The 144,179-nt window shown below is 35.5% G+C and overlaps 1 long non-coding RNA gene across 1 annotated transcript; it reads left to right on the top strand.

Annotated features, from left to right (window-relative positions):
* The first annotated feature begins 74,595 nt into the window (after positions 1–74,595).
* LOC134736986 (uncharacterized) lies at positions 74,596–115,008 on the top strand. The gene is made up of 3 exons (XR_010121490.1): positions 74,596–74,794; positions 110,236–110,276; positions 114,903–115,008. It is a non-coding gene; the product is annotated as an uncharacterized lncRNA (long non-coding RNA).
* Positions 115,009–144,179: the final 29,171 nt, after the last annotated feature.

The following is a 144,179-nucleotide window of genomic DNA, read 5'->3' as shown; positions in this document are numbered from 1 at the left end:
CCCTTGTAAGTTGGATTCCTAGGTATTTTATTCTCTTTGAAGCAATTGTGAATGGGAGTTCACTCATGAATTGGCTCTCTGTTTGTCTGTGATTGGTGTACAACAATGCTTGTGATTTTTATACATTGATTTTGTATCCTGAGACTTTGCTGAAGTTGCTGTTCAACTTAAGGAGATTTTGGGCTGAGACAATGGGTTTTCTAGATATACAATCATATCATCTGCAAACAGGGACAATTTGACTTCCTCTTTTCTAATTGAATACACTTTATTTCCTTCTCCTGCCTGATTTCCCTGGCCAGAGCTTCCAGCACTATGTTGAATAGGAGTGGTGAGAGAGGGCATCCCTGTCTTGTGCCAGTTTTCAAAGGGAATGCTTCCAGTTTTTGCCCATTCAGTATGATATTGGCTATGGGTTTGTCATAGATAGCTTTTATTATTTTGAGATACGTCCCATCGATACCTAATTTATTGAGAGTTTTTAGCATGAAGAGTTGTTGAATCTTGTCAAAGGCCTTTCCTGCATCTATTGAGATAATCATGTGGTTTTTGTCATTGGTTCTGTTTATATGCTGGATTACATTTATTGATTTCCGTATGTTGAATGCGCCTTGCATCCCAGGGATGAAGCCCACTTGATCATGGTGGATAAGCTTTTTGATGTGCTGCTGGATTCAGTTTGCCAGTATTTTATTGAGTATTTTTGCATCAGTGTTCATCAAGGATATTGGTCTGAAATTCTCTTTTTTGGTTGTGTCTCTGCCAGGCTTTGGTATCAGGATGATGCTGGCCTCATAAAATGAGTTAGGGAGGATTCCCTCCTTTTCTATCGATTGGAATAGTTTCAGAAGGAATGGTACCAGTTCCTCCTTGTACCTCTGGTAGAATTCGGCTGTGAATCCATCAGGTCCTGGACTCTTTTTGGTTGGTAAGCTATTGATTATTGCCACAATTTCAGAGTCTGTTATTGGTCTCTTCAGAGATTCAACTTCTTCTTGGTGTAGTCTTGGGAGGGTGTATTTGTCAAGGAATTTATCCATTTCTTCTAGATTTTCTAGTTTATTTGTGTAGAGGTGTTTGTAGTATTCTCTGATGGTAGATTGTATTTCTGTGGGATTGGTGGTGATATCCCATTTATCATTTTTTATTGCATCTATTTGATTCTTCTCTCTTCTTTATTAGTCTTGCTAGCGGTCTATCAATTTTGTTGATCTTTTCAAAAAACCAGCTCCTGGATTCATTAATTTTTTGAAGGGTTTTTTGTGTCTCTATTTCCTTCAGTTCTTCTCTGATTTTAGTTATTTCGTGCCTTCTGCTAGCTTTTGAATGTCTTTGCTCTTGCTTTTCTAGTTCTTTTAATTGTGATGTTAGGGTGTCAATTTTGGATCTTTCCTGCTTTCTCTTGTGGGCATTTAGTGCTATAAATTTCCCTCTACACACTGCTTTGAATGTGTCCCAGAGATTCTGGTATGTTGTGTCTTTGTCCTCGTTGGTTTCAAAGAACATCTTTATTTCTGCCTTCATTTCGTTATGTACCCAGTAGTCATTCAGGAGCAGGTTGTTCAGTTTCCATGTAGTTGAGCAGTTTTGAGTGAGTTTCTTAATCCTGAATTCTAGTTTGATTGCACTGTGGTCTGAGAGACAGTTTGTTATAGTTTCTGTTCTTTTACATTTGCTGAGGAGAGCTTTACTTCCAACTATGTGGTCAGTTTTGGAATAGGTGTGGTGTGGTGCTGAAAATAATGTATATTCTGTTGATTTGGGGTGGCGAGTTCTGTAGATGTCTATTAGGTCCACTTGGTGCAGAACTGAGTTCAATTCCTGGGTATCCTTGTTAACTTTCTGTCTAGTTGATCTGTCTAATGTTGACAGTGGGGTGTTAAAATCTCCCATTATTATTGTGTGGGAGTTTAAGTCCCCTTGTAGGTCACTCAGGACTTGCTTTATGAATCTGCATGCTCCTGTGTTGGGTGCATATATATTTAGGATAGTTAGCTCTTCTTATTGAATTGATCCCTTTACCATTATGTAATGGCCTTCTTTGTCTCTTTTGATCTTTGTTGGTTTAAAGTCTATTTTATCAGAGACTAGGATTGCAACTCTTGCCTTTTTTTGTTTTCCATTTGCTTGGTAGATCTTCCTCCATCCCTTTGAGTCTACGTGTGTCTCTGCACGTGAGATGGGTTTCCTGAATACAGCACACTGATGGGTCTTGACTCCTTAACCAATTTGCCAGTCTGTGTCTTTTAATTGGAGCATTTAGCCCATTTACATTTAAAGTTAATATTGTTATGTGTGAATCTGATCCTGTCATTATGATGTTAGTTGGTTATTTTGCTCATTAGTTGATGCAGTTTCTTCCTAGCCTGGATGGTCTTTACAATTTGGCATGTTTTTGCAGTGGCTGGTACAGGTTGTTCCTTTCCATGTTTAGTTCTTCCTTCAGGAGCTCTTGTAAGGCAGGCCTGGTGGTGAGAAAATCTCTCAGCATTTGCTTGTCTGTAAAGTATTTTATTTCTCCTTCATTTATGAAGCTTAGTTTGGCTGGATATGAGATTCTGGGTTGAAAATTCTTTCCTTTAAGAATGTTGAATATTGGCCCCCACTCTCTTCTGGCTTGTAGAGTTTCTGCCAAGAGATCAGCTGTTAGTCTGATGGGCTTCCCTTTGTGGGTAACCCCACCTTTCTCTCTGGCCGCCCTTAACATTTTTTCCTTCTTTTCAACTTTGGTGAATCTGACAATTATTTGTCTTGGAGTTGCTCTTCTCGAGGATTATCTTTGTGGTGTTCTCTGTATTTCTTGAATCTGAATGTTGGCCTGCCTTGCTAGATTGGGGAAGTTCTCATGGATAATATCTTGCAGAGTGTTTTCCAACTTGGTTCCATTCTCCCCGTCACTTTCAGGTACACGAATCAGAGATGGGTTTTTGGTGTGGGTGTCCTTTCTGTTTGTTAGTTTTCCTTCTAACAGACAGGACCCTCAGCTGCAGGTCTATTGGAGTTTGCTAGAGGTCCACTCCAGACCCTGTTTTGCTGGGTGTCAGCAGCGGTGGCTGCAGAACAGTGGATTTTCGTGAGACCGCAAATTCAGCTGTCTGATCGTTCCTCTGGAAGTTGTCTCAGAGGAGTACCTGGCCGAGTGAGATGTCAGTCTGTCCCTACTGGGGGATGCCTCCCAGTTAGGCTGCTCGGGGGTCAGGGACCCACTTTAGGAGGCAGTCTGCCCATTCTCAGATCTCCAGCTGTGTGCTGGGAGAACCACTACTCTCTTCAAAGCTGTGAGACAGGGATATTTAAGTCTGCAGAGGTTCCTGCTGTCTTTTTGTTTGTCTGTGCCCTGCCCCCAGAGGTGGAGCCTACAGAGGCAGGCAGGCAGACCTCCTTGAGCTGTGGTGGGCTCCCCCCAGTTCGAGCTTCCTGGCTGCTTTGTTTACCTAAGCAAGCCTGGGCAATGGTGGGCACTCCTCCCCCAGCCTCGCTGCCGCCTTGCAGTTTGATCTCAGACAGCTGTGCTAGCAATCAGCGAGACTCCATGCGCGTAGGACCCTCTGAGCCAGGTGCAGGACACAATCTCCTGGTGTGCCCTTTTCCAAGCCCGCTGGAAAAGCGCAGTATTAGGGTGGGAGTGACCTGATTTTCCAGGTGCTGTCTGTTACCCCTTTCTTTGACTAGGAAAGGGAACTCCCTGACTCCTTGCACTTCCCGAGTGAGGCAATGCCTCGCCCTGCTTTGGCTCGTGCGCGGTGCGCTGCACCAACTGTTCTGCACCCACTGTTTGGCACTCCCTAGTGAGATGAACATGGTACCTCAGCTGGAAATGCAGAAATCACCCGTCTTCTGCGTCGCTCATGCTGGGAGCTGTAGACCGGAGCTGTTCCTATTTGGCCATCTTGGCTCCACCCCTGTTTTTACTTCTTGAGTTATATTTTTCGTTGTTGTGGTGGTGGGGTTCCAAAAGACAATAGAGCTAAACTCATGTGTTTAATTCAAGATTTCTAACCAGAATGTTCCTATTTATTTATTTTTTAAATGAAATTAAACATGACTTGGGCCTCATTTTGTGGTAAAATAGTGAGTGGAGAGAATCTATTTCCTTAGTATGTAAACAAAACTTTGACTTAATCTAGGGAAAATGCTCAAATCTAGTCTGCAGCCATCATATCTATCTGCTGCTCTCAGGATTCTTGCCCACGCTGACAAGGTCTACTAAAAACCAAATTGCACCACAAGTAGCATCCATCCATTCTGTATCAAACTTGTGCTTGGAGTTCCCAAACATGTGTGTGTATGTGTGTGTGTGTACATCTTTCCTCTTCCACTGATCCTGTGTATCCTAGCTCCCTTAGCCTTTCTTGCCTCTAAGAAGCCACTCTTATCAGATCACTTTCCATCCAGAAAAATCTGGTCTGTTCACTTCCAAGCATCTAAGACAATGGTTATTAGTAAGTATGATACACCTAGAAAACATTTTTAATGTTTTATATATTGCCACACTAACGAGAAAGATAATATTTTGTAGGGCAGGACGATACCAGACATTTGAACAATTCCACATGATACAGGATCCTTTGCATGCTTTATGACTTTGAAATCACATGACAGATGGTCACAGAAACACTAAGGTAGTTACATGATCATACAGTCTAATCCCATTTTACCTGTTCTGAGATTTTTCAAGATTTTCATGTAAAATGATTTTTTTTATGCATGCAATCTTCTTGTATCTGTATCTACAGAAGACTGGATTTTATTTGGTTTAGAACTTTTCTAAAAACTGTATCTATCTCCAAAGGTAGCACTTCCTGAGTTATTTGTGTGACCAATGTAACACACTTGTATTAGTCTGCATTTGTATGTATGGTTTTAATCTCTGGTTAATTCATGACATCTTTTAATGAGGTAATGAAAATATACACATATTAAATTACACTCTGCTTTATAAGAAATATGTTTATTTTTATTCCTCCATTTATTACAATTATTATAAATTGACTTAATTACATGTTTAGATGGTCTATATTATCCATGAATTTCAATTCAGGATAGAACAAGGTGCATAAACATATTTTTAGGGATATCATGGCTCTGATAGTGTTAAAAATCAAGAAGCTTTCAGTTACAAAGGAGGCTCAAGGACTCAAAGTTTTACATATCCTCTTTGAATGTAGACGCAACACACATCTTATTGCTTATAAGAAACCTACAGAAGAGAAATGAGACAGTTAATTTTGAAATAGTTATTCTGCTTCATTAAATTGCTAATACTCCCATTGTTATAAAACTTTATTAATTTTTAAATTCAGCAAACAGTTACTGAACATCTATTAGATAGCAAATAGTTGCAGATTTTAAAAAATATTTTTAATGGATCGCTTACAGCCTAATCTTTCCTTTGTTCTTCTACCCCTTGATCTCTTTCTCACTTTCCTCTATTTCAAGAATTATATAAGGCATCTGGGCATGGTGGCTCACATCTGTAATCCCAACACTTTAGGAGGCCGAGGCAGGCAGATCACTTAAGGTCATGAGTTCAAGACCAGCCTGGCTAACATGGCTAAACCCCATCTCTATTAAAAATACAAAAATTAGCCAGGCGTGGTGGCATGTGCCTGTAATCCCAGCTACGAGGGAGGCTGAGGCAAGAGAATCGCTCGTACCTGGGAGGCGACAGTTGCAGTGAGCCAAGATCGTGCCACTGCACTCCAGCCTGGGCAAAAGAGCAAGAATCTGTCTGAAAAAAGAAAAAGAATTATATAAGGCACAGATATATTCTGCATATAAAAATACAATAATAAACTTTGCAGATAGGACTAACATCCCTTTTTAGCATGGTTTTCTCCAAATCCTTGCCATCACTGACTAATCAGTTTTTTTCTAGTATTTACATACATATATGTACCAGTAAGAAATATGTGTGTTTGTTTGTATAGTGAGGGGAGTTGTATTTAGGGGTGTGTTGGGAGTTGTTAATATATTATTTCATATTGTAGATATTTTGCTGTAAATGATTTATGTATTTTTAATTTAAAGATATACCTTATAATTTCATTTGTTTGTTCATATAGTTATTCCTTATTTTTTGTCCATTGTATTGTATTCCATAGTATTAGCATATGTCTTCTAAAATATCCACTAAATCACAAGCAACATAGACATCCCAATATTATAAGCTCTCATATCTAACTAGAAAAGTACAGAGAAGGTGTGGCAGCAGGAGAGTGGATTAAAGCTCTGAGGGAGGGTATGTGGTCTGAAAAGCTTGCAGAAGGACACTAAGGAAAAATCTACCACTTGCTTCCTGAATTTTATTTGCTTAACCTATAAGGATGGAGCAGGCAGATGATTGGATAAAAGAGAGAATGAGGGGAGAAATGAAGAGGAACAGAGAGAGAAATGTTTTACAAATATGTATATGTATTTATATACTTACAAAATATATATCAACATTGTCTCCTAAGATCTTTTCTCCAGAAATAAGTATCTATCTATGATATCCTTTAGGTCCTAACATCTGAGAAAGGAGAGATTCCCAGGACATAAGTCTCTATAATTAACAGCTCAGCTTTCCAACCATAGCCCTAATCAGAAATACATTTGCCTCTAAAAAATAATACTTCTGGTAGCACCGAAAATCACAGTTAATATACTGATGAGCTTCCTTGAGCAGAAGACATATGATGCTTAGAAAAGTTTATGTGCTTCTTACGTGAAGAAAGTAGAGTGATACTAGATAGATTCTAAACTGGATAAGGAGCCATTATCTGCCCATGGTATAGCCTGTTGTGGAAATTCCTATTTTCCTTAAACTGGAAATTCCTTTAACACACACCTAACCTAAATCAGAACTACTGTGATTTTTCAAGAGAGAGAGAGAGAAAGAAACAATAATAAAATAAGGTTTTTTTTTTCATTTCTGGGAAAATGTTCAGATACCTTGCTTACTAAGAATATAAGATCAAAATAATAGAAGCAAGGAACAGGAGTTTAAAAAGAAAAAGAGTAATATTGTGTTGTTTTTGTCTTGGTTACCTATTTAGAAGTATTTATAGATCTTTAAATTGGAATTTTCTTTGAAGAAATCCAAAGATTCATTACTATCATGCAATGTTTTGTAAATCATTATTTTAAGTCTCAGCTAGATGGAACTTCTTTAATTTATTCAGCCCTTGTGACATGGTAATCTGAATAGTATTATCCATAATAATGGGATTTTACTTTCTTAATTTATCTTTCAAGACTTACTCTATCCTTATTCTGTATCCAAAGCTTTTACCATGGTGATTATCTACTGTAATAGTAAAGCCACAAGGATCCATGAGGAGAGAGATTTTTTCATGATTTTAGCTGCTTATGTTTTATCAGCCTTTTTGGTGATTTGTATTATAATAACCCTGATATAGTTCCCAGAATTCTTTTCCCATCTAATTCTGTTTGTCAAAATGCGAATCATGATCCATGCATGCAATCTGTTTCCATGTAGAAAGATCATTTAAAGTAGAACAGGTAAAAGTAGAAAAAAAATGATTAAGTGAGATTTTAGCCATTAGTGCTTTTAAGCTAGCAAAATTTAATTTGAAAAAGAAAGTAGCATGGTATTTTTCACAGAAGCCTTAGGGAATGCCCAACATCTAACATGCTTTTACTTAATAACATTACCTATTTTTGGAGAAAAATTGCTAACATGTAGTGACTACTGTGTTACCATAATACAGTAAATCACTTCATAGATGGATTACATTCCTGTAACAATTAAATAAAATAAAAATGGGTTGAGCATCTTTATAACCTCAATATTTAAAAAAATTAATTCTTTTTAGCTAAAGTAACATCACATAAATAAACATGTTTGATATTGTGGAAATTATACATATTCTCAGTCCTAAAGTCACAAAGGTTATTTAATTTCGATTGTGTTTTCACTCCAATTGAGTATTTTTTTCTCTCTCTCCCTATATATATATATATATATATACATATATATATACGTATATATATATGTATATATATACGTATATATATATAAAATCTTATAATTATAAATATACATATATAACTAGAAAACTTTAAAACATGTTTAGCTGTAAAATGATTCAGCTCATGTTATTTTAAATTCACTCCTCACACTCTCTTCACTGCCAGTTGTTATCTAGTTCATATATTTTGAAAAACAAGTATTCACTTATCAACTTCATTCAACTAACACATTAATCATATACCAGAAATGATACTAGTTACTAGACTAGTATCAAGTAAACATGATATGCATCACCTACCTCTCTAAAGTTTCTTTTCATATAGTAAGCAAAATATATATTAAACCAATGAATGTCATGAGCCTCACTGAATTAAGAAAAAAACAATCTATTTATATCTGAGTTAGAAAATACATATTTTAATTGATAACATAGAAAATTTGAAAACTCATAAGTAAACAAAATATACTAAATTAAGGCCAGTTTAAAAAATTAACAGATAGGTGATGCAGCAATATTAATGTCGGATCAAAGAGATTTTAGGAAAAAAATAATTAGCAAACATTTATTAAACACAAGGGACAAACCATTGTTCAATACAGATTTTAAGAACAGACAAAAAAGACATAATTTAAACATGCAACATAGTAGGTGACAATGAGCACGATGAAGGAAGATAAAGCTGAAAGAAGGATGAAGCTAGAGATTCTAATAGTTCTGGTTAACTTGATATTTTAAATATGATGGCTAGGAAGCCCTAACTGAAAAGATGATATTTAAGAAAATATCCAAAAGAAGAAAGATGGACAGTTGTATTTGTTTCTCAGGTAAAAGCACCTAGGCTAGAGTAATACCAATTTGTTCTAAACACTATGTTTCAGTGATCTAGTCATATTGCAACATGTAGATTTAGCTCATACCTTATCTATTCCCCCTTGTGATGGACACCTACACTGCCTTCAACACTGTTAGAAAGAGTAACATTACTATGAACTTCTTAAATACATACTTGTAAGTGTATTCAAAGGTTTTCCTTGGAATCAAAATTGCAAGATTACAGAGAATGCCCATATTAAATACAATCAGTGCTGTTTGATTAGTTTCAGAGGGGGCTTCACAAATTAACATCTCAACAGCAGCAAAAGGAGAGTACCTTGATATTACATAATTTTCTAGTTTTCTTTAAATAATAAATATAAGAAGGTATTTTACTTCAATAGTAAGATCATACATATCTTAAGATATTCAAGGAGACCTACAAACCACTGCTCAAGGAAATAAGAGAGGACACGAACAAATGGAAGAACATTCCATGCTCATGGATAGGAAGAATCAATACTGTGAAAATGGCCATACTGCCCAAAGTAATTTATAGATTCAATGTTATCCCCAATCAGCTACCATTGACTTTCTTCACAGAATTAGAAAAAACTACTTCAAATTTCATACAGAACCAAAAAAGAACCCATATAGCCAAGACAATCCTAAGCAAAAAGAAAAAAGCTGGAGGCATCAAGCTACCTGACTTCAAACTATACTACAAGGCTACAGTAACCAAAACAGCATGGCACTGGTACCAAAACAGATATATAGACCAATGGAACAGAACAGAGGCCTCAGAAATACTGCCACCCATCTACAACCATCTAATCCTTGACAAACAAGACAAAAACAAGCAACGGGGAAAGGATTCCCTATTTGATAAATGATATTGGGAAAGCTGGCTAGTCAAGGCAGAAAATTGAAACTGGACCCCTTCCTTACATGTTATACAAAAATTAACTCAAGATGGATTAAAGACTGAAACATAAGAGCTAAAACCATAAAAACCCTAGAAGATAACCTAGGCAATACCATTCAGGACACAGGCATGGGCAAAGGCTTCATGAGGAAAACACCAAAAGCAATGGCAACAAAAGCCAAAATTGACGAATGGGATCTAATTAAACTACAGAGCTTCTGTACTGCAAAAGAAACTATCATCAAAGTGAACAGGGCAACCTACAGAATGGGAGAAAATTTTTGCAATCTATCCATCTGACAAAGGGCTAATATCCAGAATCTACAAGGAACTTAAACAAATGTACAAGAAAAAAATAACCCCATCAAAAAGTGGGCAAAGGATATGAACAGACACTTCTCAAAAGAAGACATTTATGCAGCCAACAAACACATGAGAAAACGCTCATTATCACTGATCATTAGAGAAATGCAAATCAAAACACAGTGGGATGCCATCTCACGCAAGTTTGAATGGTGATCATTAAAAAGTCAGGAAACAACAGATGCTGGAGAGGATGTGGACAAATAGGAACTCTTTTACACTGTTGGTGAAAGTGTAAATTAGTTCATACATTGTGGGAGACAGTGGGGCAATTCCTCAAGGATCTAGGACCCAAAATACCATTTGACCCAGCAATACCATTACTGAGTATATACCCAAAGGATTATAAATCATTCTACTATAAAGACACATGCACACATATGTTTATTGCAGCAGTATGCACAATAGCAAAGGATTGGAACCAACCCAAATGTCCATCAATGAGAGACTGGATTAAGAAAATTTGGCACATATCCACCATGGAATACTATGCAGCCATAAAAAAGGATGAGTTCATGTCCTTTGAAGGGACGTGGATGAAGCTAGAAACCAACATTCTCAGCAGAGTAACACAGAAACAGAAAACCAAACACTGCATGTTCTCATTCGTAAGTGGGAGTTGAACAATGAGACCACATGGACACTGGGAGGGGAACATTACACACCGGGGCCTGTTGGGGGTTGGGGTGGGAAATAAGAGAGATAGCATTAAGAGAAATACCTAATGTAGATGATGGGTTGATGGGTGCAGCAAACCGCCATGACGTGCATACCTATGTAACAAAACTGCACGTCTGCACATGTATCCCAGAACTTAAAGTATAATTTAAAAAAAAAAGATATATAATAGATATTTGAAGATTTTCTTTTGGTTGTTGTTGTTGTCATTTTTTAACACAGAATCTTGCTCTTGTCACCCAGGCTGGAGTGCAATGGCACGATTTCAGCTCACTGCAACCTCCACCTCCCGAGTTCAAGCGATTCTCTTGCCTCAGCCTCCTGAGTACCTGGGGTTACAGGCACCCACCACCACACCCAGATACTTTTTGTATTTTTAGTAGAGACGGGGTTTCACCATGTTGGCCAGGCTGGTTTTGAACTCCTGACCTCAGGTCATCCACTCGCCTCAGCCTCCCAAAGTGCTGGGATTACAGGCGTGAGCCACTGCGCCCAGCTTATTTTTTCTATTAGGTTTTTCTTGCAGTAGTAATCACTGGTTTTTTGTACATGTTTGTATGTAAAAGTTTTGTAGTAAGTCGTCTTACAATGTCAGATATGTATTTTAAAAATTTTTAATATTTTAAACCGCAAGCTCTATTTCAATGCAAATTTTGAAATTTAAAAAAGTGTTATGGGTCACTTTGGTTTTCTTTTTTCCTCGTTAGCATATCATTTTTGGGGTACTCTAGATACCTATTATTTAAAAATTAAATACATTGCAGATATTGTCTTCTAATCCTACACCCATTCTTAATCTTAGCTTGTCATGTTCCTGATAAAAGTACTTAATTTTAATATAGTTATATATTTTATATATGATACATGTATTTATATGTTATATATTTATATAGATATATAAGATATTTATATGATATACATTATATATATATTTTTGGCTTTATATTTTGTGATACTGGAAAATCTTTTTAAGGAATCTTCTTGTCTCCTTGGTGTTAAGTCATTAATTCATTAGGATTTTCTTAATTCCACTATTTAAATTATATGATCTATAGTTTTTCTTCCTTTACAAAGTATTTAATTTTCTTTTCATATTGCTTTGTTAACATAATCTCTGAAAATTTTGTTGAACAATCGTGGTGATAGAAACATCTTCACAGGTTAGTCTGGCAATTATTGGCCTTCTAGGGAATCATACAGTAGTGTTTCTCGTATTTATTTATTTCTGCAGAAGTTCAAAAACATCATTTAATTCTTTTTATTGTATCTGTACCAAAGTTTTTCTCTTCATCATTATTTTGTATATAAAATTTAGTAAAAATTCATCCAAATTACTTAAAATTTTCAAAAATTATCCACATTGGATTTAATTATAAGTGCTATAATTTTCTGCTAACTCAGTAAATTCTATTCTTAACCTTTACCAATTCACTTACATTCCTTTCTTTTTATTAGGTTATTAATTTTTTTTGTTTTCTTATCTTTCATGACTATTTATTTTACCTTCTTTTTTAGTAATATAGGGATAGGCAGATATAAATATTTCTTTGAGTAACACTTTGGTCACCGGTTCTGATCTATTTTCATTTTCTTCATGTTATAATATTCTATCTTGGTTTGGTTTCCCCTTTCTATCAAATGCTAAAAGTTTCCTTTGTTTACTTAATTTCTGGATGGATTATTTGATTTACAATTAATTTCCTGTTTGACTGCATTGTGATTAGGTAATGATCCCTGATACATTTCTATTTTTTTGGTAACTTATTGTAATATTATTCATGCTTTTGTGTATTTTGTAGTTTTTGCAGTTACTGTTTCATAGGTATTTTAAAATAATGTATATTCACTGTTTTCACAATGTATGATTTGATGCATACGATATATATCTGTTTTATTCAGTAAGTTATTATAGATTTCTATTTTTTTATTATTTTTTATTTTTTTTGAGATGGAGTCTCACCCTGTCACCCAGGCTGGAGTGCAGTGGCGCAATCTCGGCTCACTGCAAACTCCGCCTCCCGGGTTCAAGCCATTCTCCTGCCTCAGCCTCCCGAGTAGCTGGGACTACAGGCGCCCACCACCATGCCCAGCTAATTTTTTTTTTTTTTTTTTTGTATTTTTAGTACAGTCGGAGTTTTACCGGGTTAGCCAGGATCGTCTTGATTTCCTGACCTCGTGATCTGCCCGCTTCGGCCTCTCAAAGTGCTGGGATTACAGGCGTGAGCCACTGTGCCCCGCCAATTTCTATATTTTTAAATAATTTTCTCCACTCAGTCTCTTCTGAGCTGGAAGAAAAAATAGGTAGTCTCCTATTATACAATAAAATATTGTTATTTTCTTAAATATCTACTGTAAGTTTTGATGCTAGAATGTTTCAGATATTTTATATATTTGGCTATTTTTAGTCTATATTTTATTGTAATCAAGTGCTCTTTTTTTCTCTAGTTTTTTTGTCTGATAATTAACCTTTTGACATTATAATGCTGATTCCTCTTTGTTTGAAGTATAATTTTTTGTTTTGACTTCATGACTTTGTCTATATTTTTGTTTTGAGTCCTTTTCCAAAAATAACTTTAGGTAAATTAGCAAATTAATTCTGAAATTCCCAAAATTTTCGGACACACTTCTTTTCTTGTTCCTTGATCATGCCGGCCTAATTTCCTTCCTGGGGCTTTTTCACTGGCTCTTCTCTCTACACGAATTTTTTTTCCTCCCAGAAGTTTCCTCCTGTATCTCCAAGTATCTCCTAAAATATCCATTTCTCAAAGAAGACTATCTATCTTTCGGATTACTTGTTTAAAAGAGCAACTCATCACTCAGCATCACACAATAGTCATTATCATGGCATGTTTTTCTCTTTCTCTTTAGAGTTTATGGTTTTTTAACATATTTGTAGTATATCTTTTTTATTCGTTGTTTCTTTTGATTTGCACCTTAAATTGCAAGCTTCACAGGGCCAGAGATTAATCCCCATATGCTAGAACAGTGAAATATGTATGGTAGGTACTAAAAATACATTTTGAATAATACATGAGAAACATGATAGATAAGGTTGAAACATATGGACAATCTAGATTATAAAGACATTAACAAGATAAATTAAGTATAATTCAAGAGCTGTAATAAGTTAGAATTGCTACAATTACTAACCAAACAGAAATGATCACTCACCACTGCTGCATAACAATAAGGTAGCCAGGACACTATGCAGGAATCTCAGCTCACTAGAGTTTCTGTATCTTTTTGTTAATTTCCCTTCATAAAGTATATATTAGAATTCAAGAGACAGTGATGCTAAACTGGGAGTATCTTTAAACAGATTTGAATATAAAAGCCAAAGTCAACTACTCACGGATTAATTTTGGTACTTTAATCATTATTACAAAACATTTCTCGATTGATGGTGACAATTATTCCATATTCTAAGTTTATTATATCGAGTCAAAGTAGTAACTTATAATATTAACTCAATATTAACTCATAATATCACTTTGGTTGCTGTTCTTGGTAAAGTACCCATTTTAGTACATAAGGAGCTAACGATATGATTGTTTAAATGCCCACTCAACCTGGAATCTCTGCTACATCTCTCAATTTCATTTCTTCACTGTATTTTGAAGAAAATCTGTGGCTGACCTGTTACATCCCTTGCTAAAAATGTGTTAGAGAATTAGAATATCTAAAACTGATATTTTCCCCTGCCATCACAATTTACTATTTACAGGTTGCTTTCAACTTCTAGGAAATATCGCTGCTGTTCCAGTATAGTTCCAACTAGATCACCCCTGGGTACGGTTTGGGATTTCATAAATTTGAACACCAACAAGTGGCCATTTTCAGCAGCTTTCTGATTCAATAATTCATAAATTGACCTTTAGACCTTTGTTTGACTTTCAACTCTGGAAATAATTATAATCCCCAGCATAGAGTATAATAAAACATACATTTCCCAAGGGGAAATAAATGATCAAACTGTCAAACTATAGTGAAATCCACTTACAACACCCAGCTATGTTACCTATCTTTGTATTGAACTTTTATTTCTTAGCTACTGGACATTAATACAATATTTCTAATGTAAAACACTTATTGATATTTTCAAATGTTAAACAAATTGTATGAAGAGATTCTTTAGAAGCATTAAATAAGGTTTCAGGTAACATAGAATTGTTTTGTGCTTTCTGTTTTCTTACTTTAACAATGATTCTTAATGTTTTGCTTTTTATGTCTGTTTTATGCAATCCCAACTATGACAGTGATCTAGCCTCTCCAATGCCAACATATATCTTATTTATTCAACAAGAATTTACTGAACACCTATCACGAGCAATTTACCATCCTAGGCACTTGAGATACTTCAATGAACAAAACCAATAGTGAATTATATTACAAGCTTAGTGAACTTTGCAGTCAAAAACGTTAAGTTTAGAGAAGTTATTCCACTCACATCAGAAACAGGAGCAGCAGCTCTCTCTCTCTCTTGCTTTTAGAAGAGTTCATATGACTTAACGACTTTCTTATCATTATAAGATGATTCTCTACCCATGCATATAGATTAGTATGCAGTATCTGAACTGTGTAAATCTATGAGAAGAGCCATACTATTACGGTATAAGAGGGAGGAAGGTTAGTAATGTATCTTTATTATTTTAGCATTGGCACATTAACTCAGTCAGCTATTAAAATAATATCATTTATGACCAGAGCATATGAATGTGGCCAAGAGGAATTCATCTTAAATAAGACAAATATTTACACTGCCAACAATCAACCCTTTAACATATGGACAGTAGAACATGTGTAAATGGCATGGTATTGGTGCCAATGAAATTAACTTTATGAATAATGAATATCAAGCCAATGTTTCTGGTATAGCAGGTTTTAAGAGAAAACCACAGTATTCTGAAAAATTGTAGATTCAAAAGAAGTGTTTTTTTAATTTTCTTTAAAGTTGACATGTAACAATTGTACACATTTTTGGAGGAACAGCGTGATGTTTTAATACATATATACATTTTGTAAAAATCTAATCAGGATATTTAGCATATACATAAACACATTTATTATTTCTTTGTGGTGAGAACAATCAAAATCTCTTCTAGAATTCTAAAAATTGTATATTTTGAAATATAAAATACAATGTCACTAACCAGGGTCACTCTATGCTCCAACAGGGTACCAAAACTTAATCATCCTGTCCAACTGTAAATTTGTATCCATTGACTAATCTCTCTCTATCTCCCCACCCTTCCTTTCCCCAGCCCCTGGTAACTACTATTCTACTCTACTTCAAGGAGATCAACTTCTTTGGATTCCACATATGAATGAAATCATGCATTATTTGTCATTCTGTGCCTGGCTTATTTCACTTAACATACTGTCATCTAGGTTCATTCATATTGCCACAATGATGGGATTTTATTCTTTTTATATGGTTGAATACTATTTCATGACATATATATTTCACATTTTCTTTCTTTATTTGCCATGATAGACCTTTAGGTCCAGTGCAGAAGAGTTTCCCTTTCTTCATATCCATACTAGCATTTGTTATTTTTTTTCTTTGTAGTAATAGTCGTCCTAATGAGAGTGAGGTGATGTCTCAGTATGTTTTTGGTTTTAGTTTTTGGTTGAATTTCCCTGATGATTGATTATTATGATGCTGATAATTTTTAACACCTGCTGGCTGTTTTATGTGTTTTCTTGAGATATGTGGATTCATGTATTTTGCCTATTTTTTAGTCACATTATTTGAGGGTTTTTTTTTGCAGGGGGGGTGGGGTTGTTTTGTTTTTGCTATTGAGTTGTTTGAGTTCTCTATATACTCTGGATATTAACCTCTAGTCAGTTGCATGGTTTGCTAATATTTTCTCTGATTTTGTAGGTTATTTTTATTCTGTTGACTATTTTCTTTGCTGTGCAGAAAACTTTTAGTTTGATTCAATCCCATTTGTATATTTTTGCTTCTGTTTCCTGTGCTTTTGGGGTCTTATCCAGAAAATTCTTGCCAAGACCAATCTCATGAAACATTTCCCAAGTGTTTTCTTCCAAGAATGTAACTGTTTCAGGCCTTACCTTTACATTTCTAATCCATTTTGATTTGATTTTCATATGTGGTGAAAGATAGAGGCCTAGATTCATTTTTCTGTATGTGGATACACAGTTTTCCCAGCACCAATTATTGAAGAGACTGTGCTTTCTCCATTGTGTGTTCTTGGCATCTTTGTCAAAAACCACTTGACTCTAAGTACAGGTGCTAAGTTTTGTGTTCTCAATTTTGTTCCATTGGTCTATGTGTCTCACCTTAGGCCAGCACCATGTTGTTTGGTTACTACAGCTTTGTAGTATATTTTGAAGTCAGGTAGTGTGATCTCTCCTGCTTTGTTCTTTTTGCTCAAGGTTGCTTTGGTTACTCAAGGTCTTTGGTAGAAATTGCATTTAATCTACAGACTGTTTTCAGTAGTATGGATTTTTTAACAATACTCATTCTTCCAACTCATGAGCGTGTAATAGCACTTATTAGTCTTCAATTTTTTAATCAATGTTTTATATGTAGTTTTTAGTGTAGGGATCTGCCAACTGCTTTGTTATATTTATTCTAAAATATTTAATGCAGGCCAGGCATGGTGGCTCATGCCTGTAATCACAGCACTTTGGGAAGCCAAGGCGGGTGGATTACTCGAGGTCAGGAGTTCAAGACCAGCCTGGCCAACATGGCGAAACCCCATCTCTACTAAAAATACAAAAATTAGCTGGCGTGGTGCGCATGCTTGTAATCCCAGCTACTTGGGAGGCTGAGGTGAGAGGATCGCTGAACCTGGGAGGCAGAGGCTGCATTGAGCCAAGATTTCACCACCGCACTCAGGCATGGGCAACAGAGCAAGACTCCATCTCAAAAAGAAAAAAAAAGTATTTAATTTTTTGTACCTATTATAAATGAAATTGTTTTCTTGATTACTTAAGATAGTTTGCTGCTATTGTATAGAAGTCCTACTGATTTTTTAAGTTGATTTTGTATCCTGCAACTTTACTGAATTTTAAAAATAAATTCTAATAATTTTTAGTGGAATCTTTAGGGTTTCCTGAATATAAGATTATTTCATCTGCAAACAATTTAACTTCTTCCTTTCCAATTTGAATGTCTTTTATTTTCTTCTCTTGCCTGATAGCTCTGACTAGGACATCCAGTGCCATGCTAAAACAAAATGGCAAATGTGGACATCCTTGTCTTGTTCCATATCTTAAAGAAAAACTTTTCAACATTTCCTCATTCTGTATGATATTAGCTGTGGGTTTGTCATATATGGCTTTATCGTGTTGAGGTACATCCATTCTATACTCAATTTGTGGAGAGTTTTTTTTAAAACGGAGTGATATTAATTTTTTTGAATTTTTTCTATATCTATTGAAACAATTCTACGTTTTTTCATTCTTCATTCTGTTATCGTAATGTATTACAATGATTGATTTCCATATGATGCACATGATGTTGAACTAACCTTGCATCCCTTATACAAATCCCACTTGATCATGGTGAATGGTCTTTTTAATATGACATTAAACGCAGTGTGATGGTATTTTGTTGAGGATTTTTTCATCTATTTTCATCAAGGATATTGGACTATAGTTTTGTTTTGTTCTTGTCTGGTTTTGGTATCAGGGTAGTTGGCCTTGTAGATGAGTTTGAAAGTATTTCTTTCTCTTTAATTTTTTTAATAGTTTTAATAAAATTGCTGTTAGATCTTTCAATGTTTGGTAGAATAACTCAGTGAAGCCATCGAGTTCTGGACTTCTTTTGATGGGGGACATTTTATTACTAATTTAATTTCATTATTCATTATTGGTCGTTCAGGTTTTCCATTTCTTTATAATTCAATCTTGATAGGTTTATATGTCCAGGAATTTTTCTGATTTTTGGTATATAATTATTCGTAATAGTTTCTCATGATCCTTTGTATTTCTGTGGTATCAGTTGTAATGTCTTCTTTTTCATCTCTACTTTTACTTTCATGAGTCTTCTCTTTTTTTCTTGGTCTGACTAGAGATTTGCAAATTTTGTTTATCTTTTCAAAAGAGTAACTCTTAAATTGTTGATCTTTTGTAGTTTTTGTCTCTATTTTATGTCAGCTCTGAACTTTATTATTTCCTTCCTTTAATTAATTTTGGGTCTGTTTTTTTCTTATGTTTTTAGCTCCTTGAAGTGCAATGATAGGTTGTTTACTTGAGATCTTTCTTCTTTTTTTGATGTAGGCATTTATTGCTGTAAACTCCCCTCCTAATTTTGCTTTTGTTGTATCCCATTGGTTTGGATTTGAAGTGTTTCCATTTTCATTTGTCTCAATAAATTTTTAAATTTCCCTTTAAATTATTTATTGACCCCTTGGTTTTTCAAGAGTGTGTAGTTCAGTTTTCATGTATTTGTAAATTTTCCGATGTTTTTTCTTTTTTTTTATTTTTTGAGACGGAGTCTCGCTCTGTTGCCCAGGCTGGAGTGCAGTGGCGCAATCTCAGCTCACTGCAAACTCCGCCTCCTGGGTTCATGCCATTCTGCCTCAGCCTCCCGAGTAGCTGGGATTACAGGCACCCACCACCACACCTGGCTAATTTTTGTATTTTTAGTAGAGACAGGGTTTCACCGTGTTAGCCAGGATGGTCTCGATCTCCTGACCTCAGGTGATCCACCCACCTCGGCCTCCCAAAGTGCTGGGATTACAGGCGTGATCTGATGTTTTTTCTATTATTAATTTCCAGTTTAATACCATTGTGGTCAAAAAAGACACTTTATATAATTTCAACCTTCTTAAATTTGGTAAGATCTGTTTCTAGCTTAGTATATAGTCTGTTCTGGAGAATGTTCCACGTGCAGTTGAGAAGAATGTATCTTCTTCACCTCTTGGATGAAATGTGCAAACTTTCATTAGGTTTATTTGGTCTAGGATGCAGTTTAAATTTAGTGTTTCTTTTATGATTTTCTGTCTGGATAAACTGTCTGTTGCTATAAGTGAGGGGAGGGGGGTTAAAATTCCTTACTAATAGTGTATTGCAATCAATTTATCTCATTAGAGAAAATGCATGCATTATAGATCTAAATGCAAAAAGATAGACCAATCGTGTGTGTGTGTGGTTGGATGTTGGGTGAATATACGTGATTGTTACATACTCTTACTGAATTAACCCCTTTGTCATTACTTAGTAACCTTCTTTGTCTCTTTTTTACTATTTTATCTTGAAGTCTGCTCTATCCAATATAAGTATTGCTACTATTCCTCCCTTTTGGTTACCATTCGTATGGAATATTTTTTCCATCACTTCACTTTTAGTCTATATGTGTCCTTACCATTAAAATGAGTAGCTTGTTGTCAACATATAGTTCACCCTTGTTTTCTTTTTTATACATTCAGTTACTTTTTATATTTAAATTATAGAATTTAATACATTTAAATTCAAGGTGATTATTTTTTAATTTTAATGTTTTTTTATTTTTAATTTTTAAAATTTTTGTGGGTACATAGTATATATTTTTATGGGGTTTATGAGATGTTTTGATACAGGCATGCAATGTGAAATAAGCACATCATGGAGAATGGGGTATTCATTTGCTCAAGCATTTATCTTTTGAGTTACAAACAATCCAATTACATTCCTTAAGTTATTTTAAAATGTACAATTAAGTTATTATTGACTATAGTCACCTTATTTTGCCATCTAACAGTAGGTATTATTTCTATTTTTTTAACCCATTAGCCATTGCCACCCCCTACTAAACCCCCAATACCCTTTCCAGCCTCTGGTAACCATCCTTCTACTCTCTATGTCCATGAATTCAATTGTTTTGATTTTTAGGTCCCACAGAAAAGTGAGAATATGCATTGTTTGTCCTTCTGTGCCTTGCTTATTTCACTTAATGATTTCCAGTTCTGTCCATGTTGTTGCGAATGACTGGATATCATTCTCTTTTATGGCTTGATAGTACTCCATTGTTTATATATACAACATTTTCTTTGTCCATTCATCTGTTGATGAACAATTAGGTTGCTTCCAAACCTTAGCTGTTGTAAACAGTGCTGCAGCATAGAAGTACAGATATTTCTTCAGTATACTGATTTCCTTTCCTTTGGGTATATGCCCAGCAGTGGGACTGCTGGATCATATGGTAGCTCACTTTTTTGAGGAACCTCCAAATGGTTCCTCAAACTGTTCCTCATTGTGTTCTCCATAGTGGTTGTAATAATTTACTTTCCTACCAACAGAGTACAAGGGTTCCCTTTCTCCATACCCTCGCCAGCATTTGTTATTGCCTGTCTTTTGGATATAAGCCATTTAAATTGGGGTGAGACGATATCATTGTAATTTTAATTTGCATTTCCCTGATGATCAGTAATGGGAGCACCTCTTCATATGCCTCTTTGCCATTTGTATGTCTTCTATTGAGAAATATGTATTCAAATATTTTGCCAATTTTTGATTAGATTATTAGATTTATTCCTATAGAGTTGTTTGAACTCAACTCATATATTCTGGTTATTAATCCCTCATCAGATGGGTAATTTGCAAACATTTTCTCCCATTCTGTGGGTTGTCTCTTCACTTTGTTGTTGTATCCTTTACTGTGTAGAACCTTTTTATTTTATTTTAATATTATAGTAGACTTTATTTTTGAAAGCAGTTTCAGGTTCACAGCAGAATTGAGCAGTATGTACAGTTACCATTTACCCCTCACCATGACCCCCTTTACAACCTCCCCCACAATCAACATCACCCATCGGAATGTCACATTTGTTACATTTGATGGGCCTATTGACACATCACTATCACCCAACGTCCATAGTTTACTTCAGAGTTCACTTTTGGTGTTGTACATTCTATGGGTTTGTTATGCCATGTATCCACCACACGGAAGACTTTACTGCCCTAAAAATTCTTTGTACTCTGCCTATTCATCCCTCTCTCTACCCTCATATCAACTTTTAAATATCATTTCACGGAGTGTTAATTTCTATTTATTTAAATTATACTTTAAGTTCCAGGGTACATGTGCACAACGTGCAGGTTTGTTACATAGGTATACATGTGCCATGTTGGTTTGCTGCACGCATCAACTTGTCATTTACATTAGGTATTTCTCCTAATGCTATCCCTCCCCCTGCCCCCCACCCCATGATAGGTCCCAGTGTGTGATGTTCCCCGCCCTGTGTCCAAGTGTTCTCATTGTTCAATTTCCACCTATGAGTGTGAACATGTGGTATTTGGTTTTCTATCCTTGTGATAGTTTGCTGAGAATGATGGTTTCCTGTTTCATCCATGTCACTGCAAAGGACATGAACTCATCCTTTTTTATGGCTGCATAGTATTCCATGGTACATATTTGCCAAATTTTCTTAATCCAGTTTATCTTTGATGGACATTAGGGTTGGTTCCAAGTCTTTGCAATTGTGAATAGTGCTGCAAAAAACTTACGTGTGCATGTGTCTTCATAGTAACATGATTTATAATCCTTAGGGTATATACCCACTAACGGGATCGCTGGGTCAAATGGTATTTCTAGTTCTAGATCCTTAAGGAATCGCCACATTGCCTTCCACAATGGTTGAACTAATTTACACTCCCACCAACAGGGTAAAAGTGTTCCTATTTCTCCACATCTTCTCCAGCACCTGTTGTTTCCTGACTTTTTAATGATCGCCATTCTAACTGGTGTGAGACGGTATCTCATTGTGGTTTTGATTTGCATTTCTCTGATGGCCAGTGATGATGAGCATTTTTTCATGTGTCTTTTGGCTGCATAAATGTCTTCTTTTGAGAAGTGTCTGTTCATATCCTTTGCCCACTTTTTGGTGGGGTTGTTTGTTTTTTTCTTGTAAATTTGTTTGAGTTCATTGTAGATTCTGGATATTAGCCCTTTGTCAGATGAGTAGATTGCAAAAATTTTCTCCCATTCTGTAGGTTGCCTGTTCACTCTGATGGTAGTTTCTTTTGCTGTGCAGAAGCTCTTTAGTTTAATTAGATCCCATTTGTCAATTTTGGCTTTTGTTGCCATTGCTTTTGGTGTTTTAGACATGAAGTCCTTGCCCATGCCTATGTCCTGAATGGTATTGTCTAGGTTTTCTTCTAGGGTTTTTATGGTTTTAGGGCTAACATGTAAGTCTTTAATCCATCTTGAATTAATTTTTGTATAAGGTGTAAGGAAGGGATCCAGTTTCAGCTTTCTACATATGGCTAGCAGTTTTCCCAGCACCATTTATTAAATAGGGAATCCCTTCCCCATTTCTTGTTTTTGTCAGGTTTGTCAAAGATCAGATGGTTGTAGATGTGTGTTGTTATTTCTGAGCCTCTGTTCTGTTCCATTAGTCTATATCTCTGTTGTGGTACCAGTACCATGCTGTTTTGGTTACTGTAGCCTTTTAGTGTAGTTTGAAGTCAGGTACTGTGATGCCTCCAGCTTTGTTCTTTTTGCTTAGAATTGCCTTGGCAATGTGGGCTCTTTTTCGGCTCCATATGAACTTTAAAGTAGTTTTTTCTAATTTTGTGAAGAAAGACATTGGTAGCTTGATGGGAATGGCATTGAATCTATAAATTACCTTGGGTAGTATGGCCATTTTCACCATATTGATTTTTCCTATCCATGAACATGGAATGTTCTTCCGTTTGTTTCTTTTCTCTTTTATTTCCTTGAGGAGTGGTTTGTAGTATTCCTTGAAGAGGTCCTTCACATCCCTTGTAAGTTGGATTCCTAGGTATTTTATTCTCTTTATAGCAATTGTCAATGAGAGTTAACTCATGATTTGGCTCTCTGTCTGTTATTGGTGTATAGGAATGTTTGTGATTTTTGCACATTGACTTTGTATCCTGAGACTTTGCTGAAGTTGCTTATCAGCTTAAGGAGATTTTGAGCTGAGATGATGGGGTTTTCTATATATACAATCATGACATCTGCAAACAGGGACAATTTGACTTCCTCTTTTCCTAATGAATGCCCTTTATTTCTTTCTCTTGCCTGATTGCCCGGGCCAGAACTTCCAACACTATGTTGAATAGGAGTGGTTAGAGAAGGCATCCCTGTCTTGTGCCGGTTTAAACGAAATGCTGACAGGTTTTGCTCATTCAATATGATATTGGCTGTGGGTTTGTCATACATACCTGTTAATATTTTGAGATACATCCCATCAATACATAGTTTATTGAGAGTTTTTAGCATGAAGTGCTGTTGAATTTTGTCGAAGGTCTCTTCTGCATCTATTGAGATAATCGTGGTTTTTGTCCTTGGTTCTGTTTATGTGTGGATTACATTTATTGATTGATTTGCATATGTTGAACCAGCCTTGCATCCCAGGGATGAAGCCCACTTGATCATGGTGGATGAGCTTTTTCTGGTGCTGCTGGATTCAGTTTGCCAGTATTTCATTGAGGATTTTTGCATTGATGTTCATCAGGGATATTGGTCTAAAATTCTCTTTTTTTATTGTGTCTCTGCCAGGCTTTGGTATCAGGATGATGCTGGCCTCATAAAATGAGTTAGGGAGGATTCCCTCTTTTTCTATTGATTGGAATAGTTTAGTTTCAGAAGGAATGGTACCAGCTCTTCTTTGTACCTCTGTTAGAATTCGGCTGTAAATCCATCTGGTTCTGGACTTTTTTGTTGTTGGTAGGCTATTAATTATTGCATCAATTTCAGAGACTGTTATTAGTATATTCAGAGGTTCCAATTCTTCCTGGTTTAGTCTTGGGAGGGTGTATGTGTCGAGGAATTTATCCATTTCTTCTAGATTTTCTAGTTTATTTGTGTAGAGGTGTTTATAGTATTCTCTGGTGGTAGTTTATATTTCTGTGGGATCAGTGGTGATATCCCCTTTATCATTTTTATTGCATCTATTTGGTTCCTCTCTCTTCTTCTTTATTAGTCTTGCTAGAGGTCTATCAATTTTGTTGATTCTTTCAAAAAACCACCTCCTGGATTCATTGATTATTTGAAGAGGTTTTGTGTCTCTAACTTCTTCAGTTCTGCTCTGATCTTAGTTATTTCTTGCCTTCTGCTAGCTTTTGAATTTGTTTGCTCTTGTTTCTCTAGTTCGTTTAATTGTGATGTTAAGGTGTCAGTTTTAGATCTTTCCTGCTTTCTCTTATGGGCATTTAGTTCTATAAATTTCCCTCTACACACTGCTTTGAATGTGTCCCAGAGATTCTGGTATGTTGTGTCTTTGTTCTCATTGGTTTCAAAGAACATCTTTATTTCCGCCTTCATTTTGTTATTTACCCAGGAGTCATTCAGGAACAGGTTGTTCAGTTTCCATGTATTTGTGTGATTTTGAGTGAGTTTCTTAATCCTGATTTCTAATCTGATTGCACTGTGGTCTGAGACAATTTGTTGTGATTTCTGTTCTTTTAAATTTGCTGAGGAGTGCTTTACTTCCAACTATGTGGTCAATTTTAGAATAAGTGTGATGTGGTGCTGAAAAGACTGCATATTCTGTTGATTTGGGGTGGCGAGTTTTGTAGATGTCTATTAGGTCTGCTTGGTGCAGAGCTGAGTTCAAGTCCTGGATATCCTTGTTAACCTTCTGTCTCATTGATCTGTCAAATATTGACAGTGGGGTATTAAAGTCTCCCACTATTATTGTGTGGGAGTCTAAGTCTCTTTGTATGTCTCTAAGAACTTGCTTTATGGATCTGGGTGCTCCTGTATTGGGTGCATACATACTTCAGAGAGTTAGCTCTTCTTGTTGAATTGATCGCTTTACCATTATGTAATGACTTTCTTTGTCTGTTCTGATCTTTGTTGTTTTAAAGTCTGTTTTATCAGAGACTAGGATTGCAACCCCTGCTTTTTTTTGCTTTGCATTTGCTTGGTAGTTCTTGCAACATCCCTTTATTTTGAGCCTATGTGTATCTCTGCACTTGAGATGGGTCTCCTGAACACAGCACACTGATGGGTCTTGACTCTTTATCCAATTTGCCAGTCTGTGTCTTTTAATTGGGGCATTTAGCCCATTTACATTTAAGTTTAATAGTGTTATGTGTGAATATGATCCTGTCATTATGATGTTAGCTGGTTATTTTGCCTGTTAATTGATGCAGTTTCTTAATAGCATCGATGGTCTTCAAATTTGGCATGTTTTTGCAGTGGCTGGTAGCAGTTATTCTGTTCCATGTTTAGTGCTTCCTTCAGGAGCTCTTGTAAGGCAGGCCTGGTGGTGACAAAATCTCTCAGCATTTGCTTGTCTGTAAAGGATTTTATTTCTCCTTCACTTATGAAACTTAGTTTGGCTGGATATGAAATTCTGGGTTGAAAATACTTTTCTTTAAAAATGAATATTGGCCCCCCTTTCTTCTGGCTTGTAAAGTTTCTGCCAAGAGATGCGCTGTTAGTCTGATGGGTTTTCCTTTGTGGGTAACCCAACCTTTCTCTCTGGCTGCCCTTAACATTCTTTCCTTCATTTCAACCTTGGTGAATCTGAAAATTATGTGTCTTGGAGTTGCTCTTCTCAAGGAGTATCTTTGTGGTGTTCTCTTTATTTATTTCCTGAATTTGAATGTTGGCCTGCCTTACTAGATTGGGGAAGTTCTCCTGGATAATATCCTGCAGAGTGTTTTCCAACTTGGTTCCATTCTCCCTGTCACTTTCAGGTACACCAATCAAACGTAGATTTGGTCTTTTCACATAGTCCCATATTTCTTGGAGGCTTTGTTCATTTCTTTTTACTCTTTTTTTCTCTAAACTTCTCTCTTAATTTCATTAAGTTGATCTTCAATCACTGATACCCTTTCTTCCCCTTGATTGCATTGGCTATTGTAGCTTGTGCAGGCATCAGGAAGTTCTCATGCCATGGTTTTCAGCTCCAGCAGGTCATTTAAGGTCTTCTGTACATTGTTTATTCTAGTTAGTTAGCCATTCCTCTAATCTTTTTTCAAGGTTTTTAGCTTCCTTGAGATGGGTTTGAACATCCTCCTTTAGCTTGGAGGAGTTCGTTATTACTAACCTTCTGAAGCCTACTTCTGTTGACTTGTCAAAGTTATTCTTCTGTCCAATTTTGTTCCATTGCTGGCGAGGAGCTATGATCCTTTGGAGGAGAAGAGGTGCTCTGATTGATTTTTAGGATTTTCAGCTTTTCTGCTCTGGTTTCTCCCCATCTTTGTGGTTTTATCTACCTTTGGTCTTTGATGTTGGTAACTTACAGATAGGGTTTTAGTATGGATGTCCTTTTTGTTGATGTTGATGCTATTTCTTTCTGTTTGTTAGTTTTCCTTCTAGCAGTCAGGTCTCTCAGCTGCAGGTCAGCTGGAGTTTCCTGGAGGTCCACTCCAGACCCTGTTTGCCTGGGTATCACCAGCAGAGGCTGCAGAACAGCAAATATTGCACAACAACAAATATTGCTGCCTGATCCTTCCTCTAGGAGCTTTGTCCCAGAAGGGCACTCACTTGTATGAGGTGTAAGTCATCCCCTACTGGGAGGTGTCTCCCAGTTAGACTACACAGGGTTCAGGGACCCACTTAAGGAGGCAGTCTGTCCATTCTCAGAGCTCAAACTCTGTGCTGGGAGAACCACTGCTCTCTTCAGAGCTGTCAGACAGGGATGTTTAAGTCTGCAGAAGTTTCTGCTGCCTTTTGTTCAGCTATGCCCTGCCCCCAGTGGTGTGGTCTACAGAGGTAGCCGGCCTAGCTGAACTGCAGTGTGCTCCACCCAGTTCAAGCTTCCAGGCCGCTTTGTTTACCTACTCACACCTCAGCAATGGCGGACGCCCCTCCCCCGCCAGGCTGTGGCCTTGCAGGTCAATCTCTGACTGCTGCGCTAGCACTGAGCAAGACTCCGTGGGCGTGGGACCCACCGAGCCAGGCATGGCATAGTATCTCCTGGTCTACTGTTTGCTAAGACCATTGGAAAAGTGTAGTATTTGGGCAGGAGTGTCCCATTTTTCCCCAGTACAGTCTGTCATGCCTTCCCTTGGCTAGGAAAGGGAAATCCCCTGACCTCTTATGCTTTCCAGATGGGGCAATGCCCCACCCTGCTTTGGCTCACTCTCTGTGGGTTGCACCCACTGTCCAACCAGTCCCAGTGAGATGAACCAGGTACCTCAGTCAGAAATGCAGAAATCACCCATCTCCTGCGTTGATCACACTGGGAGCTGCCAACCAGAGATATTCCTATTTGGCCATCTTTCTACACCCTGTAGAAGCTTTTTAGCTTGATGTGATCATATTTGTCAAATTTTTTATTTGGTTGCCTGTGTTTGGGGGGAATTACTCAAAAGCCTTTGCTCAGAACAATGTCCTGAAGACTTTTCCTAATGTTTTCTTGTAGCAGTTTCATAGTTTGAGGTCCTAAATTTAAGTTGTTAATACATTTTTATTTGATTATCGTATATGGAAAGAGATGGGGTCTAGTTTTATTCCTTGGCATATAAATATACAGTTTTCCCAGCACCATTTATTGAAGAAATTGTCTTTTCCCTGGTGTAAATGCTTGGCAACTTTGTTAAAAATGAATTCACTGTAGGTGTGTGAATTTATTTCTGGGTTCTCCATTCTGTTCCATTGGTCTATATGTCTGTTTATATGCTACTACAATGCTGTTTTGGTTACTATAGCTCTGTAGTATAATTTGAAGTCAGTTAGTGTAATTCCTCCAGTTTTGTTCTTTTGCTTAGGATAGTTTTGGTTATTCTGGGTCTTTTGTGGTTCCATATAAAATTTAGAATTGTTTTTTCTACTTCTGTGAAGAATGTCATTGGTATTTTCATAGGAATAGCATTAAACCTGTAGATTGCTTTGGGTAATACAGACATTTTAATATTTATTCTTCCACTTCATGAGCATAGAATGTTTTTCCATTTTTTGGTTTCCTCTTCAGTTTCCTTCATCAGTGTTTTATCATTCTTATTAGAGATCTTTTACTTCTTTGGTTAAATTAATTCCTATGTGTTTAATTTTGTGTGACTACAGTAAATGAAATTGCTTTTTTTTTTTTTTTTTTTTTTTTTTTTGAGATGGAGTCTCACTCTGTCACCCAGGATGGAGTGCAGTGGTGTGCAGATGGTGCAGTCAGCTCACTGCAGCCTCTGCCTCCTGGGTTCAAGCAATTCTCCTGCCTCAGCCTCCCCAGTAGCTGGTACTACAGGTGTATGCAGCCACACCCAGCTAATTTTTATATTTTTAGTAGAGATGGGGTTTTACCATGTTGGCCAGGATGGTCTTGATAGCCTGACCTCATAATCCACCCGCCTTGGCCTCCCAAAGTGCTAGGATTACAGGCATGAGACACCACACCTGGCTGGAATTATTTTTTAAATTTCTTTTTCTTATTATTCACTGCTGGCATATAGAAATGCTACTTTTTTTAATGTTGATTTTATTTACCGAAATTTTACTAAATTTGTTTATCAGTTCTAATAGTTTTCTTGTGGAATCTTTAGGTTTTTTCAATATAAGATCATATCATCTACTAACAGGAATAATTTGACTTCTTTATTTCCAATTTGGATGCCCTTTATATCTTTCTCATCTGATTCCTCTAGCTATAATAGTACTATGCTTAATAACAGTGGTGACAGTGGGTGTCCTTGTCATGTTCCAGATCTTAGAGGAAAGGCTTTCGGTTTTTCCCCATCCAGTATGATACTAGCTGTGGGCCTGTCATGTAGGGCTTTCATTATATTAAGGAATGTTCCTTCTATTCTCAGTTTCTTGAGGGTTTTTGTCATAAAAGGATGTTGCATTGTATCAAATGCTTCTTCAGCATCAATTGAAATGATCATATGTTTTTTATTCTTTATTCTGTTGTATCACATTGTTTAATTTGTGTATGTTGAACCATCTTTGCCTCTCAAGGATAGATCCCACTTGAGCATGATGAATAATCTTTCTAATGTATTGTTCAATTCTATTTGCTAGTATTTTCTTGAGGATTTTTTGCATCAATATTCATCAGAGATATTAGGCTGTAGTTTTGTTTTCTTAACGTGTCTTTTTCTGGTTTTGGTATGTGGGTAATACTGGCCTTGTAGAATGAGTTTGGCAGTATTTCGTTGTCTATTTTTTGGATATTTTGAGTAAGATTGGTATTAGTTCTTTAAATGTTTGGTATAATTCAGCATTGAAACCACTTGTTCTGGGCTTTCCTTTACTGGGAGACATTTTAGTACAATTTGCTTGTTCAGGTTTTGGATTTGTTTCTGGTTCAATCTTGGTATGTTGTCTGTGCCTAGGAATTTCTTCATTTCTTCTAGATTTTCCAATTTACTGGGATATAGTTACTCATAATAGTCACTAATGATTTTTTTAAATTTCTTCAGTATCATTCATTTGTAATGTCTCTTTTTACACTTCAGATTTTTATTTGAATCTTTTCCCTTTTTTACTTAGTTGAGATAAAGTTTTGTCAATTTTAATTACATTTTTAAAAAACCAACTTTATTACATTGTATTTATTTCAATTTCATTTATCACTACTCTGATCTTTATTATTTATTTTTTTCTACTAATTTTGGGTTTGGTTTGCTCTTGCTTTTCCAGTTCTTTAACATGGATTGTTATATTGTTTATTTTAAGTTTTACTCTTTATGACATTGTTATACTGTTATCTTAAGTTTTTACTCTTTTCTGATCTTTTATAGCTATAAACTTCCCTTTTAGTACTCCTTTTGCTATATCTCATAGGTTTAGGTATGTTGTGTTTCCATTATCATTTGTTTCTAGAAATTTTTTAATTTCTTCATTGGTCCATCTGTCATTCAGAAGCATATTGTTTAATTTCCATGTATTTGTATAGTTTCCACAATTCCTCTGTTATTAATTTCTAGTTGTATTCCATTGTTAGAGAAAATGCTTGATATTATTTCAAGTTTTTGAATGTTTTAAGACTTATTTTGTGATTTACATATAGTCTATCCTTGAGAATGATCAATGTGCTGAGGAAAAGAATGTGTATTCTGCGGCTGTTGAATGAAATGTTCTGTAAATAAGTTATCTATCTATCAATCAATCAGATCCATTTGGTCTATAGTGCAGCTTAAGTCTGATGTTTCTTTGTTGATTTTCTGTATGGAGATCTGTCCAACACTGAAAGTGAAGTGTTGAAGTATCCAGCTATTATTGTATTGGGGCCTCTTATTTTAGCTCTAATAGTTCCTTTATATATCTGGGTGGTCCAATGTTTGGTGAATGTATATTTAGCTAATTTTTTGCATTTTTAGTAAAGACAGGGTTTCACCATGCACCATGTTAGCCAGGATGGTCTTGATCTCCTGACCTCGTGATCCACCTGCCTCAGCCTCTCAAAGTGCTGGGATTACAGGTGTGAGCCACTGCACCTGGCCTGTACTTATTATTTTTGATTGGTTCATATTTAGTCTTTCTACTTAGGATAAGAGTAGTTTGCAAATACATTTACAGTGTTATAATATTCTGTGATTTTCTGTGTACTTACTATTATCACTGAATTTTCTACCTTCTGGTGATTATTTATTACTCATTAATGTTCTTTTCTTTCTGATTCAAATAAATACTCCCTTGAGTATTTCTTGCAGGATAGGTCTGATATTGTGAAATCCCTCAGCTTTTGTTTATCTTGGAAAATATTTTCATGTTTGAAGGATATTCTTTTTTTTTTTTTTTTTAAATCTTCGGCACTTTAAATATGTCATGCCTATTTCTCCTAGCCTGTAAGGTTTCCACTGAAAAGTCTACTGCCAGACGTATTTGAGGTCCATAGTATTCAAGGTGATTATTGGTAGGTAAATTTTATGATCACCAGTTTGTTAATTATTTTCTAGTTGTTTTGTAGTTTGTTTCTATTTTACTTTACTTTCGTTTAAGTGACTTTCCTTAACAGTAAGTTTTGATTCTTTGCTTTTTTATCTTTAATATATCTATTATAGATTTTAGCTTTGTGATTACCATGAGGCTTACAAAAACATCTATTACATATAACAGATTTTAAGCTGATACAACTTAACTTTAATTGCAATATTTTAGAAAAGTCTCTGAATATTAACCCCAATTCTCCTCTGTAATTCTGAGTTTTTGATGTCAACATACACATTTTTATATTGCATATCCCTTAGGAATTTATGTAAATTTTATTTTAATAATTTTGCCTTTTAACCTTTATATTAAAGATATATGTGATTTACACACTACTATTACACTGTTAGGATATTCTGAATTTGACTGTGTGCTTACTTCTACCAGTGAGTTTTTGTTTTGTTTTTAACTTTCAGATGTTTTTGTGTTACTAATGTCCTTTTCTTTAAGCTTGAGAAACTCCCTTTAGCATTTCTTGGAAGATAGGTCTGGTGCTAATAAATTCCCTTAGCTTTTGTTTTTCTTGAAAAATCTTTATCACTCTTATTTTTCTGATGAACCGATCTGATTTTTATACTATTTCTTCTGCAAATCCTATTTGATAAATATTCTGTCTCTTGATGGTGTCTCATAATTCATTAGACTTCCTTTATTCTTTTTTATTATCTATCTTTTTGCTCTTCTGACTGGATAATTTCAAATGTTTTGTTTTTTAACTCATTGATTCTTCTGCGTGAGTCTGCTGTTGAAGCTTTCTATTAAGTTTTTCATTTCAGTCTTTGTATTATTTATCTCTATGAATTCTCTCTGGTTCTTTTGTCTGTTTTTTGTTCATCTGACCTTTGCGTTTATGGTTTTTCAAATTTCATTACGTTTTCTATAAGTTTTTTCTTTTTACTTTACCTAACTTTAATTTTTTGTCAGCCATTTCATAGATCTTCATTTTGGAGGGTCTGTTATTGTAGGTTAGTTTTCTTTGGGGGTGTCATGACTTCCTGATTCTTTACAATCCTGTGTCCTTATGTTGTTGTCTATGCATTTGAGGAGACATCTCCTTCTTCTGGCCTTACAGATATTCTTTGGCAGGTATAGAGCTTCATTATTTATCTAGCCTATGATTATGTAAGGCCAGCTAATGATGACATTATGGAGGCAGAGCTTGTTGTGAGTTATCTAGTGAGCTGGGGTGCTGCCATTTCTTTCATGTTGTCGGGGGCTACTAGCTGAGGTCTGTTGACTGGTGAGACCACTGGCTGGCTCTGCTTTCAGGTGGAGCTGCTGGCTCAGTACTGCGTAGGCTTCTGGTCAGGTCAGTCACAGGATTTATTCCCTGGCTGGGTAATCTCACTCTTTGTTATCTGCAGTTTGGCAGGGGCTGCCGGTTGGGCTCTGAGGTTAGGCAGGGAAATGACCTGAGGCTGTGCTCCTTTAGAAGTATGAAATTAGAGATTGCTTCCCTGTCTGGGTTGAGCTGTGGGGTTGGCCTTTGGCTGAGTCAGGTGGCTGCTTGATTTCTTGGTTGAAGCAGTACTAGCAGCTCTGTTTCTCCAAAATGCACCGAGGTGGCAGTCTTCCTTCCTAAGCAGGATCATTAGTCAATATAGCCCCTTTACTTATCTGAGATCCACAGGGTAGAAGTCTCTCTTCCTGGATGAGATCATTGGGAAGGGGGTGGGGCGGGCGCGGTTCTGAGGCTGGGTTGGGAGGAAAGCAGTCTAGGAGCTTAAGCCAGATTGTGCTTCCCATCCTACTTCTAAAGGCTACCGTCTCAGCTTTGCAGGTATGTTATGAGATTGGCTGATATTTCTGATCAAGTTCTGCAGCTGGCAGGAAAGCAGAGGTGCCACAAAGATCTGTGTGCTATCTTTGTTTCTACCTGACTCACCAGGCAGTCAAGCCATGTTGATTTTACCACTGTTCCCTGTGAAGTCAGTCCTGACTGGGCTATCTGAGAATGCCAGGGAAGCTGGATTCAGTTTTTGTTTTTCTTTCTCTCTAAAAAAAAAAAAAAGCTGAGTTAAGGAAAACTCTGTCTGTCTGGCACCATGCCTGCTTGTTTGGAGTGAGACCATTCCTTCTACTCTTCTAAATTCAGATTGTGTTTCATTCTGCATGCCATGTGAGTATCTCAGGATTATTTATTTCCAGATGTTGGAGTTTTTAAAAGGATGTTCTATTCTATGGATAGTTACTAGTTGTTGGTGAGTTGGGCCCAAGACTTCTTACTCTAGAATTTTGCTGATGGCACTCCCATAGAAGAAGTGATTTTATTTACACAAGCACATTACATGAAACCATTGGTGGGTGAGTATTCATACTTCACATAGGATTCATGTTGTGTGTAGGCAATGGGTACCTTGATCTTGTGACTGTTACCTTTCCCTAAATCCATACTGTAACTGACTTTTCTGATGTGATATTCAATTTTAAATTTTAATGAAGTCACCTGATATTATTAAGCTGAGGATAAATTAGCTCTTCTTTCTGTTTTAAAACTATGTTGAATTTGTCTAAGAAAAAATTATTAAATAGAGTTGGAGTTTACTGCCATTTAAAGTATCTTTTTTTAAAAGGCACTCCTCCTTACACCTTTTGTCCACCCTTTGGAAGGTACTCTTTAATCTCATGCTTATGAGATTTTAATCTTAGAACTATTTTCTCTACAATGAGAAGATAGTTCAAATTTAGGTAAATGTTAGACCAAAACTCAAACAAAACACAATAAATTATACAGAATAAGAAGAAAGAAGAGTAAATGGCATTCCAAAATACTCTATAACAGTGAGAAGTGCATTTTTTATTGTCTTCCTCGACATTCCTCTTAATTTTGTCAATTAATGTTTACATCTCTTAAGAATCAATACTCACAACTGCTTATGGCCAAAAATGCCATCAAGTTTACCTTTATACCTATTAATTAATTTCCCTTTTTCACCATCTTTTGTTTATAAGTCCTATGGAAAGTAAAAACTTATTATTAATTTTGTTTTAATGAACATAAGCATTCTGCTAAAAGTGTTTTTCTTTACCGAATTCAAGGTGCATTTTTCCTCCTTGGTGGAACTGTCATTGTGCCTATACATCAATCATCATAGTGTATATTTGAAAAAGTATGGGTTTAAACAAAGCATTGATCTACTATCCACAATTTCTTTCTTTCTTTAGATTTTATTTATTTCTTTGCTTGCTTATTTACTGAAAGTACTAAAATTTGACTAGTATCTTTCAGGAGCAATGAAATACCAGGAATAATGGTTATAAAACTTTGTGTATGTATTTTTATTTAATATTTCTTCTTTCTGTCTTTTCAGATGAGATCTAAATGTGATCTAAATGTACCAAGATAACTTTATTATCATTTTGAAATGTGCCCTGTAGTCATGTTTGTTTAATATGTTTCATTTGCCAAATTTCAGGATATCATTCTTGGTAATGCCTTATGTAAGACTTTTTAATATCTCACAAATGGTTCCCTAAAATTATGTGAAATATTTTGTCTGTTTGTGTCACATGCTGTTTTCTGTTGCTATAACTAAATACCTAGGACTGGGTAATATTTAAAGTAAAGAAACTTATTTATTACAGTTCTGAAGGCTGGAAAATATAAGGTATAGGGGTTATGCTTTGTGAAGGACCTTTTGCTAGTAAGGCATCTCTTCAGAATCTCAAGGCAGGCTAGTAAGGCATCTCTTCAGAATCTCAAGGCAGTATAGGGCATCACATGGTTAGGGGGCTTAGTGTGATAGTTCAGGGTCTTATTCTCCTCTTACAAAGCTACTAATGTCCCACCCTCACAAACTTATTTAATTCTAACAAACTTATTTAATTCTAATTACCTCCCAAAGTTCCCACCTTTAAATACTGTAGTCAGATTTCCCACCCTCTTGATACTATTAAAATGGGGATTAAGTTTTAACATGAATTTCAAAAGGGACAAACAGTTAAATTATATAGCATTTAGCAATATTCTTAAAAGTAGTGAGAGTATAGTCTTTTTGGTAGAAAAATTTGAAGAATATTTAGAATGCCACAATTTTATAAAACAACTACACTGTACCTCAAGGTGTAACAGCCCCTAAAGTAATATTAAATATTAATTTATTTAGATATGCTTTGTCTGGCTCATCTTCTGCCATACCAACATATGAATCTGCAACACATTATGTCAGGGACAATTAAGGCTATGAATGATTGCCCATGTTAAGGTTCAAGGTATTTGAGCTTAAGTTATAGCTTTCTTAATCATTCTATGTTCTTATTTGACACATCATCTGTTTGGGTTTCAATACATCATCTTTAAAATGAGAGGATTAAAACATATAATTTCCATGGTTTTAATATATTTCCATGGTTTTATTATTTTTCAGTTTAATGCTTATAAAGGTGTTGCTACAAATGTCTGACAGAAATAACTCAGACAAATTGAGGGCTCTGTGAGCTCTTATAAACAACCAACTGAAAAAATGATGACAGAGTAAATTAGGAGAGTAACAGAAAAAGTAAGCCTACTTACCCACTGCAACCTCAAGATAGCTCAGTGTAGATCTTTCAGGTAAACACAATGGTAGATACAGTCTCGGTATTCTTTCTTTACTTCTCTTTTTGTTGGGAGATTTTGTACTTATTTGACCATAGTTTGTATGTCTTTGCAAACCTTACTTGCACAAAGGTAGAAACAGCTGCACCTATTTGAGACAACATTATTTTACTCCTTATTCAAAAGAAAGTCCACGGTCCATAATTTCAATTTTATAATTGTCAGTAACATAGTTTATCACACCTGCTTCTCTTTTTATTTTTCATATCCAGCAAAACTCTCAAACTAGATACATCTGTCTATTGCATTTCCCATCTATTACATTCAGAACTAAGATAACTGTGCCCTATTAGAAAAGGTCACACAGAAGTACAGATTGGTTTCACTTTAAATTTATGATTACCAAGCACAAATGCAATCTCAACATGACCCAAAAAATGATCTGTTTCTCTGATCTGTTTGCTCTATCACATTCCACAAGTATTTCAGACTTTTACGACTCCTTTAAAAATCTTGACTCCTCCAATTTCCTAGTTTATTTCGGTAGGTTATCTTTTCCTATCTAAGGTCCATGTCTGTTGCTTGGATTCCATTCTCTACCTCTTCATGACCTTTACAGCATTGATTATTCTTGCTTCTTTACATATTTAACCTCTCTCAATGTTTATCCTTTCTCATAAAGGATCCCTTCGCCCCACTTTCTGCTCAATCACTACTATACTTCTCTCTCCATTTCCAGCTAAACTTTGTGAAACATTATCTGCACTGTCTTTGTTATCTCATCTCCATTTCAGATAGAAGACCAAGCTCTCTGGACTCAATCTATACAAAGAGTCCTCTCTAAATTCAGTTAAACATTTTCCAATCCTTAGCTTTTTGAGTTCTCAGTAGCATTCAAGATTGTTGTTAACTACTTTAGAAAGACTCATAGTTTGCAACCAATCAATCAATGACCAATACTGGTTTTTTTCCTCTCTCCTATTTTTTTTTTTGTTAAAATTCCTCAAAGCTCAGGCCTAGGCTCTCTCTTCTTCTCACGCTGTAAGAAATGTCATACATTGTTGGCTTTAAATATCATTCATTTTATGGTGTATGGTAAACAAAACCTCTCCTCTACTCCACTTATTTTTCATCTCTACTTAGATATTTCAAAGATATGTTGATGTCATTATCCTCAAACTTAACCAATAGGCTTACATATCAAATGTGATATTATTCCAGTGTCAGCATCTCTTTTATGGTTGAGTTATATATTCAGATACACAAACCAGAAAGCCATGAGCTATTCAACCACTTTCTCACTCAAGTTATGTAATACAGTGTTAAGACTTTACTAAGTCCCTCTTGAATGTACTAAATTTTATTCACCCAACTTTCCCCATTGCAGGCCATACCACCATCATCTCTCATCTGGACTACTCAATAGCTTTGCATGAATCACCTTCCAACCCACTTTTCTTATTGCAGCCAGTAAACATTCAAAAACACAGATATTATCATCTGTTTACTCCAATGGCTTTCTATTGTATTCAGAATAAAGCCTTTTTTTTTTTAGAAAAAATAAAAGATTCTTTATTTTCTGATTCTCTGCCTTTACTTCAAATGGTGCTGCCACCTGCTTTCTGCTTCCCAGCACCACTGGGTTTCCTTCAGTTTCTCCCAAATGTATCACTCTTTTTCTAATGCACTAATATGCTGATACACCTAGTCAGCCTTTTCATGTGCTTTTGCCTCTGTGTGGAGCACTATTCACCCTCCCCTAAAATGCACTCACAGTTTTACTTGGTAGCACATCATTCCTCAAGGCTCTGCTTAACTGTGACTTCTGCCATGTTCTCACTTCCCAGACTAGTTAAATCATTCGCCATGTGCTTTGAGACTGTCTACTTTCATTCACTATCATAGTGTCTGAGCTAGTTCTGACACAATTAATCTTATTGAGTAAAGGCCTATGATTAAAAATAAGTTAGACAAAAATCATATGATCATCTCAATAGACACAGAAAAAGCATTTGACAAAATCCAGCATCCCTTTATGATTAATAAAAAAGCCCTCAGCAAGATTGGCATAGAAGGGATAGGCCTCACGGAAATAAAAGCCATCTGATAGGGTTTGGCTCTGTGTCCCCACCCAAATCTCATCTTAAACTGTAATCCCCATGTATTGAGGCAGGAACCTGGTGGGAGGTGATTGGATCATGGAAGCAGTTTCCCCCATACTGTTCTCATGATTGTGAATGAGCTCTTATGAGATCTGATGGTTTTATAAGTGGCAGTTTTCCCTGCTTTCTTGCTCTTTCTCTCTCTCACTCTTTCTCAATCTCTGAATCTCGCCTGCCACCATGTAAGATATACCTTGTTTCCCCTTAGCCTTCTGCCATGATTGCAAGTTTCCTGAGGCTTCCTCATTTATGCAGAACTGTGAGCCAATTAAACATCTTTCGTCTATAAATTACCCAGTCTAGGGTATTTCTTTATAGCAGTAAGAAAACAAAACTAATACAAGAAAGTTGTGCTGTAGAGAGTGGGGCACTGCTATAAAGACAATCTAAAAATGTGGATGCAACTTTGGAACTAGGTATCAGATAGAAGTTGGAACAGTTTGGAGGGCTCAGAAGAAGACAGGAAGATGTAAGAAAGTTTGGAAATTCCTATAGACTTTTTGAATGGTTTTGACCAAAATATTGATAATAATATGAACAATGAAGTCCAGGCTGAGGTAGACTCAGATGGAGATGGAGAACTTATTGGGAAATGGAGCAAAGGTCACTCTTGCTATGCTTTAGCAAAGAGACTGGTGGCATTGGCCTAAGCCCTCATGATCTGTGGAATTTTGTACTTGAGAAAGATGATATGAAATTGGAATTTATGTTTTAAAAGGGAAGCAAAAAAAAAAGCTTCTGCATAGGAAAAATAATAATAATAATTAGAAGAGTAAACAGACAACCCACAGAGTGAGAGAAAATAGTCACAAACTAAGCATCTGACAAAAGACTACTATCAGAATCTTCAAGCAACTCAAACAAATAAGAAGAAAACAATAACCCCATATAAAAATGGGCAAAGGACATGAATAGACAGTCCTTGAAAGAAGATATACAAATGCCCAACAAACAAACATGAATAATGATCAAAATCACTAATGACTGGGGAAATGCAAATTAAAACCTCAATGAGATACCACCTTCTCTAAGAATGGCTATGACTAAAATATCAAAAAAAAATAGATGCTGGTGTGGGTGTAGTGAAAAGGGAACACTTTTTTACTACTGTTGGCAATGTAAACTAGCACAACCACTATGGAAAACAGTATGGAGATTCCTTAAAGAACTGAAAGTAGAACTACTATTCAATCAAGCAATCCAAATACTGGGTATCTACCCAAAGGAAAAGAAGTCATTATATAAAAAGGATACTTCCACATGCATATTTATAGCAGCACAATTCAAAATTGCAAAAATATGGAACTAACCTAAATGCCCATTGACCAATGGGCGGATAAAGAAAATGTTTTATATATATATGGTATATAATGGATATATATCATATATATCATACACACGTGTGTATATATATCATATATATATGTGTGTGTGTGTGTGTGTGTGTGTATGTATGTGTATATATATATCCACCATGGAATACAACTCAGCCATAAAAAGGATTGAAATAATGGCGTTTGAAGCAACCTGGATGGAGTTGGAGACCAGTATTCTAAGTGAAGTAACTCAGGAATGGAAAATCAAACATTGCATGTTCTCATTTATAAGTGGGAGCTATAAGGATGCAAAGGCATGAGAATGATATAATGGATTTTAGGGAACCAGGAGGAAGGGTAGGAGTGGGGTTAGGGATAAAAGACTACACATTGGTTACAGTGAACACTGCTCAGGTGATGGGTGCACCAAATTCAGGAATCACCATAAGGAACGTATTCATGTAACCAAAAACCTCCTGTTCCCCCAAAACTATTGAAATAAAATAAGTTTGAGAGGTGCTACAATATTTTTTCATGTAAATTACCAGGTAAAATTAACAACCCCTGAATGAGAGGGAAATCTGTATACCCAGTAAGTCTAGAAACTTCTGAACCAATATCTGTGGCGCCAACTGATTTATTATTTTCTTTTACAGTAATACAAAAGCTGATATGAACCTGAATTCTTCCCAAAGGAAGAAAACTGCAAATGCCAGAGCCCCAATTTAGGTGTGTATTTTTTTCTAATTTGTCCACCAACATTTCTCCAAAAATGAGGATGTTCTCATTTTCTCCACATCCTTCCCATTATGCACTTGCAGCTCTCCAATGATTATTATTATACTAACCTGTTCATGGAAGTGCTTTCATCTATTTTTTTCTAAGCATACTCACATTCTTCCATATATTTTTTTCCACTTTCATCCAAGACATAAGTTATCCACCCTCTCCCACATTCCATTTTCAATATTTGACCTTAAATATGTCCATTTGTCAAGATGACTGACAGCTAGCACTAAGACATCAGGTGCAATACTGAAATTTTTTTCTTAAGAAAAAGATCTTGAAAAATCTTACTATACCTTTGAATATTTCTGTGTCTTTGAATATTCTTTGCCTTAACTCTCTGCAGGACTAGAAACTCCTAACTCTCCAAATTTCCATATAAAATGTTCACTCTCAAGATTGTGAACATTAAGCAGAATATATACTTTATAATTTGACCTCGGTTATTTAGGGAAGTGTTCACATTTTTAAATATGTAAAATCAAGTGGAAATGTGAATGCAAGTCTATACCAACACTAATAAAATATTTCTTATTCTCAATAGAAAATTTCTCAACTTTTTTTCTGGAAACTGTTCTTTGGAAACCTTACCCTAAGCCCTCAATCCTTTTCTTTTTTTTTTTAATTTTAATACAAGACCCTGGCTTTACTTAAAGTTACTTAATGCCAGGAAAATAATGGAATGCCTTTGTTGTTCCAAACTTTCTATATAAGGAAAGTATAAAATGCATCTCGTGTTGCCAACCTAATTAATTGAAAGGTGCTTTTGAAATTAACTCTTGGCAATTCAAACTTTTAAACTTTAATATTCAAAATTAAAAAATATGAATATAGTGACATGTTCTCCTTGAAGAGGTCCTTCACGTCCCTTGTAAGTTGGATTCCTAGGTATTTTATTCTCTTTGAAGAAATTTTGAATGGGAGTTCACTCATGATTTGGCTCTCTGTTTGTCTGTTATTGGTGTATAACAATGCTTGTGATTTTTGCACATTGATTTTCTATCCTGAGACTTTGCTGAAGTTGCTTATCAGCTTAAGGAGATTTTGGGCTGAGAAAGTGGGGTTTTCTAGATATACAATCATGTCATCTGCAAACAGGGACAATTTGACTTCCTCTTTTCCTATTTGAATACCCTTTATTTCCTTCTCCTGCCTAATTGCCCTGGCCAGAACTTCCAACACTATGTTGAATAGGAGTGGTGAGAGAGGGCATCCCTGTCTTGTGCCAGTTTTCAAAGGGAATGCTTCCAGTTTTTGCCCCTTCAGTATGATATTGGCTGTGGGTTTGTCACAGATAGTTCTTATTATTTTGAGATACGTCCCATCAACACCTAATTTATTGAGAGTTTTTAGCATGAAGGGTTGTTGAATTTTGTCAAAGGCCTTTTCTGCATCTATTGAGATAATCATGTGGTTTTTGTCATTGGTTCTGTTTATATGCTGGATTACATTTATTGATTTGCGTATGTTGAACAAGACTTGCATCCCAGGGATGAAGCCCACTTGATCATGGTGGATAAGCTTTTTGATGTGCTGCTGGATTCGGTGTGCCAGTATTTTATTGAGGATTTTTGCATCAATGTTCATCAAGGATATTGGTCTAAAATTCTCTGTTTTGGTTGTGTCTCTGCCCGGCTTTGGTATCAGGATGATGCCGGCCTCATAAAATCAGTTAGGGAGGATTCCCTCTTTTTCTATTGATTGGAATAGTTTCAGTATTGATTGGAATAGTTTCAGAAGGAATGGTACCAGTTCCTCCTTGTACCTGTGGTAGAATTCAGCTGTGAATCCATCTGGTCCTGGACTCTTTTTGGTTGGTAAGCTATTGATTATTGCCACAATTTCAGAGCCTGTTATTGGTCTATTCAAACCACTGCTCAATGAAATAAAAGAAGATACAAACAAATGGAAGAACATTCCATGTCATGGGTTGGAAGAATCAATATCGTGAAAATGGCCATACTGCCCAAGGTAATTTATAGATTCAATGCCATCCCCATCAAGCTACCAATGACTTTCTTCACAGAATTGGAAAAAACTACTTTAAAGTTCATATGGAACCAAAAAAGAGCCCGCATTGCCAAGTCAATCCTAAGCCGAAATAACAAAGCTGGAGGCATCATGCTACCTGACTTCAAAGTATACTACAAAGCTACAGTAATCAAAACAGCATGGTACTGGTACCAAAACAGAGATATAGATCAATGGAACAGAACAGAGCCCCCAGAAATAACGCCACATATCTACAACTATCTGATCTTTGACAAACTTGACAAAAACAAGCAATGGGCAAAGGATTCCCTATTTAATAAATGGTGCTGGGAAAACCGGCTAGCCATATGTAGAAAGCTGAAACTGGATCCCTTCCTTACACCTTATACAAAAATTAATTCAAGATGGATTAAGGACTTAAATGTTAGACCTAAAACCATAAAAATCCTAGAAGAAAACCTAGGCATTACAATTCAGGACATGGGCAGGGACTTCATGTCTAAAACACCAAAAGCAATGGCAACAAAAGCCAAAATTGACAAATGGGATCTAATGAAACTAAAGAGCTTCTGCACAGCAAAAGAAACTACCATCAGAGTGAACAGGCAACCTACAGAACGGGAGAAAATTTTTGCAATCTACTCATCTGACAAAGGGCTAATATCCAGAATCTACAATGAACTCAAACAAATTTACAAGAAAAAAACAAACAACCCCATCAAAAAGTGGGCAAAGGACATGAACAGACACTTCTCAAAAGAAGACATTTATGCAGCCAAAAAACACATGAAAAAATGTTCGTATCACTGGCCATGAGAGAAATGCAAATCAAAACCACAATGAGATACCATCTCACACCAGTTAGAATGGCGATCATTAAAAACTCAGGAAACAACAGGTGCTGGAGAGGATGTGGAGAAATAGGAACACTTTTACACTTTGGTGGGACTGTAAAGTAGTTCAACCAGTGTGGAAGTCAGTGTGGCGATTCCTTAGGGATCTAGAACTAGAAATACCATTTGACCCAGCCATCCCATTACTGCGTATATACCCAAAGGATTATAAATCATGCTGCTATAAAGACACATGCACACGTATGTGTATTGTGGCACTATTCACAATAGCAAAGACTTGACTTGGAACCAACCCAAATGTCCAACAATGATAGACTGGATTAAGAAAATGTGGCACATATACACCATGGAATACTATGCAGCCATAAAAAATGATGAGTTCATGTCCTTTGTAGGGACATGGATGAAACTGGAAATAATCATTCTCAGTAAACTATCACAAGGACAAAAAAACCAAACACCTCATGTTCTCACTCATAGGTGGGAGTTGAACAATGAGAACACATGGACACAGGGAGGGGACCATCACATTCCAGGGACTGTTGTGGGGTGGGGGGAGCAGGGAGGGATAGCATTGGGAGATATACCTAATGCTAAATGACGAGTTAATGGGTGCAGCACACCAACATGGCACATGGATACATATGTAACAAACCTGCACATTGTGCACATGTACCCTAAATCTTAAAGTATAATAATAATAAAAAAAGAATATAGTGACATGTAAACTCATTGTTCATAGAATGGTAAATTAATTGTAACTGACCCAAACCAATAACATATATCTAACAAACCGAACAATATTAGCAGCTGAGTTAAATCAAATATACAATGTTTTTCTTTAAAAAGGGGAAATTCTCAAAAATATGCGAAAAATAGGAATATTTTTAAGTTTTTCCCTCTTTCTTCATTGCATGCATTGCAATGTCTTGGGCATGTTATTTCACACTTCTAAGTGAAATTTTAAAATTTGTAACATGTTCAGAAAAGTACACTAGTTTCAGGGATACCAGTTAGTTAATGTATTTTTTTAAGGAGTATACATTTATCATCAGTACCCAGATCAAAAATATGCTTCAAAATATCTCATTTCATTCACTGAAATAGTTGTTTAATATTGACTACCTTAGTCTTTCTTTGTGTAAACTCCTTTACTTTTTTGCTAGGCCATCTGTTTTTCTTATTTTTGCCTATATTATCCCCAGTCTAGAATTTTCTAACTTACTCCTTCATTATACTTACTAATTAAAACACACACTCACATACAAACACACACAGTGATATAGTAAATACATAAAAGAATGGGGGCAAAGCCTAAGAGATAAATGGCTGCAGAGATAAGCATTAGAAATATACAAGTATGCAGGTTGGGCGCGGTGGCTCACGCCTATAATCCCAGCACTTTGGGAGGCTGAGGCGGGTGGATCACCTGAGGTCAGGAGTTCGAGACCAGCCTGACCAAAATGGTGAAATCCCATCTTTACTAAAAATATATAAAAATTAGCTGGGTGTGGTGGCACGTGCCTGCAGTCCCAGCTACTGACACAGGAGAATTGCTTGAACCCCGGTGGCAGAGGTTGCAGTGAGCCGAGATCATGCCACTGCACTCCAGCCTGGGCAACTCCATCTCAAAAAAAAAAAAAAAAAAGAAAAGAAAGAAAGAAAACGAAATATACCAGTATGCTAGAGATCTGTATAAATGTTCTAGTTAAAGCCATAAATTATTCTCCTTTTCACTTAATTGATAATTTTTTCCCCATTAGATGTTTTAACAATTTATTTTACACTATGTATAATAGCATTATTTTAAAAATCATTTTGTGGTCTTAGACATAAAAATGCTATTCATGTTATTTAGACATAAAAATCTGAGTGTTTATTTGTACTTAGTACACAATACATTAAAGCCATAAAGAAATATATTCTCTCTTAGACACTGGATATTTATTAGGGGATATCTCAGTGACCTAGTTGACATGTACAGATGTTTCTCATTCACTGACGATCGCTGACAAACAGCTCTTTAATTCAATATACACCAATTTAAAATAGCCTTTTTCACTACAGTTTTTAAGTCATTGCCAACTGGGTAAATTCACTCATATCAATTGTGGTTAGTTAATTCTAAAAAGTGTCAGAAACAGCAGCATATTGGCCTATATAGAAAAGAAAAATCTTGCAGCCAATAGTGAAAAATTTAGAAATGTGAACAAAATTATTTTTTCTTACCCTACTTATATTAAAATATATTGAAGAATATATATTATGACACAGTTAGATGGCAGCCAACTCTCAGCCAAGGAGAGAGACCTCACCAGACCCCAATCCTATGGACACCTTGATCTTACACTTCTAGCCTCCAGAAGTATAAGAAAATAAATTTCTGGTTTTTAAGCCAGGCACACACATACACGTGTGTGTGTGTGTGTGTGTGTATAAATATATATTTAAAATAACCTTTTTCACTACACACACATATATATTGTTTGCTCACATTTCTAAATTTATATATAATATATTATGTATAAAATATATATACCAACTTTCAAGAAGTCTCATTCATTGTTTTTCTTAACGCTATAGCATTAAGAGTTTCTTTAGTTTAAAGTCGTTTTGTTTTGTTTCACAGTAAAAACAGAGGCACTAAATTTCCAATGAAAAGTGTTTTTAAGACAAGAGTATGGGTTGAAAGGAGCGGAAAGGAAAATCTGAAGAGATAGATAGATAGAATATTTCATCTTTCCATTCAACATGTCTTACGAGAATCTGCTAAGACACATAATGTATAACAATTCACTATAGAAAGGAAAATGAAATAATCTCAGTAAAAAATTTTCAGATCTATCCTCAAACCATCAAAGAGAAATTTATCTAAATCATTCCACTTGGGAGACTCCACTTCGTATTTTACAACTCATTTAACTCCAACAATCTTCATCATCTAAAAGTGTTCCTTTTGTGTCATAAATGACTTAGGATGCAAGCAAAGAAGCATTCATGAGAGAAGATAATGCATCCCACAGTTTCTCATTGGGAAGATAATATTGAATTTTGCAAAGTCTTAAGATGAGTGCTCAAGAGCTGGAAAGGGGCAGTAAAGAAGATGGGTGAGGACTAAGTTAGGTATATGGAAAGAGACTGCATAGTCATTCTGCATTTTGGCTAGAATTTTCTTTGGTCTGATGGGAGGGGCACTGTCCTCATTTCCTATGGCTGCTGTTACAAATTATGGCAAACTTGGTGACTTCATAAATCACACATTTATTCTCTTAACACTCTAAAGGCCAGAATGTAAAATCGTTACACTGTGCAGGTATCAAGATATACACAGTACCATATGCCCCTTGAATCCTTTAGGGAAGAATCTGATCCCTGCTTTTCCCAGCATCTGGTGGCTGATATCATTCTTTGACTTGTGGCCCCATAATTCCCTCCCCTGTGTATGTGGTCACATTGCTTCTCCACTTCTGCTTCCACTTCTCTACTTCTGCCTGTATCAGATTCCCTTACAAGGACCTTATGATTGCATTGAGGCCCTACTCGATAATGCAGAATTGCCCCATCTCAAGATTCTTCATCACTTCTGCAAAGACCTTTTCTAAATATGGGGTGCAATGTATAAGTTAAGGGCATTATGAGGTAACACATCTTTTAAGGGGCATTAACTAGCCCACCACGGATGGGGATAAGGCAAGAGGTTGAAAGGTAAAAGTTTCAAGGTCACAGGTGATATATGAATGACCCCTGTGCAAAGGAAATATATGACATTTTTGGAGTATGAAAGCTATATTTACAGAGAATTTGAGACTAAGAAGACATAGAATCCTGCCTTTACCTTGGGTTTGCTGTAGAAATCAAAATAGATCCACTTAAAGTTACCAGCAGATAGGAATAACATTTCATATTTCATACACTTACAATGTTTGGCATATACTTTTTAACCCCAATTCTTTTTAGAAATTCTTTGAGGAACCAAGAAAAATAAAAACTCCATTTTGCAAAGAGAACAAATAAGGCTCTCAGAACTTAAGTAATGTGCTAAAAACCAGTCAGCCAGTAATGCTTGGCCAAGTCCACTGATTCAATGCCTCCCCCTCTAGCACATATAATTTTAATATATCTTAGATTTTTCTACCTTCTCACACATGGTAGGGTCTCTGAGAAATGAAGTATTACAGATGACATGCCTAAAATCAACCCCGTGATTTCAAAACACAGCGAGAATGCTGCTGTTCATCTGTGAGTTCCAGAGTTAGAGGCATTCAAATCTTTCAATTTAATGAGAATGACTCTACATTCTGTGGTTTAGATAATTAAGCTTTTCTTGAAGGTAAGAAAGCAAGTCCACATCTGCAGAGGGAGGATAGGATCTGGCAGTGGAGCTGCTGGTTCCTCTATTTCTCAGGACACAGCACACTCAACTTTACATGTTTCTGACCCTTTCACGGAAGCACACATAAACCTCATACAAATGTCATGCTTTTTGAAAAGTAAGGATTATTTTAAAAGTAAAGAATAGAATCCTGAATTTCCTGTCTCATTTGAGTAAAATGCTGCCTCCAATTAAAGAAACTATTAAGAATATTTGAAGGAATATGGAAAATATGGGGAGTAAGTCACCATATATGTGCAAAACACCATCTCTCCTTAACCTATTCGGGCTCTTGTCTTCGAGCATTTTCTTTCTATCTAGTAACTTAGAAATTGAAAGCACAATAGCACAGTGGACATGGTTGTTAATGTGTTATTCTTCTATCATTTTCTATAACTGATTAATGGGAGAAGAGTAAAAGGTTAATTTTCTAATTACGTACTTGCCCAAGGTAAATTATGCCTCTTATCATGTTCATTGACACACTATAATGGGCATTTTATGGAAAAATGATTTTCTCTGAAGCTACGAACAATAAACAGTATATTTTTAGGAAGCAAGTAGGCAGCAGACAAGCCAGTGAAAAGACCTGCCTCTACCAAAAAATATGTTCGCAAGCAGCTTTTGCCTTCAAAGCAAATTGTGGTGATTCCAAATCATTCTGTCCAGCCATATGAGTCAAGTATAAGCTGCAGAATTGGACCTGATTTTGACTCCTGACTTTTTCCATTTGTTAATCACATGACATAAATATATTTTATATGTCTAAGCATTGACTAATTCATTGATAAGTGGAAATAATTACTGTGAGAACATAATTACATGCAGAAATGCAGTGATGTATATATAGCAAGTAATGTATAGCAAGTGTCTATCACATATACTCTCAATACATTATAACTGCAATCATGAGTCATGAGAGAAGTTGAAATTAGGAAGTGAATTGTGGTGTTAAGTACATCCTTAATTAGAAGTGTCTGTGTAAATAGAATCTTCCCAGATCATGTCCCCATTTAGTATTCTTTTTGTGAGGAAAGAGTATTGGAGATAGATATAAATAGATTCCTGTGATATTTTTATTTCTTTACTGAAATAGAATCGATGTTCACAAATGCTTATATTTAATGTATACATTTTTACAAGTTTGTACTTATGTCTACATTTGTGCTACCAACACCGTAATCAAGGTACTAAACCTATACATCACCTCCAGAAATTTCCCTGTGTTCTTGTGTGTGTGTATGTGTGTGTGTATTTTTGGCTTTTGTGGTTAGAACACCTAACATGAGGTCTATCCTCTTATCATATTTTAAAGCACACAACACCATACTAGCTACAGGTATGATGTTGTGTAGCAGATTTCTAGAACTTATTCATCTTGCATAACTGAAACTTTATACCCATTAGGTAGCGATTTTCTATTTTCTTCTCTCCCCAGCTCTTGCAACCACCATTTTATTCGCTCCCTCTATGAGTTTGACTATTTTAAGTACCTCATATAAGTGGGAAAGCTTGTTGACATTGGTCTTGGCAATGGTTTCTTGGATTTTACACCAAAGGCACAGGCAACAAAACCAAAAATAGACAAGTATGACTACACCCAACTGAAAAGCTCCTGCAGAGCAAACAATCAATACATTGAAAAAGCAGTCTACAGAATGGGAAAACATATTTGCAAACCATCTATCTGATAAGGGGTTATTATTTAAAATATATAATAAACTCTTACAACTTAATAGCAAACAACAAACACTAGTAAAACGAAGAAACCCTGCTTTTTAAAAGTGGGGCAAAGGATGTGAATAGAAATTTCTCTAAAAAAGACAGACAAGACCGGGCACGGTGGCTCATGCCTGTAATCCCAGCACTTTGGGAGGCCGAGGCAGGAGGATCACCTGAGGTGAGGCGTTTGAGACCAGCCTGGCCAACATGGTGAAACCCTGTCTCTACTAAAAATACAAAAATTAGCTGGGCATGGTGGTGGGTGCCTGTAATAACCAGCTACCCTGGAGGCTGAAGCAGGAGAATCACTTGAACCTGGGAGGTGGAGGTTGCAGTGAGTGGAGACCACGCCATTGCACTGCAGCCTGGGCAACAAGAGTGAAACTCTGTCTCAAAAAAAAAGACATACACATGTCCAACAAATATATGAGAGGCTGTTCAACATCATTATTCATCAGGGAAATGTGAATTAAAGCCACAATGAGATATCACCTCCTACCTGTTAGGGTGACTATTATCAAGAAGATAAGAGATAATAAGTGTCAGTGAGGGTGTGGAGAAATCAAAACCTTGATATACACTGTTGAGGGGAATATAGAATGGTGTAGGCACTATGGAAAACAGTAGGAAGGTGCTTCAAATAATTGAACATAGAAATATCATATGGTCCAACTATACTACTTTGGGGTACAAATCTAAAATAATTGGAATCAGGATCTTGAAGAGATATTTGCCCCCATGTTCATTGAGCATTATTCACAATATTCAAGATATGAAAACAGCTGAAATGCCCAGCCTCATATGAAGGGAGAAAGAAAACCTGGTGTATGTAAATACAATGGAATATTATTCAACCTTATAAAAGAGGAAAATCTTCCCATTTGTGACAACAGGAATCAACCTGGAGGACACTATGCTAAATGAAGTGAACCAGTCACAGAAGGACAAATACTGCATGAATCCATTAATATGAGGTATTTAAAATACTCAAACTGATAGAAGAGAATAGAATGAGCTCATAGCATTTATATGAATAACAGAAGAATTATAGAGGAGAAAGTATTTGGACATTTAGACCAATTAGTTTGTAAACCTCAGGGAGACTCCCAAGTCTCTTTAGGATCCATCCTCTGGTGCATTCACTCAGACTTTCTAGGGACTAGTCATGTTTAAAAGAACATAAATGAGGACAACTTAAATAAGTCTATTATAGAGAAGCTCAAGAAGTTTGGTGAAAGGAAGCCCAAGACCAAAAGTGAAGTCCCAGTGTTTTAGACCCATTTTTGTACCCTTTCTAGCACAAAACAACCACACTAATGGATGTCACACATTTCAAATATTGTTCCAGCTTCATTTCACTTTTTTTATTAATCTTAATATGTGATTTAGGGAGTTTTTTATTTAGCATTGCCAATGAAAAATTAGATACTAGGGAAACAGTTGCTTGTCCATTTTAAGAATATTTTCCTATTTCCTGAAAAAAATTGTCATAGCATGTTGTCTTGTACATTTATACAGAATAAATTTACCTTTAACAAAATAATGGAAGGTGGTGAAAATAGTGTGAGATTTAGAATAAGACCTGGGTTCAAATATTACTTTCTCTGTAACTCTGAGCAATTGCTTAATCTCTCTGGATCACAGAAAGGTTTCCTTACTTGTAAAATGAAGATAACAGCAATACTGGAGGGCCATTAGGATGATTAAATATTAACATAAGCGAAAATCCTGGCTCAATCCTTGACCAATTGGAGCCACTGAACCAATAGATTTTTGAGTAAATGAATAAGGTGATTGTTTTAATCACCTTCTATTTATATTGTTGGTGAGAACTTCTTGCCCTAGGTTTACGAAGATAGACAAACAAACAACACCTCAGTGGACAGATAAAGATTCACAGAAGTCGATGTGGTTTGACTCTGTGTCCCCACCCAAATCTCATCTTGAATTGTACTCCCATAATTCCCATGTGTTGGGGGGGGTACCCAGTGGGAGATGATTTGAATCATGTGGGTAGTTTCCCCTATATAGTTCTCATGGTAGTGGGCGATAAGTCCCACAAGATCTGATGGTTTTATCAGGGGTTTCTGCTTTTGCATATTCCTCATTTTTTCTTGCCACCACCATGTAAGAAGTGCCTTTCACCTCCTGCAATGATTCTGAGGCCTCCCCAGACATTTGGAAATATAAGTCCAATTAAACCTCTTTTTCTTCCCATTCTCTGGTATGCCTTTATCAGCAGCGTGAAACAGACTAATATAGAGAAGTTTACTGATTACACATTTTCACAGCCAGGAGGAGGAGGACACCACAGGCTAGGCATATACAAGGCTTGCACTAGGGAACAGAATGAGCAACTGTGGGCTGCGGGAAACAAGATTAAGAGACTGAGGTGTCCCTGGTTTTATGAGAGGGTATGATTGTCATAGTGGAATAATTTTGCAGGCTGGAAGGGAACCCTTTCAGGGATGAGCAGGAACTATACCTCCTCCATTTGAGAAAAAGGGTTGTTTGGCTAGCATTTACAGTAACGGAATGAAGAGGAGATTTTCAGGTTACGCAATTTGAGGTCATCCTTATTTCTCCAGATGATAAAGCAACATAAAATATTGAACCTTAGTTTTAGGCCTCACATACAGTAACAAAGCTTAATCTTCCTGTGATCATTTTATCCCCCTTTTTCCTTAAGAGGAAAAATGAAAAGACTATCAGGATAGTTATATTTTTCAAAATGTCTAACAATCACATAGATGGTATTATAATCAATCTGATGATAATTTTAGGCCTAAAAGGATGAGGAGAAGAGAAGAACTATTCAAACCAGAGACTCCTTGGAAACCATCTGGAAAGCTGCATTAAATGATGGTGCTGACTCTGTTGATCTAGTTTTGAATTAATATTACAGGTTTAGTAGTAAATGGGTGGGGGAAAAAAGCAGATAAATGGCAATGTTGGTGCAATTTAATTATTGGCTCGTTAAATTAAGGTAATTTTTTCCCCTAAATCTTAAAAAAGTAATAAATGTATTTTCAAACAATCAAGAATAACAGAACAGTAAAAAGGCAAAACAAAACAAAATAAAACAAAAAAACCTATCTGCTGATGACCAGCAGACCCCATTACATCCAATGCACATGGACGTTAGCCTTTTGCCCTTTTGTCTGAAATTGACCTGATGATCTGCTTTCTTCAATTGCATGGTTAGAAATTTCATCAAAAATCTCATTTAATTTAATTTAGCTACATATTTCATTTCTAGACTTATATTTTGCCTAATATTTTGCAGTTATGGATATTGTAGGCAGTAATTGTTTTAGATCAAACTTCTTATTTTGACAATTATTTTTAACTCTAAGATCTCCCATCATTAGTTAAGCAGCAGGAACTATTTGATTTCTGCCTAGGTTTCAGAGTATGAAAAAGATAAATAACAGAGTTCAATTTCAGGCTTTTGAGCTCTTAAGTAGACTTTGTAGAATCTACAGGAAGAAAAAAGTGTCCAGTATTTATAGGTTAAGAGTTACAGAGCTAATTCCAACTCAAAAACCTTAGATTGCTGCTTGCTAGAGTGATAAATAGTAGGCGTGTGATTAGATTAAAAACTGTCTGGATTTCTGAGAAAGTGTCCTATGCGTACTTCTACTCCTATTTCCTACCTCTACCCCAGTCGTGGAGCTGTGTTTAAATATAGTTTATATCTGATATAAAGAATATGTGCATCTGAAATGCAGAAGACGCTTAGACCGCAGACATCAGTCAAGGACAACACTGAACAATGGTAATAACCTTCCAAGTAACATCTCAAAGGATTCCAGGACGAACAGGAGACACCAGGCGATACAGGATGTCCTTTCCCCAGTTTATGGACAACACAAGCATTGCCTTCCTCTACTTTTATTTCGTCTAGAAGTAAAAGTCAAAAGGAAGCAGCAAACACTGAACTGACTCAATTAAAATCAATAATCAAACTTGTAAACTCAGGAATGACACAATTCGTCTTGAATCTTCCAGGTTAGGTTGCTTTTACTGAGTAAAAATTGAAGTTTAATTTTAGTAAATTATTTAAAGTAGTTCTTTTGTAGAACTTATTAATGACAATAAATTTTAACCCTTCTCCATGGATAATGTCATTTCTAAAATATTACATTTATCTTAAAGTTAATAAAAACACAACAAAAAAAGCACCCCATATCTGAAATAGTTTATCTTAAATATGGTCCTACATCCTGTATTTGATGTTTTCTCCTTAGATAGTCCATAATTTTCTCAATAATAATTACTTTGTGAGTCAGCTCATGATGATGCAGGCTGCTAGTTCTTCCTGGTGTTGAGATAAATGAAAATGTATCTGAGCAAGCATCCAAAAGTCTTCCCAAATCACAACAACATACAATGGCAAATGATAACACTAGGTAATGAGCCCTTTAATATTCCAGCCACATCTAAAGTACTTTAGTGATATTTTTTGGTTAATCTTCATAATGACTGAAATAAATATTATTTTGTCCTTTTACAGATGAGTAAAGTGAGGCAACAGGTTGTTCATTAATTTGCTAAACAGTCAGTCTGGCTCTTGAACACAGTTTCTTAATCCCTAAACCATATTATCTCTTCAGTTCAACATACATCCTTATTACTGAGAGGTGAAGCCAGATGGACTTCTGGATCGAGTGGGGACTTGGAGAACTTTTCTGTCTAGTTAGAGGATTGTAAATGCGCCAATCAGTGCTCTGTGTCTAGCTAAAGGATTGTAAATGCACCAATCAACACTATGTAAAAATGCACCAATCAGCACTCTATGTCTAGCTAAAGGATTGTAAACGCACCAATCAGCATTCTGTAAAAACACACCAATCAGCACTCTGTGTCTAGCTAAAGGATTGTAAACACAACAATCAGCACTCTGTAAAAATGCACCAATCAGCGCTCTATGTCTAGCTAAAGTATTGCGAACGCATCAATCAACGCTCTGTAAAAATGCACCAATCAGCGCTCTGTGTCTAGCTAAAGGAAGGATTGTAAACACACCACTCAGCACTCTGTAAAAATGCACCAATCAGTGCTCTGTGTCTATCTAAAGGATTGTAAATGCACCAATCAGTGCTCTGTAAAATGGACCAATCAGCAGAACATGAGCTGTGCCAAATAGGGGAATAAAAGCTGGCCACCCAAGCCAGCAGGGGCAACCCACTCAGGTCCCCTTCCATGCTGTGTAAGCTTTGTTCTTTCGCTCTTCACAATAAATCTTGCTGCTGCTCACTCTTTGGGTCCACACCACCTTTATGAGCTGTAACACTCACCACGAGGGTCTGCAGCTTCATTCCTGAAGTCGGCGAGACCACCAACCCACCGGGAGGAACAAACAACTCCGGACGTGCCACCTTTAAGAGCTGTAACACACACTGCGAAGGTCTGCTGCTTCACTCCTGAAGTCAGTGAGACCATGAACCCACTGGGAGGAAGAAACAACCCTGGAGGTGCCACCTTTAAGAGCTGTAACACTCACTGCAAAGGTCTGCGGCTTCACTCCTGAAGTCAGCAAGACGACAAACCCACCAGAAGGAAGAAACCCCGGACACATCTGAACATCTGAAGGAACAAACTCCGGACACACCATCTTTAAGAGCTGTAACACTCACCGCGAGGGTCCACGGCTTCATTCTTGAAGTCAGCGAGACCAAGACCAACAGATATTATCTGCAAAGATATTAAGGTTGAATAAAATGTTTTGTTTGCCTTTAGAGACATCAAAATCCAGATGAAAAGAAGAACATACACACAAAGAATATCAGTAAACTGCTATGTGTAATAAATCCATTCAGAATTATAAATATACATATATATATATAGGGGATAGTTGTTAGATTTGAGTTGATCTAATCAAAAACAACATCCTGGACTATGGCAGAAACAGTGTAAAAGCTTCTTACCAGTTAACTAATTTGCACTGGATGTGCTCTAGCCAAATCAGTTGCAGAATAATTGGAATATTTATTTAAGATGGCCATCTGTAGATTGTACTGAACAGTTCTACCATTACTGGCTGTTGCCTTAGTTACTATTTTCACCAGCATGTTTTATTTATTTTAAGACAGTCTCCATCTTCAAATATTTTTGTTTTCTTAAACTCACTTAGAGGAGACGCCTGCTTTAGATGCAATGTGTTCATGGAGACTGGATCTTAAAAGTGGATCAGTCAGGCAAAATCTGGAGTACATAGGCTTGGACTGTGGTTAGACTCAACTGTTCAAAAACTGATGAAAGTTACTGAACAATGCAGTAGACGTTACAAGAAGTGTAGTGCAGGCTATTAGGAACTTTTTATCCAACAAAATAGCTAAATAAATAACTGCCTACATTTATATTTGAGAGCCCACCCATGTCTATTATTTTATAACAGATTTTTGCTGTTTTCATAGTTATCATACCAGGTTGAAAAACTAATCTGGGACAGGATTTTATCCTCTTGCAACTATAATATTGCAGTCTCACTTTTCTTCTAGAAGATAGAAATTATTGCTTGCAAATGACAGAGAAAATCTAATTTATAGAGGTGAGCTGAGCTGATACCACATGGAGCTGAGATCAGCCTGAATTAGCAACCGACAGAATTTTAAGCAAATAAACATTTGTGATTTTTCAGCCACAAAGGTTGGAGTAGAAAGAACACTCAAAGAAGTAAAAGAAACATCTTAATTAGCAACCCCCAAAAGCAAGAAAATAGGACAAAATAAGTGCAAAATAGTTTGGTAGAAATAAAATTTATAATACATAGAAATAATTGGAATAAATGTAAAAAAACTCAATCTAGCTAGAGTCATGATGAATATCTCAGTGAATGTAATTATTTGTGAAATATCAAAATAATTACATTCAAAATTAGGAACATGACAAAGATGTTTCCTAATAACTTGGGCCATTCCTAAAATCAAGAGAAATAGAAAGGCAGGATATAAAATGATGAATCCAATCAAATTAAAGTAAGCCTTCTCTTGATATGAGGTCAGGCCCCAAGAAATTCTTGGACAACAGAGTGAGACCCTGTCTGTAAAAAAATAAATAAATAAAAATAAATAAAAAAGATACCACTCTTGGCCGGGTGCAGTGGCTCATGCCTGTAATCCCAGCACTTTGGGAGGCCGAGGCAGGTGGATCACGAGGTCAGGAGATTGAGACCATCTTGGCTAACACAGTGAAACCCCATCTCTACTAAAAACACAAAAAATTAGCTGGGTGTGGTGGCAGGCACCTGTAGTCCCAGCTACTTGGGAGGCTGAGGCAGGAGAATAGCATGGACCTGGAGGCAGAAGTTGCAGTGAGCCAAGATCATGCCACTGCACTCCAGCCTGGGAAACAGAGTGAGACTCCGTCTCAAAAAAATAAAATAAAATAAAAAAACTAGGAGAAAATATGTAATATGGTGGGGAACTTGAAAGCAAACATGTTTATTTTCATAACACCATAGTAGGTATACAGTACTCCACTATTTTCAGTTATTTTCTTTAGCCAGATCCATAAGGAGATTATATTTTCCTGATTATGTAATTTTTTGGCCAATGAAATATTAGCAGTAATAATTTGTACCATTTCTAAGGTGAATTATGTAAGATCTGGTTTGTGCTTCTCTATGTACTTTCCCCTACCATTATAAATACTGAAACTTACTGGAGACACAGCAATATAATAAGTTGGTGGAGCCTCTATATGTCTGTGCCTTCAAGAAACTACAGTAACCAGAGCTAAACATTATATGGAAAAATATATAAGGTTACCCTAAGGCATGGAGGGTTTGGTTTCTTTGTTATCGCAACAAATAAACCAATTTTGTTCTAATCTACTGTCATGGTGAACACAATCATTAGAGTGCTTCCAAGCCTAGTTTATATACTTACACTTCTCACTGAATGTTGCATAGGCTAAGACTTCTCTTCATCTGTGAAATATTTTCTCTAATTCACTTCAAATTCAGCCTACTACAGTCACCATAACAACCAAGATCTTACACCAAATAATGAGGACTCCCTGGGATTAGGGGGAGGAGGAGAGAACACACTTTTCTTTAGAAGTCTCACCAGCATATTTAATTTCCTAAAGGAGTCTTCTGAGGTCTTGTAACCTCAAGATTAGCCCTATATTAGCCCTGTATGAACACATACAGGTGAATTCTTGAGTTCTCTGAATCCTGGCAATTGAGATACATAAATCCTACATGACAAAGAATGGAAAAGTAAAGACTGTGTTTCTACCATCCTTTATTAATCCCAAAGTGGGTTATAAAGCAATAATGAGCACAAAATATATCCATATTATATTTGTTTTTAAGTAGATAATTTAATTTGAAAAAAATGTATTCTGGTAGCCTTTGACTAATAAAACTGAAGGCTGCAGGAGAATCATATCAGTCTAGCTTAAGATTTCTATATCTTTAAGTCAGAAGAATGAAGCTAATTCCAATTCTGTGTGTGTGTGTATGTAGATAGATAGATACAGATTCATATATATATGCATATCTATATATAGATTCATATATATATGAATCCCACATATATATGATACACACACACATATATATATACACAGAGAGAGAGAGAGAGAGAGATTAAGACAGCTATGTTTTCTAAAACAGAGATAGTTTATAAGAGCCCAGACACTGACTAGCATGTTTAATTCAATGTGACTGTTGCCTTTATAAGATGATGTTATAAAGGCAGTGGTAGAATGCCACGTGATGACAGAAGCAGAGATTAAAGTTATGCGGTTGCAAGCCAAAAATGCCAGAGATTACTGGCAACAGCAGAAACTGAAACTAACATTCCTGGTTACTGAGGAGTTTCCTTAAAAATGAAATTCACATATGAAATTAGTGCTTGAAAGATAAAATATATTAAGTAAATTTTCTGGGTTAATTTTAATTTTTTTCCTGCTCTGGTCCATAAGGACGAGTAAATGTATTATAGACCTTATTAGATTTTATTACTTCCTTAATAAAGCAGTACATATGTAAAATTCTAATCCACACTGGTTTTTCATTATTTTCTTGAGTTACTTTTGTGTCTATTGTTTATTGATTATCCACTGTGTGCTAGACACACAGGTAGGGAGAAGGGAATAAAGAATAGCCTAATTATTGAAGAATCTTTAGCAAGACTGTGTTAAGGGCTAATATATATTATTTCTAGATGATTATTATTTTTTTCAGGGTTCCACAGCTGTGACAATAACCCACTGTATATACATCATCCCTCTGGGTCTCTCCACATCATTCCCATGGGACTTCAGGGCCAAAGGGAATTCATCTGAGCATGAAGCTCATGCTTCCTGCTTCACTATGAGTAACAAAGCTCCTGGTCTCTGATCCAGGAGTTTCACATCTTCTGCCAGCATCCATGATACTGTAAGGCTAACTTGTTAGCTTGGAAATAGGGAAAAATAACAGAATTTTCACAGGTCCTGAGATAAAAAGGTAGAAGAAATTCATCTTAGATGTTCTGTAGCTTCTAAATCACCTAAAAACAGAACTGATCAAAGTAAAAGTGAAAGAGTTGGTCTATGTTGTACAAACTCATAACCTAATCATATAATTAATTACAAATTATTTACCTTAGGGAAAGTGAAGAATCTACACATAGACATAGATATAAATATATATTTATATATTTTTTATTTATATATTTATATTTATTTATTTATATTTATAAATTTATAAATTTTTGCATCTAGGCATTAGCTCTAATTTAGTCTACTGAAATAAGCCACAAAATGCAAGTGCTTGCTGGTTCACCCAGGTGGTCCCTAGTGTTACTGCAGAAAGTTAGAAACTACACAAATACAACTCTTGCCTTCTGCAGCCAGGATAATCTGGAGTTTATATACATCTCTAGAGGATTTGGAAATTTTAGAATTTCTATTGGATTAAAGTTGAGGATCTGGTGCTCTCGGAAAACGTAATCTATATCAAATCTATTTAAATATATCAATATATATTTAAATATACATTTAAATATATCAATATATATTTAAATATACATTTAAATATTATTAAACATATTAATTAAATGTTTAAATAAATATTAAAATATATATATATTTATAAATATATATTTATATATTTATATTTATATATATTAAAATATGTATATATATTAAAAATATGTGTGTATATATATATATATATATTTTTTTTTTTTTTTTTAAGACAGAGTCTTGCTTTGTCACCCAGGCAGACTACAATGGCACGATCTTGGCTCACTGCAACCTCCACCTCCTGGATTCAAGCGATTTTCCTTCCTCAGCCTCCCAAGTAGCTGGGAATACAGGCATGCACCACCATGCCTGGCTATCCCACAAAATATTCTTTCTCGTACTACTGTTTCCAAGATTTAATCCTAGTTCAGATCCAAGTCTTTAATCACTCATTATGCTATCTCTATCATCTCAAGTTTCCCTTATGACCATATGCTTTAATTTAGTCTTGGTTACACAATGCACACTTGTCCTTTCTAGGACTCAGTATTCTTTAAACTCTGAATTTGATACCACTACCAACAGAAAACATTATCACTTTTAGTATTATAATCAGTTCATTTCCTCCACCACAGTGAATGATTAGAATAGTTAGCTTCTTAAAACCAAAACTTTTATATTTGTAACAAAAAGAAAAAAAAAACCACAAGTTTAGATTCCTCCTTTCCTCAATCTTTGGATCAAGAGATCCTTGTAATCTTAGTTTCTTCCCTCAAAACAGATGCATCTAGAAATAAATATCATTATTGTGACAAGTCACTGTAGTCCCTTAAGTTTTAGGCTGACTCTGGATACATGCTACAGGTTCTTCTTCTAGAGCATGCTAAAAATGATCAGGTTTCAAGCACTATTTCAGCAAGCCACATACTAGTGAAGGCAGATCACATCTGTGATCAGGATTTAGTTCTTTCTTTAATATCTTCTTTCTATAGCAGTCATTAGAAACAAAAGACTGCTTGCTGGTAATTGGATCCCACCAGCCCTAACCCCTGCTTTAGCACATTTGAAAAATGGATTTCCTCTGTTTGTTTAATTTATTCCTTAATCCAACTCATTGTAAGAGAGAATATGAGATGGAGAGAAGCATGGGTAGTTTATTATGTTTATCTTAGAGAAGCAGTGTCTAAGCATGTATTTTATATTAAGTTTTTAAAAAACAAACCATTGCATAATAAAAATAATAAAGACTGTTAGGATTCTAAGGGCAGAGAGTTTTAAAAGCAGAATAAGCTTGGAAGAATCACTCTTAAAATATGCTAGTCATTTCTAGAACAACTATATTTTTTAATGAACAATAATGAAAGCCTACTGAAGTGTAATAGCATGAATTTCCTCAGTAACACTCAGGGCTTAAGATCAAAGCATTGTAAAGAAAGTAACAGAGTGTCAAGTAAATTGAGAATTTTAAGGAAGAAGTAAGGTTGTTTTTCATTTTCTGGAATCCTTGACCAAGAATGGATAGTAAGATAAGTGAAAGAGGAGGAGAGATAATGATTTGAAGTAACTAGAATGGACTGGTTAATTTAAGTTTACTGAGATAGTTAAGATTTTGAACTATTGTAGACAAAATAGTTCTTCTCTTTATGGGAAGGTGTGAAGAACAATGTGAGACTTAGAAAGTAGAGTAACCATAGAGGTGGCTGTCACTGGAGTTGCAAAAGTGAGTATGTGTGAGTGTTTCTGCATGTGCATGGAATGGGGGAAGGATAAAAACATATTTTGCTGGGTATAAAAATAGAATTCTTCATTTGCTTTTTGTTTCGTTCTGCCCTTGTCATAGTATCTAATCTATAAAATTAAGAGAATGAACAAAAGTCCCTTGGGAATTTTTGCATCTAGGCATTAGCTCTAATTTAGTCTACTGAAATAAGCCACAAAATGCAAGTGCTTGCTGGTTCACCCAGGTGGTCCCTAGTGTTACTGCAGAAAGTTAGAAACTACACGAATACAACTCTTGCCTTCTGCAGCCAGGATAATCTGGAGTTTATATACATCTCTAGAGGATTTGGAAATTTTAGAATTTCTATTGGATTAAAGTTGAGGATCTGGTGCTCTCGGAAAACATGTAATCTATATCAAAGTCATTAACATAATAACAATTGTTTTGTACTGATTTACTTACATGACGTCATTAAATTCTTCTACAAACCCTACAGCATTGCCCACAACATAAAAAACTCAGAACAGATTAATTACTCACTCAAGGTCGCACAGTGATAAAGCCATTTTTAAATTGAAAGGTCAATCAGTATTTATGCTCTTAATTACAACAGTCTACTATTTCAATCAACTCTGACTATAGGATAAGAGCTGAGATTCAGGAAATATATTTTGAAGAAAGACCGTCATCTCTATAGTTACACAGATTAGGTCCAAATCCTAATTCCATTTATACTAACTGGGTCATCATAAGCAAGCTTACAAATTGATTCAGCCTTTCATTATGTATTTATTTCTTCACTCATTTATATCTCCATCCCATAATTCATATTGTTCATGTAGATAATGATAGCTATTGAACATCTACTGTTTACCAACACTATGCTTAAACACTTTCAACATCAGTTGATTATTTCAGTCAACAACATGGGAATGCTGATATCTATTTCACAATGTTTTGTAAGGATTAAATAATCAAACATAAAAATATAGCTAGTATTGTATCTAGCCTATAGCATACATTCAATAAAAGGTAAATATTTTTAAGTTATTATTACATGGTACACTCATTTGCATTATACTGTGTATCTGATGAAACGGCTAAAAGAAAAATTTTTGAGTCTGCGTAGGAAATTTCTTTATTCTGACCCATTGGAAAGGAAGTAAGAGTATATACAAATATAAATTGCCAGAGGAAAATCCCAAATAGAGGATGAAAATGTCCAAACTCAGTATACTTAGATTTAGCACAGATGAAAATTATTTTTCTCAAATCTAGAGGTATATGATATTATAAAATCATCTTTAAAACCAATAATCAAAGTTCCAGAAAATTTTCTATGGGAGAAGATTCAGTAGTGATAGAAATGAACAGTTTATGGAATAAATTCATGTTAGAAGGTGAGCTCATCATAGAATATTTGAAAGCCCTTAAGAGTGCATATTTTGTTTGTTTTTTCAGAAGTAAAATAAAGATTAATGAACAGTATATAAATGATTGATAACTTATGTTTCATAAATTAAAAATACTGGATATATTAAAACATTTATATGTAGCATCTCATATTAAAACTCTTCAAGGTAAGTGCCAAAGGGATATATATATATATATATATATATATAATTATTTTCTTAAATCTTCTTGATTGTGTAGTATCTCATTTACAGGATTAGTAAAAGTTTCAAATTTTTAAACTCAAATTCCCTTAGTTAATTCTATGTTGTTACTCAAAATGACTTTTTATTAGAGGATAGACTATCTAAATTCCCATGTATAGAATGCAATATTTCATGTAAATACGTTTATGTAAGAATATAAAGGAGAATTATGTGGCTGGGAAACAATTAATGTTTTTGGTTTAAATTAATCAGTACAATTTTTATGTCAGTCTGATCAAGGTAGAGACTCTCTTTAGGGATTGTTGACAACTACACAGCCAGGCAAGAAACAACAATATTAATTAGTTGTTATTTAGCTATATATAAATATCAGGAACGACCTCTAACTCTTTGTGTCACCCATTAGGTAACCTCCATATTCTGAAATTTTTGTCAATAAGCCTAGATGCAGGGGCTATAGATCTGGTAGAAAAACAAAACAGTTACCTTGAGCATCTTTTGACTTCTTTATTCTCTGCAGTGCATTGGCATTCATGTCTTACAAGACACAAGTAAAGTTTAGGGGTCCATTTCAGGACATTTGTAATAAGGAATGGAACATTCAGGTTGTTCCATTTCCCTATTACAAAAATCATCTTATTTGTTTAGTACTTCACTAATAAACTCTAATCCCTCCTTCTCAGTCCTCTGCTTCTTCTCGTGGAGAGTATTTTTGATTGAATGTTAGAAGGTTTGGGGTTATAAACATCTATAATTATTTATTTTAAAAAATAATTATCAAAAATAATTATTAATCATCAATAATCTCACAATAATAAGATTTGCTTATCTCCAAAAAAGAAAGTTATTCTTTACAATCCAAACCGCAGGTTTTTTCATGACGAAAACATTATCACTTATGACTATCCATAAATACTGTCATTTCCACTTTTTATGTTTATGATACATTTTCTGTGATAAAGGACTTCTCTTCAATTCTAGCAATATACTTAAAATCACCACTATTCTAATTCTCTATTTTTGTTCAGTATTCAATATTAAATTCTCCAGTAACTGATTCCAATAATACTTGTACAAAAACTTCTTAGACTACAATGTATATTTTCCCTAAATGCCCAGAAATTGCTGCAAATAATCATACAAACAATCCAAATGAAACTCTTCATTCCAGTTATTGAAACACATTGCACATGGATAACTTGACAATAATTGGCATGTATGCTATCAATCTCTCTCTGCTGTTAGATAATTACTGAGGTTCTGTCTATAAGAACAGCAAAAATATAATTTCAGAATCTTATACCTTTTTTGAAGACAATACAAAAAAACCATTTGAAGTATAGCTGTAATGTTGTATTATTTGATTCTGACATTGGTCTTGGGAAGGGAGAATAACATAAGTTTAGGTTTATATATTTCAGTGAAAGGAGAACTTGATTGGAAATGCTGTTACCAACCATGACCCAGTGAAGTGTTTCCAAGAGTAATTTTTACTGTAGAAAGACTCTAGAGTGTTGAACCTGAAACACTGAAACTGAATCACTCACAAAGCCATGCCAGGTATTATTTATATCAGATGCTGATTAATGCATACATTTTATTTAGAGGAAGTTAATACTGAGTTATTAAAATGGGAGACTGTCAGTTTCAGAGTGACTGATGTCTAGAATGGAAAAGATTTATGAGTTAGGTTTGAAGAAGTATCTAAAACATTTCTAGTGTGGATTTTTCAAGTGTAAATATCTAAAACAAATAATTTGTTTATTTTATTATCTAACCAAACTTGCAATGAATGCCTACTATAACCAAGTCCCTGAGCTAGGTACCGTGATCTGTCCTGAGAGGGGTACAATTTCTCAGCTGAATGAGTTATGGACCATGCTCGCAGGTATCTGAATAAAATTATATGACTATGTCAAATATTAATAAATAAAATAAATACTGTAATGAAAGTGGACTACTAGCTGTTAAAATTAATTAAACAATCATTCTTGGATCAACTGCCACTTGAGCTTAGTCCTCTAAAATTCAGTCTTTTAGAATTTAGACACATAGAGCCAGTGCAAGAAAGGTATTACTAGACAAAGATGGTACACAATTAAAGAAACATCTGGCTGTAATATGATCCCAGCACATTGTTGCTTTTAGTATGTGAGATAAGTAAAGGTTGAATTTAGAGAACAGGGTGATTGGATGACATGGCGTAGTAAAATCATAAAGAGACCTGAATGACAAGCCCAGAAGTTTAGGTTTTGCTTCATTGATAGTGGACAGCACCTAGAGTTTTATGAGCAGAAGAACATCTACGTTTTCTAGAGTAGAAAATACAGTAAAAATACTCAGAAAGGGAAAAACAAATATAGTCCCTTTCTGAGTTTTTTTTTTTTTTTTTTTTTTTTTTTTTTTGAGACGGAGTGTCGCTCTGTCGCCCAGGCTGGAGTGCAGTGGCACAATCTCGGCTCACTGCAAGCTCTGCCTCCCGGGTTCACGCCATTCTCCTGTCTCAGCCTCTCCGGGTAGCTGGGACTACAGGCGCCCGCCACCACGCCCGGCTAATTTTTTGTAGTTTTAGTAGAGACGGGGTTTCACCATGGTCTCGATCTCCTGACCTTGTGATCCGCCCGCCTCGGCCTCCCAAAGTGCTAGGATTACAAGCGTGAGCCACCGCGCCCGGCCCCCTTTCTGAGTTTTTAAGATGGCTCTGGGGCTGCTTTAGTATATAAAGTAAAATGCAAGTATGTCAACATTTTCAATAGAATCATTACGGCCTGGCCTGGTGTGGTGGCTCAGGCCCGTAACCCTAGCACTTTGGGAGGCTGAAGTTGGTGGATTGTTTGAGCCCAGGAGTTTGTGAACAGCCTGAGCATCATGGCAAAACCATGTCTCTACAAAAAATGCAAAAATTAGACGGGTGTGGTGGTACACACCTGTAGTCCCAGCTACTCCAGGACACTGAGGCAGATGGATCGCTGGGACCCAAGAGGTCAAGGCTTCAGTGAGCCATGATCACGCCACTGCATTCCAGCCTGGGTGACAGAGTGAGACCTTGTCTGAAAAAAAAAAAAAGAATCATTAAGGCTTCACAAATACTTTTCGGCCAAATTAAAATTGAGTTGACCTAGAATTGCACAGCTCTTTTGTGAGAATTTCTTTCTTAAAAACAAGACCCTAATAAAAGTAGATACAAAGGGAATACCTCTAGATAATAAGACTTGTTGAATAGGACATATTTAAATAATAGGACTTATTTTAATTTGCATTCATATGTGAAATTGATACCATGCATATGCAACTTTTGAAGGAGCTGACTTTAAAAATGTAGGGAAATAAAGGTAAAATGCAGACCCCAATTCTTTTTACATTTCAGTCTATAAGCTCTAAAGTGATTTAAGTACCTCGGCTGATAAGTCAAAATTGATATAAAAATATTAAACATTTCCTTATTTTCTCAGTCTGAGTTCTGAAGCTAAACTATATAAGTCATGGCTTCAAACTGAGAAGGAAATGTCCAGTTTGCCTCTAAACATAACTGAAATGTACATGGCTTCAACCCTGTCAAGTGCTTGCTTTCTGGCATTGGAAATAAGAGCCAGATGGCCACCTAGCATCATCAGTACCCCATGACGATGAACAACTGAAAATGTGCTGGGTGAACAAACATAATTTAAAGTCTTTTAACCTTAGAAATTCAAGATATTATCATGACAGAGTCAATCATTTTTTAAAAGCATAATTACCTGCTTTGTCCCCAACCTTCTCCCCACTACGACCAAATAAATAACTTACATGGCACAAGTATAAAGTCCCTCTGCATGTCTCAGGTATTAAAAAAAAAGGGGGGGAAAACCCTTCATTACATATCTCAAATGAGAAAAATACCATCCAGGGCATAGGCAGGCAGATAAAATAGAAACTTGTATGGCTCAGTGAAAAAGACTAGATATTGCCACATATAGAAGTATTAAAAATCTCTGAGGTCCCTAAATATATAGGCAACTGAGTTTTCAAAAGGTGTCAAGATAATTTAATGTGGAAAAGGTAGTCTTTTAAATAAATGGTATTGAAATTGGATATCCATATCCAAAAAACTGTTTTTTTCTCACACTACAAATATGTATAAAAATGAAGTATATTGTGTACTTAAATTTATGAGCTAAAGCCATATAACATCTAGAAGAAAAAATAGAAGAAAATCCTTGCGACTTCGGATTAGGCAAATATTTATTCAACAGGATACAAAAAGCATAAACCATAACAACCAATGAACAAGCAAAAAACTGTAGGTTCAGGTGGCAATAAGTTTAGTATAGTATTCCTTCAGAGATTCATTATAGCTTTTGTTTTTCTGTATAGTTTTGATGAAACTTTCTATTTTGCTAAACTATGAAATCTGCCAATGCAGAAAATTTTTTTATTTTGATGCTTTAATATCTAATATAGTATTTTTTAATTAATTTTTTAATAACTTTTTTAAATGCTTAGTAAATGTCGACTAAGAAAAAAAGTCAAATAGACTAAACTTTTCTCCATTTCTTTTATTGCTGTTACTATAGAACACTGACTTATAATAAAATTCATGTATATATGTGTATTTATTTACCTATAGCCATGTCTAATCATGGGTGTCCCATCGAACAAAGCCAGGGCATTAATTTCTCTTTATGGAATATACAAAGACCTCTTCCTAAACACATATTTGAGCTTTCATGATCTTATAATAGTAGAACAAATTTGTTTTTTGTTTGTTTGTTTTGAGACTGAGTCTTGCTCTTTCGCCCAGGCTGGAGTGCAGTGGCACAGTCTTGGCTCACTGCAGCCTCTGCCTCCCGGGTTCAGTTGATTCTCCTGCCTCACCTCCCGAGTAGCTGGATTACAGGTGCACACACATACCCAGCTAATTTTTGTATTTTTAGTAGAGACGGAGTTTCACCATGTTGGCTAGGCTGATCTTGAACTCCTGACCTAGTGATCTGCCTGCCTCGGCCTCCCAAAGTGTTGGGATTACAGGCATGAGCCACCACACCTTGCCAACAAAATTTTTAGTAAACAACTTTTTATATTTATGAAGTTCAGTGTCTTTAACCAAGCTGAAAAAAATTAGTGAATATGCTCCACATGAGCAAGTACACAGAAACGATTTTTTTTCGGCTCTACCACTTTATATATTTATAGACTTTCATTGCAAGAAAAGTATGCTCTTCACTACCAAGATAACCAGGTCTCCTAAGTCCAGAGTAGTTGAGGTTGTAATATTGTGACAGAATCTGTTTTCCTGTAGGAGGTATTGGTAATAATTCCCCTTCCCTTTAATCCACTTAGTCATAATAGTAAAATTCATTATTATCCTTATTTTTTTGTGTAGACCTCAGGAGCAGCAAGAAACATATATATTCCTGGGAGAAGAAAGGTTACCAAGATGTCTGCCCTCACATTTCCTTCTCAGAAGTCACCCCACTGCAGAGAATCATAGCAAACACCCATACTACTCTGTGTAGAGTTGTCTCAGAACACACTTTAGTTTAAAATATGCATACATTCTTGGAAAATATCACAGGAGGTGTCAGGAAAAGAGAAGGAAAGAACTCTAGGGATGGGTAAATTATTTCTTTTGCAAAGTTATTAAATTATTAAAGTTTCATGGTGTGCTATTGCAAGAGCAAACTTGTCCCTGTAAACTGGATTAGAGGGATGTCACCTTCAAGTCTCCTCTCATTATTATTTGATGTGTATTGAACACCAACAGGGAGCTTTGATAGCTTTCAGGATCTCTCCGAATCGTTAGTATTAAAGGTGAAGAGGAGAAGAAAACACACAGAACAAAACTAGCAGGTCCTTTAGTCCCTAGAGGAGTTGGTTTGGTCCTACTAAAGATGTGAAGGAACAGGCCTAGTTTGTATAATACATAAGGAGGCACTCTGGAGTGACTTATTCTTGAACTAACCTCTGATACTAACAATCTAAGTGCCTGTTCAGAAAAAATGCACTTCTTTAGAAAACTATGTGCCCCATGACAATGTCACTTTCTAATTCCACCTGTCTATTACACTTCTCCTTATAGCTAAAGCCATTTGACTCCCAGATCAATGTCTTCCCCTAAAATTCTTAGTAGTGTTATTTACCAACTATCTATAGAAGAAAAATTGCCTTCTCTTCTGTATTTTCAACTTGATATTGTACTGGACTACCAGCCCATATCTTTTTTTTTTTTTTTGAGACGAAGTACCGCTCTGTCGCCCAGGCTGGAGTGCGGTGGCACGATCTCAGCTCACTGCAGGCTCCGCCTCCCGGGTTCACGCCATTCTCCTGCCTCAGCCTCCCGAGTAGCTGGGACTACAGGTGCCCGCCACCACACCCGGCTGATTTTTTTGTATTTTTTAGTGGAGACGGGGTTTCACCGTGTTAGCCAGGATGGTCTCGATCTCCTGATCTCGTGATCCACCCACCTGGGCCTCCCAAAGTGCTGGGATTACAGGCCTGAGCCACCGCGCCCGGCCTGCTACTAGCCCATACTTATTATACACTCTCTACCTTGCACATTCTGTTTGTGATATTAAAATCCCAGTAACATCTCTCCCTTTCCAGGATATATATATATATATAAATATGCATAAATTTTATATATATGTGTGTGTGTGTGTGTGTGTAGTGTGTATGCTTGTGTGTGTGTCTGTGTGTGGATGTGCATGTGTGTGATTTTTTTTCCTTAACATAAATGAAGGTTAGAGATTACCACCAGATACACTGGTCTTTCTTTGTTTCAAACATATTATGCTTATTTTCACCTGTTTCTTCATAGGCTCCTCTTTTTACAAAACTTTGAATACATCATTCCTTCTTATTTTATGAGTTTTAACTTAGCTGCCAGATCCTCAGAGAAGCTTTCCACACTCAGCCAATCTAAAGGTAGATACTCTACCTAGTCTCTCTCTATAGATTAGCATCAACTTTTTTTCTCATCATAGCACATATGATTGTCTGATACTATATATGTTTGTATGGTTTTCTCTTCTCCACCAACCCCTTGTCACTACAACGTCATCTCTAAAAGTAGGGCTCTCATCAGTCTGTTCACATCTATTAACTCTTGTGTCTACAAAGGTGCCTACCATCTAATGGGCATTTTATAAATATTGATTAAATGAATAAAAAGCAATAAAGACCCTGTGGAAATGGGCTCTCATCTTAATCCCACCATTTGTGGGAAATTTCGCCTTTGCCTCAGGTAAAGAAAATACATCCACTTATAAAATAACTATTTAAGAAGTCCTTAGTCTGCAAGAAGCACTATGGAGCTTAAAAAAAATACACCGTCTACACATCCTGCATTTTCTCAGGACCCTGCAGTCTAATTGAGAAGATGAGTTACGGTAATACATGACTGTATCATAATGTGTTAAAAGAAAAATACAAGTAGAGTCCATGGACTTCAGGAGTAGTGAATCCACCTATGGTTGGAGAAAGCAGAGAGGACTTGTGCATGGAAGCAAAAGATACACTTAAAGGCAGTGGAGAGGCGATTATAGAGATAATAAGGACAGAGGAAAGAGGTTACCTGGTCAGATAGGCGTACCCAGCCTGAAAAGGAGGTATCTAGAAAGCTTATATAGGAAGAACATGAAAGCTGTTGAAGAGCAGAATAAAAAGTCAGACTTTAATCTTCAGACCAGTCTTTCTTAAAACAGATCCCTAGATTTACTGGGTATAAGAGGAGCCAAATATGAAAAGCAATTCTACATTACTGGTGAGCGAACTAGGGCCTACAGATTAACTCTGCCTGTAAATAAGGTTTTACTGGAATATAACCCACACCCATTAGTTTAGATATTGTTTATAGCTTTTCACTGCAATGGTATATTTGACCAGCTGTAACAGAGGCAGTATATATCAGAAAAATACAATATTGACCACCTGGTCCTTTACAGAGACTGCCTGCTAGCTTTTGGTATAGGTAATGGTAAACCACTTATTATTTTTCAAAAAAAGTAAAACAAAATTATAATAGTATTTTGGAGAATTTAACAGAAACATTTTACGTGAGATAAAATAGATGCATTCCAGAAGCAAGGTAACAGGTTGCTAAGAAATGAAAAAGTCTAAGAAAATATTACAAGGATTTGGAAGATAGTAGTAGCAATGAAATGCAAGAGGGGACTAGATATAAGAAATGTTCTAACAGTGAACTGTATAGCAAATACACAATAACATAAAGAAAATCAAAGTTGATTGAGACCTAGAACTTCAGTTACTAAGAAGCTAACTGATGGTAGACAAAATAGGGAACCCCAACTTAGAGAAATATATGGGGGGAAGCATATATTGAGTATGTGTGATTAAAGCTTTTAAAAGCAGACCATTCTGTGGACACATCCAATGGACTTTCACTTGAACTGAAAAACTGAGGCCAGGCGCAGCGGCTCACGCCTGTAATCCCAGCACTTCAGAAGGCTGAGGCGGGAGGATCACCTGAGGTCAGGAGTTCAAGAACAGCCTGGCCAACAATGGCTCAATCCCATCTTTACTAAAAATACAAAAAAAATTAGCCGGACGTGGTGGCGTGCACCTGAGTCTCACCTACTCAGGAGGTTGAGGCAAGAGAATCGCTTGAACCCGGTCAGCGGAGGTTTACAGTGAGCTCAGATCATGCCACTGCACTCCAGCCTGGGTGACAGAGCGAGACTCCATCTCTACAAAAAAAAAAAAAAAAAAAAAAAAAAAAAAAATTGAAGTCAGCAATGGAAGTGAATGAACCATAGTTTACTTTGGTGTATTAGTTATAACTCTGGGAGTTGCTAAGGAGGAAGTTATAGGGAAATAGGAGAGCCAAATGTGGAAAGTAAAATTAAGTTTAAAAATGGAGTGGGGTGAGAAAAGAATGCTGAGATAGACACCTCTAGTTATCCATCACTCTTTAATTTACCATCTGAATCATGGGTCTTTTTCTTTTCTTTTTTCTTTTTTTTCAAACAATGTCTCACTCCGTTTCCCAGGTCCAGGCTGGAGTGCTGTGGCGTGATCACGGCCTACTATAGCCTTGGTCTCCTGAGCTCAATCGATCCTCCCACCTCGGCCTGCTGAGTAACTAGTACTACATGCATGTGTCACCACACCCAACTAATTTTTTTTTTTTTTGAGAGATGGTGTTACTTTGCTGCCTAGGCTGGTCTGGAACTCCTGGCCTCAAGTGATTCTCCTGCCTCAGCCTTCCAAAGTGCTGAGATTACAGGCATGCACCATCACTCCCAGCCCCTGAATAGTGGATCTTTTTATTTCTCCACACACTTCTAGGAGTTCATGTAGCTTATACCATGGCGGAAATAAAAGACTAAACTGAAAATCAATTCAAGACATTGGTATCAGGAAAAAATACTTTGGCTCTAAAATACGCAAGGAACAGTTTTTCATCTTACACTCAAATAAGTAGGTGACTTTCCTGTACACAAGGAACAGAATATACTGTATTTCAACATAGCACAAAAATGGAATGAAGCTAAAGCACATAGCACTGAAAGAAGAGAAAAATGTCTTTTCAGATTTAGCAAATAACCAGTAGATGTTTTATGAAACATATTGAAGAAGGAAGATCTTCATATAAATTGACAGTAAATAAAAGAGTCAGAGCCTTCCTGAAATAGAATTAGTGCCCTGAGAAAAGGGAACAAAGACTTCCATTGTGGACTAAATGCTACAAAAACAATGTGCAAAGCAAATTAGTGGAATCTGGAAAATATGAATACTGAGCCAGAAAAACATCACATAACAAGAACAAAAAATTCCCTTTAACAACGTCGGTTATATTCTTATTGGCTCATTAAAGGAAAGGGACTAGAACTTTATATTAACAGTTGTTTAGTATTTATAAATAGCTAAATATATGTATAATCAATTCTAGAATTACATTTCTGTGGTCCTCATACCTCGGTATGGATTTACTTGTCATCACTTAAGCTTTCAGTTACCTTACATAGGTGTAAATTAAAGAAACCCGCTAGTCAGTAAAATATAGCTGAATGCCATGGATGAATCCAAACTGATGATTTTGGTGAAGACGTCATGCTTAAGGTGTGAACCCGATAAGTAGCACCCTCTCAGAACATAGTCTTAATGAGGATCATTTTTCTCTGTGTATCCTGTATGTTGCATTGGCACAGTCCTTCTTTCTCACCTACTTAGTCAATTACACAAAGAATTCTTCCACAAAGAGTGCTTAGTAATTTGAATGTTAGGAACTGCAAAAAATATAATTGTGCTCATCAGACTAGTCGTCTATAATTATAAGAAAATGCATTTGCTATGTGTTTTATCTTTGTTTTTTTGGCAGGGGGGGTGTCGGGAGGAGACAAGGTCTTGCTCTGTCACTCAGGCTGGTATGCAGTGGTGCAATCACAGCTCACTTCAGCCTCCACCTCCCAGGCTCAAGTAATCCTTGCACCTCAACCATATACTACCACGCCCAGCTAATTTTTCCTTTTTTTGATTTCCAGGGTTGGTCTTTAACTCTTGGGCTCAAGTAATCCTCCCACCTAGGCCTCCCAAAGTGCTGGGATTACAGGTGTGAGGCACCACGCTTGGCCTGCTTTTACCTTCATTTAATTTATTTTTTTATAGAGATGAGGTCTCACTATGTTGCCCAGGCTGGTCTCAAACTCCTGAGCTCAAGTGATCCTCTCGCCATAGCCTCCCAAAGTGCTGGGATTATAAGCGTGAACCACTGTGCCTAGCCTTGTTTTTACCTTTTATATTCATGTTTCAATTGATTCTTAAACCAACATCACAAAGCATTAGTGAAATTATTACTTTTCTATTTTGGAAAATAATGTGTGTTAGAAGGTTAAGAGTTAGCCAAAGGCCACACAGAAATGATAGCCTAAATTTTTGTTTCAGTGTCTTTTGAGGTGTATTTGGGTGGTCATTTGTTTTTCTCATATTTTCATACATATCCTAACCATCTGTGGCACATTTTTCTTATATATATGTATGTCTCATATATATATTATATGTCTCATATATATAATATATATACATATAATATATATAATATATATATTTATATATATATATGTCAGTACCTCACCTCTCAAGGGTATAAAGCCATAACCCATGCAAATACATATATGTTCATAGGTCATGCAGTCATGCTGATTTCTCTAGAGAAAAATGACAATAGTAACCATTGTAAGTATTGTAAACCTAAACACTTAAGCTTGAGAAGATTAGGTAAATAATTTAATAAGGAGATGAAATATACCCTTTCTATAGTCCCATTGACCATAATTAGCTCAGAGTAGAAAGATGTTGCCAACCCACTAGGTGTGGACCATAAATACTGTCCAGAAATTTAACCCTGTCAGTAGAATTATCTGACCTATTAATTTTGATGCAAAGGTATTTGTGTGTACATTCAATAAAATTGTTATGATAGCTGTGAAAGCAGTAGTTTTTAGGGAAATTTAAAAAAAAGATGGGAGGGTAAACGGAGGGAGTAAAATATGTACACTTCTAATTGTGGGTATTTTCAAGGCAAGTAAAATCATCAGTATTTTCCTTCCATTTCATTACTCAGCCCAAATGCCATCAAGCTAAGTTGAGTGGGAATTGCATACAGGAATTACCATGGCAACCAGCTTAAAAATTTGTTCCCCTGCTGAGAATTTAGCTCACTGGATAATACTTTGTTTTTACCTTTGGAAAATTAGATGGGAGTTAATTTTGGAAACATGTATAAGCCATCTCTAAGTTCAAGCCATTACTTGGGTTAGTTTTCCTAGGGGTAAAGGATATTAGTAGTGGTTTGTCCCTTGCAAAATAATATACAGGAATTCAAAGAAGGTAGATATGCAGTCTATTATGACTTCTAAGGCACCAATGTCTAGACAATCTCCTAGGTGCGATTTGGTCATTGATTGAAGGTCTGGTGTGAGCAAGAACACAGATAATCATGACATCAGAGAGAATGAGATGGCCTTCTGTTTCCAGTGATGTGGTAGACTAGACATTCCGGAACACCTTCTTACTGCAGTCATCTAAAACACTGGGGGAATATTAAAAATAAAACTTCTTAAAAACTATGTTGATGAGGATTTTTACTTGCGGTTAGACTAATAATTCCGTTGTAACAACAACAACAAAACAGGACAAAACAAACAAAAGCATATAAATACACAACCTGATGCCTCTACCCATTTCAGCTTTTGGAGTCTAATATGTAAGTAATACTTGAATTGACAGGTGATTGTATAAAGATTATGCCTGATTATTTACTTCATGTCTGCAGTTAATTTAAAAAGAAAGACAAATATAATATTATAGCAGTAATACAGGAGGTTGACTAGCTCTGTCAGTTGAATTCAGTACAAAGCTCCAATCTTGTCAAGGAACGTGTTGCTTAGGGTGTAGGAAAAGAAATTCAATTGTATGAATTAGAAGATCTTGTGAGGTAGTGGAGTGTGGTCAAAATTTGGACATCTGTTTAGCAAACACATGCTTACCTCAGAGATCATAGAGGTTTGGATGAAAATTAAGAAAAGTTTATATCTATTAATATGCCACATGTCATACATATGACTTGTATTAAATTTAGGGTTAGATATAACAGTACAAGGATGAGCAACATAAACCAAAAGTCTTGATTAAAAAAAAGATATTTGTGACCTTCCACTCCTCTATTTCTCATCCCAGAAAGTTTCTTGATTCAATTTGTAAACCAGAGATTATTGCTAGTTCACTCCTCCTAAAGGACATAGTCTTATTAAGCAGAAATTTACACCTCTGCAAGTTATTTTGCTTTGGAGCTTACATTATTTCATGTAATTTCCCAAGCCTATAAAGAAACAGCACACTGGGAAAGGCAAAGTATTTTGGAGCAATTAATAAACATACAGATAATTAATTTGTATTAAAATGGGCTAATTTATCAATCCTATGGAGATATGATGTTTTATTCTGCGTAGACTTATTCAATATTGAATGTATATGAGATAGCTGTGTAAAAAGGAAGGAAGAAAGAAAAAGAAAGGAAGCTTTAGAGAAATAAGGAGATTAATGTAAATCAAACTAAGCATTAATCCCAAGCATCAAACCAGGATTATTTAAAATGTGACATTGATTAACATATTATAATGGATTTTATAAATCTTTACCTTGGGTGAAAACAAAGTTTGGACACATTAAGCATAAAAGAAAGACATTCTGAAGAGTTTCAGTAGCTGTTTGGAATTCCTAAATTCTTCACAAGAGTAATGACATTTAACTATTCTTGACCACTGTGGGTACAGTTACTACAATCCAAGGACAACAGCTGGACCGATATGTGATGCAAGTCATCCTCTACCCAGATTGGTTCCAATAAACATTTGTGAATTCACGTTTGAAGAAAGTGTGTCATTGTTTATGAATTAAAACTTCAGATAAAGGTAGATTTTGGAACTATGAAAATAAAATTAAAGGTAATTTTTTTGAAATGATGAAATTAAACAAAGATGTTTCCTACTAATAGCATTATAAAAATGGTTCTCTTAAACTAGTTAGTCTGTCAATTGGAAAGTATGCAAAATTGCTAGGAAAATCTGATTTATATGTTTATTTGATTTATTATCTTCATAATCTTACTTTTAGAAATATTTTGTATAATAATTCAAAAATACCCAGTCTTTTTCTCAATGTATAGTTTGATTTTCAGATTTCTTTTTTTTTTTTTTACTTTGCAACTCCAATATTTACTCTGAGAAACACCCTTTTAAAAAGATGCATGTAGCCTTCATGTTTCCTTATTTTTGTTGGTATTCCAAATCCACAGTGGATAAGGAATTACCCTAGACATATAATTATCTTGTACATTCAGATTAATTTTTAAGTCTTCTAAATTTAGAGCTTTCCTTGTGATCATACAGCCCAGATGTAGAGAGTCCACTTCTTTTGAAATCATAAATCCTTTCATTGTAAAAGATTAGTTCTGATTTATTTTTATATATCTTTGAAGCACTGGTATATACTGTTTTTTATTCAATCATTTATTCATTCAAAAAAATCTTCCCTCAGTGTGTACTAGATTAAGCCTTCATGTTTCTTTTTGTGAGAGATCAAAGACTTGGTAATCCTTACCTTTAAGGAATTTATTTAAATAAAAAATATGGTACAGATAGAACAAACTAGCTGAATTTGAATCAGTTCAAAATTCTTTAATGAAGTACAATTTTGCGATATGATCATATTAATAATTAGTGGAAAGGGAATGGAGTATATTTAACATGCTAAATTTTGTATGTACTCAAAGCATTAGAACGGCTGAAGGCTCTGGAAGCTTACCGTTTGGATATTTCAAGTTAACATGACCTCAGCTGACAGTAACATAAACCTCTAACCCTGTCATTTCATGTGTAATTCTACATGGTTAAAATTCTACAATGTATGTATTGTTTTATACTTATTCATTTATATACACAAACAACAAATCTCTTCTATGTTACTCAGAGCAAAATACATATTTTGACTTTTTAAGTCAAATTTAAATTTATGCCTTCTAAAGATATAAACAAAAATACAAGGATACAGAAAACGTTTTCATATTTTCTTTGATGAGATAATAAAAATCGTGTTTCACTTTATACCTACTAAGTACACTAAATAAAGGAGAGCTATGTACTTTAATTTGTAGGTTATTAAATTAGCTTGTTGGTCTCCACATTGTTAAAATTCACTTAAGTTAATTACCAAAATTCTATTTAATTTTGTGATACAGCTTCTCTCAGATTTATATTAACTGATGACCTCAAGATCAGTTATGGTTTTAGGCCAGAAAAGAGAAAATAGAAGACTAATAAAACATGCATATAAATAAATTTCATTTGTTTTCCTTCTGAAAAATCTCCGAATAAAAACATGGACTCAATATTTTTTATGAAGAAACAAATTCTTCTCTGTTAAGAGGTAATTGAGTTAAAAACTCTTTACACAGAATCTAGATATCTGCAGAATGAAAATTTGGTGTAGGGGAAAGAGAACTGGTCTCAGAATTAGAACTAATCTAAATGCATAATTTAGTTCTGCCATTACCGACCATTCACGTCAGAAACAATTATAGTTCTCTCAGATTCTTATCTTTGTCCAAGTAATTTTCCTGGCAAGTTTCTGAAATTGACTCTAGTTTGCCTTCCACAAACATGAGTCCAAGAAGTCACAGTCTAAGTAGTAAATGGGAGGCAGACAAAAGAGTGATTAGAAGACATGCACAGGATGAACCACAGCCAAAGTCAGGGACAATCCTTACCAGCACTGCCAAAGCAGTGAATTATTTTCAGTTCTCATGTTCTTGCACCAGTTGCACAAGATGTAGAGCACATATAAGTTACCAAGTCTGGGGCATGTGAGATAAAGAATCTCCATACTACTTTCCATGGGACTACATAAAATGGGAGGTTGTCCAAAAAGAAGATCTGAGAGCTCCTAGGAAGATACACCTTAGAATTAGAGTTTCCTCATCAGTAAAATCACATTTGTAATATTTACTTAAGAGTATTAGAGATAATGGTACAAATGAACACACTTTTTGGTTAAATTTAGTTGTATCTGCATCAGTTAATGAAAAAATGAGAGAATATTTTAAATTTGATAACAAAGAAATAGTCGCTGTATGCAAGGAACATATGGAAGGCAAAAAATGATGAATAACATGTGCTAGAGTCTGGGCTTCTCTCTGCTGTGTAGGCTTTGCTTTAAATCGAAGGAAAATAAAGAAGATGCAAATCCAGGGAGAACTGATTATTGCAGCACAACATGCTAGATCTTAAGATCTTGTGTCAAGCTATTATTAATGAGGCTTTTTTCTTCCAAAGCAAACTTGAGTATCACTCTTGATCAAATGGAAAGAGAACGTCAAAAGTACAGAAGTTCACCATTAGAAAAAGAGAGTCTACTGGCACATAGAAAGTCTATTTTGCTTGACAATGGCAAAATATATAATCTTGTTACAGAGAATGAAATCTGCGTGTTTGTCTCAGAGCTTATATTTATGTGGTCACTGCTTGACTCTGAAGCCATTTCTTGAACTCACTGAAGATCTCAGGATGGAATAAATGAACCAACTGCTGAACTATTGTAAAAGTAAAGTAATGCAATGTTTAGTTAAATATATAACAGGCATGAAATGTGCATATATTCTGTAAAGATTTCTCAAAGATGTAACCATTTCAACCACGTTATATTATATTCCCATTCATTTAATTACTTTAGTACAGGAATATCATGTGGTAAGATGTTTGGAGTATTTTTTTAGATTATCTACTTGAATATCTTCAAATTAAATGAAAAGTGCATTGGAAATATTTAATTCTATTAAACATTAGAGGTTGGAGAATATGCTGTTTTTAAAGATTGCTACTTTGTATGTTCATTTGGATATTCATTGCTTCACTGAATCCTAAGATCTTTTATTAGTTTTCTAATTCATTTTCTAGACTACAGTGTAATGTAAACACACTGAAACTGCTGAAGAATATCTTGATATTATGATATGTAACAGTCAGGAGTATTGATACACATGAAGTTGACATTTAGCTTAGTATTTTTGTTAATATTCTTTCTCTATTTTACTTTTGCTTTTATTGCTTCAGTAGAGATAAAAACAAGTGATAGGAATATGGCAGTTAAGAGGTTGTAAACATATGAGGCTGCAAATAATTTAATTGGATATAAGTGTCTAGAGACATAATTTATCTTAAAATGTCCTTACTAAGTTAAATAGAAAAGTAAAATGCTTGGATCTGTTAAGAAAAAAAGAGCAACAAAATTAAACAATGAATGTCTTTTTAAGTTGTATATAATTAGATATTTCAACATTAATTATATTATGAAAAGCAAATCATGAAGTATCTTTTGGCTTGAATTTCAAATTGTCCAAGGGTCTTTCTTCGCTTCAAACCACAAGTTAATAACAACAGAGAAAAAAGCTGAGGTTGATCAATGCTGGACTCAAAAAACACATATAATGAATTTATATCTGCAAAATATAAGCCCAGTCTCTTTTACTAATAACCACAAATGATATGTAATCAATGTATAATAAAACCACTAAACAGATAATTAGCTTTGCGGTTTGAGGTATTAAAAAAAAGTAGATTCTTGAAGCTTCTAATTGTCTTCCCAACTGGTATATATAACTTGGCATTTAGTATTCTGCCTGACAGATTATCTTCAATCTTGCTAGGCTCAACTTAATTTTGATTTTTGAGTGGGGTAAAAAAAAAAACTAAGAAAAAATAACTCAATTGTTTGACGGAGCTTAATGCGAATTTTAATTAATGGTCCTAAAATAATATAAGTACAAGAATGATCAATACAAAATTAAAAATTAAAAAATATTAAAAGGAATATAAATAAGCCTTTGGATTGATGAATCAATCAATATTTAATATCATTTACCTCATTTGTGTTCTGTATGTTGCACAATATTTTATGAGAAGAAAAAATATATTTTTTAAATTACTATGTTTTTTCTTTGAGGTGGGGTAGGTGGAGGAACATATTTCTATGTAGTTTCCTTTCCCTAACACTAAGTTGGATTATATATTAAATTGACTATAATTCTACTTTTAAGATATATATTTGCAATTCTAAATTAAGAAGTTTTATCATTTGTGTGTCATGTTAAAGATCAAAAAGCAGTTGACTACTGTGGCAGGAAAAAACAAGAAAATAAACTATCATCCTTCTATCGATACTCTAAGACTACTCATTTCACAATCTCTTCTTTGGGGATTTGCACTCATATAAGAAAACCTTGACAGAAGATCATATCTGAAGTAAATACTTTCAAATTTAACATACAATTTTAAGTTTCTAAATGTTTTCTTACCAATTACTAGTGATTATAGTATTTCCTACTAATGATAGGAGTTAACAAAACTGTTTCTTTTTTGTTAAAGAAGTTCATAGTTATTCTGACTTGCTACAAACATTACTTGATGGTAGTATTCTCTTTATGCTCTGTAACATATGCATATTAAGAATCTAAACATAATTAAGTGAGGCTTATTAAGAAAGTCTAAAATTGTGATGCATTTAGTTCTCTCTAGTCCATATTGGTTTTCAATGACATAGAGAAAAGTCAGTTTAAGTCAATATACTTAACTTAGAAAGAATCATTAGTCCAATCAGATAATCAGTATATCAAATAAACCAGTCATTCATTAAGCCTTTATTAAACACTGTGTACAAAAATTGTACATCTAGATAATTGCTCTTCTATAGAGCTGAACAAAATGCTCTACATTTTAAAGACTAGAGAAGTTAGAAACACAGAAATTTAATTTGTATTATAATATATTCTTACTATAAAAATGTATAATTGAAATATAAAAATTCTATGGCTATTATTAAATATTTATCATGAACTATTATTAGCCACTTAGAGGTTAGGCATTATCAGAGAAATGAATAAAAGGAAATTATTAAATTTCTTCTTGAAATATAATTAAGTACCTAGATTATATCTGCAAAGTCAAAATTCTAGAGTCTGCGCAAGCTATTATCTACGTAGCATTTATGGAAAATATCCTCAACCTTCAACTTGTTTAAATTATCTAGGTTAGGTATGAAAGTATCCTAGAATTGCTGAAATCCTTTCTTTGTTCAATACATATCTATCAGTATGCTGACGTGTATGGAGACTTTTGGCTTCAGATGCACTGAAACAAAAATGAGCAGTTGTAATAAATATTACTTCCTTGATTAATAAAGCTGAGTACTCAAGCGCACTGGCACTACGAGATGCATCAAATATGAGACATGGCAAAATGGTAGGAAAGAAAAACAAACAAGCAAAATGGCATGAATCAAGGTGATAGTAGTAAGTAGAGGACAGATGATTCCCCCAAGTGTTAAATAACAAGTTTCCTAGGCCTCCACTGCGAAATCTTCTTGAGAGAGACATTTTATGTCAGCCCAGACTTTCAATGAAACTATTAACTCCAAGAGTTTCTTTTCCCAGATCCTTATGACTCCTTATGCCATTTTTATCAATAATAGAAATAATCATAAATATTTTATTTATGGTAAGCTAGTACATTTTGGATCATTTAAATTCACTTATCATTGTATTATATATACATTATACTGATTTTATAGACAAGGGAACTGAAACTTAGAATGGTTTAGTAACTCACCTAAAGTCTCATAGCAGTTAAGTTGTGGAGACAGAATTTGAACCCAGATACACATGGCTTCAGGGCTTCTGAGTTTACACATCACGTTATGTTTCCTCCTTTTACAAAGGGAGTGTCTCTATTACGTAGTAAGCCAATAGAGTTTGGAGCAGTGGTATCTAATCAGCTTTTTTCTCCTATTTTCTTTCCTTATCTGTCTTGTAAGCATGCCAGATCCTTTGTAAAATTTGATAAATTCTTGTAGCTTCTTGTTATATACCGATGGAAAAAGCTAGGACTTTTTAGAGCAAAGTATATGAAAATTGCTGGAGGAATATGTGGCAAGATGTTAAGGAGGAGAGAAGTACAAATACTTGAAAAATCCTACAATATAGATTAGCCATTTGGAATAAAAGGTAATAAGTAACAGATAAGCTATATTAAAATGTTCCACAGGCCGGGCGCGGTGGCTCAAGCCTGTAATCTCAGCACTTTGGGAGGCCCAGGCAGGTGGATCATGAGGTCAGGAGATCAAGACCATCCTGGCTAACAGGGTGAAACTCTGTCTCTACTAAAAATACAAAAAATTAGCTGGGCGTGGTGGTGGGCGCCTGTAGTCCCAGCTACTTGGGACGGTGAGGCAGGAGAATGGCGTGAACCCGGGAGGCAGAGCTTGCAGTGAGCCGAGATCGCGCCACTGCACTCCAGCCTGGGCGACAGAGTGAGACTCCATCTTAAAATTTTCCATGAAGACTTAGAAGATATTTAAGGGGTGCTGATTGAATTTAAGTTATATAATCATTTAATCACACATAGTACTTGCAATAATGTTTGGCACACGGCAAACATTATATATGTGTCAGCTATTGTTAATATTTATTGTTATCAATACTATTATTTTTATCCCTCCAGTCACCTAGGATATTGGATTTGATCTTTTTTAAAAAAAATTTATGAAAGGGGTACCACTGGAAACTGGAAAGCATAGATGCTTATATTACACATCCAATATAATATCACCATTTTCCTCTACTAAACTGTCAAATTCTCAATTTAAATGAATTACGAATGTGTATCTCGATTGAAAATAAAAGCATAAAATGATTAAGAGAAATAATCTCAGAGTTGTAACCATATCTTTACTAAGCCTTGTGAAAATAAATAAATAAATATGTTAATAAACAAATACATTCTTGTAACCTCAGTTTCTGTTTCACAAGCTCATTGTAAATATTGATGGGATTAACTTCATAAAATCCTATTTATCCATATATTAATTTATTCATAAAAAGTATTTTATGGTGGACATTGTTTTAGAAACAAGAGATAAAATTATGAAAAATATAGACAATGTCTACCCTCTTGGAGCTTTTATTCTACTGTGGAGAAGATGGAGAATAAATAAGAAAAAATAAACAAACAATATAATTACAAACTGTGATGGTGCTCAGAAGAAAATAAAACAGGTTTATCTGATAAAGAGTAACTAGAATTTGACATACTTGAGTAAAAACAAATTCTATAATAGAATTTGACATACTTGAGTAAAAACAATGAAAAATTATTACTGCTGAAAAGAAGGGAATATCATGGGAGATGGGACAAGAGATAGATTACGTAGAAGCATTGTACACAGTATGATATTTATTCTAAGTTTAAGTAGAGCCATTCAAGGGCTGAAGGAGGGCCATAGTGGGTGAGATATTTGATTTTCTTGAAGGAAAAAAAAAAATGCCTAAACAACACACTTCTAAATAACAAATGAATCAAAAAAGAAATCTCCAGAGAAATATTGAAAAGATTCTGAAGTTCATGCAATGAAAGGGTAACATCAAGATTTGTTGGATGAGGCAAAAAAGTGCTTGCAGGAAAATTCATAGCACTGAATGAATTCATTAGAAAACAAGAAAAATGTAAAATCAGTAATCTAAGCTTCCACTTCAGGAAACTAGAAAAAGAACAACAGATTAAATCCCAGCCAAACAAAAGAGAATAAATAATAAAACTTAGAGCAGAAATCAATGGAATTAAAAACATAAAATCAACAGAAACAAATTCAACGGAACCAAATGCTGGTTCTTTAAAAAGTTGAATACCATCAATAACCTTCTAGCCAAGCAAACCAGGAAAAATACAAGAGAGAAGAGATGGAAATTACTAATATTGTAAATGAAAGAGATGGCATTCATACAAATCCCATGAACATTAAAATGATAATAAAGGAATACTATGAAGAACTCTATACCTACAAATTTGATAACTTAGATGAAATGTATCAGTTTTTTGAAAGACATAATTTGCCAAAACTTACACAAGAAAAATAGACAATTTGAATAGGCCTATATAAATTTTAAAAATTTGATCAATAATTAATAATCTTACAAAACAGAAAACACCATGGCCAGTGGGTTCAGCGATGAATTCTACTAAACATTGAAAAGGAAATTACATCAGTTCATCGCAATCACTTTTAAATGAAAAAGCAGAGGAAATACTCCCTAACTCATTCTATAAGATCAGCATTACCCATACCCAAACCACAGAAAGATGTTACAAGAGAAGAAAGCAGTGTAATATCTCTCATAAACATGGATGCAAAACTCAAGAAAATACTAACATCAAATCCAACAATGTATATAAAGAATTTTATACCACAACCTATTAAGATGTATCCTAATTATGCAAGGTTGGTTCAACATTTGAAAGGCAGTTATTATAATCCACCACATCCACAGGATAAAGAAGAAAAATCACATGATCGTACTATTAATAATAGATGAAGAAAAAAGCATTTGACAGAAATCTAACACCAACTAAAAAAAAAAAAACACTCAACAAGCTAGAAATAGAAGGGAACTTCCTCAGCTTGATAGAAAGCACCTACAGAAAACCTATAGCTAACATCAGTTAATAATGAGAAATTTAAAGTTTTCCTACTAAGATCAGGAACAAAGCAAAGATGTCCCTCTCAGCATTGCTTTTCAACATCGTTTGGGAAATTCTAACTAATACAAGAAAAAAAGAAAATGATTTAAATGGCATACAAACTGAGAGGGAAGAAACAAAGCCATCTTTGCAGATGACATGATCATTTATGTAGAAAATCTGAATTATAGCCATGCTGCAGGAAACAAGGCTAATACACAAAAGACAATCACTTTCTTGTATACCAAGAGCAGATAAGTTTAAGTTAAAATTTAAAATGCATTACTATTATGTTAGCACCCAAAAAGTAACAAAAAAGGTACAAGATCTATATTAGAAAAGTTACAAAAGTCTCATAAAAGATATAAAAGAAGAACTAAATAAATGGCAAAATAGTCCTTGTTCATGGATAGGAAGACCCAATATTATTTAAATGTCAGTTCTTTCAACATTGATCTCCAAATTCAATGCAAGTTATTTTGTGGATATCAGCAAAATGATTCTAAAGTTTACATGGAGAGGCAAAAGACCTAAAATAGCCAACTCAATAGTGAAAGAACAAAACTGAAGGACTGAAACGACCTGACTTCAGTAATTATTGGAAAACTACAATAATCAAGATAGTGTGGTATTGGCAATAGAATAAGTAAGTAGTTCAGTGAAATTCAGGGTCCAGAAATACACCCACATAAATATGTTTAACTGATCTTTGACAAAGGAGCAAAGGCAATACAATGGAGCAAAGGCAGTCTTTTCAACAAATGGCACTGGAACACCTGCAAAATCACATGCCAAAAAACAAACGAATGAATGAATGAATCTATACACAGACCCACGCCCTTCATAGGAATTAACTCAAAATGCATTAGATACCAAAATGTAAAACAGAAAACTATTACATTGCTAGAAAATAACATAGGAGATAACCTAGGTAAATATGGGTATGGTGATGACTTTTTGTATATAACACCAAAAGTATTATACATGAAGCAAATATTAACAAACTTGACTTCATTAAAATTAAAAGCATTTGCTCTGTGAAAGACTATACCAAGAGGATGAGAAAACAAGCCACAGACTTAAAGAAAGTAATTGCAAAAGATACATCTAATAAAGGAACGTTACCCCAAACACACAAAGAACTCTTGAAACACAATAAGAAAATTAATATCCCAATCAAAAAACGGGCCAAACACCTGAAAAGGCACCTCACCAAAGATGATATACAGATGGAAAGTAAGTATATAAAAATATGTCCAATCCAACATCGTATGTCATTAGGGACTTGCAAATCAAAGCAACGATGAGATACGACTACACTCCTGTTACAATGGCCAAAATCAGAAGACTGACAGCACCAAATTCTAGAAAGAAAGTGGAGCAACAGAAACTCTTGTTCATTGCTGATAGGAATGCAAAATGATACAGCCTTTTAAAAAGACAGTTTGGCAGTTTCTTAAAGACAAAACATTTTCTTACCATATAATTCAGCAGTCATGTTCCTTGTTATTTATCTAAATGAACTAGAAACTTAATGTCCACACAAAAACCTTCACATGGATGTTTATAGAAGCTTTATTCATAATTGACAAAATGTGGAAGCAACCCAGATGTCCTTCAATAAGTAAATGGATAAATAAAACACGGTACATTCAGAAAATAGAATATTATTCAGCAATAAGAAGAAATAAGCTATCAAGCCATGAAAAGAAATGGATGGCTCTGTACAGTGGTTCATGCTTACAATCTCAGTACTGGAAGGCACAGGTGGGAGGATCACTTGAGGCCAAGAGTTAGAGACAAAACTGAGCAATGTAGAGAGACACCATCTCTACAGAAAAAAAAAAAAAAAAAAATTGCCCAGGAGTGAAGCCTCCTGGGAGGCTGAAGCAGGATTGTTTGAGCCTGGGAGTTGAAGGCTGCCATGAGCTATGATTGTGCCACTGCACTCCAGCCTGAGTGGCAGAGAGAGATCTTGTCTCAAAAAAGAGAGAGAGAAAAAAGGACAGAACATAAAAGAAAATGAATTAAAGAAAGAAAAGGCATGGAGGAAACTTAAGTGCATATTACTAAATGAAAAGAATATGATCTGAAAATGCTGCATACTATATGAGTCATTATGACATTCTGGACAATGCAAAACTATGGAGACCATATAAAGATTAGTGTTAGGGGCAAGTAGAGAAAGAGAGATGAATGGGAATAGCACAAATAATTGTTAGGGCAGTGAGACTATTCTGCATGCCACTATAATGGCAAATACAAAATATTGTGCATTTTTTCCAAAACCCAGAAAATGTATGCCAGCAAGAATAAATCACAGTGTAAACTACGGATTTTAGGTGAAAATAATATATAAATGTAGGTTCATCAGTTGTATCAAATTTACCACTGCTATGCCAGAGGCGAAGATGTAAATAGTGGGGAAGTTCATGAATTTGTGTGGACAGGAAGTACATGGGAATTATCTGTACTTTTGCTGTGAACCTAAAACTGTTTTTAAAAATAAAGTATGTTGGCCAGGCACTGTGGCTCACGTCTGTAATCCCAGCACTTTGGGAGGCCAAGGCGGCTGGATCGCCTGAGGTCAGGAGTTTGAGACCAGCCTGGCAAATATGGTGAAACCCCATCTCTACTAAAAATACAAAAAAAAAAAAAAAAATTAGCTGGGCATGGTGGCGGGCGATTGTAATCCCAACTACTTGGGAGGCTGAGACAAGAGAATCACTTGAACCCAGGAGGCAGAGGTTGCAGTGAGCCAAGATCGCGCCACTGTACTCCAGCCTGGGTAACGAGAGCCAAACTCCACCTCAGAAAAAAAATAAAAAATAAAATAAATAAATAAAATCTATTAATTTCTGGAAATCACTGATTACTACAAGAAGAATGTATTGCTAAGAAACAAACACAGAAGCAGACCAACTGGTTAGGAGTCATTTAGTAATCATGTAGTAGCACCAGATATCAAGAAAAGTAAAGGGAACCAATCTGTATCTTGGAGGTAGAACCAAAAGGGATAAATGGAATACTTGCAAAAAGATGAAAAAAAAAGGAAAGATAACTCCAAGTTTTTTAGTTTAAGGATCTAGATGAATGATGGTGCTATTTACTGAAGAAACCTGTGGGAGGAATATGTTTTGATTTATCTATTTCATTTTAGTGAGGGATGGGAGATATTTGGAGACATAGACACATTATAATTATGATGGTATACTTCAAAGAAAAGTTAAATATGGGGTGCTAGAAGATCTCAGGAATGGTGACATACATTTGAGAGTCAATAGTAAATTGCTAAAATTCTAAATCATAAAACTAGATGAGATTAGTATATTTATAGATAAAGTAATTATGACTAGAACATTCCAAAATGTAGATATCAAGTAAAGAAAAAGAGGACACAAAAAGGAACAGAGAAAGAAGATCAAATGAGGAAAAACACAAAATTGTTATATGCTAGAAGTTAGGAAGAGGAAGTGTTTTCTTTTTTTTTGTTGTTTGAGATGGAGTCTTGCTGTGTCAACCAGGCTGGAGTGTGGTGGTACGATCTCAACTCTGCAGTTTCTGCCACCTGGGTTCAAGAATTCTCCAGCCTCAGCCTCCCAATTAGCTGGGATTACAGGTGCAAACCACCACACCCAGCTAATTTTTGTATTTTTAGTACAGATGGTGTTTCGCCACGTTGGCCAGTTTGGTCTTGAACTCCTGGCCTCAAGTGATCCACTCTCCTCGGCCTCCCAAAGTGCTGGGATTACAGGCTGAGCTACCGTGCCCAACGAGGAAGTGTCTTCAGAAATGAAGTAAAACTTACATGAAAAGAAAGAATAATGTAGAGTTTGAAAGGAGAGATTACATCCAAAACACCTGGGTTCTAAGTCAGTCTTCACCATCAACTAGGTATACAGTCATGGGAAAGTTACTCTCTGTGACACTCAATTTCCTCTTCTGCAATATTATGATTATATTATTACCAACCTAGTGTTACTGTGAGGATTAAATGAACAAACGTACTTAATGCACTTAGAACATGTTTGGTACATAGGAAGTGTAATATATGAGTTTGTTTCTACAGCAAATATGAAAAGCTATTTTAATTGTTGCTGAGGTGTTAAGACGAGGGTCCGATGATTAAATTGACTATTGGTTTTCTCAACATGGTAGTTGCTCTTGCATTAATGAGGCAGTTTCAGTGGAGTGGTTAAAATGTGGGTCAAACTGAAGAGGGCTAAGTAGTATATAAGAGGTTACTGGCCAGGCATGGAGGCTCACGCCTGTAATCCCAGCACTTTGGGAGGCCAAGGCGGGTGGATCACAAGGTCAACAGATCGAGACCATCCTGGCCAACATGGTGAAACCCTGTCACTACTAAAAATACAAAAAATTAGCCGGGTGTGGTGGCAGGCACCTGTAATCCCAGCTACTTGGGAGGCTGACACAGGAGAATTGCTTGAACCTGGGAGGCAGAGGTTGCAATGAGCCGAGATCGTGTCATTGCACTCCAGCCTGGGCAAAAAAAAGTGAAACTCCATCTAAAAAAAAAAAAAATGCAAGAGGTTATCAATTGGAGAGACTATGTATAGACAATTCTGTTGAGAAGATGTGTGTGTCTGGACACATAGAAACAAAGAAAAGGAGGTTGGCTGGAAATGGGTCTAGAGATCAAATTGAAGGAGAGTTTTTGCCAGACGTAGACATTAAAACAGAACATATGAATTCTGAAGTAAATTTCTAAAGGAGAAAATACAATCTTCACTATATGTTGGACCTTTAGTAAAGCAGACCTAGTTTGCTCATCAATTTATTTTATTACCAAAAATCCTTGATTAAGCCAGTACACATGCCACTGCAAGCCCGAGAACTATATCCATACTACCTCAAGTTGAAGGAGTGGGATAGACTGGCTCACATAACTGAATTCCTTGAGTAGAACTCGCTTCAAATATGAACACAAAGTCACAAATAATGTCATCAGATCCCTGTCTCTTTTAACACTACTCACACATCTTCTTCAAGTGGCTAATGTATGGGGGACAATTGTCTAACATGCTCCTATCCTACAATAACCTGAAGAACAAAAACGTCTTTTTTAATAGTTTGGGTAAAGACCTTTAGAAATCTCTGGCTTCCCTGCCTTGAGGCATGTACCGATCCCCGAATGTACCAGCGTCACAGAGTGCTAAAATTGATTAGGAATACATCAGGTGCCCATTTCTGGGAGTTAGGATAAGTAAAGTCAACATCAACCTTAATGAATAGGATAAAACATGTTTATTTTAGAGAGGAGAGAACCGGTTTCTAAGTAGGCACCGGCAGAGCAAACAAAGAAAAGCAAAACAAAAATGTGTCTATTTCAAACATCCTAGAGAGAATGGTTAGTTGATTGTCTCAATAGTGCTCTCCGGTACTCTTAAACTTGGTCTATGACCTTCATTTTCCTTTCTTACAATGACTAGAGGACATGGCAACATATTATGCATTTATTCTATTCCAGCTGTATATTATCAAGGCTTTACTGCCCTAACTGCAAATCATTATCATTTGAATTCTCGGTATGTTTTCCTAAAGAGTACTTTCTCCCCTTCATTATTTTCTTTTTTAGTTTGTTTCATTATGTAGTTGCTGCTTCTCTTTTCACTCACTAATTGCCCTTTTTTGGGCTCCATCCCAATGAAGCTATATTTATTATGCTCTCCTTACATTTCCCTCTTTCCTGCTGGCTTCTTCTCTACTACATTTTCTTTCCACTATTTGTGTCTAAGGAGAGGTACAACTATTTTCTTGGATAAGTGGAGAATTATCTTTACGCAAGAATATTTGTGTGTATGTGTGCTCCCAAAGGAAATTATGCATTTTGAGCATGAAAATCCTGACTCCTCAGTTAAAACACTGCGAGAGAAAAAAAAAATACCTCCCACACCCCATTCTAAGGGAATCACCTACAGTGGGAAAAAAAATCTTAAAAAAATATTTCCTATTTTCCTCATTTTTATGTTCTGCTGTAACAGTATTTTAAAAAAGGAATCTGGTATTATTTCAAGACCTAGCCAGCAAATGCTTATGATCTTTTTGCTGAATATCCAATGGATTTACATCTGTTCTGTCTTCTCCAATGTTCCAGTTTAATTATTTCAGTGAGAGGAATGATTGTGACTATAGATGGACCCAGGCTTGATATTAAAATTTCAACTTCCTCTCTCTGCCGAGTGATTTTTATTAAAAGTCAAAGTACTATTGCTGTCCAACAAAATGCTCAAAAGTATATTGAATATATATTTCAAAAATACACAGTTCTGAAAAAGATATTTAGCCTATTTCTGGGTTTAAGTTTTCACTCTTCAATAGGTAACATTTTTATGTTTTTGGAATCACATCTTATGATCATTTCTAACTTGTAAGGTAATCTTATTATGATTATTACTATTATTATTTTAGAGCAGACATGTTGGAAATATTGAACAGATCTTACTAATGCTTCAACGGAGATCTTTTTAATATGTAAGTCTGTTTACTACCATCCTGACTATGGCAGTTCATTCAGACTTATTCAAATAATGAAATACTATACCTATAAAATATTTTAATGTATTTCTTGAGAAAATAAAACGAGATGATTTTAAAATATTTTTAGGGAAGGGAAGTGAGAGAGAAAGATGAAAAATCACCTGATGATTTTAGATCTCCTGCCAAGGGTATCTTCCCTTGTCTTCCAAGAAATCTCTCCTGCTTATTATTATGTTACAAGATAATGATTTACATTTTTAAAAAATCATTCAAGCACATATACTAACTATTGCTTCTTCTACCTCTTTCAGTCCTTGACTTTTAAAGGAACTATGGAGGTTAGACACACTTTTATTTCAGCTCTCATCTCCCAGGACTTAACAAAATAAAGTATAATGGGATATGCAAACATGTAATCTTCGGAGTCCAAAAAGTTGATTCTTTTGTGGAAGGCTTAGAGAAGATGGGCCACACCATCAAGAATTTATCAAACAAGACTATCACACCCGACACTCAATCCTCTGTCAATGTGCATGAGTCTCTTGGGGAAGCAAAGTGGATCGCCTTCTGGGAACTTTTAAGAGATTAACTAATGATGCCTTATCACTAAGAGACAGACTTGCCACTGAAAGTTTCAGGAATACTTTCCTTCAAATCTAAGAGGCACATTATTTACATTTTAACATATCTGAGACCCATATCCGTGACTGTGAAGAGATTTAAGATTACATTAACTTTTTCATTGTGTTCATTTTTTTCCTTTGCTGTGAAGAAACTTTACTTTGATGTAGTCCCTCCTACTTGTTTATTTTTGCTTTTGTTACCTTTTGGTGTCAAATCCAAAAATCACTGGCAAGATCAATGACAAGGAACTTTACCCATGTGTTTTATTCTAGGAGTTTTATGACTTTAGATCTTATCTTTTAGTCTTCAATCCATTTTGAATTTAATTTTGTGAAATGGGTAAGGGAAGAATACAATTTCATTTGTTTCTTTTTGCCTATTATTATGCAGTTTCCAAAGAAACATTTATTAAAGAGTCTTTCCTTGCCCAGTATGTGTTCTTGGCAAGTTTGTAAAAATTAATTGACAATGTATGTGTGGGCTTATTTCTGAACTCTTGTGTTCTGTTCCATTGGTCTCCCTGTCTGTTCTTATGCCAGTACCATATTGTTTGTTACTACAGCTTTGTAACATAATTTGAAATCAGGATGTGTGATGCCTCCAGCTTTGTTCTTCTTTCACAGGATTTCTTTAGCCATTTGGGTTTCTTTCTTTTTTATGATTGTATCTGATAAAAGGGATAACATGGAAATATATAAGGAACTCATTTAGCAGCTAAATAGTAAAAAAAAAAAAAAAAAAAGGAAGAAGAAATAGAGAAAGGAGAAAGAAAGAAAGAGAAAAAGAGATAAAGAAAGAGAAAAAGAGATAAAGAAAAGAAAAGAAAAAAGAAAAGAGAAAAGAAAAGAAATAGAGAAAGAAGAAATAGAGAAGGAAGGAAGGAAGGAAAAGAGAGAGAGAGAGAGAGAAAGAAAGAAGGAAGGAAGGAAGGAAGGAAGGAAAAGAAAATCTAATTTAAAAATAGACAAAAGTCCTAAATGGATACTTTTCTGAAGGAGATGTACAAATGGCCAACAGATACACGAAAAGATATTCAATATAATCATCAGGAAAATGCAAATCAAAACCACAGTGAGCTATTATCTCACACCAGTTAGGATGGAAACTATCAAAAAACAACTGATAAGAAATATTTCCAAGGATATGGAGAAGAGAACCCTTGTTCACTGTTGATGGGAATGTATATTGGTATTGCCATTATGGTAAACAGTGCGAAGTTTCCTCAAAAATATTAAAAATATAACTACTACAGGATCCAATAATCCCACTTCTGCTTGTATATCCAAAGGAAATAAAATCACTATTTTGAAAATATATCTATGTTCTCATATTTATTGCAGCGTTATTCACAAAAGCCAAGATGTGGAAGCAAAATTGTCTGTCAATAAATAAATGGATGAAGAAAATGTGGTAAGTACACACACAAACATATACATATACACACACACACACATAAATACACACACACACTCTCAATGGAACATTATTCAGCCTTAAAAGAAAAAGCATCTTGCCATTGGCAACAACATGAATGAAACTTAAGGTCATGTTAAGTCAAATAAGCCAGATACAGAGAGATAAATACTGTGTGGTCTTGCTTATAGTAAGAATTAAAAGAAAAAAAAAAGTCAAACTTGTAGTAACAGAGAATAGACTGCTAGTCACCAGAGAGGTGCAGAAGGGGTGTGGGGAAAAGGGGAATATTGATCAAAGGGTACATGCTTTCAGTTGTAAGATTAATAAGTACTGGAGACCTAATGTACAGCATGGTGACTATATTACTAAAAATGTATATTTCAAATTTGCTAAGATAACAGATCTCAAGTGTTCTCATCACATGAACACAAACACACAAAAATGGTAACTGAGTTGATGAGTATTTTTATTAGCTTGATTGTGATGATTTCACAATGTATACATATATCAAAACATATTGTATATCCTATAAAGATAGCCTTTTTAAAATCAAACCTTAATAAAGCTGGAAAAATAAAAGACAAGTGTGTATTAAAAAGATTACATTAACCTACTTACTTCAATTACCTTATTCTTTCATTACAAGAGTAAATAATGATAAATCTGAGTTTAAGTAATGCTAAAATAGCTGTTTTCATAAGACTAAAAAAAAGTCTCAAAGTGGTAATAGAATTTTCTTTTGTAGTTTACCTGCATCATATTTTATCACTGGCATTTAAAATGATAATGTAGACTTGTTTAATTGTCAATTTTGGCTCTCTGGAATAAATGCAAAAATAAACTGTTGATAAAACAAAGCTGAGATCTTACCTTGTTCTAGTAGTGCCTTGGATAAAGGAAGGCCAAGGTGAATACTTCCGAGGGTTTGGGGGTTTGGTTTAAGGCAAGAGCTTGATCAGGATTGAGCAATTATTGAATAAACATTAACAATTAGTAGAAAGAATGAGACAGCATTTAGAAGTGAGTTTTGTTTTGTTTTATTTTGCTTTGCAATGGAGTTTCACTCTGTTGCCCAGGCTGGAATACAGTGGTGCAATGTAATCTCGACTCACTGCATCACTGCAACCTCTGCCTCCCAGGTTCTAGCAATTCTCCTGCCTCAGCCTCCCGAGTAGCTGGGATTACAGGTGTGTGCCACACCACACTCAGCTAATTTTTCTATTTTTAGTAAAGATAGGGTTTCACCATGTTGGCCAGGCTGGTCTTGAACTCCTGACCTCAAGTAATCTGCCCCCCTCAGCATTCCAAAATGCTATGATTACAGACGTGAGCCACCGAGCCTGGCCAGAGCTGAGTTTTGAAGATGTGTGATACTAGCACTGTTCTGAGAAGGGGATAAGGGAAAATTGACTTGTCTAGTGTTCAAATAAATGGAATTTTTAAAAGGTTCTGTACCAAAAATAAATTTAATTCCCATTGGTAGAACTATGTCATGGTTCTTACACAGACTTGGAATATAACATGACCCAAAAGTGTCTTCTCAAATCCTTCATTTATATTGATTTAAAAATGTGCATAAACAAAAAACATTATCATATACAGCAATAATGTCTCTCATCTGTTTTTAGCTGAACCAAACAATCCTGCTACATCACAGCCAAAGGAAGAACAACTTCAGTTATTATGATACATTAGGCTTAGCTAACATAAAGGGCGAGATAAAAAAAGAACTTTTATTATATCTTTTTCAAGCCCTCTATCAACCCCAAATTTTGGATCAGAGAAATATAGGTAAAATTGGGATTAATGTTTCATTTTGATGGGATTATGTATCTTCCAGTTATGCTCATTTAATAATGCTTTGACTTAGTAGGACCGAAAGAAAGTAAAACTCTAGCATTTAAGAAAATATTTTAATGGATTTTGAAGTTTTATATTTTCTTGCTGGTTTTCCACTATATATGTTGTCAAATTAGTGTCTACTTTTGGAAATATTCATGTTATAGAAACTCTGAATTTAGAATTAAGGATTTAGATGTCACTTTGATTTTTGTTTCAAGGACATGGTTGAAGATTTGATACTGAAGGAATTCAGAGTGTACAAATAATTTCTCATTTAATATTCAGAACAAATATGCCAAATGCTTAACATTTTTAATCAAAAAATTGAGTCTATTAAACATTAAGAATAGCACTATTGAATACAGAAGACCTAAAGTCCAGACTAAGTATTGACTGCATAATAGAACTGCAGATTCCTTGGAATGGGGTTGGGGAATGTAAAAAGGATAGAAGGGCTGTCTTTCTGCTTCAAAGATGAACTTATTGTCAATACAAAATTAATTAATATGTCTAAGTGATAAATATCAATCACCTATTATATCTCAAGCATGATCCTAAGTACCACACATAGGAGTGTAAAATAGACTAATTTTTTTGTTCATAGAGATTACATTTTAATTTGGTCACAGAAAAAATAAATAAATAATTTATTATTATTAATAAATTACTATATAAAATGTCAGGTAGTGGTTAGTGCTATAAAACAAAGAAAAAAACTAGGGGTATGGAGGACAAGTAAAAAGGAAAAGGAAATAAAGGAGAAATTTATTCTACTGTTCAATAATTCATTCTCTGTAAGTTGTCTGTTTTCTATGTTCTCTTTTTTGAAATCTAATTAGCAGACTTTTTTTCTTCTGAAGTAACCACCACCTATCGGCATTTGGTTATATTTCCAAAGCTGTGTCACTTCACTGTATGTTTTGGGAAGTTTCTCAACTTTTTCACCCAACTATTTTTTCGTGACTGTTTGATCATCATATTTTAATTATCAAGAACATCTTCTAAATGTGTGATTGTTCCTTTTTCACCATAGGTGATTCTTGTTTAATGTCTGTCACCTCGATTTCTCCTGAGAACATTGTTTCTTTAAATTGCTAAGTTATTATTGTTTCCTCAAGTATCAATTGTTTCTTTTGATTTTATCCTAATATTGTTGTTCTCATTTCCAAAATAATCTTGGCTGTTTATTCATATTTATGGACAAAATATTAAGTTAATTTATACAGTTAACTCTTTATATAGGTAGAAAAAAATGGCTTCTGGAAGATACCCATGAGTTAATCCAAAGACCGTTGAATATGTTATAGCAAAGAGAAAGTAAAATAAAATATAGAATTAAGGTTGGTAATCAACTGAGTTTGAAACAGGGAGATTATCCTTGATTATCTAGAGGGTAAAGATTGGGTGGGTGGGGGTTAGGGGTAGAAGTTCTCCTCAAGAGCATCCAGAAAGACTGCAGCCATGCTGACATTGCTGACACAAATCTTGATTTTAGCCCATTGAGACCTATTTTGGACTTCTGAATTCCATAATTGTATGATGACAATAAATTTGTGTTCTAAGTTACTAAGTTTGTGGTAAGATGCTGCAGAAGTTATAGAAATCTAACACAGCTCTCCACTGGGTGTTCTCTATGGACTTTTTTCTACTGATCTATAGATCTTTTGCTAAGGAGTATTAATTTGTAACTTTAAAGTTAAACTTACAAGTCAAAGTTTTAAAATTAAAGCTGTTTTAAATTAAGGATGGGCAAGACCGAGTTTAACTTTAGGCATATATTAATAAAGTGGGAATGACTTTATTCTCGGAAACTAAAATTTATATTAGAAACTGTTAGCCGGGTCCAGGTATGTCATTCAATTTGTATACTGCTGATTTTAAACTGATGCAAAATGCTGCTTTTGCAATGATAATGGTGAAAATAGGGCAGTTAAAGGTCAGCTCAAACAAGTATTTGTGGATATTGGCTGGCTAGCAGTATTCTTTGTTTAAACTTTGATACATTCCATGTGCTTTTGTTTTCAGAAGACACCAAAATCCCTTATATTCTGATGTTCCATCCTCCAATTCATATCTTTAAGGTCGTATTCCTGTTTGTACATCTTTGTTATCATTAATGGGATTTAGAATTGAGAAACAACATAAAATCATATGCCAAGTCATCCAAATTGAAGTGGAAACCCCATTTACTTCTGGTATTATTTTGTTTCTCTAGAAATTACCACCTCTAGAATGAAAACTAATAGTTGGTTGCAAGAGTTCAAGAGTTGCCAGGTCCTTTTTGACTAGATACTATCCAAAGGTCAGAAAATAAAATGAATTACCTGTTCCAGGCTCTTCAGTATAGAGAAAGTACTTTTGTTAGAGAATGTTAGCATCAGAGAAACCCTTGTGTCAAAATAACTGACCGTAAACTGCACATCTGAGGAAGTTGATTCTTTGTTTCTCTTGCCATCAAAAGCTCTTGAGTGACACAATCACAAGCTCTTCTCTAAGTGTGCAATTGCCTGTGTAGCATGGAGTTGCTACTGGGTCAACGTTCTTTTCCCAGTTTATTTCACTACTCCTTTGGCTTTTACAACTTCTAGCTTTCAGCTACGTATCTGCATCTCACACGTGCCACCCAGCTTCATGATGACAGGTCTAGGCTTCCCCCCTATTATTCTGTGTTTGATGACAATACTTAACCCTTCGTGAAGAAAAGCAGTGATCCTCTTAAAACATTACCAGCTGGTTGACTTTATCACACTACTAATAACTGATCAATAGGTTACAGGCAAATGTTAATACAGACATCCCTATAAAATATCAATAAAGCCTTATTCTCAACAAGTCTCATGATAGCTGAGTCTAACTCCTACACTTGTGAACCATGTATTTTACTTCTAAATGATGGAATGTTAGAATTTTTCTATTGAAAGTAGGACTATCGTAGCAGAATTGGTCCAGATTTTACGCACACACACAAAACCCATTATTTAGATTTGGCTGACCATTATACTAAGGCTATTCAGGTAAAAACCTCTTGGATTTGTCATGCTTTCATCCTTTTTTTTATAGACTCTGAGTAATATATATTAATTTCCCAGAGAAGATTTTCTGTCAAGGCAAAAGTCTTTTTTTTTTTTTTTTTTTTTTTTTTTTTTTATCTCCCAAAAGGCAATAATGTCAAATTCTAGAATGAGTCCATTCATGTGGCTTGGGATCTCTGAAACCAAACATACATGTAAATGCTTCTCATATAACTCAATGGTACTTGTCAAAAAATATTTATTTTACCTAATCAAATGAGTACTAATAATTGTGAAGAGCTAAGACTTACCTTCAAAATAAACCAGCACCTTTGACCAATTCATTTACAGAGCCAAATTCTTGACTTTCAACCATGTGAAACCTGACAGATTAAGTCTGTCTACCTTTCAGAGACCATTCTGAAATGTCAGAACAATACTTCAGAGATATAATTTACATGGTGGGAATGAAGACAGTTAATAAAATAAAAGATATGCTAATTCCTACACAAAATGGCATTGCTAGTTTCAAGTCAAACCACTTTAAAATGTAAAAATGTATGTGCATCTTTTCTGCAAAGCCTTTGAAGAATGAAAGATTATTTGTTAGTGACTCCAACACATGGTGAAGGTACAAACAATATGCTAGAACCTGACTTTTTGAACAGTAAAGAGTGAAAGAGCATTGCATATGTAATAACTAATTTTAAAGAAATACTAATTGAGTAAGGATCTAACGAAGGTTATTTGATTGGTAGCAATGAGGAAGGATAGCCCTACTGTTCAGATTCAAAGCCTAGTTACAGAGTCCTGTTTTATATCTACAGCACCCCCCACTAAAACAAACAAACAAACAAACAAACAAAAAAACCCAAAACCTCTTATAAGTAAGGTCAATGTTGCGTGCATAGGTGTTTCCAATAAGTTCCTTATACTAAGCTGAGAGTATGGATGCAAGTTACGGTTAATGAGAATTGTTGCAATACAGTAGGGAACTACAATTTACTTACCTTTTAATGTATTAAGCTGTAATTACTTGAACTAGATAGTGCAAAGAAGTTTAAGATGATATAAAACAGGAAAGTGTATGTGTTATCTATATGAAAGGGAGAGAGAAAAGAGAAGAGAAAGTGGGAGGGAGGGAAAGAAAAAATAAATTGGGTGAAAGAAGATGGGGAAAAAAATGCTACAGACCAAAAGAACCTCCAAATATATTCAAGGACTGAAAGAAGATTGCCAAGAAATGCCATTTCTTAAGGAGATAAATCAGTTTCCAGTTTTTCAAACTTGCTTCCTAAAACATTTCTATCAAAAAAAAAAAAAAAAAAAAAAAAAAAAAAAAAAAAAAAACAGTTTTAAAAAAGAAGTGCCGGAAGCTTACAACAAATAAGATTACTGCCATGAAGACAAGAAGCCAATTTCTATTAACCATAGAAGGAAGGGAAAATAACAGTTTTCTGCAATAGAAAGCCGACTCCACAAGAAGATAAAGTGTAGCAGTTGCAGCACCCATGCATGCAAAGCACTGACCAGTAATGTCTGAGTAACTGTGTGACATCTGTGTGGCTATAACATCTAAATGAACACGTTATGGAGAGTCAATGCATTTTTAAATGAGTAGACTGTGCCAAAAATAATTTAAAGCAACTCTCTCTTCAATTGTGGAGTATTTTTGTTTCACCTAAGCGTATTTTTTTCTTATAAAACTGATTCTCTGAAGAAAAATCTGGGTGGTGGTGTCATCTTCACATGAATACACTTAGCGTCAAAGGGTTTTCTGGAAATATGGTAAACATCGGAAAATTCTAAGGATTATTTTTTACCTTCGGTAACAATTAGGCAATAATAATTAGGCTTCTTTTATAGACATTTTTGGTTCTGATTAAAGGTGACAAGAACCATTACTAGGATAGTTTGATTACCACATCACTTTAACAACTCTTATCCTCCATTTGGACTTGTCTAAGAAAATAAATTATTTCTTTGCCAATGAAGAGTTATTCTTACCCATGATATTACCTTTGTCTCCGGGGTAGTCTGTAACTATCAGAGTATAACGGCTTCATCAAAGTTTCTCAAATTGTATTCTTTTTTCTTGCTTTCAAGAGCAGGGAATTCTTACTTCTAATTTGAAGTGAAGCTCTGTGTTACCTAACAGTATTTGACACAGTAGACATTTTGATTCCTCTAGAGTTAGAAATCTGTCTTTTTTTCTTTCCCTGCCAGATACAGATACTAGAAATAGATGCCTTATTTTTTGAAATCAAGAAATATACTAAAGGATGGATACAGGAATGGATGTGCGAAGAGATTAGGAGCTTGTGATATTGGAATACAAGTGGAGTATCCCTTACTCTAAATGCATGGAATGAGAAGTGTTTAAGATTATGAATTTTTTTTTTTTGGATTTTGGAGTATTTTCATATATATAATGAGATCTCTTGGGAATGAGATGCAGATCTAAACATAAAATTTATTTGTGTCATGTACATAGTATACCCATAACCTAAATATAATTTATATAATTTTTACAATATTTTTAATAATTTTGTATTTGAGACAAAGTTTGTGTACATTGAAGCCATCAGAAAGCAAAGGTGTCACTCTCTCAGCCACCCATGTGGACAGTCTGTGGTTGTTTGGAATCATCATTATTCCTAACTGAATTTATACGCTGCTGATTAAACAACATTTTCTTAAATTCATTTACATTTAAGCACCTAACAGTAAAAAATACGACATACCATTAATACAGTGAAAAGTAACCTGTTCAGGATAACTCAGCAGCACAGCAGCATCACGAGAATACCTGTATCAGCTGTTAAACAACAAAAGCAGGCTTACAGTTTCTAACTACAGTGCTGTGTTTTGATTGAAAGGTTATTGTATACTGTATTTTATTTTTTTTCTTTTTTAGATGATATAAAAATCAGAAACATTTGAGATGCCAGAAAGTGGGCCCTTTAGTGATGAGGAGGCATTCTGCTGGACGGGTTTCTTAAATGTTTTCTCCAGAGTCATCTACCTCATTAACAATGTTTTTTGTCTTAGTCTCTCTTTGTTTTCATAAGCTGACATTTTTTGTATTCTGTTAATGCACACTGCTCTAATCCTTCAATAAGCCCATTATATATTTTCACCATGTCATCTATAGGTATCTTTTCTGCAGTGTTGAAAGTATCATCTTTGTCATCACTATTATCACAATCACCTTGGTTCCAAACCATTTGGGTTATTTCACCATCAGTCAATGAATGAAAAACTGGGGCCTTATTATGTATGTTAAAAACTACTTTGATACCTACTTCTTCCAGCTTATTCATGCGGGCTGACGGTATACTTTTTGCATATGCAAGGAAGTCAGACATTATTTTCTCACTTGACATAGAGAATTTTTCAAAGTCATCACTTTGTCCATCATCATCATGGAACAGTCACAGGCCAGAGGTTGTGTCAGACACACACAGCTGTGTCTTTAGTTACGGTGTTCCAAGCAGTGGCAACAGCATGTATGGCATCCTTTATGCTGAACTGTTTTTGAAAATCTTCCACACCTACATTTCGGTTCACTGTTGCTAGCATGTTCAAGAAAGTGTTTTTACACTTATTCTTCATTGATGTAAGGATACTCTGATCACGTGACTGAGGGCATCATCACATTTGGGATAAATTACATGGCATAAATATTATTTTTGATGAGAATTTCAACTCGAGGACAAGCAGAACAGTTGTTAAGGAATAGTAAAATCTTTCAGTCATCATCCAGTCCAGCTTCCGTGCAGTAAGCATGAGATGCTGGCACAAAATGTTTGTAAAACCAATCAGAAAAGATGTCCTTGGTGATCCATGCAATTTGGCTAGCATCATAATGGACTGGTAAGAAAGCCACTCCTTGAAAACAGAAGGAATGCAAGCTTTTGCATATCACAGCAAGTTCCACTTACGTGTGCCCCTGCATTAGCATATCTCGGCTTAGTTATTCTGCACTTGGCATCCTTACTTTCTGCAGGGGCTGTTTTATCAACTATAGTCAGTGTATTTTTGGAGCGAAATTACCAAAATAATGTTTCATCAGCATTATAAACTTGTTCTGGCATCAGCTTTTTATCAGCAATAGCCTTGGCAAACTCATCAATAAATTTATTCACTGCTTTGTGATCAGCAGATGCTATATCACCACAAATTTTTTTTTTTTTTATTTTGAGATGGAGTCTTGCTCTGTTGCCCAGGCTGGAGTGCAGTGGCATGATCTCGGCTTTGCATGAGCCGAGTGGCTCTTGCAAGCTCTGCCTCCCGGGTTCATGCCATTCTCCTGCCTCGGCCTCCTAAGTAGCTGGGACTACAGGCATCGACCACCATTCCTGGCTAATTTTTTGTATTTTTAGTAGAGACGGGGTTTCACCATGTTAGCCAGGATGGTCTCTATCTCCTGACCTCGTGATCCGCCCGCCTCAGCCTCCCAAAGTGCTGGGATTACAGGTGTGAGCCACCATGCCTGGCCTATCACCACAAATTTTTTAAAAATGTAATATCCTGCCTTTTCTTAAATTTCTGGAAAGAGCTTACATATTCACAATTCCCATCAGTTTTCAGTTCATCATGATAGAATTTTGTTTAATGACCTGCATACCACTGAGTGGTATGTGTTCACTGCCATGCTGACAGATCCACTCTTGCAATACACAATTGAGATCTTCATTTTTAGCTTTATGCAGTGTTTTTTTTATTTTTCATTAACTTCTTTCTGTTCATCATTTTCAGCATAAAATATCATTAGTTTATCTTTTTCTTTTTTCAGGACGTTTGTGGTGGTTATTTCAACATGATATTCTTCTGTAATACATTTTACATTTATATTGTTATTTTCTCCAACAGCTTGAATTTCTGTGCTGTAGATAAGCATAAATGCATTATCTTCTTCTTAACATTGTTACTTTTAAGGTTATCTGCAGACCTTTTTCACATTTTCAACAATAACTTTACAAAGCAAAGAATAAGCAAAATATACAGTGAGTAATGCATGTAGGTCTTGACTCCACGTAGGAAATCATGGGGACCCTGCCACTGGCACATCTAGCCTGCACACTTGCCATTTTATTACCCTTTGTGGACATGCTTGAGTTGGAAAATCTGGATGATAGTTGTGCCAGGCATATACAACTATATATCTTTTGCAATATTATTATATCTTAATCCTGGATCCCTGACACAAGGGCCTCTGAAGTCCTTGGGATCTTTAGAGGGACAGTAGAGTATTTTTGGGTGCTAATAAGGTGACTGATAGCTTGGGTCTCCCAGAAATCCTCAGAAAGGAGGCTGTCACCAGAAAGGCCAAGACATGATTAGAGGGTTGGAACTTTCAGCTCTACTTACCTGGCCTCTGAGGAGAGCTGGGAATAATCACCAATGGCTGATACTTTCATCAGTCATGCCTATATAATGAATCATCCTTGGAAAACCCTAAATGATATGGGTTAGAGAACTTTTGCACTGATTAATGCATCTACGTGCCAGGAAGGTGGCATGCCCAGAGAGGGCACGAAGAAAGCTCTGCTCAACACCCATAACTTATCCTAGTATCTCTTCCATTTGCTTGCTTTTGAGTTGTCTTTTTTTTTTCTGGTTCATTGACTAGAAACAGTAAAGTGACTTCTTGAGTTCTGTGAGCTGCTCTAGAAAGTTAGCAAACCTGAGAAGGGAGTTATAGGAACCCCTCATTTATAGCCAGTTGGTCCGAAATGTAGGAGGAGGAGGACTTGCAATTGGCATCTGAAGTGGGAGTAGACTTATGGGACTAAGCCCTTTTGCTTGGGGAATACAATGCTAACTCCAGGTATTTAGTGTCAGGATTGAATTGAATTACAGGAAAATCAGTTAACGTCTGCAGAGTTGGAGAATCAGTTGGCATGAGAAAAAAATAGAAAGAAATCATACTTCATAATATGATTAATCCATTGCAAAACTCCTTTAATTCATATATTCATTCTGAAGCTTCCTCCCAGACATGTACAAATCCTCACTATTTTTCTCTCTTCTTTAAAAATGACTACAATTGACTCATCTTTCAGAGTTGCACTCCCATCAAGTTTTTTTTTTTTTACTTATTCTTATATGGATGTGTCATTTATTCATTTAATTCATGTTTTTCATTAAACATTTATGTATCGAGCTCAGATATGAAAGTTAAGAAGACAGAGGAATGTGACCCAGATCTTGCCTCAGAGAAAACACAACTAAATAGATATCTTAATAAAAATTAAACATGATAAATAGTTTTGTAACAAAGATTTCCTATTTGGCAGTCTGTTTTCCTTCTGAGTTGATATATGAGTCCCAACACACAGCTCCAATTATCAATCAAGTAACCCAATATAAAAATATGTTGTTGTTATCTCAGACAATATAAAGAATAAAAATAAAAATATAGACTACTTCTTGCCACAATTTGATTACCACTAGCCTTAAACATTTATTTTTGAGTAAGGGATGGTCATCTTATCATCCCTTTAAAACCATACTCAAGTTCATAGTAGTACTACTTACAATAGCCAAAAAGTAGAAACAATGTAGACGTTCACCAATGGATGGATGGATGAACAAATTTGGGTAAGAATGAAGTACTGATTCATGTTATAACATGGATGAATCTTGAAAACATTATTTTAATTAAAATAAGCCAGACACATATTGTAGGATTTCATTTGTATGAAGTATCCAGAATAGCATCTTATTCTGTTTGGGCTGCTTTAAGAAAACAACATAAACTGGATTGCTTATAAAAAAATAGAAATTTATTTTCCACAGTTCTGGAGAATGGGAAGTCCATGATCAAGGCACTGGCAGATTCAGTGTCTGATGAGGACATGTTTCTTGATTCATAGACAGTGACTTTTTGCTCTGTCCTCACATAATGACAAGGAGAAGGTAGCTCTCTGGGGTCTATTTAATGGCTATCCTGAAGGTTTTAACTTCATGACCTAATCATCTCCCCAAGGCTGCTCTTCTTAACATCATCACTTTGTGGGTTAGGATTTCAACATATGAGTTATGCAGGTACACAAATATCCAGACAATAGCAAATAGGTAAACCCATAGAGTCAGAAAGCAGATTGGTATTGCCAAGAGTGAGGAAATGTGAAGCAACTGCTTAATAGGTATGGAATATTATTTTGCAGTGATGAAAAGTTTCTGGAATTAGGTAGAGGTGGTGGTTGTACAAACTTGTGAATATATAAAATGCCACTGGGTTGTACACTTGAAATGGTTGATTTTGTTTTATGTAAATCTAACATCAATTTTTAAAAGAAAAAAAAAAGACAAAGGAAACATACCCAAGTAGGCTATTTCTTTTTTAAAGGGCCTGATTCTCAAAAGATCGCCTGAAACAGCAATCCATGCTAAGACTTTCAGTTCTCCTTTTCTTTAAGTGAAAGATTTGCAACTGTGAAATCCTTTAACAGGAAGATTGAGCATATCTTTGGTGACCCTCATTTCTTAGACTCTACTGTCTGTTAACTACATTTTATCTATTATTGTCTAGGAAACAATTTATTCCTTTTAAATGACACTTAATAATTATCTTTTAAATGACAGATGATAATTATTTTATATTAATTCATTCATCAGATTTTTAAAAATATATTAATAAATGTCCTAAGATTTAAACATAAAGTAGTTAATGAAAGAGGATCCTGCTTTCCCAGTTTTAATATCATATTGGAGAAATAAGAAAATAAGCAATAAGCAAATAAATCACTTATTTTCAGAAAATTATCTATGCTATGAGAAAATTAGAAATGGATAATCGAAGAGAAGGTGTGTCAGATAATATTAAATAGGGTGAACAGCCAGGACTCTCTGGGGAGATAATATATGAGCAACTATATTAGTCCATTTTCATGCTGCTGATAAAGACACACCCGAGTCTGGGAAGAAAAAGAGGTTTAATGGACTTATAGTTTCACATGGCTGGGGAGGCCTTACAATCATGGTGAAAGGCAATGAGGAGCAAGTCACGTCTTACGTGGATGGCGGCAGGCAAAGAGAGCTTGCTCAGGGAAACTCCTGTTTTTTAAAACCATCAGATCTTGTAGGACTCATTCACTAACATGAGAACAGTGCAGGAAGGACCCACCCCATAATTCAATCACCTCCCACTGGGTTCCTCCCGTGACACGTGGGAATTGTGGGAGTCACAATTCAAGATGAGATTTGGGTGAGGATACACCCAAACCATATCAGCAACTATGGGAATGACTGGAAAAAGATATTTATAACCCAGTGAGCAGTTCAGATGAGCAGTTGAGACAGGTGGGAAAGACAATGTAAGTGTTCTGAGAGGAATGAACTTGGTAAGTTCTAGGAATAGAAAGGAGGCCAGGATGACTAGAAGTAAGTGAAAGGAAAACATGATAGAAGAGATGGAGGAAGAATAAACAGAAGCCAGGTTTACAGACCACGTATAAAGGGGTACTTTTACTGAAGTGTTAATCTTTACATGAAAACTGGATGCAGGGCTGTGAATTAATTTCTAAGTCTTACGATTATTGTGTGTCCTATCGGGCTAGAAAAAGAAATTAAATGAGACATGAAATAACATATGTTAAATACCTGCTATGTGCAAAAGCAGTGTTAGACTTATCATTGGCCTTCAATAAACACTTTAGAGGAGAAGCAAACTAAACTGATATAAATATCAAGGATTTTCTTCATCCTTTATACAACTTTCTTTTATTGGACCCTGCCTTTTTGGAGTGGAGATCTCATACATTCTATTTAATTTTTCATTGAGAGGTTCCATGCTGCAGTTCAGTTAAACGTTGCAGAAACAACCATTTGATTGCTGTTGCTTTATTCAGACGTATTTCAGAGAATGAAAGTCAGTTCCTTTAAGAGAGGAGCTGTTAAGTTTTGCACTGACTAAAAGGACTATTTTTGCAGAGTGGGTGCTCTTATCAGAAAGCTCAAGTCCTCTGTTTTCAGCCAGCACACGGAGACGGTTATTAGATTTAGGGCCATTCTTATCACTTCTCTATTGCACATTTTACTCTCAAGCCACTTCACAAAAAGTCCCTATTTCAAATGCACAGTTAGTAAACACCAAAATACTCAGTACAAATGATCTATGTTGGATACAAGAAGGATAGCCTTTAAAGATAAATTAGCATTCTGGAAAAACACTGACTACATCTCTGATTTGAGACCACTGGATCATTTCTTTAAAACTGGGGAAGATCACATAATTATTTTTAAAAACAGAACATCACAGTGTGTTTTCAAAATGGATTTTAAAGTGGCTGTGTGGGTGACTATCTTGACAGTTATGTTACTGATAAGAAATTGTCAGTTTGAGGTTTTATTTCAATATAGGCAGATTCTTAATTTGTTTGCATTTGTGATTTAGGGAATCATATACCATCTGCAGAATTTAATTTTGTTCATTATTTTTCACATGAAATGTACTGCATAACCCTTTGTTTATCGTGAAATAATTCAAACAGGAGGCAAGTTCATAGATTTAAGAGTTAAAGCCTATTTTCTCGTCCACACAAGTCCCCTGCCAATCCTATTATCCTCTCCAATGGTAGCTATTACTTACAGTTAATGTTTCTTTCTAGACCTTTTTATATACATTCACATAAACATTTAAATGCACACGTGCACACACACACAAGAAAAAAAAACAGCAGACACCCACACATGCACACCCACACACATACATGTTATTTTATGTTAATTATTTTTAAATAAAAATTGGAAAAGTTGTCTGCTTTACTTAAAAGCATATTGTACAGATCTGTCTATGAAAATCATTATAAAACTAACTCATTCTTTTGAATTTTTGCTTGAAGTTTCAGGTGTAGCTATCCCATAATTTAATTTGGTAAAAAATTAATCTTCTATTGATAGACAGAAAAAATGTTTTAAATTTTTTCTTCTGAAAAAAAATCTTACATCATGCCTTTACGTAATTTTTCTTCCTAAATAAAATTTAAAACATTGAACCCTCACCATAATCACAGCGCGAATATCATTATAAATATCCAAGTCAATGGAAGCAAGATAATTTTATGACTCACCTAAATTTTAAATAACAAATCTGAAAAGCTATGTCATTATTACATGTTTCAGATTCTGTTCTGAAAATTCTGCATTTAGGTTTTTTTCATAAATATGCTTATAAATACATTTTACTTATGTTTCATGGATATAGCTTGTGTTTAAAACAGTGTGTACCTATCTTTTATGTGAGAATTATTTTGTGTCTGTTACTATAACATAATTTTAAATAGAAATATACATCTTATAACTTTTATTAGTTATTTAAAATAGAGAAAATATTAAAAAATAAAAATGGTCTAAAACGGAACTTCCCAGGTTTTTTGGTTATTTTTCTAAATTAAATATAAAGAATACATTCAGACTTCTAAAAAAATACATTCAGAAAAATCTAAGAAGATAAAAGGCAAATGCAGTCTCCCCTCTTCCCCATCCCCAACTCTGTGTCTACAATAGTCACTAATAAATGAAAGTTTTCTCAAGAAAAAACAGATAATGATATGTAAAATGCATTCATTCACACACATAAATTGTGTAAACATGTGTATATTTATGTACATAGTGTCCTTTTATTGATGCAACAAATTTCTTGTAGAAAATTTTAAATTCTGCAGTGTATTATCTCTGGGCTTCTTCCAATAAGAGCAAGTATAGATGTACCTCACAAATATTTTATTTTCAAGTATTTCCATTTATCTAAGTATAATAAAAATAAATTGCACCGAGTTTAGTTGTAAGAGTTTAGTTATAAGAGAACAACTAAACTAATTTTTACATACATATCTATCCATGTAACTGCACATCAGATTTTCCGTATCACACAAGATTGCTATCTAACTCTTACACATTCAAGTATTTCCTCAAAATTAGTCACACGTTTGACTCCCATGCAGGTAGATTGGTTTTGCCTTTACTGAACTCAATATACCTAGTCGTGTAATATGTATCTTTTCATGTCTGGCAGCTTTTTTTCAATATTTTGTCTCTAAGATTCATACATACCTTATATGTCCCAGAAATTTGTTCTTTTAAAATTCTATGTATTATTATTCTGTTGTATAAACATATTACAACTTACTTACACATTTTAGTACTAATAAACATTAGGATTTATCTTAGTTTATCAAGCTGCTATATCAAAATACCTTAGACTTGGACATTTATTTTTATTTTTTTATTTATTTATTTATTTATTTTTTTTTTTGAGGCGGAGTCTCACTCTGTCACCCAGGCTGGAGTGCAGTGGCGCAATCTCGGCTCACTGCAAGCTCCGCCTCCCGGGTTCACGCCATTCTCCTGCCTCAGCCTCTCTGAGTAGCTGGGACTACAGGCGCCCGCCACCACGCCCGGCTAATTTTTTTTGTATTTTTAGTAGAGACGGGGTTTCACCGTGGTCTCGATCTCCTGACCTCGTGATCCGCCCGCCTCAGCCTCCCAAAGTGCTGGGATTACAAGCGTGAGCCACCGCGCCCGGCCGGACATTTATTAACAACAGAAATTAATTGCTTACAGCTCTAGAAAGCTGTCTGGGAAGTCCAAGATCAAGGTCCTAGCAGATTTAGTTTCTGGCAAGGGCTCTGCTTCAAAGATGGCATCTTGATGTTGTGTGCTCACATGGTGGAAGGGCAGAATGCTGTATCCTCACATGATGGAAGTGGGCAAGGGTTTTCCCTTCAACATCTTTTATAAAAGCACTAATTCCATTCATGAAGGGAAAGCCCTCATGACTTAATTATTTCACAAAAGGCCCCTCCTCTTAATACCCCACAATAGGGATTAGGTTTCAACATAAATTGTGAAGGGACACATTCAGATCATAACAAGGTTATGTCCATTAATCGACTATTATGAATTAAACACATTTTAGCTTGTTTTGTTTAGGTCTTTCATTGAATACGAACACTAGTATTTGCTGCATATATATCCAAGTGGAATTTCTGATTCATGGGATATATATATATGCTTAGCTTGAGGAGATATGGGCAGTTTTCCAAAGTGGTTATAAAAATTTACATTCGCTGCAGCAGTGTATAGTGTTTTGTTACCAGTTTGTAAATGTTTTCTTACGCTGATCTCATAAAGATATTTTTCTGTGCTTTCTTGTATAATTTTATTGCTATATATTTTTTATTTAGGTCTATGATGCTTCTACAATTAATACTTACATAGTTGTAAGGTAGGTACCAAGGTTTTCTTTTTTTGTATGCATATCCAATTTGAACTGGCATCACTTAATCTGTCTTTACTGAATTTCAGAAGTGTATTTATTATAAACCAGGTGACCATATAGATGTGAGTCTGTTTCTGGGTTCTATTCCAATTAGTCTTTTTATCTTTTACAGCGTCATATCTGTACTATCTTAATTAATCTATCTTTGTAGTAATTATTGACACATGGTAGTGTAAGATGTCCAATTCTGTTTCCTTCTTCAAAACTGTCTTGGCTATTCTATTAAATTTGTTTTTGTGTAAAATTTAGACTTACATTAACAATATTCAAAATTTGCTGAAATTTTTATTAACATTACATTGAAACTAGAGATCAATTCATGGATAGTTTGCATAGTAAAAATTTGAAGCTTTTATTTATGAACATGATATATCTCACTAGTTCTCTTTAAATTTTCTCTTCAATACTCCATAGTTTTTAACATAGACATCTTGTACATCCTTTGATAGATCAATTCCTAGGTATTTGTTTCTTTTGATGCTACAGTAAGTAATTTTGTTTTACTGTTAATACATTTGTTTTAATTATATTTTCTATTTATATTTTATTTTCTAATTAAAATTATCCAGTTTATTCATCTGTGGATTTTTTTAAAGCAACTTTTCCATTTCATTGATTTTCTTGTCTATTTTCTGTTGATTTACTATCTGATATTTACTACTTATTTATTTATTTCTAAGTGTATTGGATTTGATTGGCTCTTCTGTTTTATTGCTTCCTATGGTAAAAGTTCAAATTATTAATTTTAGGTCTGTCTTTCTAATTTTGTGTTTAAAGCTATAAATGTTCTACTAATCATTAGTTTTGCATCCCATGAATTTAGAGATGTTGTGTCTTTGTTTTTAATCAGTTGAAAATAATTTCCACATTTTTGTAATTTTTTTCTCTAACTCTTGAGTTATTAAACAATGTGTTGTTCACGTTCTGCATCCTTGAGAATTTCTGTATTTCTTTCTCTTTTTATAATTTAACTTCATTGATTTTAAGGAACATTTTATTTTGATCCATTTAAATTTAAAACCATTTGTTTTATGACTAACATATTATTTATCCTATGTACTCTTGAAAAAACATACATTTTGCTGTTGTGGATGGAATATTCTAGTTATGTTAGTTAGGACTCTGATTGATAGCATTGTACAAGTCTTCTATATCCTGAGTGTCTAGTTTCATAATTACTAAGAAAGGGGTATTTAAATCTCTATCTATAATTACTGATTTATTTATTCTTTTAATTCCATTAAATTATTAAATTATTCTGGAAATATAACACTTACTGCAAAAAACAATCTTCACAGCATAAGTCAGAAAAATATTTACTCTAAAACTAGCTGCTTTTCATGGGACTATAGAGTGGGGTTTCTGTTTCTTCCTCTTTCATTACTCGACCACAGGGAATGTGAGATGGGGAGGGAGGATGCAGATGGCTGAGAAGATAAAGAAGGGGCAAAGGAAGGGAAGAGACACAGAAAAAGGGGAGGCGGCAAATTTGAAGTAGAATGTTGATTGATGGAAAATATGTAGAATGCACAAGAATTGTTTTATGTTCCCAATATACTGATCTCTTTATTATTATAAACTCTCTTTCTAGTAACATTTCTTGCATTAAAATCTAATTTTTTAATATTAATATAGCTACTTCTATTTTCTTCTAGTTACTATTTGTATGGTATATCTTTTCGTTATTTTAGTTTCAATCTATTTCCACCTTTAAATCTGAAGTATTTCTCTTGTAGAGAAGATCTTGTAAAATGTTGTTTTTATTTATATATTTTTTATATTTACCCTGATAATCTTAAGTGAAATATTTAGTCTATTTGTAATGTAATTATTTGTATGGTTAGATTTTTTCCAATTTAATATTAAAATGATTTATGAAACACTCAAATCTTTTGAAAACTGCAAACTACTTTGAACAAAGATAGAATAGTCCTCTACAATATATGATGGCAAACTATAGCACATAAGCCAAACCCTGCTTATCTCTTGTTTTGTAAATAAAGTTTTATTGGAACACAGCATTCATATTTGTTTACATATCATCTATGGCTGCTTATGTGTTACAAGAGCAAAGTTGAGTAATTGCTACGAGGCCATATGGTACTGTTTTATAAAATCAAACTGAAGAATTCTCTCAGAATAGTCACATAAAATGTAAATAGACATATAGATGAATGTACATAAAAGGGATAAAATAGCAGGTAGAATCAAGAAATTAAAACATAGTTTTATAAAATTCTGAAAAGAGGTAAGTCCTATAACTGGGAAAAGGAGATATGTAACCAGTGACCAAAATTTTCACAGATAATCGGATAGTTAGTCCCAAGATTGAAAAAATAAAAGGCTAATGCTGGGCTGAGCAGTATGAGATAAAAGCATATTTTTAAAAAACAACTTCTAGGAATATTTTTGATACATAATAAAGAGACTATTATTATTTACTGAATAGTAGAATGCTTAAAACATTGTCTACTCACTGAATAAAGGTTTTTATCACTGTTCACTTATTTTTTATTTTGTTTTTCAATATGTATTCTTGAGATTTTACTATTCTGAGTGATGCTTTTCTGTTGTAATTTACTTTTAGATTTTACTATTCTGAGTGATGCTTTTCTGTTATAATTTACTTTTAAGTTTAAGCATTTATTTCCAAAGCACTGATATTCAAGGGAGACATTCTGGAACAATGATTCTATGCCTTTGCTTAAAATTCTTTCATCAACAATTTTGGCTTAATAGAAAAATATGTGAACTGGAAAAGAAAGAAAAAAATGAAAAGGAACAAGGAAAGAAATTGAGGGTTAATAGTTGTCAGCAAATTAAAGCTTGTCATGTGATGAGTACATAAAGTGCAATCAGCAAAGCTGAAATAAAGGAATGTAATTTTAGGTATGTTACCAACATATCAATAACTAGATGATGGGTATAAAAACATAGTACTGTGTAATCAAAAAAGCAAAGCACTCTGTTTTAACTCCACTTTCCTTTCAAGACTTTAGGATATAAGAAACCTTCCCAGAGAGGAGAGAAATGGTTGCTCCCACCTCATCCTTTTCAAAGGTTCATTTATATTGATAAATAACATGCTAGTATACATTTCATGCTACAAACCAGATACACAAATAAAATTATTTTCCCCTATAATAAAGTATTCTTTCTGTTTTAAGCCCCAATTCCAGCAGGGTTTGGCAATTTAAGCGTGGCCAATTCAGGAACTCAATCATTTGAGAATTTCCCCTCGTCTTACCCTGCATTTTTGTCTGGAGTCACTTGAGCCATTTGATTGCTAAGGCACTGGGTAAAGAAGTAGTTATATGGTCATTAGTCATTGCCTTTTACTCAAGCTGAAATATACTGAGATAAGCATTTTCTCTTTAATCAATATTTTGTTCATCTACATAAATTTCACTTGGAATTTAGTCTTTGGTCTGCTTCTACATACTTAACAACAGGCCTCTCAGCCCTGATACTCTTTCAGATGCTGTGGTGTTTTTCGTGAGCACTCAGGTTCGCACAGTACTCTTGCACTGCCCTGAAGTTCTAGGAACACTAACTGTGTCACGGACCCATTGCTTAGATATCTAACTCAGCCATTTATCCTCGCCTGCTCCTAAACCGTGCTGTGCATGTAGGTACTCTGTGAAGTGTGAGACTGGCCATTCGCTTGGGTTCTCTCAGGTTGTCTCTTACAGCTTCCAAACCTATTGAGAGTTTCTGCCATCTCTTTCTCTATCTCTCACCCCACCTCAGCTGGAAGGCAGGGCACGTGGTCCATTTTCTCTGACTCTTGTTAGCCTTACATTTTATCTAACATGAGTCACCTAGCTACTCTTCGATATCTGTTATTATGGGCATAAGTATAACGTTCTGAATCCTGCAGGATTTAGGAATATGAAACCCAACCATTCAAATTCTTGCATTACAAGTTACTTTTTCTCCCTTAAAACTATTGCCATATCCATTAGTTTTAAAAGTCAACTTAAAAACCCAAAAGCTACTGGTGATAGTTCCAAGAAAATACACATTTGTCAAAACTAATTGAACTACACACTTACAAGAGAACATGATATTGTATGTAAATTATACTTCAATAAAGTCCATTTTAAACATACAATTAAATCTCAAAATTTAATAAACAACTTTCTTTGGTATTTTCTTTCAGGCAATTAGCAGAAAATATCCTACATACTACCTTATCTGCGGAATGTAGTAATCAACACAAGAGGATGCAGAAAGGGAGAATAACGTAAAATAATATTCCATGCAATAATATTAGTAACAGTAATAATAGTGGTGATGAAAACTAACACTTAAAAGTTTCCACTGTGTGCCAGGAAACTCAGAATAGTTTTTATCAGTTAATTTATACTATAATTTTTTAAATTTTATTTTATTTTTAAATTTTTTATTTCCATAGGCTTTAGAGGAAGAGGTGGTATTTGGTAACATGAATAAGTTCTTTAATGGTGATTTGTGAGATATTGGTGTACCCATCACCCGAGCAATATACACGGAACCTAATTTGTAGTCTTTAACTCCTCACCCCCCTCTCACCCTTTTTTGCAGTTGCAGAAATATGGAACCAGCCCAAATGCTCATCAATCAAGCTGATAAAGAAATTGTGGTATTTATATACAATGGAATACTACTCAGTCATTAAAAGGAAAAAAAGTCCACCATAATTTTATAAAATGGGTTTCTGGTTAGATTGATTTCACAACCAAGAGTGCTGAGATTTGGAAGATTAAGGAAAAAAGGTAAGATCATACAGCTTCTCTATGGCAGAGGAGTGATTTAAAAGCAGAGAACCTGACTTCAAAATCCTCACTTAATTACTACCCTATACAAACTTTCAAAGCTAATCGTTCTGGTCAAAGTTACAATTGTAATACAACTGAAAATTATAATGGTAAGGTGATGATGATGGTGATGATGATAATGATGGTGCTGATGATGATAATTGTGGTAGTGGTGATGGCATGACATAGATATGCTGATATTAGCAATTTTTAACACTTATGCCAGGCATTCCTAGTGCTAATGTAAATTTACCCATTTATTGCCAACAAAAGACTTCTGACAATGTTTCTGTTACTATCTCCGTGTTACAAATGAGAAAAATGTGGAATAAATTATCACATATAAATAACATATCTAAAATTACACAGCTAAAAAGTATTACAAGTTAGACAGAAATACAGGTTTGATTAGACATCAGAGCTTACACCTTTATTTCCTTTAATAGCTTGATTTTCTCTCCTTTAAAAAATAACCATATTATTTTTATTGTAACCATGTTTTAAATCCCATAATGAGTAATTTAACAATATTACATTATTGTTCTCCATTTTGGATTATTAACTAAACAATAAATGTCACTGCTCTTTCAAGAAAAGTGCATGTTGTCATCTTGTACAAAGCTGGGGGCTGATAAAATGGAAAAATAGAACTAACCCCTTTCTGAACTTTGGTTTATATCAATATATTCAAATATATGTGCATATCTAGCTATCCAACTATCTATCACATATGTATCTCTTTCTATTGATAGATTTGTTCAGCTTACATATTATTATGTTTTTATTTTAAGATTCCTTATAAAGAAAGAATGAGAGGCAGGTAAAAATATGCAATAACTTTTATAGCTGGCTTTGTTCCTACTTCCTACCAGTAAAAATGTTAAGTATTATAACTACTCCCTTAATCTATGAATGCACATAAACTCACAGGAAATTATTTACTAGTTTCCTATGGGTCCATAGTACTTAGTATGAAAATGCATTGCTTCACAAATTGAAGAGGCCCAGGGAAAAAGGGAAATGATAAACTTATGAAATAACTCCTGGGACTAAGGAATTAGGAATCCTTTAAAGGTAGAACAAGGCAAAAAAAGGAAAGCTCAAGAAATACAAGATGAGCTTTGATGATCTCCAGTCAGGCATGAAGGTAGAGGCAGTGGTAAAGCTCCATTTAAAAGTTGTATTTCCAGACTTATTTCCTTCAATACTGCTTAACACTGTAATTTTATTAACCACTGGACTGAGACAAAGATGACTTCAGCAGTTAGCTCAGTGTAAACTGAACATGTTTTAGCAACTCCCATGAAAAGTCACTGCATTCTAAATGACATACTGTTACATACTACATCAGAGAGAAAAATAGTTTTGCTCTAGGGGGAAATTCATGCTCACATAAGGATATTTAGTATTTACATAGTATTGGAAATATCATTACAGCCTCAAAGGTAAACACTCTTTTATCCGTGTACTACTTTTATAACAATGTGTAACCCTAAACATGTTTAAACCATTGAATTTTGCCTCAAAATGTGAAAATCTACAGGGATAAATTGTGTTTCCAGCTACTACAAATATATAAAAGCGCATCAAGTATATAAAGAACACACTTGCATGTCTAAATTAATCTTACTGATTTTTAAATTAGTTTTGCATATGAAAGCTAATGATTTGAAGAACCTAAATGAAGCAGTGATTTGGAAAGGTTAATTTATTGAAACATTAGTTGAATCAACTGGAAAATAGAGTTGAACATTTTATTTCAAGATCTAGAAATTTGACAACTCCTGAAAAATCCCAGTAATAAATTATACTAGTGTTTTTGAAATTGAAGACAACATCCAGAGTGAATTGGAATTGTGGGCTTATCCAAGCTGATATGCCTTTCTACTGCATCAGGCCATAGCATTAGATAATGAAGCTATCAAGACACAGTAACTATTACAGTAACAGAGAGAAGTGGCTCAGAAAGTCTGAGACATAGTAACCATGCGGCAAGTTTCTGTTTCCATTGACTAAGTCAACTTTTGAATGCCCAGTAGGTACACATAGCTACTGGGATATGTGAATTTAAGGTGAAACTGCATCACGTTCAGCATTCAAGCCATTCAATTACACAGTGCATCTATTATGCCATTGTTCAGGTATACGTCAGTGATCAAATATCATTCCTATATATATACACAGAGAGAGAGAGAGAGAGGACATGACTTCACCTAAGTTACGGAACATTAAACGTGTAAGACCCTAGAGGCCACGGAAACAAACAGCATTTTATTGCTCTCTCCTGCAAACCTTTTCATTATTTATACCTCTCTTTGTATCCAGACTGGGGGAAAAAAAAGTGAAAATCAACCACCATGATTCCAGGTCTGAGGAATCCTCACATCTCTATTAAGTCTTTGTAAATCTCCAAGGACTATTGGTACTTATCCAACAAAAATAATGCTTTGTAAGGGGAAAATAGAAATATGTATGCCCATCAAATTATTGTCTTAAATTGAAGGGGTATTTTCCTCTCTGTGTAATCACCTTCAGTAGTCTAATGAGGAAAATAGAACAAATGGCATGCGGTTGCCACAGCAACATTTTTTGTTCTCTCACCTAGTGTTAGACAGTATTTTTTTTTTTTCTGTTTCCATTTTCTTTGCTTTGTTTTAATAGAATAAAAGCATCTCTAATAAATGTAATTTTACTACTCCCAGTTTCTGGTTTTTGCTTCACTATAATGAATAAATCTGAAAAGGGATACATATCCCAATAATGAAGTACATATGCTCACACATAATTATGTGGTGGCATTTTCAAGACATAATGCTACTGACAAATACAGTGGTTTCCTGCTTCATAAGGTAATTAATAGTGTTGTTTATTGTTCTATACATTTTCTTTTTTGTCATACATAATTTGTTAAGTAAATTAGACACTAAAATTTGTGTGGGTTTAACAGATACCAAATAATAAAGTATTATCAAGGATTTAATGATACAGAAATAGATCTGGGAAAGAAATAGTACACTGATGCAAATAGTTGCCATGGCGATAACTTGAAATCACAGTGTGATTTTTAAAATATATATATTTTATGGAAATGTAAATTTTACTAACATTAAAAAATACTAGACTCTACCAGATTTATCAAAAAAAGAAAACAAAAAACAAAAGCACTTAGCTTTTATTTTCCAAGTTATAATATGTTTCTACTTAATATCAACATTTGAATATTGAATTATCTCACCAGAAGAAATGTTTATTCACAAATAGGAAAACCGTATCAAGTGGTAGAAGAATTCATGCACTGATTGGAAGCTTAGACTAAATGAGTTTTATGTCATTACAAAAGACAAAGCTTTATGATTTAAACATGTATGCAGACATGTATTTATTGGAGTATAAGCAGGAAAACTAGCATTGTCAAAATCTTAATCAATCATTATAAATACATACAGAAATTATAAAACATAAGTAAAAGCTCAATAAGAGTGTCAAAAATATAATAGGCCATAAAGATCTGTTATATGAGCAAATTAATACTCTATGCCATTTACCCTATCCTCACCTCAATAATAAATATTCACTCTCTGCAATATGTAAATTAGCTTGAAATAGTAGAAGATATATTATCTATTCCTAATTAATTAATTATACCTGTAGGATTACAAACCCTAATTTTAGACAGCAAGCATTACCTATAAATAATAGTAACAGACAATTGATGATCAAGCACTACTTTCCAAAATGCAAGTCAATACTTTCTAAATCAAGTGGAGACTATCTGTTGGAAAGGTCTTCTGAGAACACTACCATACACAGAAAATATGTTTCAATAGCTACATCAACTGGGTTAAATTAAAATGAGACTATGGATGTGCTCTTGTATATGGGTGCTTAGAAGGCCCTTAACAATTGAAATTATAAACAGAAAGGAAAAGACACCACCTCTGTACTCTTTCACACTTATTCATAAGCTCATCTATTCCCTGTTTTCACCAGTAGAGCAGCACTCAAATAATTTTCAATTACTAATAATTGCGTTAAATACACAAACACACATGCACAAATATATATGTACATACATCCATACATATAATCTTACCTAATAATGTTATTTTATTAATACCCATTTAACCCTTTAGAGTTTACCAATGACATTGTTAGTGATTAATTCATTTGATCTATACAACAATTCTGAAAAATATCATAGTTTGATTTTATAAGTTGAGACTAAGACGGAAAATGATTAAGTGCATGAGCCAGGGTCATACAGTTAATGTGTATAAATCCAGGATTTATTTTTTACTTTTTATTAGAGAGCCCATACTCTTGCAGATCCAGCACTTGTCTTTTATGTCACTTCAGTGTCTCATATTGTATTTTATGTATAATGTTGATGCCCATTTTGTAGATAAGGAACATGAATATGGCATGGAGGGAGAATGTGACTCATAAAATATTCAGTTCTATGCAACAGCCTTGAGATAAAAACCTAAATTGTGCAGATTCCAAAGCCTTTACCACTATAATATGACATTTCATCATTTACAAAAAAAATGAATAAATGTATGTGTGAAAGTGTGTGTGTGTGTGTGTGCATATGTGTGTGCTGGGGGAGAAGCTGAAGATGTAAATATGTTAACTTAGGTAATTTTCACAATAATACTGAGAAGTATTTCAATTATCTCCAATTGATAAATGTAAAAACTTAGTTGCAGAGATAATCATTCTGCTCATAAGCTACAGAGGCAAGAACTAATAAATCTCAATGTAGTAGAAACACTGATTTCTGACCAAATCTGGAATGGTAATCTATAAGAATTACCAGTTTCCCAACCCTAAATAAGTATGGTAGAGCAAACATGGAAACAAGCAGGCATTTATAAAGTTCACATCTTGATATTAATTGGTTTTCAAGAATTTATATTGCTATAGTCTACAGACATTTGATGTAAGAAAAATATAAACCAAACAGGGACAATTTGACTTCCTCTTTTCCTAATTGAATACCCTTTATTTCTTTCTCCTGCCTGATTGCCCTGGCCAGAACTTCCAATACTATGTTGAATAGGAGTGGTGACAGAGGGCATCCCTGTCTTGTGCCAGTTTTCAAAGGGAATGCTTCCAGTTTTTGCCCATTCAGTATGATATTGGCTGTGGGTTTGTCATAAATAGCTCTTGTTATTTTGAGATATGTCCCATCAATACATATTTTATTGAGAGTTTTTAGCATGAAGGGCTGTTGAAATTTTTCAAAGGCCTTTTCTGCATCTATTGAGATAATCATGTGGTTTTTGTCATTGGTTCTGTTTATATGCTGGATTACGTTTATTGATTTGCATATGTTGAACCAGCCTTGCATCCCAGGGATGAAGCCCGCTTGATCGTGGTGGATAAGCTTTTTGATATGCTACTGGATTTGGTTTGCCAGTATTTTATTGAGGATTTTTGCATCAATGTTCATCAGGGATATTGGTTGAAAATTCTCTTTTTTGTTGTGTCTCTGCCAGGCTTTGGTATCAGCATGATGCTGGCCTCATAAAATGAGTTAGAGAGGATTCCCTCTTTTTCTATTGATTGGAATGGTTTCAGAAGGAATGGTACCAGCTCCTCCTTGTACCTCTGGTAGAATTCAGCTGTGAATCCATCTGGTCCTGGACTTTTTTTGGTTGGTTGGCTATTAATTATTGCCTCAATTTCAGAGCCTGTTATTGGTCTATTCAGGGATTCAACATCTTCCTGGTTTAGTCTTGGGAGGGTGTATGTGTTGAGGAATTTATCCATTTCTTCTAGATTTTCTAGTTTATTTGCATAGAGGTGTTTACAATATTCTGATGGTAGTTTGTATTTCTGTGAGATTGGTGGTGATATCCCCTTTACCATTTTTTATTGTGTCTATTTGATTCTTCTTTCTTTTCTTCTTTATTAGTCTTGCTAGCAGTCTATCAATTTTGTTGATCCTTTCAAAAAACCAGCTGTTGGATTCATTGATTTTTTGAAGGGTTTTTTGTGTCTCTAACTCCTTCAGTTCTGCTCTGATGTTAGTTATTTCTTGCCTTCTGCTAGCTTTTGAATGTGTTTGCTCTTGCTTCTCTAGTTCTTTTAATTGTGATGTTAGGGTGTCAATTTTAGATATTTCCTGCTTTCTCTTGTGGACAGTTAGTGCTATAGATTTCCCTCTACACACTGCTTTAAACCTGTGCCAGAGATTCTGGTATGTTGTGTCTTTGTTCTCATTGGTTTCAAAGAACATCTTTATTTCTGCCTTCATTTCGTTATGTACCCAGTAGTCATTCAGGAGCAGAATGTTCAGTTTCCATGTAGTTGAGTGGTTTTGAGCAAGTTTCTTAACTTGATAGTATATTTAGAAAACTCCATCATTTCAGCCCAAAATCTCCTTAAGCTGATAAGTAACTTCAACAAAGTCTCAGGATACAAAATCAATGTACAAAAATCACAAGCATTCTTATACACCAATAGCAGACAAACAGAGAGCCAAATCATGAGTGAAATCCCATTCATAATTGCTTCAAAGAGAATAAAATACCTAGGAATCCAACTTACAAGGGATGTGAAGGACCTCTTCAAGGAGAACTACAAACCACTGCTCAATGAAATAAAAGAGGACACAAACAAATGGAAGAACATTCCATGCTCATGGATAGGAAGAATCAATATCATGAAAATGGCCATACTGCCCAAGGTAATTTATAGATTCAATGCCATCCCCATCAAGTTACCAATGACTTTCTTCACAGAATTGGAAAAAACTTCTTTAAAGTGCATATGGAACCCAAAAAGAGCCTGCATTGCCAAGACAATCCTATGCCAAAAGAACAAAGCTGGAGGAAGCATGCTACCTGACTTCACACTATACTACAAGGCTACAGTAACCAAAACAGCATGGTACTGGTACCAAAACAGAGATATAGATCAATGGAACAGAACAGAGCCCTCAGAAATAATACCACACATCTACAACCATCTGATCTTTGACAAACCTGACAAAAACAAGAAATAGGGAAAGGATTCCCTATTTAATAAGTGGTGCTGGGAAAACTGGCTAGCCATATGTAGAAAGCTGAAACTGGATCCCTTCCCTACACCTTATACAAAAATTAATTCAAGATGGATTAAAGACTTCAATGTTAGACCTAAAACCATAAAAACCCTGGAAGAAAACCTAGGCAATACCATTCAGGATATAGGCATGGGCAAGAACTTCGTGTCTAAAACACCAAAAGCTATGGCTACAAAAACCAAAATTGACAAATGGGATCTAATTAAACTAAAGAGCTTCTGCACAGCAAAAGAAACTACCTTCAGAATGAACAGGCAACCTACAGAATGGGAGAAAATTTTTGCAATCTACTCATCTGATAAAGGACTAATATCCAGAATCTACAAAGAACTCAAACAAATTTACAAGAAAAAATATAAACAACCCCATCAAAAAAGAGGCAAAGGATATGAACAGGCACTTCTCAAGAGAAGACATTTATGCATCCAAAAGACACATGAAAAAATGCTCATCATCACTGGCCATCAGAGAAATGCAAATCAAAACCACAATGAGATACCATCTCATACCAGTTAGAATGGCGATCACTAAAAAGTCAGGAAACAACAGGTGCTGGAGAGTATGTGGAGAAATAGGAACACTTTTACATTGTTGGTGGGACGGTAAACTAGTTCCACCATTGTGGAAGATAGTGTGGCGATTCCTCAAGGATCTAGAACTGGAAATACCATTTGACCCAGCCATCCCATTACTGAGTATATACTCAAAGGATTATAAATCATGCTGCTATAAAGACACATGCACACGTGTGTTTATTGTGGCACTATTCACAATAGCAAAGACTTGGAACCAACCCAAATGTCCATCAATGATTGACTGGATTAAGAAAATGTGGCACATATACACCATGGAATACTATGCAGCCATAAAAAAGGATGAGTTCATGTCCTTTGTAGGGACATGGATGAAACTGGAAAACATCATTCTCAGTAAACTATCACAAGGACAAAAAACCAAACACCACATGTTCTCACTCATAGGTGGGAATTGAACAATGAGAACACATGGACACAGGAAGGGGAACATCACACTCCAGGGACTGTGGTGGGTTGGGGGGAGGGGGGAGGGACAGCATTAGGAGATATACCTAATGCTAAATGACGAGTTAATGGGTGCAGCAAACCAACATGGCACATGGATACATATGTAACAAACCTGCACATTGTGCACATGTACCCTAGAACTTAAAGTATAATAAAAAATAAATAATATTTCTTGATTTTTCTTTTCTTAATATGACTAGGAAACAGTTAAGACTGAATTCTACTGTATTCCTGTATATTCATTTTTTATTTACCCAAAAATATTTATTTTATGTCCAAGATACTAGGGATACATAAGTGAATGAAACAGATAAAAACTTTCCCTCCTAAGTTCTATATTTTAAACTGAAATAGAAAATAAACAAGTAAATAAGTAAAAATATATAGTAAATTGTATGGCTATAAATTAATAGAGTTCACTAAGACAGAAAAGGTGTAAAGTGTGATCCAGAAAGGAGAAAGGTTTGCTGCAAATTTAAATTTAAAATCAGGTGACCATAGAAGATTACCTGAAAGAGTTGGAAGAGTAAGTTCTGAAGGCACCTTAGGCGTAATTTTGCCAAGTAGAAAGATTTGCAACTGCAGAAGCCCTGAGAAACAAGTAGAAGTAAAACAGAGCATTTTGAAATAAACTAAACAATACGGGTGTGATCAGAGAATGAGTCGGAGGGATAATTATGTTGGTGGCAGATTTCGTACAACCTCCTAGGTCATCTACTCAAGTGTACTCTGAGTCAGATGCAAAAACAACGGAGTGTTTTGAGTAGAAGAAGGTGATCTGGCAGATATTAGAGGATGCGCTGCGGCTCCTCCAGGAAACCGAAAAATAATCCATATGAGAGACGATAGAGATTCAAACCATGATTGTTGTGGAGAAGGCTACGAAAGGGTATGGAATCAAATATATTTTAAAGATAGAACTTAAAATATTTGCTGATTCATAAAATATGGGATATGTGAGGAAAAGATGAGTCAGGAACAATTAAGTCCCAGATATGTTGTATGAACAATTGTAAGAATGAGACAGAAAAAAAGATAGGAGAAGCAGATTTTAGTGGAAACTGAGGAAAGATCAAACATGTTAAATGTGAGATGCACATTATATATCAAAGTGGACAGTTAAGTATGCAGATGGATATATGAACTGGAGTTCAAGGAACAGGTCAGTGCTTGGGATATAAATGTGGGTTTGTAAGTGTATTGACGGCATATAAAAGTATTAGACTCGACAAAAGTGCCAAAGAAATTAATTTTGATATTTTAAACAAGAGAAAATGTTTAACGATTGAGTCTTATAGAGATTTTGGAGATGATGATAAACTAAAAAAAAAAAAAAAAATAGTGACAAGGAGAGATCATTAAAGAGAAAACATGGGGAATGCATTGTCTTAGAAGTGAAGTGAATAAACTATTTCATGGAGGGAGGGATCAACTAAGTCGAATGTTGCTGACAAGCCAAGTAGGAAGAAGTATGAGAACTGACTATTTAGCCTCATGGACATCACTGGAGACCTTTGAAAATAGCAGTTTGATTGGAAAGTGGAGGTTAAAGCCCGACTGGAGAGGCTTCACAAAAGAATGAGAAGAGAGAAATTTGAGACAGTGTTAATAGGCAAGATTTTATACTTGCTCTTAGCCAAAAGGCAATGGCAATGCTTTTGTGTTTTACTCTAAAATACAGGTGATAAATGGGGTTGATGTGATGATGGTAAATAAATTCAAGGGGTTATGCAGATATGAGAGAATTACTGCTGAACATATTTGCATGACCATCAGAAAGATTGCATAATGATGATGGAAAACAGAGAGAGAGAGAGAGACAGAAGAATCAATGGAGTGATATTCTTGAGAAGGAAATAGGTGTTGGAATATCATAGAGCATGTTTCTCAACAGAAGCAAAAAAGATAAGCAATAAAGGAGTAGTAAAGAAGAAATAGTAGTAAAGGGAAGATGGATTTTATAGGCTCAGATGGAATAGGTGAATAGACATGGTGTTGGAAGCTTGATAATTTATTTCCAGAGTAGTAGCCAAGAAGATACTTTCTAGAGCTAGGTTGCCTGAGTCTGAATCCCAGATTTGTCATTAGCTAATTCTATGATGTTATGCATTTGTCTCCCCCTTTACATAAAATGAATAAAGTAATTGCATTTATATTCTAAGGTCATTGTAAGAATTATTAGAATAAAATAAAGCACTTAACAGAATCTGGCCTAGAGCAGGCACTGAGCATAAGTTAGGAAGAAAGGAAACGAGCTAAGAAGATAAAGGAAGAAGTAGTGTGAAAGACGATAAGATTTAAAAATAGTTTTTTTGTTTTTTTTTTTTTTTTTTTTTTTTTGAGATGGAGTCTCACTCTGTCGCCCAGGCTGGAGGGTAGTGACGCAATCTCCGCTCACTGCAAAGTCCGCCTCCCGGGTTCACGCCATTCTCCTGCTTCAGCCTCCCGAGTAGCTGGGACTACAGGCGCCCGTCATCACGCCCGGCTTATTTTTTTGTATTTTTAGTAGAGACGGGGTTTCCCCCTGTTAGCCAGGATGGTCTCAATTTCCTGATCTCGTGATCCACCCGCCTCGGCCTCCCAAAGTGCTGGGATTACAGGCGTGAGCCACCACGCCCGTCCTAAAAATAGTTTTAACATGTTATGAATTATCTCTTGAGTCATAGAAACATGAATCTACACAAGTAAGAATTGTGGAATATTAATATCTAAATAGGGTATGAACCTCAGAAGTATACCTCATGGAAGATAATAGATTTATGTGAGGTTCAGAGGAGTACCTAAAATTTTCAAGGAGGCAGAACCTCCAGCTAAGAAACCTGTCCTTAAAATTACTATGAAAGCAGGCCGGGCACGGTGGCTCATGCCCATAATCCCAGCACTTTGGGAGGCCAAGGTGGGTGGATCACGAGGTCAGAAGATCCAGACCATCCTGGCTAACATGGTGGAACCCCATCTCTATTAAAAAAAAAAAATAATAATAATACAAAAAATTAGCCAGGCGTGGTGGCGGACGCCTGTAGTCCCAGCTACTCGGGAGGCTGAGGCAGGAGAATGGTGTGAACCCAGGAGGCGGAGGTTGCAGTGAGCCGAGATCTTGCCACTGCACTCCAGCCTGGGCGACAGAGCTAGACTCCGTCTCAAAAAAAAAAAAAAAAAAAAAAAAAAAAAAAAAAAAAAAAAAAAACTGTGAAAGCAAAAGAAAATATTAAAATATTAGCAAACAAACGAATTTTGGCAACTAAGAGACTGAGAAAAGATCTGTTCTTCCTGAAATGCCCTCTTCTGTCCCTGTATCACATACCCACATGCCAGTGGCCCCTATGATACAATCACATCAAATTTCCGGAGAAGCCAAGCGTTTCCACATTTTTACACTTTTTTTTCCCACAGTGTCCTTTCTTTTTTTTTTTTTTTTTTTTTTTTTTGAGACGGAGTCTCGCTCTCGCTCTGTCACCCAGGCTGGAGTGCAGTGGCGCGATCTCGGCTCACTGCAAGCTCCGCCTCCCGGGTTCACGCCATTCTCCTGCCTCAGCCTCTCCGAGTAGCTGGGACTACAGACGCCCGCCACCACACCCGGCTAATTTTTTGTATTTTTAGTAGAGACGGGGTTTCACCGCGTTAGCCAGGATGGTCTCAATCTCCTGACCTCGTGATCCGCCTGCCTTGGCCTCCCAAAGTGCCGGGATTACAAGCGTGAGCCACCACGCCCGGCCCCCACAGTGTCCTTTCTATTGTATTAATCCATCTGGTAAACGTATTCACTGTTCAAGGCTTGGTCTAAATACACTCTAAACAAACTTTTTTTGTGTGAAGTACCTCCATTATTCCCAATAATTCTCTGTGTGTATTTCTATTAATGATACATAGAATATTTTATTGCATTATTTGTTTACATGTCTGTCTCCCTCTACTAGACTATAAGCTCTTGAGAGATCATCAGCCATCTTAGTTGTCCCCCAGCCCAGAAATTACATTTAACATAGTACATGTGTAATAGGTATATTTTAACCAGAAGAATTGATACATGGCATTCTGAATTTATTATTAAATAAATTTTGCAAAACTCATAGACTCTGTATTACTCTCTGTAGTCATCTGTATTATTGTAAATACAGATTAACCCATCAAATTGCTATAATATTGGACATCTTTGCAGTATGACAGAAATAAATTCTGTTATGGCATATTTTAAGAAAAGACATAGAAATGCTGAGAAAGACCTGTACATGATTTAATCAGTAGATACTAGATAAGTTTGAACTAACCACTGACGTTTCAAGTTCAAATTTTCCTCATCTTCCCATTTACGATTTTTGAAACCATTCTACATTCTAATAATCTCTCCCTCCTTCAAACTTTGTTTATATTACTCACTCACTTGACTACGAATCATCATATTACTCACTTGACTACGAATCATCGTGTACTGCCTTGTGATCTTTCTTATACTGTTACGTTAAATAAATTAATTTTTTTATTTCGCACTTTGCATGGTTATTTTGTATTTTCTCAACCCAGTTATAATATCGTCTAGAAGTTTAATTTACAAAACCTGTCAAGCACGTACTTACTGAATGTCTGTGCTGTGCCAGGAACCCTTCTTAATATTAAGGGGAGAAGCAATTCAAACAACAACAACAAAAATAAGAATAACCCTTTCCCCAAGGAGTAAATCAAACAGAGGAGATTAATGCAATAAGTCATTTATAGAGGTATATATAAAATGCTAAGGAAATCCAAGGGGATCCAGAGAAACCTCACAAAATAAGTGGCAATTGATTTTTAACTTGACGGGCTGAATAAAAGTTTTTCAGTTAAAGAATGGAAATAGGAGGTCAGGCATGGTGGCTCACACCTGTAATCCCAGCACTTTGGGAGGCTGAGGCGGGCGGATCATGAGGTCAAGAGATCGAGACCATCCTGGCTAACATGGTGAAACCCCATCTCTACTAAAAATACAAAAAATTAGCCGGGCGTGGTGGCGGGCGCCTGTAGTCCCAGCTACTTGGGAGGCTGAGCCAGGAGAATGGTGTGAACCAGGGAGGCAGAGCTTGCAGTGAGCCGAGATCGCACCATTGCACTCCAACCTGGGCCACAGAGCGAGATTCTGTCTCACCAAAAAAAAAAAAAAAAAAAAAAAATATATATATATATATATATATATATATATATATATGGAAATAGGAGTGTCGTTGGCTAAGAAAACAGAATACGCAATATAAGTGGATATTTGAACAACTACGAACATTTCAATGTGTCTATAGCAATATAACATTAAACTAATTCAGTTTTAAGTCTCAATTTAAATTAGATTCTATTTATTGGTTACTGCCACAGTCCCCTGCCATTACACATACAAAATAAAAATTGTAGAGCCTTAAAGACAGCTGACCCAGTTCAAGAGAAATACTTGACCTGTAAGATCCTGAAAGACTTATCTCATTCATTAGCTGAGATCATGTCAAATTAGCATATTTAAAAACTGATCTTAGAGGGATTAGCTGGTTGAGATTTTCCTATGGCTTGAGAAGAAAAACTATTTCTTAGCTGAAGTAAAGAAGAAAGAGTACATGCTATGAGGGATAAAAACTGAAAAATCACCCCCTTTTTAGTTTCATGCCAATTAAGAGAAACAGATAAAGAGTGGAAAGGCAAAGATATCAAAACTTAACTATAGATTTCTGCTCTCTGAGCATCTGTTTGGAGGGTACGGAGCAGTTTTTGATAAGCATACTTGCTAGTTAAATGTGGTCAGGCAGTAAGTGGTGATGAAAGGTTAAGGACAAGGATTTGGGAATAGTGGTTAGCTTCTGTGGCTTAAGAGCAGACTATCAGACCAGCCAGCTGGATGCCGAACTTTGCCAGCAGCTGCGGGCCTGGAGCCACTCAAGAGCCTGGAGTCATACGAAGCTAGGAAAAGTCAGCTAGGGAGGGGCCGTCAAGCCAAAAAAGTTTACATGACCATTTAACTCAGCCACAAATGCAGAGAGAACAAGTAACACAGGTGGACGGGAAGTCAAGCTGAAAGATCACAAGAGTAAGAAAAAGGTACTCATGCCAAGCATCCTGCTATTGAGAGAAAATATAAACTCTTCCTTCCATTCATGGAGATTCCCTCAACTAGGAAGGGGAATGGTGGCTTTGAGTGAGACTGATTATTTGTATCACTAAGACTGAAGGCACCATAAATAGAGTATTTAAATGATTAAGTGCCACAAAGCTTTAGACAGAGTTGCCTATATAATTAGATTCTGTAATTATAGGTGTTGTTTTCCCTGTTGGCCAAATGATTAAACTTGGGGCACAGATCCATTTTATTGTTTATGTGCATGTATATGTATGAAATTGACTATTCTGTCCATCTGAGCTATAGTGGAAATAAATGTATCATCCTGCTACAGTTAAAATCTGTATTGTTTTAATCTATGGGCCAAACAGAGCACAAGGAAGTAAAGCAGTTACTGGAGACTAACATTTTGTTAAATGATGAAAAGGAGAAAGTGGGGTAACTAAAAAGGAAAAGAAAAGAGAGAAGACAACATTATTATTCTGCTTGTCTGTTTGACTATTTAGGAGACTGGGAATATTTGTAGATGAAAAAGAAGTCAGTGGAAAGAAATCGACAATATAGTAGTTTCCCCTTTTTCATGGTTTTACTTTCTACTGTTTCATTATTCACAAACATGGTTCAAAAACATTAAGTAGAAATTCTAGACATAAACAATTCATACGTTTTAAATTGCATATCATTATGTATAGCATGATAAAATCTCATGTGATCCCACTCTGTCTCAGGCAGTAAATCATCTCTTTGTCTAGGGTATCCACACTGTACATGCCCTTCTAAATGTTAGTCACTTAGCAGTGGTCTCGGTTATCAGATTAATGGTTTCTGTATTGCAATGCTTGAGTTCAAGTAATATCTATTTTAGTTAATAACAGCTCGAAAGTGCAAAAGTAGTGACGCTTGCTCAGTCTTCTGATATGCCAAAAAGAAGCCTTGAAGTTCTTCCTTTATTAGTGAAAAGGTAAAAGTTCTCCACTTGTTATTAAAAGAAAAATAATTGTATGCTGAAGTTGCTAAGCGCTGCAGTAAGAAGGAATCTACTACCTGCAAAATTGTGAGAAGAAAAAGGAAATTCGTGCTGGTTTTTCTGTCACATCTCAAACTGCAAAAGTTATGGCCACTGTGTAAGCACTTAATTAAGATGGAAAAGGCATTAAAATTGTAGATGGAAGACATGAAGAGGAAACATGTCTGATTAATAGCAACATGCTGTGCCAGATTAGCTTATTCTTAATTAAATTAAACATTATCATAGGTATGTATGTAGAGAAAAAAAATTAAGCCTTATCATAGGTATTCATATATCTATGGGGTTCAGTACTCTTTGAGGTTCCAGGCATCCACTGAAGGTCTTGGAACATATCGCTCATAGACAAGAACTGCTGTATAAGAAAAGTTCTTTGAACATTGTACTAGAAAACAGTAGCTAATACCTAACATTTGTTTAGTGGTTACTAAGCACCAGGAACCATTTAAAGAGCTTAGGTGTACTAACTCACGTAATGCTTATAACATCACAATTAGTGGTGCAATGGCCTTTGCAAAATTATGACAGTAAGAGAAATCTGACATAGTTGATTCTATCTTACTCTGTTCTCCAAGTTGTCATTGGTCTTTCCTGGGTGTAGGCCAAGCTAATTTGGGGAGAAATTTATTTCATGGTTTAACCTTAAAGCAAGGATAGTACTATTCCTTCCCAAAACGAAACTGCCTTTATACAACTGATGAAAGGACACAGGGTTAGGATTATGAGAGGGACCTGAATTCTGCTAAGATGTAGGCATAGTTAAACTATAACAAGCCATTGTTCCACAAGATTTGTAACTTCACCAATTACTTGCATGGATAACATTGTATTGTACAACCTAAGATTGGTGTTTTGAAACATTATTTAGATTTTTGCATTCTGGCAACCAATCAACCACATATAGACTCATGACTCATGACTCAACCCATCCTGTGCCCCTCACCCAGAGGCAGACTCAGTGCCTGAGGACCGTTTTTCACACTCCTGTGATTTCATCCCTGACCAATCAGCAGCATCCATTCCCTAGTCCCCTATTCACCAAACTATTCTCGAAAACCCCTAACCTCCAAGCCTTCAGGGAGATCGATTTAAGCAATAATTCTACTCCTTCACATAGCTAACCTTGCAACATTTAAAGTCTTTCTTTACTGCAATGTGATGATCTTAGAGAACTGATTTTGTCTGTGCAGTGGGCAGGAAAACCCCTCAGATGACTACAGCAGGTAAAGTAGCATTCACAATTAATATCCACATTGTACGATAGGAAACTGAAACACAAAGAGAAAAAAGGTGGCAAGATTAGACAACCTTCATTATTTTTACTACTACCCCATAAAACAAAATGAATGCTCTCATGTACATTCTAATACATTGTCAGTCAATTGACAGTTCCATAATCAATATGTTATAGACCTGTTGGAACAACACTGCCTAAAGAAGCTTGACCCCTGATGGTGATTCCCCTGCTCTGCCATGGCATCATGATTGTTAGCCCAGACACAATACTAGGCTTTTGTGTTTTTATGAATTGTTGTATGTTGTAAGATTAAACATTGTTTTGCATCACTACAGGTTGGGTTCTCTGAGAGGTAATAATGTGGGATGTCTATTCAGGAGTGCCCTTAGAATGGCCCTGTGGAAAAGGAAGCAACTCTAGGCAGAGATAGGAGTTAAACCATGATGTAGCTCTCACAACAGCATCTGCTCAACTCAGGGAAATCTTCGGAGCTAGAATGAGCATTTAGAATTGCTCCCAACTAGGACAAGATGACCAAGATTTTATAGTTCTGCATTAGTCGGTCATTAGATCCAAAGATCCATGTGACTTTATACTAGGGGCTAACAGTCAAGTGCTTACAGCACTCCCAGGAACCAAAGCAACACATCCTTCACTTAGGGGGCAGGTAGGTAACACATTATAGAGTCTACGCCAGGCATTCATGGTATAGAACCATATAAAATTGTCATTTCTATATGCCAAAAATGCTAGAAAATTGACCATTTCTTATGGTTGGGGCTAATGTATGTTATTTCACTTGTGTATATGTTGTTTTATCTAAAAATCAGAGCGGCAGCCTGCAGTCATTTGTAGTATGACTAGGGTTGGGTAGATCAAGTATATTTTTAAAAGTTCATGTAACTGAGAACTGTGGAGCTAATATCTTACTAAAGACATCAAGCTATTACAGGTTTTAAAGGGGAGATAATTTTACATGTTATTATATTAAATGGTATTACGTTGGGTTGTTTATACGTACAAACAAAAGCCTTGTCATTACTTTCAAAACTTCATAGTTGGTTGTATTAATTTCACATGACTGTAGAAGTAATTCCCATAAACTATTTAGTATTTTAAAGAAATGCAAATCTGTTATCTCAGTATGAGAAATTCAGAATGGGTCAGTAAGACTCTCATCCTTCTGTAGACTGGAGGGCGGTGCCATTGTTTTTTTTGTTTTTGCTTTTGTTTTTGTTTTTTCATTTTAAAGCTTTTAGAATGTGTTTCTCTAATCACAGCTCTTACTCTCCAGCTTGGACCCTCTTACCTCTCTCTTATAAGGACACGTTACATGGTTCCCACATAGGTAACCAAGAATTATTTCCGCACCTGATGAGAGTTTATTTGATCACATATTCAAAGCCCTTTTACCACATAGGGAATTTTGACAAGATTTTTCCCGGGATAAGGAGGTAGACATCTTTGGGGAGTCAGTATTCTGTTTACCACACTGCACGAATTGGTGCAAATTAACTGTCTTTCCTGGACTTCATTTTTCTTTCCTGGCAAGTAATAGATTCTACCATGTACCTGAGGGTCCTTCTAACATTCTATACTTATGCATTTATGATCAACAAATAGCAAATTGTATTTTAACTTTTCTGCTTTGCTCTGCAAAATTAATGTAGTTTAAGAAAAGACATACCAAAATATTATGTGATAAAGAATAGCAATGTCAAGAATCAGGTTATGAGTGATTTTTTAATAGAATGTTAGCTCTAAAAATAATTGAGATGTTGAATGTTACTCTCCTTCCCACCCCTCACCACCAGTTGACGGTGCATTTGAGCACTAGTCTTTTCTAGGAGATTTGTCAATCATATGTCTAGCTAATAACTAAAGTATCACAAACTCCAATATGTATCATACTATAGAATATGTTGCACATTTTTTAACAACACATCGCTGCATGAATTGCTGAAGAATACATATCTGATGACAACAACAACAACAATGAAACATGTCTTTTTTGGTGTTTTTTCTGACTAACGATTTCCTAATAAGAGTAAAACTACTAGTTGCTGTTGTTTTAATGTTTGCTTATTTGTTTTTGTTGTGGTTTTGTTTTGTAATTCCAGGTGGTCACTTAGTCTTCCACACTGTTTGTTCCACAAGGACCGTTCTTGACATTGAACGTTCCTTTGCTTTCTTCTAAGTGGAATGTGTTATTTTCTTTCACATTCAAATAAAAAAGAAAAGCTTTTTTTCTCCTTTGATTTAAAAAGAATATACTTGAGAAAAGACTGAAACAGCTTTATTTTAAAATCCAGATGAGAAAAACAAAATGCATCTTGCACACACAATGCACATTTGTTACCATGCCCTCAGTATGAAGACTTATCTACTGTGCTGTTGTATCTTGATATTGTAGGATACAAGCTTTCCCCAAAAGTTAAAATATATTTTTGACATTTTGATCAAGAGATTAAAAGTGGTCTAAGAAGAACATTCATTTTTCAAAATGATGATTTGTGCAATCTGCTGCTTGCCACTTATTATAACTATCAGTTGATCTATTTTTGTATTCCCTCTGGCTAAAAGAAACTGCTCTTTACAGCATTAATTTTAAAATACAATTATGGAGGAGTGATGTCAGCAAGATGGCTGACTAGAAGCCCCTAGTGCTCATTCCCCACACAAAGACAGCCAATGCAACAAATAAATAGCTACCCTTTGATGAAAATTCCTAAAAGAGAGCTCCAGAGTACATCAAAGGAATAGCAGAAACACAGTAGAGCACAGAAATCCAGGTTGGCCACACAAAATACAGAAAGATACACATGACCTCTAACACCCAATTTCCCAATTGGGATCAGCTCAGACCCAGGATGGACTTTTCCCTGTGGGGCAAAAGTAAGCAAGAGGACCCCAACAACCTCCATCAACACTGCAGTCACCTATAGTCGTTGCCAATGAGGACTCTCACCATTGTCGCAGGCACTAAGCCCAACTGAGGCAGCTGCCTGAGGCTCACGTGACTGTGCTTCCCCCAGGGAAGAAGCCAATGCTCTGTCCAGTCCTCCAAGGCTGGCGCTGCCTACACTACACCATGTTGGAACCAGAGCCACTGCTGGAGTGTGCCTTGCTCCAGGGATGAGGAGCCACTGAACACTTTTCATCCTCAGGGCTTTGTCCCTGCTGTACCACACCCTCCTAGAGGTCAGCCATCCCCCGGCTGAGTTGCCACTACCCTGTATACCCTAGGGCCAAGCTGCAGTGAAGCTGCTCCATCCATCCCTCCTAGTCACTGCTGCACCCTGCCCTTCAGGCCCTGAACAATATTGGCATCCTGCTTTCTGGAGAAATAGTGCCTTGGCTACCCAGAGCAGTCATACATCCTAGCATCAGAGCTGAAGCAGCACCCCACCTTAGAGGGAATCATTGCCTTAGCTCCCTAGAGTCACAACCTTCTATAGCCTGAGCTGAAGTGGTACCCTAGCTACTGGAAAATTGGTGCAACTCAGAGCAGTCACCCTCCCAGCTGCCTGAGCAGAAACAATGCTCTGCCTCCCCGGGAATCTTTACCAAGACTCCCTAATGTGGTCTTATTTCCTGGAACCTGAGCTGAAGCAGTTCGCCACCTCCCAGGGAGCTGGTGCCTTGGACAAGCTGAGCAGCCACGCCTGCCACGGCTGAGCTGACATGGCACCCTGCATCCCAGGGAAACAGAGCATTCATTGATCTGGGATACTTTGTCCTCCAGGGCAAAAAAGGTGGCACCCTGCTGTCCTGGAACTGGACTAGGCCCCCAGAGCCTGAGGTGCTAAGGCAGCTTGCCTTTCCAGAGAGTGGATTCATTGCTATGCTGCTCCCTGGCCTCCACAGTCCAAGCCACAGCAGTGCTCCCCCATTCCTGAGCCTTTGCTACTGCTGCACCCAGCTTCACAGAAGCCTAGGATCATCCCAGGGTCTGGAATGACCACTGTGTGTTACTTCATCCCCCAAGGCCTGAGTTGCTGCTATGCCCTATTGGCTTCAGCTTCCAAATTACACTTGTGCCTTGTTCTTCAGGGCCCAAACCTAAAGAGCACTCCTCCCTCTCAGAAGTCAGGCTAATGCTGTGCCCTGCCCCCGGGGTTAGAGTCCTAGATACAACCAAACCTCCTGGGCCCAAGGTCTTGAGGTGTCCTTAGTATCACAGAATTTAGCTTTATGGGCAATCTGCATCTACCCATGCCTCGAAGAGTAAACCTGCACCCCAAGTCCCGGATTCAAGAGTAGGTTTAGGAGATCTTGATCCCAGCACTCAGGCTTCATAGCTACTCTGAGTACCTGCAACCAGGAACCCAGTGCCACCACAGCTGCTTGTGGGCCATGTAACACCCAATGCCAAGAAGCCACAATATAAAATTTGGAAGAGGTGACTTCCAGCAGATGTGCAGGGATCAACCCAGGGACACAAGAAACATAAAAAAGCAAGGAAACATGGCATAATTGAAAGAACATAATAATTTTTCAGTAACTCCATCCTCCAAAAAACTTACTTAAAGGGAAATGAAAATCTAAACCACTATATTACCTCATACTTATTAGGATAGCTATTATCAAAAAGACAAGAGATTATAAAAGTTGGTAAGGCTATGAAGAAAAGATAACCCTTGTACACTGCTGATGGAAAAATAGATTGATGTAGCTATTATCAAAAACAGGATGGTGGTTCCTAAAAAAATTCAAAAAAATTAAAAAATAGAGTTGCCATATGGCCCAGCAGTCCCTTTTCTGGATATATACGCAAGAGAAATAAAAATACCACCACATAAATATATCTACACTCCCATGTTCATTGCAGCTTTAAAACACGTGTCTGTCGACAGAGATAAAAAAACTATGGTATAGATATATAGTGGAATAGTATGCAGCCTTACAAAAGGAGCTCCTGCCATTTGCCTCAACATGGATGAACCTAAAGGACATCATGCTAAATGAAATAAGCCAGACACAAAAAGAAAAAAAATATTGTATGATATTGCATGATCGACTTTTATGTGGAAATTTGAAAAATAAAATAAAATAAAATATAAGAGAGAATAAAACAGTAGTTGCCAGGGGCTGTGGGAGTAGGTGAGAGACTGGAGAAATGTATGTGAAAGGATGCAAAGTAGCAGGTGTAGGATGAATGAGTCTAAATATCTAATGCCCAATGTGTGAACAATATTTAATAATAATGTATTGTATTCAGGATGTTTGTTAAATAAGTAGATTATGGCTGTTCTTGCCATGGAGGGATATGAGTAACTGAGAGATGATGGATATGTAAATGTCTTCGCTGCAGTCAGTTAATGATTTAAGGAATAAAGTTATGAGAAATGGTAAAAACAAAACAAAATAAAATACAATTACAGTAAGCCAATATGTACACATGGTATGTTCAAGTACATAATGGTAAATGCCACATACTTTGTGATCTTTGTCACTGGGGACAAATTTATAAACATATTAGCATCTGTGGTTTTAATCATAAGCTGTGCTTTTCATTGTCCATGTTATTTTAAGCTTTCAGAAGTAATAGAGCTCTGCAATGGCGTAATCTCCTTCCCACCAGCTTCTCACTGTAAGATGTATTCTACACTAACAAATTGATGTTCGTTGAAACTAGGAAGAAATGAATTTAATAATAAGATTCCAACTGGATGATGAATATACTTAAACAATTTTGCTTTTGTTTGAATGTAATTGGTTTTAATTACACTCTGCCTTGCTTTATCTAACAGTGGTGCTTTGAAATCAGACTTGAAAAAAGAATTCTGAATTACTCTCTCAAGAATATCCTGATGCATATATCAACCTCAGCAAATTTGGACTTTTTTCTCCCTCAGAATAATACATGTCCTACTATGTTGGAAATTCAATTAAATTTCATATTAAATGTGTTCTGTAACTAACTGAATTCATCATCGTGTCGGTTATTAGTAGATATCAAATAACAAAAAAAAATCAAAGGTTATTGAACAAAAGTCACATTTTTGGAAGTCTTTCCGAACATTTTCTAGCTTATTTTTTGCGCAATTTTTACTTAAAGTTCTGATAAAAGTGTTTTTTAGTCAGTTGCCTTGTTGAAAAGTCTCTTGTTTTGGGACCTATGGCCTTTAAGAACATAAACTACTTTGATGGTAAAGATATACAATTTAATACTTGAAGTAAAATAACAATGGGAGCAATAGTAACTAATTTGGACTAGGACATTAGTCAGTCCTGTAGTCTTTGGCAAAGTGACTCCATTGTGTGTGCCCCTCACAGTGAGAGAGCCTCTTCAGTTCTAGAACCCGTTGACACAAGAGTCCATTTCATGAAAACTTACATCTTCTACAACTTAACTGGGTCATCAGCAATTAAAGCTACACAAAATAATTTGATACAAAATTTTCCTTTTGGTTCATCCTTTCATTGGGTCTTAATCACTTTTATGTAACAACATCCTATTTTTTGTAGGTTAGAGGAGGCTACAGAAAACATGTTCATTGTAGAATGCCTAGGAAACGCAGAAAACTAAAAATGAAGAATTTTTCATTACCCATAATTCTCCTTCTTAGGGGTAACTCCTATAAATTAAATTATTTGCATATAACTTGATTTGTGTAACAAAAATGTTAAATTCAAAACTGATATTACATTATAATTCCATATTTTTCTTCTTTTATTCTTATCTAATATGTAAAGAATATTAGTATTACATGGTGTGGTTTTATAACAATTAATAAATCTTCTATAAGAATATATTACATCATTTCAAACTTTTCAATATATTAAAAATTCTGCAATATACATCCTTGTGGAGAATTCTCTTCTTTTTTAAAAATATATTTCTTTAGAATAAATCACTAAAAGCAGACTTGCTGAGACAAAAATTATGAAACCTCTTAAGGAACCCAGTGCATTTTGCTAAATTACCCTCAAAGAATTTTTCCAATATATACTCCCATTAGAAAATTTTTGATTATATCAACTACCCAAACCTTCCAAATGCTGTATGAAGTCATTTTGAAAATTTACACAAATTAGTAGTGTAGATAATGTTATCTGAATTTTTAAATTTCATTTCTCTGACAACTAGGGAAGTAGAAGACATCTTGACTCAAAAAAAAATAGGACTTACTGTAATTTGGGGCAACTAAGAAATATATACACTATGAGAAAATTTTACAGGTCAGAAACGGAGTCTTAGGAGTAGTTCATAGCAAAGAGAGTACAATGTCCTGGAGATATACTTTTAAAATGATGTAGGATTTTTCTGTCACTTATCAGCCAGAGACCCCCGGCCAGTGACGCCCTTGCCCAGTCCTGGACTCCAGTGTGGGTCCTGGGGCCACTGCAACTGCCTGCTCAGCTCCTGGTGGGAGGGGATGCGTGAGTGAGTGTGGGGTCTGTCCGCCGTTCCAAGTGCATTCACAGAGGCAGGCTCCGTGCAGTGTTGCGGCTGGACCAGGCGTGTTGCAAGCCACTCCCATGGTGGACTCCAGCGTCCAGGCAAGGGGAAGGCAGTGACGCCCAGGCAGAGATGCCCGTGACCCTGAAGCCCCAGAGGGGGTGTTACAGAGCACTAAAGCACTAATTAGCTCTTTTAGTCCAGCTGTCCTCAGCTCTGTCAGCCCTTGTTCCGCTCTGGCCTACAGCTCCTGGGCCTGGCTCAGCCCCACCACTGCTTCCATCGTGTGGGGCAGCTGCCCCCACCAGCGGAGGGCAGAGAGCCACGAGGTTACAGCCTTCTTCGTGCCCATGCTCAGTGGGTGCCGAGTCCTTGTCCCACGTCCAAGAAGGATGAGATCACACTGACAACAGAAGAGTGAGGAAGGCAGAGAACAAGTTTATTGAGCAACAAAACAGCTCTCCGTGGAGAGGTGACACCAGGGCGGGTCAACCACCTGAAGTTCGTGAATTTTTTTCTCTCTCAAGTGTGGCTGGGTCCGGGGCTTTTATGGGGACAGAATGGGGAGGATCAGGCCCTAGGTAGCTTTGAAAAAGGTAATATTTGATGGGTTAAAAAGCATTCAGAAAGAACGAATCAAGAAAGAGCAGACAACCGGGAATAGAAGTTCTTACTCTGGGTTGCAGCTTTCAGACTGTTCTTGGCTTAAAGGTGGGGTTTCACCGGAGACCCGCCCCTGTCTGCCCAGAATCTGTCTGCTTCCTGCCACTATCACTAACTTACAGTTATTTATTTATTATTTATTGAAGCCTTTTCATCAATGATAAGAATATGGATGAGGCGCCTTCACTATCAACATTTAGGGGGGTCAGTCCCTTTTAACTTTTATTTTAGATTCAGTGGGTACATTTGCAGCTATGTTACATGGATCTTTTGCATGATGCTGGGGTTTGGGGTATGGGTAATCTCATCACACAGGCAGTGAGGATAGCGCTTTGTAGGTCGTTTTTCAGCCTGCACTCCCCTCCCTACCTCCTCCCTCTAGGGCCTTTTGTTCCTGTCTTTATGTCTGTGTGTAGTAGATGTTTAGCTCCAGAGCAGGTAACATACAGGAAATCTCTGTACCTTCTACTCAGTATTGCTGTGAACCTAAAGCTGCTATAAAAAAAGTCTTTTATTGAATAAAAATTTAATTGGCAATACATTTATTTTGTACCAAAAAAAGAAGTTGTGATAGCAAAGGAATCGTACCTGAATAAACAATATATTCACTCACTTAAAAAAAAATTATCAGGAAGCATAAACCAATAGAGGTTCTACCTGAAGCCAAAGTGATGAGTCTTTACTATCACCCACCACCGTGCTCCTTTTTCTGCATTCCTCACCCCTGAGGAAAATCTGAAGAGGTTCTGGAGCTACCAGTGGTGTCCCAGGGATCAGCTGTTTAAGGGCTGACTCATACTTTTTTCCTGTGCAGTGTAGCAGAGGAAGAAAAACAGGCCTTTCAAACAAAATTTTCCTGAGGAAGGGAGAATAACTTCCAAATCAACAACAACAACAAAAAATGATGCTGATGTTAGCATCTACACATGCTCGCAGTACAGCTTTAGGACTAATATATAGATATATATGTACAGATATATATATTTTTTTTTTTTGAGACAGAGTCTTGCTCTGTCACCCAGGCTGGAGTGCAGTGGTGCGATCTTGGCTCCACCTCCCGGGTTCACACCATTTTCCTGTCTCAGCCTCCCGAGTAGCTGGGACTACAGGTGCCCGCCAGCACGCCCAGCTAATTTTTTGTATTTTTAGTAGAGACAGGGTTTCACTGTGTTAGGATAGTCTCGATCTCCTGACCTCATGATCCACCCACCTCGGCCTCCCAAAGTGCTGGGATTACAGGTGTGAGCCACTGCGCCTGGCCAGGAATATGTTTTAAATAGTTGTGGAAAAGCTACATTTTCTTTTTTAATATTTTGTGGCTTTAAAAATGAAAGAACAATTAGAAAATCAATCTGACTTGAAAACTCATCAGGTGGGAATTAAGTCAATCAGATACTCTAAACAGTTAGGGTAAGCAACCCACTGATCTGTCTCATTCACACATAATTTTTGCCAGTTAGCACAGCCCATTGGGTATGTGCCACTAAACATTATGTCAGAATACATTGATCGATGTAATATAAGGAGAGAACTGTGCGATTGCTTGGCTAAGCCAGAGGAAAAAACCAGGAGTTTCTGTGTCACATCTAACACTACAACCTAGGTCAGCCAACAAAATGATGGTACAGTATTTATGTTTTAATTTGTTTACACCATTAAAAAAAGATATTTCACAAAAAGATAAATTTCTGACTTATCTTGAGCAATTTGATACTTATAGGCTTGAAGTTTTATGCAGCAAAGATCAGCTGTTGCTGAGAAGAATCTCTCATCTTTACACAAGCTGTGCCTTTCCATTTACAATTCCTACCACAATTTACTGCCTCCCTGATATGGAGACAGAATGTCAATTGTCATTTGTCATTTTACTCATGGCCCATTTTACATTCTTTGTATTACTTTTTGGACCTTGAAAGCATCTGAATTCATGACCCTAAGCTAATACCACTCAAGTCATTTACCAGTGAATCTGGAAGAAAAATAGTAAAGAGTACCCCCAAACTTGAAATAATGTATTTTTAGATTGCAGCAAGATATAATCTGATTAGGAAAGTTTTAATGCATCCATTAATTCATTCATTTACTCTTTTTTATTTAATATTTATTGAACACCAACTACACACTTGGCATTGTGTTGGTTGTTAGATATTGCAGTAAACAACATGGGCATTGTTCCCTATGCAGAAATAAAAATTTCAAGTTTGATGAAGTACAGAAAAAAATGTATCATTCTATGAAATCATGTAAGAGAGGAAAAAGAATTTTTAAAAGAGGGAAGCAAGTCACCTATGTCCAAATAAGCTAACCAAATTATAACAATGTGACTGAAATATAATTGAGGAATAAGAGCTAACAGAATAAATTCTACAAATAGATCTGAAAATTACATAAGAATACACTAATATGAAAAAAGAACAGTTACTAGAGCCAATAACTGATACTAAGAAATAAAATGTTCCCTGTGCCTCTGGATGGGGTAGAATGTATACACTATATATACACACACATATATATACACACACATATATACATATAGAGACATATATGTGTGTACATATATATGGACACACATATATACATATAGAGACATATATGTGTGTACATATACATACATGTGTACATATATATGTACACACACATATCTCTATATACACACATATATACATACATATATATGTACATATACATACACACAAAGATATCATTATTTGGCAGTAACTAAGTTAAATGTATCATCTCATTTAATTCTCTTGACTCCTTTATTAAGCAGGCAATGTTACTATTCATCTGTTTTAGACATGAATCCATTGAGGCTTAGAAAAGTTCATGTTAACTAAGGTCACATATTAAATGGCAAAGCCAGGTCTCAAACCCAAATTCTGATTCTAAACTGTAAAAAGGAAATTAACACAGAACTGAAACATTTTATCAAATTTTCCCATGACCTATATGGATGTCTCTCAAACTAATCTAGTCTGCTTTGTTAACAGTCCAGACACATCAGTAAAACTCATACCGAATTATTCAAATGCTCATGCAGTCTGATCCTGGAAAAAATGGTGTCCTAGATAGCAGAAATGCCATCCAGTTCATGAGGAAAAGCATATCCCACTATGAATTCCAGAATTGGCATGGGTTTATTTAATCACTTGTTTTTTTTCTTGGTTTCATAAGTTGATATCCCAGAGTTTAATCAACTCTGGTTGGGTTGAAATTTCAAGTTACTGAACTAGCAAAGTTTGGAAGTATTGGGCTTATTTCTAAGTTCAGCAACAAGTGAGAGTCAAACACCTTAAACAGATATAGATCAAAATGCCATTTAATTATGAAACCTTTAAAGGTATGAGGCTTTACATCTGCAGGTATTTTGGCTTGCTGCTACTTACTCTTCTGCATAGTTACAAGCATAACTAGGACTGCCTGCAGCGTCAGGCTTCTTTTCAGATGGTGAAAAGTAGTCCAGAATGCACTCCCTGTACAGTGGGCTAGCTTTGAAAGATAGAACCTCAAAAGGTTCAGTCATGCATGCCTGGTTATGCTTCTACACTGACTGCGGGGGTTCACCTGTCTTAGTTTACTTAATGGTAGAGGAGGCCAGAAGAAAAGTGGGAGAATGAAATGAATTCTGCTAGAATCCTGAATAAGCCTAGAAGAAGATTTTCCCCAGTGCCTCCAGATAAGAGCCCAGGCTAGTTAACATCTCAAGTTTGACCTTGTGAGACCCCAGGCAGAGAACCTAGCCTAGCCCACTTGAACTTTTTGCCTGGAGAACCTCTAAGCTAATAAATGGGTGTTGTTTCAAGGGCCAAATTTGTTGTAATTTGTTATGACAGCAATAGAAAAATGAATGTGCCTTCCAACCACTAACAAGAATCACGTCCTGAAATATGGCACTTAAATAAGGTAAAGTCAGCTAGACGGTCCTAAGTGGACACCATTCTCCTACTTATACTCACTCTACAGCTTCAATCCTGGGTTATTAATAAATAGGTCATGCATCCAAATAACAAAAATCCTTCTTTCTCAATATAAAAATGATTTTTATTTTAAAAAAATACTATTTCAAGGCCAGGAGCGGTGGCTCACACCTGTAATCCCAGCATTTTGGGAGGCTGAGGCGGGCAGATCATGAGGTCAGGAGATCAAGACCATCCTGGCTAATATGGTGAAACCCCATCTCTACTAAAAATACAAAAAAAAATTAGCCTGGCGTGGTGGTGGGCGCCTGTGAGAAAATGAGGCAGGAGAATGGCGTGAACCCAGGAGGCGAAGCTTGCAGTGAGCCAAGATGGCGCCACTGCACTCCAGCCTGGGCGACAGAATGAGACTCTGTCTGAAAATATATATATGTATATATACTATTTCAATAAGAATAAATAAAAACAATGAGCCCTGAAAATAATCCTACCACCCAAGGATAAATATTAGCAAGATCTTAGTATATAGTTCTTTTTCAATACAAACAAAATCAAATCGTGTATCCTGCTGTGTAATCTTCAATAAATCATGAGTATGCTCCCATACTAGAAAATA

The sequence above is a fragment of the Symphalangus syndactylus genome, chromosome 6 (genome assembly GCF_028878055.3).
Source record: "Symphalangus syndactylus isolate Jambi chromosome 6, NHGRI_mSymSyn1-v2.1_pri, whole genome shotgun sequence".
Lineage (NCBI taxonomy): Eukaryota > Metazoa > Chordata > Mammalia > Primates > Hylobatidae > Symphalangus > Symphalangus syndactylus.
The sequence above is the reverse complement of the archived record's forward strand: the minus strand, read 5'-3'. Positions and strand labels throughout refer to the sequence as shown.